Source organism: Carettochelys insculpta, chromosome 10 (genome assembly GCF_033958435.1).
Source record: "Carettochelys insculpta isolate YL-2023 chromosome 10, ASM3395843v1, whole genome shotgun sequence".
NCBI lineage: Eukaryota > Metazoa > Chordata > Testudines > Carettochelyidae > Carettochelys > Carettochelys insculpta.
Genome location: NC_134146.1, coordinates 27,205,401 through 27,327,296, shown reverse-complemented (window position 1 = coordinate 27,327,296; position 121,896 = coordinate 27,205,401). Strand labels below are relative to the sequence as shown.

Genomic DNA, 121,896 nt, shown 5'->3' with positions numbered 1-121,896 from the left:
CAGGCAAATGGGGCATCAGGCAAAAATTCCTTTTATCCATCTCCAGAAACCATGGTGGTAAGCAGAGGGCAAATACTTAGGAGAGAAACTAGAGAAAGAAGCAAGGCTATTACAGAGAAGGAAACAGGTGCCAAGCTGTCCTCTGTCAAGCATCCCAGTTCACAAAGGTGATTTACTGTTTTATTTTTTTGTAGTAGAACGATATGGGTCTATTCATTCTTCATATTTCTGTATCTCTTGCACCCTAGCCCTTGTATGTCAGAAAGCCGGTTTGCTGCAGGGAGGCTCATGGGTATTTGCTCCCCACTTTATTATCGTGAATATAGAATACCATAATAAATGGAATTTTTAAATGAGACTCCATAATAAAGTTCAAATCCTTCCTTCCATGCAGACATGCTCAACTATCAAAACCTGAACACCTGGCAGATTGGGTGGATTGAAACTTCTCTCTTTTTTAAATAATTGGGTTCAGCTGCAACAAAAAGTCATGTTACTACACAGGATCACTAAATCCAGCCTCAGTGATTAGAAGTCAGTTAACCCAGGTGTTTAGACCCAAGACTGTAATATTGGCTACCACAAAGAAAATTTATAGGGTTATGCTATGCTACATCAGCATGGCATAAAACATTCCGGTATCTGAAAAGGATAAAAATAGTCTGCAGGACTTCTTCACTGAGGCTATGGCAAATTCTTCTCAGTTATAGTAGTACAAATAAGCAACCTACACAGAGTTACACATTTAGGCATTCATATAAGATACCACATTCATACAAAACTTTTCTGTTAGTCTATAAGGTGCCACAGGACCCTTTGTTGCTGTTACAGATCCCGACTAACACGGCTACCCCCTCCGATACTTGACACATGGATACATATGAGCATAACTGAGACCCAAAATATAGGCAGAGGGCCAAAAAAAAAAGGGGGGGGAGGGGCGCTGTATGACATGCCACCTCTGTTGGGTTATTTCTCTCTTCCTCTGGAGCTCATAGTATCAGTGCCTTGGGGGTCCTTATGGGAGTAATGGCTGTGATTTAATTCTTTATTATATGTGCAAATCTGCACTATGCTGTGGAAACAACCTGCATATCCAGGGATGTTCAAGGGAAAGTTTTCAAAACAGAGAAGCCGCAGGAGAATGGGGAAAAAAATCTTGAACAAATTACTTCCAATTCTACTCTAGGGGGTCCCATTTACTTGAAGAAAATAAGATTTAGTTTAACCCCTTGTAGGTGGTTTGAATCTTTCACAGAATATTTTGAGGGCTAGGAAAACTTTCCTCCAAATTCCTATTATCCCTAATTTAGAGGTAGTTGTGTACAGTAGAAATAGATAGGCTTCTTCACGCAATACATTTATAATAAATGTTTGCTCTTATTTCACAGGTAGGGGTTTTAACTGTAAGTCCTGAAAGGACTTTGTGTCCAAGACAATGACTTCTTTAGAAGGTGGTTCAAAGCATTAGGTTGTTGGCCTCTAGTATTACATTTTTCTATTTCACAGCTGAAAAATCAGGTGATGCCTTGCAAAACTGGCATCCATCCTGGTTACACAGCCAAAAAAAAGTATTAAAGTTATATAGGGTCACACTGAATGCTAGTGTCTTTTAAAGAAGACTGATAAAAAGACATGATAGTGGCATTGTGATTTAATGGTCAGAACTTGGGACAGAGTCACCTTCATTGGCTTGTGCTCCTGGCCCTGCCAAACTTTGTGTCTTTGGGCAAGTAAAAAACTCTTCCCTGCCTCAGTTTACTTGTGTTTACAACAGATTGTGTTAAATCTTTTCTATTGAAGTTGTGAAACATAAAAAATTGTAGGCGAAACACTTGAGATCCCTTATATAATTACTGGTTTGGTGAATGTGAGCAAAGCAATACAAAGCACAAAGATAAAGGGGGTCCCAAAAACATACTCGGAAAGACAGAGCACAATGACAAGTCCCAAGAGCAAATAATGGAGCTGAGGTGGGATGGGTGGGTATGGTTTTGGTTTTATTTTAAAATATTACATATAGTCATGCTTTTCAGAAGGGCATTGGTAGGAAGTATGTAAAAAGAAATGTGTTGACTTCCTTTATCTTATAAGTCGTGATTAGTTTAGCCATTACATTGTCTTTGGCCATGTTCCTATTTCTGTTACTGGGCTCTTGCCAGGTTTTTGCTAGCATCATTCCACAGACTTCAGTGGAGTTATAGCAGTGAGAATGTGACCCTCTGTACCTACCCACTCCACTAGGTATATTGAATTTACTGTTTTAGGCCTGATCTAAAGCTCGCTAATGTCATCAAGAGTATTCAGTAGGCTTTGGAGATGCTCCAGGGAGAACAATTTCATGATATTCTAACACACCTGAGCTGCGTCTACACGTGCATGCTACTTCGAAGTAGCGGCACCAACTTCGAAATAGCGCCCGTCGCGTCTACACGCGTCGGGCGCTATTTCGAAGTTAACTTCGACGTTAGGTGGCGAGACGTCGAAGTCGCTAACCTCATGAGGAGATAGGAATAGCGCCCTACTTCGACATTCAACGTCGAAGTAGGGACCATGTAGACGATCTGCGTCCCGCAACGTCGAAATTGCTGGGTCCTCCATGGCGGCCATCAGCTGGGGGGTTGAGAGATGCTCTCTCTCCAGCCCCTGCGGGGCTCTATGGTCACCGTGGGCAGCAGCCCTTAGCCCAGGGCTTCTGGCTGCTTCTGCGGCAGCTGGGAATCTATGCTGCAGGCACAGGGTCTGCAACCAGTTGTCAGCTCTGTGTATCTTGTGTTGTTTAGTGCAACTGTGTCTGGGAGGGGCCCTTTAAGGGAGCGACTTGCTGTTGAGTCCGCCCTGTGACCCTGTCTGCAGCTGTGCCTGGCATCCCTATTTCGATGTGTGCTACTTTGACGTGTAGACGTTCCCTCGCTGCGCCTATTTCGATGTTGGGCTGAGCAACGTCGAAGTTGAACATCGACGTTGCTGGCCCTGGAGGACGTGTAGACGTTATTCATCGAAATAGACTATTTCGATGTCGCAACATCGAAATAAGCTATTTCGATGTTGGCTGCACGTGTAGACGTAGCCCTGGTATACAAGGGACAAATGAAAGGCAGCACTGTTCAGAGTTATTTAGCTAAATCTATAGCTGGTGTAATTAGGTTGATTTATACCAGCTGAGAATCTGCCCTATTGTACAGAAGACAGTCATACTATGAGCTTAGGGTTTGACTTCATAATTAAGTATAGGGAGATTCCTTTTTTGCAAATTAAGCTCTCCTTTTACAGCTGTCTGTACTACTAGTGAAGGGTCCTAGTAAGGTGAAAATATATACAGAAGCCTGCTGGCATGAGGCATGCAAATCCTAGAAAGCTGTGTAGTCTGGCAGCACGCTAAGATGGACTGTGTAAGAGGCAAACTGAACTGATGTGCAACAATGAAGAACCAAATATTTGGAGTTATTGAGAGCTTGCAAAGGGGGAAAGGGAAGTCAGTGTATGTCAGCATTTCAGCACACTGCTCTTATCTCAAAGGACAGCTCCAAAGCTGACATGTTCATGACTAATCTGTTACCTTACAATCACCGAAAGATAAGGAGACCACCAAGCCTGAGGTCATCCCTGCCCCCAGCATGTCTCACTACAGTCTGGTTCAGTATACGCTATCCTTCCCCTGTGATTAAGGTACAACATGTCACCTTGATAAGTGTGGTATGCCAGAACAGAGGTTCAAAGCCACTCCTCCCCCCAGGTATTCCCATGGTTTTCTTGGGCATGCACTAGCGTAACTCACTGTATGCATAATTTTTCAGCATGGGTTTTGTCTACAAACAGGGCTGTGTTCATATGTTATTTTTCAATGTAATAGCAAAACTGATAAAAAATTCAGTTTGCTCAACCAAAAACAAGGTTTTCCCTCCTGTGCTGGTAAACTGATATAATAAACAATGTTTTGTTTAACGCGAAAGATTGTTTTTTTTTAAATATAGCAGTAAAATTCAAAACTTTGTTTAAACTAATATGCTAATGTATATTATTCTCTTAAACTTCAAAGGAATAATGAACTTAATCTAGTAGAACTGTTTAGGAGAAAGGTGGGCAGTACAAAACATACAGTTCAGGGTCGGGGGGAGAAGGCTGGGCCTGGGAGTGTTTTGGGGTCATCCTGCAAAATAACCAAGACCAGTGTGAGCCATGCTGCAACTGTCAGTCACTTTGGGGAGATAAAACAATACACTTTGGGGGATACAACCAGGACCCTCCCAGGTTACAGGCAGAGATAAACACTGTCTCCCACTGGTCTAGATTCCACTGCAGTCACAGTACCTATAGCAGTACAGTTATGCCAGTATAGAAAATTATTTAGTTAAACTGGTACAACCCCTAGGTATGAACACTCCTAAATAGGTGTGAATGCTTTAAGCTAAATCAGCGTGAGGCATTCAGACCAATGTACGAGCATTCGGACAAAAGGAATGTACCAGTTTCATAGACCATGGAGCAGCGCAGCCCTCTGTGCCATGGCCCAACCATTTTTAAGCACTGAGGGTTGCCACCCAGCCACTTTTTGATCAGCCTATCCAGATTTTTCATGGTCTAGTTAGTTGCCAATGGTACCTGTCACAAGTGCGGAAAGGGGAAGACACAAAACTCCTGGAACGTTGCAGTTAGCAACCATAAAAGCAAACCATACGAGGGACACCAGTGGCCATGCAACAATTTTCTATCTATCGGTCCCACTCTGGCCTTCTATGGGCCAAAACCACAGTGGCTGAGTCTCCTGATCCTCTCAGTGCCAGGAGCTCAGAAGCAGGACAGAAAGACCTACCAGCAGAGAGGAGCAAGGAGAAGGCAGGAAATCCACACAAGAGAGGAGGAGGGCCCCTGAGGAAGCTGTGAAGTTCTTTGTAACAGGGACAGGTGGAGGGTCCTGCCCCGACCTCCTTGCCGCATCTCTGGCCCAAGCATAGCCTAGGTGCAGCTCTTTCACTTTTTCCTGGACCTGCTCCAGGGTCTGGGCAGGGTGGCCAAATGCCAGTGTGCCCACTGAGAGCCTGGCATAGACATCCTCTTCTTGGATGTGATGTCCAGGAGCAGGGACTCGTCTCCACAGAGGCTGAGGAGGTCCTGGAGCTTGGGCTCCATCCCTGGAAGGCCTTTGGGGGTCTTGCAGCTGCTGGCTGTCAGCCATGCTGGTTCTCTGCCCCATGGGTGCAGCCATGAGGGCGTGGAGAGGTACGGAGGTTGCCTGTGCTCCAGACATGCTCTCAGCTCCCTACCACAGGGTTGCTGAGGCTCCCTACACCTTTAAGGGTGGCCAGAGGCAAACAGCATAAAGATGTGCTTGCAGTGGGCCAGGGCATCTCCCAGCTCCAGCTGGCCAGCACCATGGAGGACCACTCTGTCAATAACAGAGCCCCTGGAGCATCTACGTGCCTTTTTTCGAAAGACACTTTCCAGAAAGGTGCTCTTCCTCATCTGGGAGAGGCAGAGGGCTGCCGGAAATAGTGCCACGGTCTGCCTATTTACTGTCGACAGAATGCATTTTAGATGTAGATGTTCCATGGATTTTTTTGAAAAAACTCTGTTTAAAACAAAATTTTTAAACACTTGCTAGTGTCGGGGAAATCTTTATTTCTTGGCACCCCATCAGTGATTTCTACGTGTTCCTCACTGGAAGTCACAGTGGTTTTTTTATGACCTGTCACTGTGGAGATACTGTGTCACAAACATAGGAGCATGATTTCAGAAAGCAAAAACAAAATGAGCAAAAGCAGATGAACTCCTGACCAAGAACAATCTTTTTTTCACACAACTGTTATTACTAATGTGTGGGAAAGGAAGAAACTGGTAAGGGTTTTTTAGAATCTATATGAACACAACAGTGTATAAAGCAGCTATTTGAGAACTCAAGCAGTTAGTAGGGGATTAAAACCAAACTGTTATTATATATTTTAGCTATACCCGCAGGTTTTTTCCACTTCAGGGATGTTACAAGATTGAGATATTGAGTCAACAAAGCACTTCATCAAATCTCAAAGATTAGATTTCCAGGGGGACCAATCTTTTTGTAAATGCCAGTCAGAATGCCACGTCTGCAGTCCCCCTTATAAGAAAGAGAAAAGTCAAGCTCTTGACAGACTTTATTTATGTAAAATACTACAGGCTGAATCTCTCCTATCTGGTACCCTTGGTACCTGACCGGTGCCAGACAAGAGAATTTTCTGGACGATGGGAGGTTAATATATTCTAGCACATTACCAGTATATCCACTGCTTACCAGGCTCTTAGAAGACATTTAGGGGTTAATTACAGCTAACTAACAGCACAGAACGCTGAGAGCCAGGACTGGTGGCTGGAAAGAAACTTTACAGGAGCACAGAAAACTTGGTCACACCCATAACAAGTGGTCATCCAGCTAACTAAAATCATTCTAGATTATGGACTTTGCCAGAAGAGAGAGTTCTGGATTAGAGAGGTTCAACCTGTATTTTGCTTGCCCATAGTTGTGTACAGTCTGTTATGTGGATGATCTGGAGTTTATCTTCTGATTTTATAAATAATTTCTTCCTTCCAGTGCCTGTACAGTACGAAAAGTATATTATCCACACATATACGATACTGACAATACTGGAAACATTCCAAATCTACACAGCATAGAAACTAAAAGAAAGTATGGCCTATCCCAAGCAATAACCAGAGGCACAGCTGAAAAATTCTGCAGGGAAACAGTATATGTTGAAGCCAGCAAGAGTTAAGCCAGTTCAAGAAGTACCAGTTCAAAAATCCAAATTAAACAGAAAAAGGTCAACAGCATCAAAATCAGACAGAAGTGTCAACCAGCGTACAAGGTCATATGATATGATTTAACTTTTCTTCATTCTGTAAGTGGTTTATGATCTTCCCATATTTTTTGTTTGCATTGCTTCAAAAAATCAGCTGTATGAACTATCATCTGTTAGTCTATAAGGTGCCACAGGACCCTTCGTTGCTGTTATCATTATAACTTGATTCTGACGAAAGCCAAACAGACAAGCCTTCTGAATGCAATACCCCTCTTAAGATTACTTGGCCAGAGGGCTACATACCTGAGATGTAGATTGTCTGTCACCCCAAACGTCCATCATTCTATTGTGTTCTTCCCAAAGTACATCATAAAATTCAGTATTCCATCATTATGAAACACACAAAACTGATAAAAAATTTCAGTTCTTTGAACACTTCTTTGCTTGACATAATCGCTAACAATAATTGTTTCATCTTTCTTTAAGTATTGTGTATTCAGTTTCTGTGAGCAGCAAAAATAGTGCTGTGATTTCTCTTCCTTACCTGGCTGCTGATTTATAGCCAGGATTTTCACTACTCATAAAATACCAAGTCATAGTCTGTGAATCATAGCATTTCCCAGTTTACCTATTTATTATCAAATGACAATGTGTTTCAAAAAATTAGATGTCTGGTAGGACAGAGGGATGTCTATATGGCAGATTACCTCACTGAAAGTTGATTTCAGAATATTTTTGCTAATAGACTCTTTGAAAAATACATCAAATTCTAATGCTTATAAAGTTTTAATGTTTATAAACTTCTGTATAGTACGCATTTTCTTTTCTTCATTTACGTTTCATTGGACAACGTTAGCAGAGAAGTCTTAGCATGCCAACAGCACTTCTAAATTTCCATTTCTGCTACTGTACATTTCTTAACCCTGGAGCCTTTTTCTAATTCCTGATGCTCCACTGTCATCGCTTTTAGTGCCACTGAAGTGGTGGTAGTATAGAACATGTGAGTATACACTATCCTCACAGTACTGTACAAATTCCCAGCCACAAAGGCTACGTCTACACTACGACAATCCTTCGAAAGAAGATCTTCTGCAAGATCCCTTCCAGAAAATCATCTTTTGAAAGATCACGTTCACACACAAAAAGCAGATCAAAAGAGCGATCCGCGCTTTCAAAAGAGAGCGGCCACAAAGCCCCAGCCACTATTTTGAAGGAACGGCCCAGGAAATGTCACGGATGGAGTCACATGGCCAGCACACCCTTCTGGGAGCTCCAGCCATGCATTACCTTAGAAGGCCCCTCCCACATACCTCCTCCCGGAACATGCTGCTGAGGCCTGCTGATCACAGCAGAGCAGACTTGGTGCATGGACCAGAAGCCCTTCACAGAGGCCAATGGATCCCCAGCAGCTTCCTGATATGGACCCCATTGACATCAAGTTGTGGTGGTTGTGGCCACCCTCCACCTCTTCTGGTGGGCAACTCTCCCCCTCCCCACTGGGGTTGTGTAGCCCTTCTCCCTGGGGCCCTGACGGTGGCCCCTTCCCAGTGTTCTGGTGCCTCTGGAGCCATTCCAGCAGCTCTGAGTGTTGGGACTGCTCGTGATGCATCTCTCTCCCTGGAGAAGTGGGTTGCCATTGCAGTGTGGAAGCTGGCCACCCCGGATAGCTACTGGTCCACAGGACACCAGTTTGGAGTGGGCAAGGTGACATTGGGGCCATCCTCATGGAGATAAAGTATGCTTGGGTCATACACTCACCACAGGCAGTGGGAAGGAGGTTCCTGTGCAAGGGGGATCCCTGGGGACTAGGGGCAGGAGAGAAGGTGTCCAGGATGGATCAGGGGAGTCCACCGGGGCCCAGGGGCCCAGGCACACGCTGTCATGCATTCATGTGCATACACTCCTCCTCCCATGCTGGTAGTCAAGGCAATCAATGCTATGCTGCTCCGGAGGTTCGTCCATGTCATGGACTTGGACATGGCCGTCACCATGCCCCAAACCACAGCACGGGCTGATTCATCAGTTGGAAGGGCAACACACTCAGTGGCACTGCAGGCCCTGGTGGACCATAAGGGACATTTTATGGATATCTCTTTGGGCTGGTGGGGACAGGCCCACAATGCGCAGGTGTTCCAGAACTCTGGCCTGTGCTGGAGGGTGGAGGCGGGGACTGGGGATCCGGGGCTGGAGCTGGCAGGTGGAGTGCTATACCGCCTAGCCAACTCACAGCTGCTTTACTGCCTGGGATTCGCCCCCAGCCACGGCAGCTCCATGGGGCTGGAGCCGGGGTGGAGCGCTGCGCTCCAGCCAGATCTCAGCCCCTGTTGCTGCTGGAATTCTCCCCCGCCAGGTAGCTCCCCCTGGGGTGGAACTGGCAGTGGAGCTCCAGTCCAGCCAGCCCCCAGTCCCATTGCAGCCATGAACCCCTGGAGCGTGTTTGCATATATACCTGAATTACACACATCTAGGGTTTCTTTTGAATTCACTTATTAATTTCGACTCACATTAATCCAAGAAATGCGGTAGCTGAAATCACATAAATCTGGGTTTTACTCTAATATGACTCAGAGGGTTAGCTGTGTTTATATCTGCAGCTTCACAAAAAAGCAAGCTGTCCTGCAGCAACATTTTTATTTGTGGGTGAAAGCTCATTACCTAATAATGACAATTGTTAGTCTGAAAGGTGCTGCAGGACCGCATGCCTCTTGTAATATTTATTTTAGAAGGTAAATTGCTTACTCCCTCTGATACATAATGGGAAATTTTCCTTTAGCTCAAGTTGCATAACATTTGGAGCCAAATGGATTAGGCTCATTGTATGCACAATTTAAATAGTGACTATTTACTGTCTTGATTCTGAGTTAGAGGTAGTTTTGCAGGAATTAATTGTAACCTCTTCTAACGATGATTTTTCTAATCTATTTATACTCATGACTACCTTACTCCTTGAACATATGCCACTGTAAGTCTAGTGTTTAAAAGAAATAACCCAGGTGTTTTTTTTTCTTTTTGGCATCTATTTCTTAGGCGTATTGGAGCAGGTAAGGAGAAGGTGGGCTGATATTCTAAATAAATTAACTTGTGAATTCAGAGCCACTGAATTTTCTTCTTTGTATTCATTACTTATTGCCTCAGTAGTAAATATTGACCAGCTTTGATAATATTAAGCAGCTATGACAGAGCCTGATGAGAATAATGGGCAATCAGCCTCAGGTATTTATTATTATCAATAAATGAGTATCTAACTTACCCCAATATCCAGCTCCTGCTGAGATACCCTTTTCAAACGGCAGCGTTGTCTGACATTTCTCTAACATTATCTCTCTCTCTCTCTGTTATTAGAACATTGAGGGTAATTATTCATGAGTGCACCATAAATCTTAGAAATTCTAATTATTTCTGAGAAATCATGAGTTATTTCTTTTCATTTCTCTGAAATCCCTAGGACTTTGAACAAATGGATTGTCAAACAAATGCATATTTATTATTTTCTGAGGAATATTGTTTAGTTATTACAACAATAACAACTCATGGCTAGACTGCTCAAGGAAGAGCTTTTTGACCATTTTCTGGTTTCTTTCTCCTGTACACCAAGATCCTTTTACACTGCTCTGACAGTACAATTACATACTTCTATAAACCTAGAATCATAAATATTAAAAATGTTATGCAAAAATATATATTAAGCAGTGTAATCCATCCCAATGCCAAGAATAATTGTTTCCTAGAGTACACTTTCTTTGTTCAGGTTTCATGTAGATGTGCCAAACGACGGACTTCCTTGAGATTATTTTTCAGTACATTTTACTCAGGAAGTACTTCCATGTATTCAGTGTAAAAATTCCTTTTTTTAGTTTCACCCTAGCACTTTATCCTGCATGAAAACTTACATCAGTGCTGCTAACACTTAACTTTATTTTTTTTGCGCTGTTCTCTGATCCCCCTCCAGTTTGTTAACACTTTTCTGGTTCTGTGGTGCCCAGAACCCAACCCAGTATTTCCTGCATTATACATACAGAAGAGTAACTTTCTCCTGCTTACTGAATGAGACCATTCCCTGAGCATGCAACCAAAAACCATGTTGCTTTTTTGCGCTGCAAATTAATTCTCACTTGATGCTTACTATGAGTCTTATATCTTTTTGCAGGCTGACCTTTGGCATAACCCCTGATGACTAGAAGAGATGTAGTAGCTTCTTTTCTGTCTCCAGCAGTGGTCTGCCTCTTCTCATGTCTCAGCCTGCTGTTCAGGTGATGTTGAAGTCAACCCCTTCTGGGGTCTAACAAATAATTCTAAGACCTTGTGCCAGGTCTTGACCCCTGACTTTGGGGCATATGATCCTTACACCCTTCTCTCCAGGATCTGAATTTTCTTTAACCCATCACATCAACTTCCAAGAGAAACTGTAGGAAAGTAGGGAACCCATGTCCACTGTCTGCATTTAATTCCAGTCTCCAGCGTTCAACTTCCCAAAGGGGAGTTCTAAAGAGGAGGGTGAGAAACTGTTCTCAGTGGTGTCAGGTGGCAGAATAATGAGTAATGGTATGAAGTTGAAGAAGGAGAGGTGTAGGTTAGATATTAGGAAAAACTACTTCACCAGGAGGGTGATGAAGCATTGGAATGTGTTGTCTAGAGAAGTAGTGGATTCCCCATCCCCTGAGGGTTTTAAGTCCTGGCTGGACAAGGTCCTGGCTGGGATGACTTAGTCAGGGTTGATCCTGCTTGAAGCAGGGGGCTGAACTAGATGACCTCCTGAGGTTCCTTCCAGTCCTAGGATTCTGTGACCCTAACATAAGCAGCCAGCATCTGCTGGGTTAGATACTTTGCCGATGTCTGCTTGGACTCCTTGCTACCATTAGCCTTTCTTCAGGCCTTTTCCCCCACCCCCTTCTGGTCTCTTTGTAACAACCTGCATTGGACAGAGCTTCTCCCCACTGATCCAAACACTACACTTGTCCCAGGGTTGTTGGAGGGGAACAGGTTAATTACATATTTGATTGATATGGTTGCCATATAAATGACCATTTTGATTGAACTGCCATCTTGAATTGGAAAAAGGACAACCTAGCCTCCATCTTGGTGCCCCTTCTTCAGGTTTTTGATGCCCTTTTTCCAGTTGGGTGCCAAAATGGAGGACAGGGTGGGAACATGGAGTTCCAGGTGACAGTAAATCTGCCTAGCAACTGGAGTGTATTCAGGGGAGTGCCTCTCTCTCTGACAAGGGCACTTTGTCTTTGGATGCTGTGCAACAGGTCATCCCAGTGAGGTACAGAGACCCTCCAACAGAGAACCAGCCTTGCTTATAGCTAGAGCCTGAGAAGATAATAGGTAGTATGGACCTTTAACTTACCTTCACTTATAATATGAGATAGCTAGCATCCTCATTCTACGCACACGGTGGCGAGTCAAGAACAGATGACAGAAGATATTGGATTAAGGGAAGTCCACGTACCTGTTCGAGAGGTTCCTGGAGTTCAGCTCCTGGCATTCTTGTGTCCTCCCATGTGTCCTCCCAGCATTTACAGGACACGGTATAGTACTTTTCTAGTATCTTAGTTCCCACTGTAAAGGTCTGGGCTCCAGGGTTCATCCCCTAAGGCAACATCTGTGGTAACATCCAAGCCATTATTATTATGTTGCAGGGAATCCTAATTTATTTGTGTTATCCAATAAATATCTTGTTTCCATTTAACTTGTCTATGTCTTAACTACACTAAACACCAATGATAGAGTTGCAGGAGGCAAGGGGCCAGGGAGGGTACTGCAGATAGCCCATATTCCAATGAGTAAAATCATTGATCTAACTGTTTTGGGCTACCACGGTCAGCCACTGGAACTTGCTCAAATCCTGTATCTTCCCTCCACAGACTTTCTCCTCACCCTGAAGTCTTCCTCATCCCTGAAGATGTTTCCTACTACCCTGCTTCCCCAAAGAGAGACTGCAAAGTTATCCTCTGTCTCCTGGAAGCCCTCAAGCTTCAGTTCCAAATGACCCATATAGGCTTTACTATTTCAGCCTCTTGGGCTTTATGGCCTCCAGCTTCCGCCTAGCCTAAGCCTCACTGCACCTGGCCACTTAGATGTCCTTCTGGCTCAGGATCCTCTTATCCAAGCTCCGGGCTTCAAGCCTTCCAGTCTTTGCTATCCTTCTTCATTAATTATGCCTAACACCCCTCCAGGTGCCATCCAGTAGTCTAATGTGCTAATCTTCTTGTCCTAACATAGAAATATTCGTTGGTGGTTCCGGTAGCTACCCAGTTAGTATAATGTGATAATTTTATGAACCCTCCACTTCCACAGCAAGAATAAAGATATTAAACAAGACTGAATCTAGCCTGCACTACCACAGCACCACACTGATAATTAGTGATAGTTTATGGTCCATCCTTCCCTTTTTAAATCAATATGTAAGTTTTCATATCCATAAGCAAATTAAATGTATTTTGCAAGTAGGATTTCATGGGAACGTATCAAATGCCCGACCAGAATGCAGATGTAATCATTCATTATAAAACCTTGTTTATTGCTTACGGATAGGGCCCCAAAATTCACAGTCATGAAAACATGTCATGGACTGTGAAATCTGGTCTTTTGTGTTCTTTCATTTCACACTATACAGATTTAATGGGCGAGACCAGCATTTCTGCAGGTCCTGACCAGAAGGGAGTTTCAGAAGGGTTGCAAGGTTATTTGAAAAGGGATTGTGGCATTGCCAACCTTACTTACATGCTGCCCTCAGAACTAGGCAACTGGAGAGTTGTGGCTGATGACTGAAGACCCAGGTCTGCAGGCAGAAGTGCAGAAGTAAGGGTGGCAATGCCATATCATGCCATCCTTCTGCGCTTCTGGTGGTGGTTCTGCCTTCAGAGATGGGCTCCCAGCCAACAGCCACGGTTCTTCAGCTACCCAGCTCTGAAGGCAGCACTGCAGAAGTACTGCAAACTCCCTTACAATAACCTTGCAACTGCCTCACAATTCTTTTTAGAACCTGAACCCCCTACAATTACAACACTGTGAAATTTCAGATTAAATGGCTGAAATAATGAAATTAAAAATTTTAAAAATCCTGACTGTGAAATCCACCAAAACAGAGCAAGAATTTGGTAGGGACCTACTTATGAGTTTATTTCCCCCCTAATATTTCAATATTTTTCATAATATCTGTCCCATTATTTTATTAGGAACTGCAATTAAATTTACTAGAGATAAGAGTAATTTCTCCTTTTTTCTTTTTTTTTTAAAGGGTACACTGCTATTATATTAGCTTTTCTGCAGCCAAGTACCTGTCCAGTTCTGCATAAAATTTCAGAAAAATCACTGCTACTGTTTCAGTAAATTCTCTGGCAACTTTTCTTAACAGACTGAAATACACATTTTCAAGACCTCCTGATATATTTCGGATAATTCTGAATTTCCCAAGTATAGTATTTCTTTAAGCTGTCTTTAATATTTGTAACTTATTTTAAAAGACCTTGATTACATCTTAGTTACCCAGCCATTCATTTCTCCTGATGAAAACAGAATGTAAACATTTCCAGTGTCTCAGTGATGTTACCAACATCATTAATTTCATCTATTTACCTTTTAATTCCTTTAATCCCTCATTTGATTTTATCAGGCTAATCCCAAAGTTTTTACTTGCCTTTATGTTTTCCCTTATGATACATCCATAACATCTCATCAATCAATGACGCTGATCTCTGAAGTAAAAGTTGACTGACAGAGCATTTAGGGCCACTGTATCAACAGTACAAAAGTTTATTATACGGTTCTACTAACTCATGAATGGGCTAGTCTGAACACTCAGCTGTGCTCTTCCTTACATTCATTTGGAATTCCCCAGATTTCTTCAGCCTCCAAAGGCAGACGATCCAAATAGGCAGGAAGCATATCACCCAAGCCCGCACTGCTTGGGATAATGGTTCATCCACAAAGGTGTCCCCCCATCCCACCAACTGCCAATCTTACTCCAAATACAGAGTAATCAGTTAAGCGAATTGTGCCAAAACCCACCTACAATAGCCTCATGATAAGTGGGGCAACAACAAAAACAAACTGGTCTAGATTAAATACTATTTGTATAGACACCAAAGGACTACAACCATCAAAACTGAAAACAATCAAAATTATGAATGGTGAAATTATGATAATAAATAGTCACATTCTCTTTCACATATGTATGTACTTCCACTAATGTTAGTTCAGCCAGGATGTATTAAAAAATTACAAAGTAATTTCCACACTCCCCTTTTTTTTCACATTTTCTAATGGTTTGAAGATTTCCGGACAGCTCCATTTCTTAATGAATTCTAATTCCTGGTGTCTGCTGCCACAACCCTAGTATGGATATTCCAGGCTACCAATTTAAAAATTTGGGTGCAGAATTATGGGAAATTTATGTGCTACAGAGGATGTTTTCTTAACCTGATACATTTCCCATATTTGGCTGCATATTTGTGTTTACTGCAAGTTTAATTCTCTAACACAAGCAAACAGACAAATATGGATGTGTTGACCATCTCTTACACAAAACATACCACAATCTGTAATTCTGAGTTACATACATATGTCTTAGATTTGTTTTGCAGTATCATAAGAGACAGAGAATTTTGGCTACAGTATAACAGAACTAGTTTAGGTGACAAAGAGTCTGGTAAACTCTTCACAGCATTAGTTGCCAGAAAATATATACTTTAGCAAACTTCATACATTCACATCTTCACTTATCCTCTGAAACCAATAAATAGGGGGTAGATTAGTTCTTAACAGTTTTTAGGCTGCTTGCAGGTACTGATTTATGCTGGAATACACACCATTCTTTTCAGACTGACATCAAATCTGTCACAAAAACTTAATTTGGTTATATTAAAGACAGCTTGATAAGCCCTTCTTAGAAGGAAATATTAGCAAGAAAAAGGGTGTCTCATGCTTGCTTCTATTTCTATGTTCACATACACTAATCTAACAATTTAAATGTAAGCCTTTTTCAGTCATCCAGTACATTTAAGACACAGCCCCAATATAAACAATCTACTCCACAACTGCTGAACAGCTTTTATATGGCTACTAAATAAAGGAAAGAATATGAAAAAACTAAAAACTATCAAGCTACTTACACATCCGTTTGAACCAAACTCATGAGTCAAATCATGTGGAGCCCTCATTTATTTTTTAAAATAAGTTTTAATATTCTCCAAGAAACAAATGAATAAGGAATTCCAACTATCAGGCCCTCAACAGATGATGGGTAGATATTGCATTATAGTAGACAGCTCTTAGTCTAGCAGCAAATGCATGATATTAGAGAACAAAAATATTTGTCAGATTTTTTTTCAAAATTCTCATTTCCCAAAAGAAATAAATGCCTATTTTGCATGCCATGTTTATTATTACATACAAAACCAAATACAATTATGTTTTATAGTGACTTTTGAAACTATAAAATAAGATTAACACCTGATCAGGAATACTAATAAGCTGTCAGTGATGAAAACAATAGTCTTCTGTTGGTCTACACAATACAATACCTATTTGTGAAATGCATGAGGTGCTGCATAGAATACAGTCTTTTTAGAGGCTAAAACCTTTGCCAGAGAATGATGAATTATATCAGTTAATTTGGGCATTTTCTTCATGCTTGAATAACAATTTCATTTGGAGATTCTTTGTGGCACAGTCTTTAGGACCCCTCAAGGAAGTTCTAAAAACAGCCATGATATCTCTGCTAGAATGGCATCAATGTGGTTTTTCTGCCATCACCACGAAAAGGAGATGAAGATGGAAAATTGTTGGGAGCTGTCCCAGTGTGGAAGCATAGGACCTCTGCATACACACGAGCTGCAATAAAAACTCTTGAATCTGTACAGATCCCTGCAGACAGAACAGATCACAGGATGAGTAGAAATGACTTCTTTTCCCCCCTGGACCTTATTTCCTTTTCCAGCAGGATTAGTGTTCAGTTGCCTTCTACATGTGTGGAGTTACCTGATCTCCTCCCCAGCTGGCAGCCAACAATCCCTTGAGAGTCATTGTGCATCAACCATCATGGAAGCTGAGCTGCACTCATCCTGGTGATCTCCTGAGGACTTAGAAGCAAATGTGTCCTAATTTTGCAGGAAAGGAATAGGAAGAAAAAGATTTTCTATACTTTCTCTCAGAGACTGATGCAGCCCCAGGCAGGATATGACCCATGCTAACCAAGCAGCTATACTTGGGGGTTTCACCCCTGTACTGAAATGTAAAGTTCAGCATTTCCTCCCCCTTTTGCTTCCCCTTTAGAGTAAATACAATTAAAAAAAAAAAGCAACAACAACTAAATTCAAAACCGTCTGGGCAAATGTTCTGACTTTTTAAGTTTATGAAATAAGACACTGCTATAGAGATTTTTACTTGTAATTAGAGTGTAAATGACAAATAGCATAATAGCCAATTTAGAAGCTAACAAAATACTTCGTATGACACGACATTGTGCACAGCCACTTATTAGTAACTTAACATTTAACTAAGTTTTCATGCTGCTATATTAACAATAAAATAAGTAAATGTTACATTCTGTTAAAAAGCTCTCTCGTTTTATCAATATGTTTCCTTTGCTTCCTAGAATCATATTTGTATGTGATCCAAAACAATCACATTTCGTAAAGTATTTTGTTGCAAAACTATCACTTAAAATCATCACTTAAAACTAAAATTTTGTTGAATCACTTTAACAGTGCTTGCTTGCCTTCAAAGTGTAAGTTTATTTTCTATAAAATGCATGGCATTTGAGGTATAGTAATATTGAAAGAATATAAATGATATGCTAGCAAGCATAATAGTAAGGATAACAAGGAAGTCTGCCACTAGAGTCAAAATTAGTGTTATCTTTAAATGAAAAAATGTAGTAAATTACATTATTTCATGTTAATACATAGAACATAAATGTAATTCTAAGTAACCCAAGTGTTTTACACTAACAAGAATCGAGAGAGACTATCATAGGGATTTTTTACATGGAGGTTCAAAAGGTCTTATGATAGTAGCATTATCACTCTAACTAAAGAAAATGTTACATTAACTTACATGTTTTGTATATATTGTTTCACACTCCTTCTGTTAGATCCAGCAGAAATGATTTCTGTTGCTCTCTCATTTTAGCATTTCAGCAGCATGAGCCAGCAAATGAAATAATATTCCTTCCCTTTTATGGCTTTCTGCACAGTCCTGGCTTGAACAGGAGAGTTTTGGTAGACTATGACGACTCTTTAGTAAGCTAATGTTGAACAGCTGAAGTTTCTATTACAAATAAATTGCCAGGGTTAAGCACATGCTTTTGCACACTATTCAGCAGCAAAAGTAACACAATATCTCTAGGACAACTGTTTATACTGTTAAATACCTCAAAGTCTTTGGCTGCTACCGTAGATGTCATTGAACAAATATTTTTGTAAATAGCCATGTTTTACCCTTATTCCATCAGCGGCGTATCTGTTGAGCTCAACAGGAATGCTACACAAAGATCGAGAGAAGATGGCCTTTTGTTTGGAAGACCAACAAAGGATATTGTACAACTGGTTATAACTAATGCTTAGACATAGCCTTCCTTTTTTGTTCTTACTAGTTTAGAGAACAAAATGCAATCCATGCTGTGTGCCAAAATTTGAGTATTTTAGGAGCTCTAGTGCCAGAGGATAAATAAATGCTTTCACAGGAAAATGGTAAAAATTCCTCCCTGCTCTCCTCCCTCCCCCTCCCCCCAAAAAAAAGGCCTCAGTAGTTTTGTTATGTTTATTTTTTTAAAAGCTGACGTGGTTACTTGCCATAAAACTTAAATTTGTCTTTCAAGAACCATTTGATTAGTAACACAATTTATTATCATAGGAATAAAAAATAAGTTTAAAAATGTTGTAAGTAGAACGTTTCCACACTTCTGCACATTTCTTCCATTTTCAAGGTAAAATAGCCAAATATTCTTGCAGAAATTAGTCTACAGAACAACAGATCACATTACTAACGATGTCCTGCTGGAAATTCTCAAATGGATCTGCTTAAATGCCACCAGTTGAACTGGTACACTTACTCAAGCAAACAAAAAGGGGGAGAGGGATAATCAGACTGTTTTTGTAAGAATACTTAGCTGTCCTTCTTTATAAGGGAAGAAATATGCAGAAGTTGAAATATTGAGGATTCTGCTTCACACACTTTTCTTTCCCTGATAATAAATATGCACCATGACCAATATTTTAGTTTTTCTTCTATTGTTCATATTTCAGCATTAGTAAACCTCTACACATATCATTGCACTACTTTTTTATCTAACGTACTTTTTTTTATTGAGAGTGCAACTATGATAAATTTGGACCCTGAAGCAAACTAGGCAAGATGTTTTAAAAAGTATCTTTTGACCCAAGATATAGGCTCCTGTTTACAAAAACAAATTGGCATTCATTTTGCCACACATAACATAGTCCATAGTTAACATCCCTACAGCTTATCAGTATAAATAAGTTAGGTCCCACTTTGTCGCAATATTTCCTGACTACTAAACACATTTGATAATTCTTTTATTCATCTGTAGCATTACTACAGGCTGCTAAAAAGCTAATGCATTCCATTTCATTGGGATTGAGGGAAAAGTAATATCTATATATATATGTATTTATGGCTTGTTTAGCAGTTAGGGATCCTTCAGATGAGGAATGGCACTTCATAAAATTGGATTTTTATTAGGCCTACTTTTAAAAATAAAGTCAAATTTCACTCTGTTCCTACTCAAGCAAAACTCTCATTGACCTCTAATGGGAGTTTTGCCCAAGTCATGATGTAATAGGAACTGGATAAGGACCTTAGGACTTGGCTTATTACTATTTATACCTTGTAGGATATTGGAGAAGGATATTAAAAGAAGAAAAAAGACAGCTACCTGCTTTTCACAAGTGTTGTTCTTTAAGTGTTACTTATGTTCATTCCAATAGTATGCATGTGCCATGTTCACAATTGTCCTCAGATTTTACCCTAGTGTTACCAGCTGAGGAGTCCCCTGGAGTGGTGCCTTTATGGCAGCGTACATAGGTCCCTGCAATGTGCCACCCACTCAATTTCTCCTCTCTAGAATACCTGACCACAGGGAGGTATCCAGGATTTGGAATGGAAATAAGCCACACATCTCAAAAAGTTAATAAGGTTAGGTAACTGTGTTTTCTTCTGAGAGTGGCTGCTCTTGTCCATTCAAAGCAATTTTGTCAGAGATGGAGTTGGAGTTCATCACCTTGCCAATGGCATCACTGCCCTGTTGAAAGCTTTATCATCCCTCACCTGTTGAGTGATAGCATAGTGTGATCTGAAGATACTGACAGAAGTGTTGTAATTGGCTGTGAGCCTGTGTGATGAGATTGGAGAGCACAGTAAGTTCCACTGCCCTGTCCACTGATTGGTTCAGCATCAAGGATGAACCAGTACAGTTGGGGCCACCTTGGTTGACATGAGGGTCACTGAAGTCCTGTCCTGCTGGATCTTGAGAAGGACCCAGTGTATGAGAGGGAAGGGTGGGAATGCACCCAACAGGTGATGTATCTATAGTGGGTAAAAAGTGTCCACAGTGGCTGTAGCTGTGTTTCTGAAAGGAGCAGAAGAGCTAGCATTTTCTGTTCTTCCATGTGGCTAACAGGTTCACACCGCAATAGCCCCACCTCAGGAAGACCAAAAGGGCAATGTCCACTCTGAGTGACCACTTGTGAGGGTTGAACAAGTGGCTGGGGTGTTCTACTTGTTGATTCTGTGCTCCCAGGAGATATGAGGCCTGTAGCTGGGCACAGCATGAGATTCAGAAGTCCCAGTCGGGGAGGTCTTGGGACAGGGGAGAAGAGCAAGCACTAGACTGTTTACATGGATGCTCTGGTGACCCTAACCTCTATACCATCAATGGCCAAGGGCATGGAGAAGTGTTACTTCATCCCTCAAAAGAGGTATAAGCATCTCTTCACCCACTCCCAACCTGAGACCCTAGTAGTGGATGAAGAAAAGCACAGAAAATGGCAGGGGCAGCCAAGGCCTACCCCCCGAAATAAAGATGCCAAGTAGCTTGACTATGTTGGGTAAAATATATGCTGGACTTGGGGGGCTTTAGCTCTGAACTTCCAACCAGCAGGTGGTACTTAGCTGTTATGCATACAACTTGTGGAATGCCTTCTCAAGTTTCAGGAACTCCTTCCATCTGAATTCCAACAGGAGTTCAATACAGTTATAGAAGGCGGCAAGGGGATGTTGTGAACCTCCTGGGATGGGTTTAATCACAGGGGTCCCCTTAAGCTCATCAACTGGTGTGCTGGTCATGCCACTGAGCTCACCTACCTGCCCTCTAGGGCTCCCCAAAACCCAGTCCTGCCAGGCCAGAAGCCCTGGTCTACCCCAGCCAAGGCACAGCATTGGGGTAACAATCTCCCCAGCAGAGCGACACAGACACTGACAAAGACCTCTGGAATCCTGGGTTCATCCAGAACAATGAACACCTAAGGAGGAGCAGCTGGTCATGGAAACTATCTGTGCTGCCCTGGAACCATACCTTCGGCCTTGGCGATAGTCCCAAGATGTCCAAAGAGACCATTGTACCACACGCTGCTATTAAGGTGACTAGAACCATCAGTCCAAGAGTTTTTCTGCTCTACCATGCTGAGGCCAGTGCTGGGATCTGGAGCAGTACCAGCTACAACAGGACATGAATGACTTTTCCTCAGATGCAGAGGAATAGTTGGAGCCAGCCTGAGGGTGCTAGGGAGTGATACTGAGGTGATGGAGAATGGTGGTGCACCATGGTGGGCTTGCCCCAGTGCCTGATAGGTGGCGCCACCATCAGTACTGCCAGTGGTACCAGAAGTAGTACAGGGGCAAGGGCTTGCACCACCTGCACATGAAGCAGTATCTGAGAACACAAGGCTAGGGACTTTGGCCAAGTCCCATGTGCCCTCAAAAGTGTCTGGTGTGGAGGAAAGTTCCAGGTCCTCCTCCAGCACTACTGGCCCAGGGTGTCCATACATACTGAACTCAATGGACCTGCCCTCGAGGCCAGAGTCAATGGTGTTGGAACAGATTGACCAGCCTTTTGGTGTCCCAACATGGGCTGCACCACACAGGTGCCTTGTTTTTCTTTGCTTTTCTTGGCACGGGAACAGCAACATTCTGCCTTTTTCTTCTTATGCAGCACCAGGGATTGTGATTGGTGTCGCACCAACGAGCTGCCTTCTGCACTGGGAGCAGTACCAATGCTCTTTAGGGAAGCCCTTCCTTGGTGCTGCGGTGTCATGTACCGACACTGGTGAACTGGGTGCTGAGGCTGCTGGTGCCAGCTGTTGTGCCAGTTGGGGCTGAAGAGCAGGCCCCATTAAAAGCAGTTAGTGGCAACAGTCTCTGTCTTTCACTTCCGAACTTGAAGCCTCTCCAAATGGTAGACTTGTCTTTCAAATGACCCTTTCCCAGGCATTTCAGGCCAGCAGCATGCTGATCCCCTCTGGGCATATACTTACTCCACAGCTTGAACCCCTAGGGCTGCTGCATGCTCTAGTGAAGGGGAAAAATGTCAGGTGGGAACCCCCAATTCAAATGTATTAGTGCACTAACTCAGATGGGAAAGATGAAGAACTACGTACAGGGAAAGAAAACCACTAGGAAAGCGCCTGCTAAAGCAAGTTGCTCCAATGACAGTTACTGGCAGTAAAAAGGAACTAAACAGATGGCAGCTCAGCAGGGACCACACTGCCACAAAGGCATCAATCCAGGGAAGCTTCACAGCTGACCCAATGGCTAGGGTAAAAACTTCTGACACTCGGGGATACAACATGCACACCTATTGGCATGGACATAAGCAATCGCTCAAGAAAAATTAAAATACATGTAACTTTGCAAATAAAATGAGCGTCAGTCCTTCCTTTCTCCCTCCCTCCCTTCCATTCTAGTCTCCATATTCAGTCTTTAATATGTCAAAGTTGGGCTTTGTATAAAAATAACTGGGTGAATTTCTATGTTTGTTATTTAGGTCACACTAGATAATTTAATGGCCCCTTCATGAATCATTAGGAAGATGCAACTGGCAATATTTGGGTGGTTCACAATTCAGACCTAGAAAAAAAATAAAGATTATTAACTTTAGAAGAAATCTTGGGTATTTCCTTATATACTTCTTATCTGAAGCATCTCACGAACAAAATAGTTTTAACATTTTTTCAAATGGTATTTGGAGACTAATTTGTAAGTGCCTTGATAATGTTCACGTAGCTGGAGGTTTTAGAGTGTATACCACAAGATGTATTTTAGTGTTACAAGGCAAGGTAGCACTGACAATTTGTATTCTGAATTTCCCACATTCAATTCTACCAGATGCTAACCTTTATTTAATGCAGTTTTTAAATGTATTTTAGTTTCTTTACTTCTAACACATCATTTGTCACAGAAAAATGGTTTTACACATAACCATGCTACTCTTCAGTAAAACTACCCCAAATTACTGTAACTTATCAATTAAGACAGAGTAGTAGTAGTAGCATCCTTCAGTCTATGTAGACTATGGATCGCGCCCTTCGTAGTTCCGTTTGGCATCCTCATTTACAGCATCAGCTGTGACTGTGAAGACCCACGTGAGAGTGACAGTCCTTGCTGCATCTGTTGCATATGTAATGGGTGCCTGGCAGGTCCTTGCTGTGCTTTCTGTGGGCTCGCTTCTCCTTTGCTAGCTGTCTGATCCTCAACTCACCCTTCTGAAGGCCCTTGTATAGTTCCTGCCTCCATCTGCTGTGATCATCTGCCAGCTCCTCCCAGCTGTCTGGCTTGATGTCTGCTTCCCTGAGGTCTCTCTTGCAAACATCTTTGTAGTGCAGCTGGGGGCATCCGGGAGGTCTTTTGCCAGAGGCTAGCTCGCCATACAGGATGTCTTTTGGGATCCTTCTATCATTCATCCTGTGGACGTGGCCAAGCCAGCGGAGCCACCGCTGCCTGAGGAGGGTGTGCATAGTTGGGATTCCAGCTTGCTCAAGGACAGTGTTGGACACTCTGTCCTTCCATGATATTCCAAGGATGCACCTGAGGCAGCACAAGTGGAAGACGTTCAGCCTCTTTTCCTGGCGGGCACACAGGGTCCAAGTCTCACTGCTGTAAAGGAGGGTGCTGAGGATGCAGGCTCTGTAGACTTGCATTTTGGTGTGAGCGTACAGCTTGTTGTTATTCCACACTCTCTCGCTGAGTCTGGACAGAGTTGTGGCTGCTTTACCGATCCTCCTATTTAGCTCAGTCTCCAAGGACAGGGTGTCAGTGATGGTGGACCCAAGGTAAACGAACTCGTGAACTACCTCTAACGTATAGTTGTCAATGCTGATTGATGGAGAATCAGCAACGTCCTGAGCAAGTACCTTTGTCTTCTTTAGGCTGCTGGAGAGCCCAAAGTCCTTGCATGCTTTGGAGAACCAATCCAGCAGCTTCTGAAGCTGGTCTTCTGTGTGTGACACGACAGCAGCGTCATGTGCGAACAGCATGTCTCTGATGAGGCCTTCCCGCACCTTAGATTTAGCTTTCAGCCTTGCAAGATTAAAGAGTTTCCCATGAGATCTTGTGTGCAAAATGATGCCCTCTGTTGAAGATCCAAAGGCGTGTTTAAGGAGGAGTGTGAAGAAGATCCCGAACAATGTTGGACCAAGGACGCATCCTTGTTTGACGCCGCTCCTGATGCTGAAAGCATCCGACAATGTGCCATCATATTGGACGGTTCCTCATGTCTTCGTGGAAAGACTGGATCATCTTGAGTAACCGTGGCAGACAACCTATCTTGTGGAGCAGTTTGAACAGTTGTTCCCTGCTGACCAAGTCGAAGGCCTTGGTTAGGTCAATGAAGGCAATATAGAGTGTCTTCCTCTGCTCCCTGCATTTCTCCTGCAGCTGCCTCAGAGAGAAGACCATGTCAATGGTAGATCTCTCTGCGCGGAATCCGCACTGTGATTCAGAATACACTCTCTCAGCAATCTTCTGGAGTCTGCCGAGGATGACGCGAGCGAACAGTTTACCAGTGATGCTTAGGAGGGAGATTCCACGGTAATTGTTGCAGTCGCTTCTGTCTCCTTTGTTCTTATACGAGGTTATGATGTTAGCATCGCACATGTCCTGTGGAACCTCTCCCTCTCTCCAGCACAGGCACAGTAGCTCATGTAGGGGTTCCAGGAGAGTGTCTGTAGCACACTTGATTACCTCTGGTGGTATACCATCCTGGCCCGGGGCCTTTCCTACTGCAATGTTGTCAATGGCTTTCTTCAGTTCATCCACAGTTGGTTCCTGATCCAGTTCATCCATTACTGGTAGGAGTTCGATGGCATCGAGGGCTGAATTGACCACAATGTTCTCGCATGAGTACAGCTCGGAGTAGTGCTCGACCCAGCACTCCAGCTGTTTGGCTTTGTTAGTGATGACATCACCAGATTTGGATGTCAGAGGTGCCATCTTGTTCTGGGTGGGTCCTAATGCCTTCTTGATGCTCTTGTACATTCCCCAGAGGTTACCAAAGTCAGCACTGGTCTGGATGCTGCTGCACAGCTCGAGCCAGTAGTTGTTGGTGCAGCACCTGGCCGTCTGCTGTACTGTTTTTCTGGCTGCTCTGAGTGCTTGCAGGGTATTCTGGCTTGGCGAATGTTTGTACTCCATGAGCCCAGCGTGCTTTTTTTTGATGGCTGGAATCATCTCATCGGAGTTAGCTTCGAACCAGTCATTTGTGTTTCTAGCTCTTCTTCCAAACACTGACAAGGCCATGTTGTACATTGTATCCCTCAGATGCTGCCATCTGGATGTCACATCGGCAGCCCCAGGGTTGCTGCGCAGATTCTCCTCGAGGGTTGCTCTGAACTTTTCAGCTCTCTCTGAGTTAGCTGTCTTTCTGGCATCGATGCGGGGCCTTCCAGTTGGTTTAGAGCGGTGCAGCTTCTTGGGAATCACCTTGAGTTTGGAGAAAACTAAAGAGTGATCTGTATCGCAGTCAGCACTATGATAGCTGCGTGTCAGAAGGATGTTTTTGAGATTATCACGTCTAGCAATGACCACATCTAGTTGATGCCAGTGTTTTGAGCGTGGGTGTCTCCATGACATTCTGTGCTGTGGCTTGGTTTGGAAAAATGTGTTTGTGATGCACAGATTGTGGTATGTGCAAAGTTCGAAAAGACGCTGACCATTTTCATTCATTTTTCCCACACCGAAGTGGCCTAAGCAGGAAGGCCACGAGTCACGATCGGCTCCAACTCTTGCATTGAAGTCACCCAGAATGTACAGTTATTCGCAAACGTTTGCGCTATGGCAGCACTAAGCACGTCATAAAACTTGTCAACTTGTTAACGTACCGATTAAGACAGAGGAATGTGATTATACAATGTGAAATTATGAAATTAATAATTAACTATCTTTCAGTCAAGGAGTTTTGCTATCTTAATGTTCTGAAATGCCCCCTTATCTGCCATGTCTACTACTGTCCAAAATATTTGACAGGTGCCCCTCTTACTTAAAGAATCCTGAAACAGTGTTATTGTTGGTACCCTATACCTTACTAAACATGGATACTGCATTATTAATACTCAGCCTCACTGGGTGATAAAATCTTTGTTTGCATTTATATTGAATAATGATTTTAAACAGACACAAAGCCTGGGCACTTGGGTCTTTTACCACTCAGATATACTAGACCTAAGATTTGGTGCCACTCATATACAGTAGTGATATATTCAACATACCATCTTGCCGACAGTAATTCTCTTGTTACGTGGCATATTCCATTCAGTTAGACACCAACTGACCTTTAAGCACTCAATTTGCTTGACAAAATCTGTCTAGATGAGGTATCAGATGATTCTTAATTGAAATCTGTGCCAAATTTTCATCTGTCTCAGACCCCTACCCCCACCCACATATGCACACAGAGTTGGAGTTTTTACAGCGTGTTGGGGAAAGGGAAGATGTGTGGGTATCTGTGGGAAAATATATCAGAATTTAAGCTCTGCCATTAAGGCTGGTGTAGCTTGTGCATGTGTGTATGCATACCCATCCTACACATTAAAAAACTCAATGAAGGAGTCTGGCTTCTTGAGGCCCAGTTCTTCTGCGGACTCCCGTAAGGTGGTGCAAACACAGCACTGTCTCATTGCAGGACTGCACTTCTCAGGGACAACTGAGCCAGTTGTGACTAGTGCCTAGACACCATGGCTCTTCAGCTAGATATTAAGCATCCTTAAGTTACTTCAGAAGTGTTGTTTTTTTGTGAAGCTATAGACTAACATGGCTACCCCTCTGAGACTAGATAATAAATAGTAAAGTTAATACATAATTCTTGTAAAGACTGTATACCCTGATAAGCCGCACAGCTTTTGCAAATGTGCACAACTCATTATCCCCCTACTCTTACAATACAGAGAGGTTAAATCAACTGCCCATATTCACTCAGAAGTTCATTAGCTAAGCCGGGAGCTGAACCCATGTTTTTGACACCTACTCCCCTCACAGACTGATGCTTTTTAAGCCAGCAAAACATATGTCTTTGCTGACTTTCTATTAACAGAGAGTGATTTTCTGAAGGTCACATTAACCATATGGAGACATTTCTTTATCTATCTCTAGTACGGTCTCTCAAAGTTCCTGCTGTGTGTGATTTAAGACAAGCTATGTGGTGACTAGTTTGTACGGGTGTGGCAAATCTGTGGTTCTTGAATGACATGCAGCTCTTTCACAGTTAGAGTGGAGCTGCTGGAGACCCCCTCCCTCCATAATGCACCCAATATTCTCCACCTACAGAACTGGAGCTTAGGACTTTTACCTTGCAGTGAGGCGTGGTGCTAGGGGCTTCTGCTCCATTGTGACAGGGCTATAAGGGCTCTAGCCCAGAAGGTGGGACAGGGAAGAAATCAGGGCAGGTTGTGGATATCTTGCATGTATTCAATCTGAACTCAAGATGGATAATAAGCAAGCAGCAAATCACCTGAAACACAACCTAGATCACCTGTATGAAGGCTTTGAGGCTGACCAGGAGAGTCACAGGACAGGGGAAACTGAAAGATGTAAAAGAATAAGGCCCACTCTCGGTAACAGGCTAAGCATCAAGAACAAGAAAGTAAGACTGGGCATGAAAAGGGAAGACGATAGGGAGTCTTCTTAGGAGCCTGAAAAGATAACGATTAAAATCCAATAACATTTAAACACGATGAGGAGACTGAGCAGGGTTTAGTGGGCAGTTTCTATTTTCCATTGGTAAGCCACTTGTGATTTCTCCATGTGTAAAGTGTGTTTCTGTTATACGTCTCTATGAAATGTTTGTGTGCGCGACTTGCTCCAACTATCACATGTTCCTGAAGGGTTAAACTATAATCCAGAGAACTTGCAAATGTGGAGCTCTGGGGAGGCTGCATGACCAGGGCAGCCGGAACCCCATATCCTAAAAGTGGTACCACACAGGAAGTCTGCAATGAGCCTGAGAGATCAGAGTCAGTAACTGCATAGGCTCCAATGCTGCACTCTACATACCGTCACCTGGGGAGAATCCAACTGGGGGAGTTCAACTAGAATTGTGACAGATGCATTTTATTCTATTTTTACTGTACCTTCTTTTATTTCCTAGACAGAGTGCAATGAGTTTTTATCCTTGTGGAATCATTTCTTGTCTGGTTTTAATCATTAAGTCAGCAAGCACTGTCTTGCCAAAGTTGGAAGTGTTCTGGCCACTGTGTAAGTGTCAGAGCTCATCAGTTGTTTTCTTCACTTATACCCATCTCTAACTGAGCACACACACATTTCTGGATGAATAATAAATTAGCTTATGCTGAATGTTTTTTTATATAATTTGCTGTTTAAATAAGTCAGAAAAGTGGGCAGTGTTTTGGTTTCAGATAGCTTTCCATTTCTGTACCTTAAAGACAACAGTTTGAGGTGATTAGTCCATTAATGTGTGCGGATACTTTTTTAAAAAATATATGCAATGTGCGTTAGAAAAGTGACCATTAGGAGGGACACAAATTACTATTCATGGGCAATTCAATAACAGCGCAACAAAATGGCTTAGTTATAGTGTCCTATGCTAAGGCAAAAAGAGCAAGGCATGAATTTTTAAAGTCTCTTACACATAAATCAGGAGAGACCAGAAGAACTAGTATATTGTATTAAACTGACCCTGGATTAGATTTGGCAAGTCCAGGAGGCAATCCTCACCTCATGCTTATTAAATCTAAGAATAAGTATGGTATACCATACAAAAGGGTCTCAAGGAAGAGGATACATTGGCTATGTTTACACCAGAGAAATCTGTCAACAGAAGTTATTGTCTGAAGATACCTTCCAACAAAACTTCTGTTGACAAATTGTGGTCAGACTCCAAAGCAGCTTGAAAAAGTGATCCACTCTCTCAACAGAGAGTGGCCAGACTGTCCAGCTGCTCTCTTTGCAAAACGGCCAACCAGAAGTACAGTAAACAGGGCTGCCCAGTGTCCAGGGCTACAGTTGCACTACAGTGCTCTATTGACAGAAGTCACTGTTGGAAAAGATTTCCTGACAAATCTTCTGTCGACAGAATATGGCCACACACAACAGCCAATCAGAAGAGTGCTGTGCTCTGTTGACAGAGTGTCCAGACTGCCTGGCTGTGCTCTTGAAAAAACAGGCACCTGGAAGCACAGCAGAGAGGGCTGCCAGGTGTTCTGGATGCCTTGTCTGCTGAGAGAAGGTCCTGGCAGAGCATCCACACAGTTTTTTTATCGACAGAATCTGTTGACAGCAGTGTTATGCCTCCTGGCTTAGAGGCAGACCACTGCTGCCATAAGTCCTGAGTTTTGCTGATAAACTGTTGACAAAACACATTTTGTGTGTGGACGTTCCACCAGTTTTGCCAACAAAACTGGGGTTTTGTTGGCAAAACTCACTAGTGTACCCGTAGCTGCAGAAGCCCTATCTGTCTACAGACTTCCCAGAATGTCCAGACTGGCTTTCTGTTGACAAATCTCTGTTGACAGTGGCGTTCTGCCTCATGGGGGAACGACAGGACACTGTTGACAAAAGTGCCTCATTTTGTCACTTTACTGCTGATAGAATGCCTTGGGAATCTGAACGTTCCATGGGTTATGTCGACAAAGCCCTCTAGAGTAGACATAGCCATTATGATCATCAACATTAGTACCTGACATTTATTCATTTCCTGAAGTGCTTTACAAACATAAAGTAAGCAATACTCGTAAAATTCTTGAACACTATTAGGTACTGAGAGCTCATTAAAGGAACTAGTTGAATAGCGGAAAATCTGATTCCCAAATATTTGATTCACAAGTATTTGAATCTGATTCACAAGTATTTTTGCACATAAAAGACCCAAGTTCAGTTATGAATACTGGAACCATATTAGTTAGTGATGACAGTTTGCCCTGGTGCTAAGTAATCAGGAAAATATTCATCAGACAAATTTAATTTAAGAAAATTTAGTGCAATACATGCATTTTTTATTTGTGATTTGGTGTTTGTCTTTTTAAAGACCAGTACCCTTCTGAAGTGACCTGTACAATCAACCAAGCACAACCAATGATGGGCCAGAGAGTAAAGAGGCTGTAAAACACCCATTTACTGCCTTGTGTCTTTGTGTCATCTCACCATTTCCTGTGTGTTGTAAAGAGCTGTTATTTTTGGCCCACGTGCAAATGGCCTGGAGAGAGCAGAACATAGATGTCAGCTCCTTGATATGCCTGTGGCATAGTAAATCTGTCATAATTTACTGGGGTTAATTTAATAACTAATAGTTGAACCATATTATGATGAGGAGTTCATCTGAAGGGGCAGATTCTATCTTTAAGTACAAACTGATTGTGCTTTGTGCTGAAGGACGAATTTGGGCCAATTCAAAGAAAGCACATAATCATGTAAATCTCACTGACCTCAGTGAATGGTCTCCTGCTTAAAGTCAAGTTCTTTAAGCATCTGCTTAGGCCTTTCTTGATTTGCTCATAACTATGAATGGAGCCAGTGTCTAATGCCAGAGGAACATTAATTCTGCCTCCTAGTGCATATGCTGTAGGATACAGTCTTTATGTATCCAACAGTGTTGACAAAAAGTATGCTTATTGTAAAAGTGTGCTTTACAAAAAACCCAAATACCCAGGTATTTAAGTGGATAATGTCAGAAAAATGCTTTGCATTTCAGAGATTAAGTACAGAGCCATTACAAAGCAGCAGAAGGCTGCTTTTGGGCTTGAGGTAGAAATTGTCAAAGCCTGAGGAATCATGGTCACCAAATGCAAAAAATCCTGTATATGGAATTTACTCCTTCCATTGGCTGTAGGGTTCCTTCTATACTGATAAAGCCTGTCCTGGACTACAGTTGTTACTCTTGTCAGTTTTTCAGAGGACATGCTACCTCAAGAAGAGTCAGTTGGGCACAATGACAATTAATGGCCCTCCTTGTTCAAAACACATCTTGGAACTTTCAACCCAACAAAATCTATGCCAAGTACTTGAAGCTCTGACTGTAACATTCCTGTTAACGTTTCCTAAATTCCTGCTATCTGATGGGTGCTTCTTAAGGTTCCAGGCTTAGAAATGAGTATTTTTCATTTTTCCATTTCTATGCTTGCACAACTCTTGGTGGCACTGTGCCAAAACAGTCATTTATACATAAAGTAGAAGGCTTTGCATACCATTCTGGCCTATGTCTAAAGAATGTTCTCATAAACAGAACTAATTCAGCTAGTAATTTCTCTTCCATCTTTCTCCCTTGCAGACAATTAAAATGTTACAATTCAATCAGATACCTGGGAAAACATATAATATACATCTACAAAACAAATGAAGAAATTGTATCTGCAAACATTGTGGTAGTATAATAAAGGTTTTGAGAACCCAATATAGTATATCAGAAGGGTTAAACTAGGTTTTTGCTATTAGACTTGAAAATAGGCAACTCATGCCAAATTCCATGAATATTCAAAATGGAAGACTATTTGCACAATGGGTTTTTTCTGTCGATGAGAAGATATTTGCATTCACTTAAGAATGAAGCAGAGCTTTTATTTTTGGCAATGCAGAGAAGTGTGTATGCAGAAGTCAGCTAGCACCTCAAATGGATGGGAGAAGGCTCCCCCAGAGCAGCAACACAGTTTTTTTGTCGACACAATCCGTCAACAGCAGCGTTGTGTGTCATGGCTGAGAGACAGCACACTGCTGGCAAAAGTGCTTAGTTTTGTCAACAAACTGTCAATAAAATGCATTTTGTATGTGGGTGTTCCACCAGTTTTGTCAACAAAACTCATCATTATAACCATAGCCTGATTAAACTTTCCATTTAATTCTACATTTCAGCATTTCACCAAAGTTAAAAGATAGAGTTTCAAACATTAGCTCAGTGGTTTGAGCATTGGCCTGCTAAACCCAGGGCTGTGAGCTCAATCCTTGAGGTAGGCCATGCAGGTATTGGGGCAAGTAGACATGCTTGGTCCTGCCAAGTGGGCAAGGGACTAGACTAGATGACCTCCTGAGGCCCCTTCCAGCTCTAGGAGATGTGTACCTCCAATTACACACTGGCTATGTCTACCCTATGACCATCTGTCAACAGAAGTGCCTGCTGGAAGAGATGTTCTGGTAAAACTTCTATAGCCAGATCATGTCTACACATAAGAAGAGATTGATATTTTGATCCACTCTGTTGACAAAAGTTTGTCTACATGGCTTTTTTGTCAACAGTTTCTGTCAACAAAACTCATTTCATGTATAGATGCTCCATAAGTTTTGTTAACAAAACCCCAGTACTCAAACCAGAGATGCTAGATGAACTGCTGGGTTAAGCTGCTTTGCCTGACTCAATATTGCAGCAGGGTGGAATTTAAACCCTACTACCTTTTGCTAGTTATGCTTTAACTCTCGTGATAGCTAGCAGAGTTAAAAGCTGTGTAAAGCAATGCTGAGTGATTATTCTATTGCAGAAGGAATCTTTGTATTACAGTTTGTAGTTCATAAGTATAAATAGGATATTGTGGTTTAACTCAAATATTTAGACACTACTTAAGATTACTGTTACAGGCTTGAATAAAGACTTGTAATGTTATGACTGGAACGATACTCAGACTCATCCATGCACATAGATCCAAGAGCATAAAGTTACTTTACAAACTAATATTTACAAGAAGTCTTTCATCTTTTATGCATGTGTTCAACAGGGTATTTGCAACACATTTGTAATGAATTGTCTCTTCCAACCCAGATTACTGGTATCTGGCCCCTTTAACAATTGCGTATATCCTAAATAAACTTCTCAGCTCATAACTTTTCATTGCTTTAAATTACACCATTCATCCATTCAGAGACAGATCCAGACCTAGTCTTAAATTGTTATTTTCTCTTGTGAAATGTCCACCAAACACATACATTTATTTTTTTTAAAAAGAAGTCTGTTGCTGTTCCCAAGAACGTAACTAAAAAACATCTATTAAAATCATGCATTTCTTGGACAACCAAAATTCCCACAGTAGTCAACAGCAGTTTTGGGTGCACAAGCAAATCCAACAAGACCTCCATTTTACTAGGATAGTACATTGGCTAACACCTTTCCCTTAGCCGCATGAATTTCTGCTAAATAAAGAGAAACAGACTGAATACTCTCTCTTTCTGAACAGACAGTGATGTTAAAGTCTGCTAACTGTAAGAGAAAAATCATTGAGGAAAAATATTAGTTTCAACCTTCTAGAAGGACCAAGCAGGTGATGCAGAATATGAAGCAACTTACTGGTGGTTCCCTTTTCAAAAGATAAGCACCCACTGACTCATCAGGAATAAATAGATAAAATAAATTTACTGTGACGTATTTCAAAGTATGTGCCTCATTTTTATGAGATATGTTGAGGAGATACTGTGATGACATTAAAATAAGAGCTCAAATTATTACATATGTAACCAGATATACATTTTGTAATTTATATTCCAACTGTGCGTATTTAACAATACCTCACAGTTATCCTGAAAACTAGAGGAGACTCAGCTTTTTTTTTCCCCCCAAAGTCTCTTTTAACTTTGGAATAAAGTTAAAAGGGACTTTAGAAAAAAAAGCTGTCTCCTCTAATTTTCAGGATAACTGTGAGGTATTGTATTAGAAATTACACATGTTCTAATATATATCTATATATTCTCTTCCACTAATAACTAGAATCCTGGATTTAAATGGTTACATTAAAGAATTCAGATGTGCTAACCATACAATTCAAATTTACTGATTTCTCTGCAAAATAGCTCTCATTTTCACTTCTCTCTCTCAGGCTATGTTCCGTGCTACAGCTTTAATCAGCATAACTTATAGTGTTCAAGGGTGTGAATAAAACACTCACCTCCCTCGAGAGACAAACTATGCTGACAGAAGCGCTCATGTTCACAGTGCTGTGCTGACAGGAGAGCTTCTTCTATTATGCCGCAATGCTACACATGCAGACATACTCCGGGTGGCAAAGGCAGGGAGGCGAGTGGGGACAGAGAGATGACACTATAATGAAAATATTTATACCAAGGGCCACATACTCAAGCAGAACAAACCAACCAAAATATCCAAAGACTGCTTTGTAATCAGACACCATCAGATGTAACTTGCAATTAGATATTCCACATGATCCTGCAAATAAGCTCGTACATTCTGCCACTTTGTCAATGTTTAATAACCTAAAACAGAGGGGCTGTAACTGGAAAGGGGCATGAGGCATGAGAAGCTTCAGGAATAAAACACACACACACACACACACACACACACACACACCTTATTGTGCACATTTTTTCCCCTAGACCAAAGCTGATTCTTCCAGATACATCAGGTCCTCAGATGGTGCTCTTCATTTTGATAGCTTTCTGTTAAGCTTTTATAGCATTGTACAAAGTCACTGCCATATGTACATTAATCCGCTTGCTAAAACACAGTCTGCACATTTAATTACAAGCATTGACCACAATTATAGTTTTGTTTTTGCTTTTATTACAATGGGTCATTGCTCTGTTTGAATCAACGGGTTTTAAAATTTAGTGAAAGTTGATTTCTTTTCAATGAGCATGTATATAGTAAACTCTTTCATACCTGGCGTTCAATCATCCAAAACTCTCAAATAACCAGCATTTTAACCACAAATAAATTTTAGTTAGGTTTTCCATAAATACAGTATAGTGAAAATACAAATAAATACAGCAAATACAGTATAAGTTTATAGTGTACAGTACTACTGTTGTTGGTAAATAAAGTACTCTTCATACTTTTTTTTTTTTGGTTAGTTTCTTAATACCTTGCCTTTTTTTAGTGTTATGCATTGCTATGTATACCTCTCTGTTATCCAAAATATTTGAATATCCAGCAGCCTCCCGTTCCCGAGCTGATGGATATGAAAGAGTTGTTTACTGTATTTAGCGGTGAGTGGGGGCATACACACTAGTACAGACACAAAGAAGGGGGGCACAATCAAATAAGAGTTAGAACCACTGATCTAAACAAACAATACACAAAATCAAAAGAAAACAGATAAATCCATCATTCATTTTTCTGTAAGATACAGCCTTAAAATACAGTAGACCTAAATATTATTTCAGTTTGTACAAGCTAACGACTTTTTTCCAGGAATGTTTACTTCTGAGCCCATGCCTTCTAGTAGTCCCACTTACCACAGTAGTAGGTTCTTCACTCATTAGGAAATGTATACAATTACCAGGCCCTAAAGCAAACAAACAAACAAAAAAAAAAAACCCACTACCCCAATTTAATTTTTGAAATAAGATAGAAAGCCACCTCCTCATACATACACACACACACACACACACACACACACACACACACAAAAACTCATGAGCCCTACAAAATACCATTATGGTTAGAAGAATCTGGTCTCATACATTAAACCCAACAGTTGCATTTCATTATATTTTTGAATCAATTTGTAGATAACAAAAGTACACAGCTTTATTGCAACACTTGCAATCATGGGAAAGAGATTTAACTGACTGTCTATGAAGAATTTTAGGCTCAGTGTAACTTTGTTTTTTCTTTACCTCTCATTTAGGAGATAGGGGGGACATCAGGTGACGTGTAAGACTTATTTAACAAATACTGATTTACAATAAGACTCAGGTCTCAATATTTAACTATATTAAGTACAAGATGAACATCTCTAATCCAAGACTCTAATCCTAATCTGGCAACATCCATAATCTGGCAAGCTTTTAGTGAGGTGGACACTTATGAGTGTGGCCAACTTCCCTGTAGTCCATGGATTCCCAAACTGGGGGCTGTGCCTCTCTGGAGGGTGAAAAGAAATTCCAGAGGGGTTTGTGAGGCAACCTAGCCCCCCCCCCACCCCAAGAAAGAGCCGGCCCTTGCTTCTGGCTCTCAGTCCCTGCCATTTCATGTGGGTGACCCAGCACAGCCACTATAAAAAGCAGGTGGACAGCCAAGTTCCATGTGGAGCTAGCTGCCACCTGCAAAAGTGAGTCAGTGTGGTTTGGGGGCTGCAGGGAGGAGAAGTGGGGGAGAATGGGGTTAGATAGGGGGCTGGGGGGGGGCTGTCTTGGGACAGGGGATGGGGTCAGGTTGGTGAGTGGGTGTCTGGCCCTGGCAGTGCAGGGCTCAGGTGGATTGGGTGGGTGGGTGTCAGGCCCCAGCAGCACAGGGGTTGTGCGGCTTGGGCTGATGGGTGGGCAGCTGGCCCTGGCAGCGTGGGGCTTGGGTGGGCCACGCAGGTGGCTGGTCCCGGCAGGGCAGGGCCTCAGCGTCTGGCAGGCGGCAGGTAGGTGGCTGGCGCAGGCAGATCTGGTGGCTAGCATGAGGCTTAGGCAGCTGGCCAGCTGGTTCTGCACCAGACATCTGTAAGGGGCCAAGAAGACTATATGTGCTTATTTTTAATTTTAAATAATATTTTTATATCAAGTGTTTGTGTTTATTTTAAAACACAAATTTAATTTTTTGTTAAAGGGGGGGATGGATAATGTTAAAGAAGGGGGGGCATGAGGGTTTCTCACGAATTAAAAGCGGGGCATGATGCTGAAAATTTTGGGACCCACAGCTGTAGTCCAAAAGAGTTTACAGCCACCAGTTCTGGCTCTCTGGGTTTTGAGCTGTTATTTAGCTCTCATTTACCCCTAAAGAGCTCAGTAAGCAGTGGAAGTGTTGGTAATGCTGCTAGACAATATTGACCTCCTGTGGTTTGGCACATTCTCTCATTCAGCACCAGTCAGATCCCGAGGGTGCCAGACTAGAGAGGTTCAGCCTGTACTCATAAGGGCCCTATCACCATAGCATATGAGAGCCTCTTAATTTGACATGGCTTTATCCTCACAACAACACCCCAGTTATCTAGGGAAGCACTATTATACCTGCTTCACAGATGGAGAATTGAGCAAGAGACTTTTCACAGCCCCAGTGATGCTGCTGTAAAAAAGGAAAACATAAGTCTGGGATGCATTAACAGGTGCATTGTGAACAAGACACGAGAAGTCATTCTTCCGCTCTACTCTGCGCTGGTCAGGCCTCAAGTGGAGTATTGTGTCCAGTTCTGGGTGCCGCATTTCAAGAAAGATGTGGAGAAATTGGAAAAGATCCAGAAAAGAGCATCAAGAGTGATCAAAGGTCTAGAGAACATGACCTATGAAGCAAGACTGAAAGAATTGGGCTCGTTTAGTTTGGAAAAAAGAAGATTACAGGGGACATGATAGCGGTTTTCAAGTATCTAAAAGGGTGTCACAAGGGAGAGGGAGAAAACTTGTTCTCTTGTCCTCTGAGGATAGAACAAGAAGCAATGGGCTTAAACTGCAGCAACGGAAGTTTAGGTTGGACATTAGGAAAAAGTTCCTAACACTCAGGGTGGTCAAACACTAGAATAAATTGCCTAGGGAGGTGGTGGAATCTCCATCTCTGGCGATATTTAAGAACAAGTTAGAGAAATGTCTGTCAGGGATGGTCTAGACAGTACTTGGTCCTGCCATGAGGGCAGGGCCTGGACTCGATGACCTCTCAAGGTCCCTTCCAGTCCTAGCATTCTATGATTCCATTATTCACTACTTTGCTAAAATAATGTATTTCTGTTTAGAACCTGAACTGCATCCTTACTTCAACTAACAGAACCACTGGTAGCACAACTTGCTCTCAGGCACACACACTATGACACACGATACCTACAAATGTGTCCCATGTCTTTTGTGCCGTTACATTTATATTGCATTGCCAAAGTTTCTGAGTTAATGGGCTTTGTGGTCTCCTTGAGACAATCCCATTTATATTTTAGGCAGTGCCTAATTTCGAGCATTTTGAGCAGATCTAGAGAAGTAGTTATTCCTCTTTATTCAGCACGGGTGAGGCCACATGGGGAATATTATGCCCAGTTTTGCCCCCCCCCCCATAAAAAGGATGTGGATTTGCTGGAGCAGGTTCAGCGAAGGCACAAGACCTAGGCTGAGGGATTTGGGCTTGTTTAGTTTACAGAAGAGAAGACTTCGAGGTGATTTAATAGCAGCCTTCAACTTCCTGAAGGGGAGCTCTAAAAAGGAGGGTGAGAAATTGTTCTCAGTGGTGTCAGATGGCAGAACAAGGAGTAATGGTCTGAAGTTGAAGAGGGAGAGGTGTAGGTTAGATATATGAGGAAAAAACTACTTCACGAGGCGGGTGGTGAAGCATTGGAATGCGTTGGCTAGAGAGGTGGCGGCTTCTCCATCCCTTAAGTCCCGGCTGGACAAGGTCCTGGCTGGGATGACTTAGTGGGGGTTGATCCTGCTTGAAGCAGGGGGCTGGACTGGATGACCTCCTGAGGTCCCTTCCAGCCCTGTGATTCTGCGATTCTATAATTTGTAGTGAAAGAGGTGCTGGCATGTAAGCAATTGGATGCAGAGGCTCACGCTATTTTTCACTTGCATAACTGGTGCAACAAGCTGAGACTATGAACTGCCAAGTCTAGAGGTGACAGGGCTCAGCCCCTGCAATTCACCTCAGCTGATCTAACTTCATTTCAGACCCAGGTGGCTTGCTGTCTCAGGGGTAATGACAGTGACCACAAAGCAAAATACTTCTTTTTTTTTTCCAGAATAAAAGCATGCCAGAGAAAACTTATCTTAAATGCAATACCTTCTGCATGGAGACTCTAGAATATTTTAAAAGTACTTCAGGTGCTTTCATTGAGCTTGTCTCTGGTCACAAACTCATGTTAGTTCTTGGATCTGAGTATCAGACCATCTCTGCCAGGTCAGAGCTTTTACTTGATACAGTTACAAGTCCTTTGTCCTTTTAGACTTCCTGAACAAGGGGGCACAACTTCAGAAAACTTGCTACCTGTCTTGTTACAGCATTGGGAATTTCCATTAATTATCCCCCACTGACCTGAATTCCTGCAGGACATGCTTGTGAACTCATCCACTGAGGCAGGAATATACTCACTAAAAAGCTCGTAAACACATACAACATTTATAAAAGTGATACAGCAGTCTTTGAATTTTCCAAATGCCCCCAGCACTGGGTCATCTCAATATAGTAGAATTTGAACAGTCCATGTTTCCAAAATCTCATCTCTTTCACAAGCATTTTACCTGTTCATACTTGCTTCCAGATCATACCACGCTTTGCTTTGTATGACAAGGAAGTTAGGAAGGAGTCTGACATTGTACCCTTTCTAATTAATTGTACCATGCTGTCCCCCACTGATGCAGAGGAAAGAGGGCTGTTGTCTGTGGGCCCCTTTGAAACACCACAGCAGTGCTGCTCTAGGTCCATGGTGCTGAGAGCTGACTGCCCTTGGTCCTGCCCCTTCCACTCGGCCCCACCCCTTCCATGGCATGAAGCCCGCCTCCTCTCCCCCACCTCCGCCACCTTGCCCTGTGGCCTGCAGCGGCTGTTGGCGCCACTGTTCTTAGAGCTGTGTGGTACTTGTTGATTTCTTAACAGTGATTATGTTAGTAAATACCCATTTACAGACAAAAATACAGACAATTAAGTGCATAGAGCTAACATGTTAAGTGTGAGGATGTGTAAAGAATATTGGAAAAGCTTTCTGGTGTATATTGAGGGGGTGACTGTTTCTGTCCACTGAAGGTGTTTTTTTTTTTTAATTTATTTTTTAAACTGAAGCTATTTTAGGTTTTTAGTGGTCAGTCTCATTACTCAAATATGAACATTTACAGGAAATAATAAATATGTGACTATTATAGTGAGGTCAAGAAATTCAGTAGGAAGAATGCTGATATCATCACCATTATCATCAACTGTGGGCTCAGCGCCCATTGGTGGCTGGTTCCTCTCTCACTATTTCCTTCCGTCTTTCCCTATCCAGTGTAGAGGGGCTTGATTTTGGTAGACTAGCTCCTCACCAACCTACTATATGGTCTACAATTGTTAACATGTAATTTGTATTTTTAAATGTGTTTATTCATATTATAGATCTGCATACATTTTAACAGCAAGAAGTAACGTTGATTTCATGTCCTGTATTTGACCACAGGAAATTCACTGAACAATAGCTCACAAGATTAAGCAGAACTTTATAGGCAAATGTAATAGAATGGAGGAGGAATACTTCAAGTAACAGCAATGCGTACATTTTTTTTCTTTTAAATTGAAGATTCATGAAGGCAACACGTGAATCATAGAAAATAAAAATTATGGATATCTGCAACTGTCCCAAAAATCAGGAATAGTGAGTTACCCTAGGCAAAGAGAAAACCAGGTATTAAGATTTTGAAAAGCAGTTAGTGATATTGGGCACCTGATCTGAGACAACTTTTTATTTTAAAACATTTCTTTTTAAAACTTTCTATTTAAAAAATGTAGGTTTCAAATTGGACTCCCAGAAATGGAAGAACCCAGAATCAGCCACTTTTGAAAAGCTCAGCCATTAAGATCCCTTTCCAGTAAGCTGAGACAACATTCCCTATGGTAAGTAATAAACATGTGCAGCCTAGATCCCAACCTTATTTCTTTGAATTCCAGTCAGCCCACTATTTGAGAAGTTTAGTGTTCTGTTGCTCACAGTCACATTTTTGCAAGATGATTAAAACAATTTGGGAAGAGGGTGAGTGAAATTATTTCCTGTATCCTGCTCTCCTAGCTGAAAGTACCAAATAAAATCTACCAAAACAAACAGTATCCATGTTTCCTTTGTCTAAGTTTTAAAAACACTCTTCTCTCCCTCTGGCAAGCCAATCTGTCTGAGGTTTGTGATCCTGGCTCTGTTTTCTAACTTGTCAACCTTGTTGCTCAGTGCTTTATCATCTTTAATAGCTAGGGCAATCAGTGTCTTGTGAGCAGAAGCTATATTTTCACAGCATGAATTTTTAATCTGATTTGAAGAAACTGATTCTTTTACCAACAATTTAACAACATCTTTTAAAGATGCCAAACACACATATGAATATGAGACAACATTTTGGTAATTGCTACGGTTGAGAATTTAATTCAGCTATTGCCTTCACACAGAGTTCCTGAAGAGCGAGAGAACAACTCCACCACTAAATAGGGATATAAGCATGAATCATAATGTTGGCATATTGCACTGAGTGAGTGTTGAACCACTGTATTTGTTTCACATATTTGCTACAATGAATCAAATTAAGGTCTGGTGTAACTGCACTGAAGTGAGTGGTAAATCAGGGATAAGCTGTCTACTTAAATAAACCAGTGTTTCCCAACCTTTTCTTCACTAGTGTGAGCCACCAATCATGCCCTCAAATGCTCAAGGACCCCCATCAAAGCCAATTCTAGCTGCTACATACACTTCATTAAATGAAAAAGAAACCGCAACATAGATTTTGAGGCAGCAATTAACATCATCAGAAGACATTTAATTTCAAAACAATAATTGATTACAACTTTGCAATTTATTTAAACTTATTTTCTATGATAATTTTAATTTATCTTTCTTTTTTTGCCATGGACCCTCTGCAATACCCTCACAGACCTCTAAGGGCCCACGGACTCCAGGTTGGGAACCACTGATCTAGAGAGTTTCCCTCCCCAACCCTCCAGCTGTGCTGAGAAAGATCGGGGAAAACACTAGAAACGCTACTATTTGTTATTCATTGTTCCCCCCCATGCTGCCTGTCAGGTTACTTACATAATTAAGCAATTCTGTAATCAGCAGCCCACACAGAACAAAGTGTGATGTGCTTAGATTAGAGTCACAAACTGCATAAGAACTATAAAAGTCCCCAAAGAACCGACATCAAACCCCATCTCCCATTTGTTGTACATAAAAAGAAGAAACTAAGTGAAGGAAGCCTGTTTTGAATTTTCTAGCATTGGTTTCAAAGCCTTTCTTGACCTTGCCTGATTTCTTGTATGACATTCCACCTTCAGAATTACTCAGAAAGCTGACACTCAAAAAACAGACACTGGAAAAACTCAAAAAGTCAGAATACAAAGAATGAAAAGAGCTTAACATACTACCGAGCCCTTGCAAGCAGACTAGATCTCACACACACTTCTTTTCAACCGTGCAGTTTGGGAAATTTTCCTAATCTAAAGTCTGAAGGTCTTATTCCAGGAGAAAAGGCCCATCTAAGAAGTTGGCTAGGTGAGCTGAAGAATGGGGATAGACAAATGCATGGATGTTCCTTTTCTTTCTGCTTTCTGCAGCACAGATAGCTTCAAAAATGAAAATCCAGAAAGAGATGTGATGAGGCTGTGGCTGTGGCCGCACTAGCAGCTCATTTAGAAAATTATTTTGAAATGAGGGGCAATTTCGAAATGAGCAGGAGAGCAACTACACAGCAATTTTTCATTTAGAAATTAATTTCGAAATTAAAAGGCGTTCATTTCAAAATTGTTAGTCCACTCCTGGTTTGGGAAAAATGCCTCCTTTTGATGTTAATTTCAAAATTAAATGTGCGTAGCTGCTCCCTGGCTGCCATTTCGAAATTAAAAGTCCTCCACAGAGCCGGCCCCTCCCACCAGCAGCCAGAGCTCTATGGCTGTCAGCTGCGGGTGCCTTAAAGCTGCAGGGACACAGAAACCCCATGCAGGAAGCTGAGAGTGCGCTGGCAGACATAGGAGCATGAGGTGGCCAGACAACACTCCCTAGCACTCCCAGAAACTGATGCCCCACCGTGGCCAGCAGCCAAGACCCCCATGATCCCTGTGGAGCCAAGGGGTCCAGGTGGCAGGGCTTCCAGGGCTCTGGGCAGCCCCCAAAAAAGAGGGGGGCCCTCTGGATAGAAGCTGAAGTCTGGAACCTGCTGGCTGTCGGGGGGGAGGAGGACATCCTGCTCAGGGTGCAGGGATGGAAGAGAAATGCAGATGCCTTCGCCCACCTCACGAGCAACCTTGCCGCAAGGGGCCATCCCCTCTGGACCCCCAACCAGGTCCGCTCCAAAGTCAAGGAGCTGTGGCAGGGCTATGCCTGAGCAAGGGACTCAGCCAGGCAGTCAGGGGCAGCACTGGCCACCTGCCCCTACTTCAGGGAGCTCCACCAGCTGCTGGGACCCAGGGAGGCTGCACCACCCGAGGAGACCCTGGACATGGTGGAGCCAGAGCGACAGGGCAAGGAGCCCCAGCCAGGACCCTCGATGCCCCTCCCCCCACCTACAGCAGGCCCCAAAGTACTGCTGGCACTGGGGACAGCAACAGCAGGAGTGAGGGTCCGCTGTGCATGGCTGAGCCCACCAAGGGCCCTAGCCTGGCTACCTCCACCTGCACCTTCCCGAACCACCTGAGGAACCCTCAGGTAAGACTGGGTGTGGGGTGCCCTGGTCATGTGGGGAAGCAGGTGATCCCCAATGCAGCCAGTATGGGCCTGGACACACGGCCATGGGCCAGGGACAGCTGTCATCATTGCCGGGGGGTGGCCCGCATCGCATGGGGCCATGGGCTGCCATGAGGGTCAGAAGCCTGGGAAGGCTGGGGCAGCCACTCTAACAGCCCCACATTGATGGACCCCACAGAAGATGGGCCGCCCCAGAGCCCCTCACCACAAGCAGGGTGAGATGGCGGTGGAGACAAGGCCCCTGCTCATGACTAATAGGGCGCCACCCTCTCGCCTTATGTCTTCACAGCTTTGGCATCTGCCAGCACCCTGTGCATGCCTGGGAGACCCGCAGCAGGGGTTGATGCCTCCCCAAACTGGGTGATGGGAGGAAGAGCCGCGACAGCTGGGCAGATGATCTTGCAGCAGCCCACATGGCTGCATGGAGGGAGCGGAACCACTTGCTGTAGGAATGGCTTTCCATGGAGCAGGAGGCCTGGGACTGGGTGGCCCAGTATCTCGACTCCCTGACCTAGGCCATCACCAACCGCCTGGCCCAGCCACCTGCCCCATGCATGGCCTTTCCTGCAGCACCCCCCTCTGCCCCAGCCCCCCGTTCCTCCCTGGCCCCCTCCTCTTCCCAAGCCCCACTTCCGCCCCAGCCTCCCCCTCTTCCCCATCTCCCCCCTGTTCTCCAGCCTCCCCCACGCCCCTTCAACCCCCACTGCCATTGCAGATCTGCTCCCAGCCGACATGACTCTGGCCACGTGGCAGGAGCTGGTGTGCTGGCTGTGGTCAGGCAAACCCTGCCCGTCCATTGCTCCCCCAACCTCCCTGCGAGTCTGATCCCCTAGATACCCCAGTCCAGCCCTACCTCCCTGTTCTACCTGCCCCATCCCAGTCCCAGGATGCTCGCAGCTCCAGGGGCCATTGTGGCTCCCGACCAGCCACTCCAATGGAGGATTGAGGCCCCCCGCCTCCCCATGTATATAGTTCACCCCCACCCTCCTTGTAAATAGTCACACATTCTTTATGTTCCAAAAAGAGCAGTAGAATTTATTTAACAGTGCTATGTGTCCTGCCTTGGGTGGGAATGGTGAGGGTGGTGCTGGTGGGGCAGGGGTGAGAACAGGGTGGGGGGGTTGCGTGGAGTGAGCCAGGCCAGGTCATGGGGGACCCCAGGCAAGGTCTCCCAGAGGGCCTCCCGCACGTGCACCCCATCCTGGTTCACCTGGTGACATGGGACTGCATCTGGCTGTTTAAACTGCGGCAAAGCCTCAGCTGCCCAGTGCGCCACAAAGAGTTCCTGCTTGCTCATCACGAGGTTGTCCTTGGGCATTACGAGGGCCTGGAGGATGGCGGAGTGGTAGCCCTTTTGGTTGATGTACCATCCCTGGCTGTGTGGTAGGGCCCAGATGGCAATGTGGGTGCTGTCCAATGCACTGATGCAGCTGGGGAATCCCAGCTGTTGGAAGCCATCCATGGCAGCATCCACATCTCCAAGGCGGATCAGGGAGCATAGGAGGATCCTACTAATGGCAACAACAACCTGTAGGGGTAGAGGGCACAGGTGCCCGTGAGTGTGTGGTAGCATATGGGGGACCCCTTCTCCGGGGCCCTGCTCCTTGGGACCCCCCTCCCAGGGACCCTGCTGCCCAGGGCCCCACACCTTGGGACCCCCCTCCCCAGGACCCCGCCATGGGTACATGGCTCCGGGTGCCTTACCTCAAGGAGGATGACCCCAACAGTGGCCTTCCCCACCTCGAATTGGTGGCCAAGTGAGCAGTTGCTGTCCAGGGTGGCCAGCTTCCACAGAATGATGGCCACTCGTTTCTCCATGGGGAGCGCAGGCCACATGCACGCATCCTGGTGGTGAAGTACTGGTGCCAGCCAATGGCACAGCTCCACACACGGGGCCCAAGTCATCCGAAAGTTGCGGAGCCACTGGTCGTCGTCCCACTTTCCAAGGATGATGTCGTCCCACCATTCCCCGCTGGTGGGGTACTGCCATAGGCGACAGTGAGCCTGGAACAGGGGGTGCTCTGGATGTACCGTGGGAGGAGCCTGCAGGAAGCTGGCCACGTGTTGGGCAGCACGTAACCTCATATGGTGTGATGTCCAAGGTGTCCCCATCAGTGAAGTGCTGCGGGTCCATGGCAGGCAGTGGTGTAATGGTTAACCAAGGCTCTGCCGAGTGCTGTGCTAGAGGTCGTATGCTGCAAGCAGCCAGGGTCCTCAGCATGTGGACAAGGAACGTGTTTGAGAGGAGCCCTTTAAGGGGCTGGCTCGCCCGTGCTCTAGGAAGAGCTTGTCAGCCATTCGATTCTGCCCTTGCCATTTCCTGCCCTGTTATTTCAAAATGAAGCTTTTCATGTGTAGTCGCTTCCCTGGCACTTATTCCAAAATAATGGGTAGGGATAAGCCATTTCAATGTCACTCTCTAGTGTGGCCACAGCCTGTGAGTGGTCAACACCCCATTCTGAAAAGGTAACCGCCTCTTTAACAACACTGGGACTCCAAGCAGAAATTAGATGTTTATTAAATACCAATCTGTACCTTGGCTGATTTTTGAGGTCTCCCAACCAAGGCCCAACAAGCCCCAGCCCTTATGAGCTTGGCAATTTGATGAAATATTTACTGTAGATATATAGAGACTTTTCTTCCCATTTAACAACAATTTGTTCTCCTTTAAAAATGGTTAGATCGCATCTTGTTTAAACTATTTGCAGCTTTTATTGTGACTAACTTTTGGTGTCAAAAAATGTTCAGCATTTAGACTACATTTTAAACCCAAGTGAGTCTAAAATGATTGAATACAATGTCTGTGTTAAGATACAAAAAAGGAAGGGGATCTGTGTTATTCTAAGAGGAAAGACAAAAAGCAGCAGCTTTCCCAGAAGAAAAAAGAGATGCTACACAAGAAATAGAGGAAAACTGAAGGGGTGCATCTAATAGATGCATAAAGGATCAACTCAACACAAACAACTTGGGAGTTGAGGCAGAAAGACTTTGCTCTGGTGATTTGAAGAGTTGTGATGAGGAAACAGTACTATTTTGATCGTGTATATTTATTTTCATAAAGAAATGTATAGCACTGATGTCAACCATAATGACTGATATAAAACAACAAGTTTTTAAAATATTGAGGAATTGTAAATATAAGTTCAGACCTTTTGGCACTTGGACAGGTTAAAGCATTAAAGAATTCATTCAGATATTCTACATCTCTATTTATCTTAACGTACAGACGCAAGAAGGAGGCAGATTATGAACATTCATATAAAAATTCTCTATCAGTCCAGTTTTCACTGCCGCAGTGATGCTGTTGCAAAAAAAGCAAACATGAGCCTGGGATGCATTAACAGGTGTGTTGTAAAGTCATTCTTCTGCTCTTCTCTGTGCTGGTTAGGCCTCAGTTGGAGTATTGTGTCCATTTCTGGGCACCACATTTCAAGAAAGATGTGGAGAAATTGGAGAAGGTCCAGAGAAAAGCAACAAGAATGATTAAAGGTCTAGACAACACGAGCTATGAGGGAAGACTGAAAGAACTGGGCTTGTTTAGTTTAGAAAAGAGAAGATTTAGAGGGAATGTGATAGCAGTTTTCAAGTACCTCAAAGAGGGTTACAAGGAGGAGGAGGGAGAAAAGTTGCTCTCCTTGGCCTCTGAGGATAGGACAAGAAGCAATGGGCTTAAACTGCAGCAAGGGATGTTTGCTTAGACATTAGGGAAAACTTACTGTCAGGGTGGTTAAACACTGGAATAATTTACCTAGGGAGGTTATGGAATCTCCATGTCTGGAGATATTTAAGAGCAGGTTAGACAGACACCTGTCTGGGATGGTCAAGATGGTGTTTGTTCCTGCCAAGAGAGCAGGGACCTGGACTCAATGACCTCTTGAGGTCCCTTCCAGTTCTACTGTTCTGTGATTCTATAACGGTGGAAGTTGGAAGTTCCTACTAACATGTACCAATGCAATTAGCTATTGGAAGGATTCATCTTCCCCTCTTAGATTCACACAGCATCAAGCAGTTAAGAAGAAAATGTCCAGCATTAGCCAGTCCTTCACAATTTAAGTATCATCTTGAAGATCAGAGCCAAGACTATCTTTTAACAGCTCTTAAGTTTGGAAAGCTCTTCTCATTAATGTGTTTAAAAACCCTTCAGTGACATCCTTCTACAAGAAAACATTTTTCATCCTTTTTTTAGGTCCTTATTTCATAAACTTTTGAGAAAAAATGTTCCTTAATTTGATTATTGGACCTTTGGAAACATCCTGGTTTTCATCATACACTTTGTGCAGCACTCATCTGAATTTAAATCTTCTTATTTATGATCACAATGATGTGGATTTGGAAGGCCTATCTTTCAGTAACCCAGGTGAAGGTAATCCTGCTATCAGGTATGAGTGCCCAAAGGAGAAGATTCTTTGAACTGGTAAAATACCAGATTATTAGTGCTTGTCCCACACAAGATAGAGAACTACCAAGAACATTGTTTCTGGAGCTGCAAACGCATATCAGTATGCTTGGCAGGGAATTAACAGCTCTGCTCTGGTATCTACAGCCTATTTGTTATCATACTGAATACGTGGAGAATGCACAATAGTGACAGTTTCCACACCCCAAGTAGGTAGCTTCATCAAATGATTGAAATGGACTTTGTCCAAAGCTGAAGTCCATAGAATAGGTTGAAGCTCTCTAGTCCAGAAGCCTTGGGACCTGACTGGTGCAGAACCAGACAATTTGCCAGACCACAGGAAGTCTATATTGTCTAGCAGCGTTACCACCATAGTTGACATACAACAGGCTGTTTTATTCACTATCTTCATGTGCAAATGTGTTGACATATGCAGATATGACATGTTTTAGTCACAGTGTGTTTTCTTTGCCTTTTTCCCCCACCCCGTTCTGCTATTCTTGGTGGCTGTAACTGCTGGTCACGAGATCTGATGTCATCCTTATCTATCAACAACAGCAGTTGCCCATGTGCTGGAATAAGCAGTTGCTGTGAACACATCCATTCTCGAGATATTACATGCAGTCAAGATCAGCTGGAATACCCATATTTTGAAAGAACACTGCCAGGCAACAGCTTTTAGAAACTAATCCTGTTGGCTTGATTCCCCTCATACCTGCAGTTGTGTCAGCCTGAAGAACTTAACACAACATTTTATCTAGGGCAATACATACCTCCAGAACTACTGTCCAGCTCCTGACCCCAAGTTACTTCTTGATGGAGTTTTCCAGATGAAAACTGGGGTGGAGTGTCTACCTCTCAAAGGCCGAGAGTAGCTATGAGTCTGTTATTATGCTGAGTGGGGCACTCCTCAGCCTAAGGAGAAAAGATTCAGTTCCAGTTTTCTTCTTTCACATTGCTGTCCTTTAAGAGAGTGATAGTTGAAGAAAACTCAGTTCCATGCAGCCTTGCTTTCTTGAAACAGTCATTAAGATTGCAATGAATCTACAATCATGTAGATTTTAAAGCATGCTTGTATCCTGTTCTCACATGAGCTTGAAAGCCATGTCTTTTCACATGCAGTAACTTGGACCCCTATGCATGACTGAAGGAAACTAAAATATGTGGTTTAGTAATTCAGGTGTCTAGCCTCTGTGGACTAGCCAGTTACATGAACATATGCAATGCTTCCAATATAGAACAATAGTACACAGAGTATTTGCCATTAAAAGTCTGTATTTAGACATTAAATGGTATTCTATATGCAATAAAGCATTATAGAACCTGAGTTAGTAAACCAAACTGATCTACACTGATGGGGGAAAATAAGCTGAAAAAATGTAATCTTTTCATGATTTCAAGAATATAACAAGAATGTTAATCACTTATACATCAATTACATTTTCTCTCTGTAGGCAACCTTGAAAAATATACATTCTGTGTTAAATCAACAGAGGCCAAAGCAGAGAATAACAATATGAAGCAATTACATATTTTCAAGGTCTACCAAGAGACAGTACACAAGAAAAGTCTCTACCAAGGCTAAACCATGGAACATAAGGGATATTAATTATCCAGCTGTGATGGAAATATAACTGTGGTAACATCAACAAGGAAGAAGAGAGAATTATATTTATTTTGACTAAATCACATGGGGAGAACACTTAAGGAAGCACTGTTGAAAATACCTGGTTTCAGGAAAGGGAGGTAATGCCTGACCACACTTGGGGAATTCTTGAACTCTAAGGGTAGATAAAGGGCATACAGTGGGAGCAGCAGATACAACACAGATATTTAGAATGGACTGATGAATTTTTAAATTTACAGTTCAGTTTTTGAAGTCCAGAATCCTAGGATAAATAAAAAGTTGTTTAACCAAACAAAACAAACACTGGTCAAAGGGAAAGATCACCATGAACATCACATACAGAATATATCAAGCTCAGGAGAAGTTAATGGTAAAACACCACAGAGATGAGTGATCGATCCCCCCTTCGAAATCACTAAAAAAAGGATGATTAATTGAAAGGAAAACAACTTAGAGGAAGACACTCTAATGAAAAATAATATAGTCATAAGAGAATTTAGAGCATCTGAGCTAATTGCTGAAGACTGAATGCCAGTGGAGATGGACAGAACTAACAAGTCTAACTGTGAAGAATATAAAGATGAAACATTTGACACATGCAAATTCAAGTCAATGGGCATGAAAAGCAAAGAGACCTGGATAAATACCCAGTATTATCCCATGCAGGAATTCCTGAGACAGTTTCCAAAGCATCTCATCTATACATGAATCGGTTTTCAACATTATCAAAAACATGTAGCACTTTCACTGCCAAAGACAGTTGTAAAAATGTACAAAAGTGAAAATGCTGATGGAAGGTACGTGAAAAACCCAAGACATACTTTGTCTTAAATGTATTTCTATTTTGCCTCCTTTTATGAAATATAAAAGATGATGAATAAAATCTTCAAAAGCACCTACATGACTTGTAATCCAAATTCCCAACTCACATCTGAATACGCAACTTGGGCACTTCTGAAAATGTTACTTAGTTACTACTGTAGAAAATATCAAAATATATGGCTTACTTTTTTGCACAGAAGAAAGCAATCATAGGTTAAACTTTGCTCAAGGCTGCATTTTTCGTGCGATACTGGCAAAAAGATTTAATCTCTTGATAACACTACATTCCCACAAGAACTATAGTAGACAGTATTTCTTGCTCTGTCTGTGTAATACAGAAAGTATTCATTATTTTCTTATTTTTAATAGCATTGGCTCTTGAGCTTATGTAAGAAACCACAAGTCCCTATTCCCACTATGGCAGTTATAGTCTGTAAAATATAGTTTAACAAAAAGTGTTCTGCTATAAATATAATAGTCCTTTTAAATTTAAGTAGTCAAGAAGTTTAGACCCAGATGACCAGAAACGTGCTGATACGTTTTCACAATGGCAACCCCAAACTGCAAGTCCAGCTTTTGTGCTATAAAGTGTGGCCCTAATTTGTGTGCACACAAGTCAGGTGTTCTCATGGATGTTGTGCACATGCTTTTTTAAAAACATGGGGCTTAAGGTGCGCCCTACGCTGCTATTAAATGCCTGCAGCTGATGCTTCTGCTGACTTGGACTTGTTGAGTTTAGGTTGCATGTCTGTAAAATTGTAGGGTAAATGTTCAGGTTTTCCCATTCATGAAGTCCCAGAACTCAGGCAAACTCATATATCTTCACCACAGTTTTACAGTCCCACAACCTAAGCCCCAAAAGCTTGAATCGGCAGACAGAGAATCAGCTACAGGTGTTTAATTGCACACAGATATATTCCAAGTGTCCAAATCTGATTTGCCTAAGAACTGCTATAATCGCAATTGCCAAGATATTAAGAAAATGTTTAATAACCACTGAGTAATAATCACTAAAACCCATAAACAGAGAATGGTCACCAACAAACAATTAGCATTTCAGGATAGATGTAGCTATACTTATTTCCTGCTTTTGAAAAGTGGGAAAACATATTTGTAGATGCCTTGGCCTGGTAAAGGATAGTAAAAAGAGTCTTTTTAAAACAAAACACATGTGACTGCCACAAGTTCTCTCGATGCATAACTAATGCCATTATTTGAACTGGATTCCAAAGTCCTATGGACAAATGGTGGGGTTTTACACGCCTTGTTGTAGCCTCATCTATTGGCTGCTATTTTCAACTGACTCCCGATATTCAGCTCTATAGACTGTAAACCTTCATCATCAACGACCATGGGCACAGCCCCCATTGGTGTCTGATGCCTCTCTCAGTACTTCCTTCCATCTTTCCCTGTCCAGTGTGGAGTAACTTAGTTTTTGTAGACTAGCTCCACCCCAATCTACTATATCATCTATCCATTCTCTATGGTGTCTGCCTCTCCTATTATGCTGAATCCCAGGGTCTTGATCTGTAAACTTTGGTTACCAGAATGCACTTTCAACCTATAAAACACACTCCTACAAAAAATACAGCTATAGATTGAACAGCAGGACTATGCCTCTTCTGGGATATGACTCAACCATACTTTTCACACTTCCATGGTTCTGCAGTGACTACAGTACTGCCCATTTTTTGATCATGGTACTTCCTTACATCTTTTTTCTGAACTATGGTTCTTCTAAATAAAAATAATCAGGAATGGCTCTCTTTATAATCATGTTCTTAATCACATGTTGCTAGTGAGATCTTTGTTGTAGGTCTTAGATTATAGACTTTTTGTGTAACTCTTTACCCTGAAAATTTGATTTGCTGTGTAGATGAAAACCTTTGCACAGACTTCACTTTTTTTTTGTCCTGTGCTCACTATTGCTCTTCTTTCATACTGCCTGTGCTGCACTGCCTCCAAGTTACATAAAAGAACAGTACTGGGTGGAGGGAGTTAATGATCTTTTTAGAAGCCAGTATGTATTTTTCTTGAGCTAATGGAGTAAATTACACCTTTGACTGATGCTAGTAGGAAATCTTAAGCCAAAAAAAATTATATTGAAATATTTCAGACTTTTCAACAGCTTAACAAGTAAATGATTATGACTCTAAGCAACCTACTACTCTCAACCTGCAATGTAAGATATTGAGGAATGACATTTTTTAAAGTTTCTTTGCCGTATTCAACTGCACTATACACATTTGCAAATGTCAGAAATGTTTTCTTAATGGAATTTATTGCTACTAAAGGAAAAAATATAAATGTATTGCCCCATAAACTTGATTAATACTTACACTTTGACCTGTCAATATGTTATGTCAATAAGGAATATCCACATGTGAAGGTATTTGTAGAGACATAGACATTTTGAAAATGCATACAGCAAGATCATTTTCCAGAAAATGTTAAAACTAGTACTTTGGCAATACAAAAAATTAAAGACAACATCAGGTGACCCATTTAGGTATTTTGCAAAATACAATTCCTTTTCTTTCATTCTAGTTCTTCTCCAAAAGCAGTTACTCACATAAGGCAGGTCTACTCTACAGGGGAAGATCAAATTAAGGTACACAATTCCAGCTACATTAATTACATAGCTGGAGTCGATATATCGTAATTTGGGCTTCCATGCCATTTCCACTAAGAGATGTTGATGGGAGCCTGCACTCCCTTTGACTTCCCTTACGACTAACATGGGACAGGAGTACCAGGGTTCATGGGACACCCTGTAAGTTTGATTCAGTGTATCACTAATAGCTGCTAAATTGAACTTTGGAAGATCGACTGCAGCAGGGTTGATCTTCTCTGTAGTGAAGACTTACCCTTAGAAGTCTTCATTTTAACCCTTAAATAGCTGGCTCCAAATATATTCATCCTCTAAGTCCTTATCCTAAGTGATGTGAACAGGAACCAGAGAGATGACTACATGTGTACGGTCCAGAGAAAGAAGACTTAAATGGAAGAACATCTCTCTGCTCCCCTTACAGAAGAAAAGGGAAAAACTGCCTCTAAAAGGCTTAATTTATAATGCCACCTCAGTGCAATTTTACACAGTGTTTCCTTTGTGTTCGGACTTTCTGGAAAGAATGTTAAATGCTACATGTAAGTGAGGAGAAACTATCAAAGGTGGCAAGTGGATCAGCCTTTGTGCTGACAGGTAGTAGACTGTTCAGCCAGGGAACAGAAAGGATTCCAGCCAGGACTTCTGCTTTGCTTTAGTTTTCCTACCCAGATGCATAGGGCCTGGCTTGGCAATGGCTTTGAAGAGCTGGGCATGGTAGCAGCAAAGTTATGGAAACTGTCTTGGCAGTCACTCAATAACGAGTAGGAAGTGTTCATGTTACCTTCCTATTTGTGAGTCTGTTGATGGCTGATCTGCCCAATTCTGAAGCCGCAGGTCTCATCACAGATGGGGCAGGTGTTGGTAGCTTTTGGAGGGGCACAGGGCACATTTTGCCACTCTTTTCTTCTCTGCCTCTCCCCATCTGCACTGCAGCGGGATCGCTCAAATTGTGCCACCATCTCATGGATTACCGCTCTCCATCAGGGATGGTCCTGGACACAGCTCTCTCAAGTGTCAACACTGATGCTGCATGTTTTCATGTGTTCCTTCAGCATGTTCCTATATTGCTTCCTCTGGCCCTCCAAACTCCTCCAGCCTTCCTTCAAACTGGAAAACAGAATCTGTCTTGAGAAGTGCTGATCAGACATCTGAATCACATGACCAGTCCAAGAAAGTCGTTGGGAAATGATCATGGCTTCAATGCTGGTCATGTTTGACTCTTCCAGGATGACAGTGGTAGCACCCATCCTCCCAAGAGATATTTAGGATTCTCCAGAGGCAGCATTATTATAATTATTACTATACTATTCAAGTGCCTTCAAATAATGCTTGTATGCTGTCCAGATTTCACATGCGAATAGCAGCACCGGAATAACCACTGTGCTGTATACAAGGAGATTTGTCTTGGCAGGGATGTCCCAGTTTCCAAAGACCCTTTGTCTCAGGTGGGCAAAAGCAGATTTTGCACAATTCAGATGATACTTGATTTCTGTGTCAATGTCGACTTTAGTGGAAAGATGACTTTCAAGGGATGGGAAATGCTCCATAATTTCCAGCAGTTCTCTGTTGACTTCAATAGAAGGTACATGAGATTGCCTGTCAGTGAGTGTTCTTGGAGCACCTTGGTCTTTTTGATGTTCAGTGTGAGGCCAATGTTCTTGTATGCTTTGGTGGAGGCATTTAAGATGATCTGTAGAGGTCCGGGAGAAATAGCAGCAACCATGTTGTCATCCACATATTGGAGCTGCATGATTGAGGTCATGGACATCTTGCTTTTAGCCTTCAGTCTCCAGAGATTGAAAAAGCTTCCCATTCATTCTCTAGAAATCTTCACACCATCTGGAAGCTTGCCATCAATGAGGTGAAGGGTCATGGTAATGAAGATGCAGAACGGTGATGGGGCAATGATGTAGTCTTGTTTGACTCCTGTTTTGACCTTAAAGGGTTGCTTTAGGATCTTTTGTTGCTCAGTGCTGTGGCAGTTATGTTGTTATGAAGCAGCCTCAGAATGCTAATGAATTTTTGGGGTAGCTGATCTTTGAGAGCATGGTCCACAGGGTGCTATGACTGGTTGAATTGAATTGAATGCTTTGGTAAGGTCAATGAAAGTCATGTCGAAGGTTTGGTTTTGTTCACACTTTTTTACTTGCAGTTGCCAGGTGGTCTGCTGTTGCTCAGAATGGTCACAAGCCACATTGGTATTCTGGGATAATTTTTCCTGAGACTGGCAGAAATCGGCTTGCAACAATTCAAGCTAAGATTTTCCCTACCATTGCCAGGAGGGAGAGGCCACAATAGTTTTCCGGATCTAATTTGTCACCCTCTTGAACCAGAACACATAAGGATGCACCAGACTTTGTGGGTCCAATCTCGGCTGGCGTGGAGTGCATTTCCCAGTACCAAACCTGGCACAGGAGAGCTGACGTTCCTCAGCTTATACCTAGAAGCCTCAAAAGTAGAATGGGACCTGGTGGTATGGACTTGACAGGCTGACAAGAGCAGTCTCCTAGCACCTATTTGACTTGGAGGTCTAAATGAATCTACTGGAGAGGTTTAGGAAGGTGGGGAAATAGGCTGTGTGCCCAAAACAAGCTTGACAATTAATAGCTGAGACCACAAAGTCAGACATACCCTCATTCACAGCTTTGATTGTATTAGGTACATAGACATTTCTTGTTTTTCTTAATAAAAATTATGTGGTTTCTGTTATGCCCCTGCTATATGAAAAGTGGCTTATAAATATGAAAAGACATAACACAAAGAACACTTTATGCAAAATGCATCCCATGACATTTTTAAAGAAACAATCTGCCGACTGTATATATTCTATATCAGATCATGTATCATTCTTGTACATGAAGTTAGAAATACGGAATGTGAATCTGTAATTCTAGGTGCACTAATGAGGGCCATTAGTAATACTCTAGAGACATTGTGGCCTGGTGCTCAGGAGAATGTTCTTTAAATGTATTGGTTTTTCCTGTAACCCCAAACTGTGGTTGGTCATTTAAAAAAAATGGCATCCAGGCTACCTGATGCTGGAACCCATTTCGGATCTTGTAATTTTCCACTTCAACATGAGAAAAGTTTGAACTGAACACAAAGAATTCCCACCGTGGGAATATAAAGGTGGGAAACTGAACAATAAGATGGTTGCTAGATGCCAGGAGACCCCCTACTTACTACGCAAGGTGCCTGGCTGAAAACATTTAATACTGAACAAGGAGAAGGATTCAGCCCAAGGTAGGAGGCTGCCCGGCTTGTGAAAGATGATTAGAATAACTGTTTGGGTAATAGGGTAAGACTTTGCATGTAATAAGTTTCTTAGTGGATTAGGAGTAGCTGGCATGTTTTTGGCTTAGAAAATTCCTCTGTCTGTCTGTTTTCACTAACATTTACTTGAATCCTACTTATTATACACTTGTTTCTTACCAAGCCCAATGTGAGTAATTGTCACCATCCGGAGGTGTGTGGGGCAGGGGGTGTCAGCAACTGCTGTACATCTCACTTTCATTGATAAATGGGGCTGGCTTTATGAGCTTTCTGCCTATAAAACTTTTACACAGAGCAAGATGGATTTATTTGGGGTTTTGGTCCTCTTTGGTGCTGTGTGCCTGAGTGCTGTCTGGCCTTATTGCTGAGCCCTCCAGAGCAAATCTGGTTCAGCCTTTGTGGTGTACTGCTGGGTGGCTCTTAACCCAGCTCTGTGCCTAGGTTGAGAGAGACTAGAGCCTGTGACCCAGCAAGAAAGGGTGGTGGAGTGCCCTGGAGGGCAAGTAGGTGGGATTAGTGGCATGACCAGCACACTGGGTGACAACCTCAAGGTGACCTCCATGATCAAACCCACCAGTTTCATATTCCTAATGCTCATTGGTGCTCGTGGGTAGGAAGAAACACCTGAACTGGCACTAAGAATGGTTATGGGGGGCATTCTAATCTTTAAGTTTTAAGTGCCTGAAAGCCAAACAGGGTCTGGTTTTAGGTGGAAACTTAAGCTAATTCCTTATTTTAAAGAGCACCCCCCATACATCACCTTAGCATTGCTGTGCCAATCGTCAGATACGTGTTGTAAATTCCTCTATAGAGAACATGTCCCTGGCCATGGGCTGTGAGGTTTGTGTGTGCCTTCCACTACCCTTTACCAGATAGCCTCGAGATGTCAAGCAGTTTTAAATTAAAAATAGGATTTATATGGACTTAACAGTCTTCCCCACTAATCTAGGTAAGAATAAATTTAAACTGTAAAATAATTTACTTCATAAAACACTGTTTAGGTAACCATATAACCCAGGTAAATGCAAGGTATAGGGAGTGACCGTTAGGGTTGCCCGTTGCCTATGCATATTCATAAGCTAATTGCCTATTCATGAGCATCGGTTTGAATTCAGATGCACGGATTGGACCATTTATGATGCTCATGAATATGTAAACGGAACGTGCATCCTGGTTGCCGGGGCAATGCAGGTGCGGACCTGACACCTGCGAGTATTCAACCAGGTCCGCCCCAGCTCTATAAATTCTGGAGCGCAGCCCGGCTTCGCCAGTCCGTCGGGGAGCAGCGGAGAAGAGGACAACGGACCCAGAAGAGCAAAAAGGACTGAGTTTAGAGCTGGACTCAGCCTTGGCCGAAGATTCGACGAGAAGAGCTGAAGCAGACCCACGTGTCAATCTACGCACCCCAGCCACCGTGGGACGCAGAAGCCTTTTCGAAGAGCTCCGGCTAAGAAGCCTTTTTGAAGAGCTCCAGTGAAGAAGAACTGAGCTGAACTCACTAAAGTCCTCAGATTTTACCTGAGGCAGGCTCGCCAGGCAGACCGCGCCGGCAGGTGCCCTGCCTGGGGAGCCGCACAAGCGGCGGCCTCTGCTGGCCGGCGGCGGAGCTGCTGCCGCTTTTAGCCAGGGGTTTTTGTTAACCAAGCTGGCCTTTTCCCCTGGCCTCCTCTTCTTTTCCCTATCTATCCTATCTGCCTGCCGCGGCTGCCAGTAAAAAGCGCGCCGTGAGGGCTTCATTTCCTAGGTTCCCGTGGAGACCCTCGGGCCCGGCGTCCGGACTGACAGATCAGGAGGAGGATAGGTATTTAATAATTGCTTCCCACAAAAAGATAGGGACATTAGCTTATTTCACTAGAGTTAGGGTTTATATATTGTTAGCATTAATAATATCGATCCCTCATTGATATTATACGGGTTTGAATCGTCTTAAATTGTGGAACTCTGTTCCCAGGGTTCTCATTTGTAAAGCACAGGAGGCGGTCTACTGACCTAGCCGCTTTACCCTTTGCATACATAATAGAAGACTAGATAAGAATTTTAATTCATAGGGACCCAGAACTGATTGCTCCCTCTGCTGGGTAGAGCTCACCCAAGCGGGGGTTGAAGCATAGGGGGATAACCCGGTAAAGGGAGAACCCCAATTAGGATTCCACATCTAGTATTAAAATAGAAGAGTAATTTAAAGGGACACCCCATTAAGGGGGTACCCATATTAAATAAATCCCTGTAGGGTTACATAAGACCTCAGGCATTGCCAATAAGTCCTGAGGTGGCCGTAGGAGGCAGGTATCCTATTAACATTCATTAAGTGTATACATATAAGAAGTCCTAGGGTAGTAGCCATAGCCACTTTTAGAGGCCCCATCTGCCTGGCCAGCAGGGGTAACCTCACCTAGGCAATTTTAAATTCCAGCTGTTCCCTTGGGTCGCTGGGGGACCTAGGGTCGAACATCACCGGCCATTTTCCTAAAAGGCGAAAAGTGCTCTGAAGGGGGCGGGTGCCCCGAGTAAGAGGAATATAATATTGTATAGTTCCTCCCGAGGCAGGGCAGTAAAGGGGCTCCCTTACTAGGGGGCCCGACATAGGCAGCTCTCGGGAGGCGTCGTATTATAGTCCCTTTAAGCCCAAAAACTACTCATAATTGAGCGTTTGGGACGCTGAGGCGAAGGGAAGCCAGCGCAGTCTTATTTTATTGCGCTGGGGTCTTTTCGGGCAAAAATATCCCATAAATCTGGAAGCCCGTTACCAGACTAAATAACCTGGCATATTATATGTATACATAGAAATTCTGGAAGCCCGTTACCAGACTAAATAACCTGGCATAATTAAATACATAGAAACATATTAGTGTATAACATAAAGAGAAACATAAAGATATATACATATTTAAATGAATACACAAATAAATATATAGCAGAGTAATTATTATCAGTTCTGGTTTATTTCTTTTCCCTTATAGCACACGCGTGGAAGAGCACCAAGTTGTGCATCCCAGTGGAGCCAACAGTAAGTCTAAGAAGGGTATAGTTTAAACGTTGTAATTACAAAAAATACAACAAAGGGGCTATTAGTCAACTAGTCCCAAATCCTGTGCTGAGACTCAGGGAACAGGGAAGGATATAGTTGTAGCTTCTAGAGCTATTAAATAGATACATAGTAAAATAAAGTGTGGTAACATAGTAAATAAATAGGAAAGAGAAAACGCTACATTGTAAAAACCTAGCTCTTGTCAGAATAAAAAGAAACTTAGTTGTGGACAGTTGACCCCTTGTCTGTCATCTTTTCTGGGGAACAAACGGGCTCTGTCACACACCCTGTAAACCCCTGTGGATCAGACACCGTTGACATCGATCCAGGTAGCGGGGTAAAACCTGGGCTGGTGCTTGGTGGCTGGTGGAAAATCTTAGGCAACCTTATTGGGCCCTTGGTTGTCTCTGTATTGGCCACTGCAGCTTGACCTGTGCCAGCCTCTGTAGATCGTTAATACGTAACATTTGTTTTCCACCCTTCTGTCTCTTTGCAAGTGACGCACCTTCTTCCAAGCTTCTATTACTGCCTGTACCCCTCTATGACCAATATAGAGCCTCTCTCTCTCAACCCAAAACACCTCTATTTTACAGTCAAGCTGACTGCCATACATCTCACCTTCACTCTACACCTTGCATAAGGACTATGGGACCTGCTTACTGCTTAGCACTGTCCACCCTCATCAGCTTTCTATAAGTAATACCATGCCCCTGCCAATTGCTAGCCTGATGGTGGATGGGAATGGAAAAGAGGGGGCAGTCATGGTAAGAAAGTACATCACGATAGAAGAAAGGTTCTTTACTGCAGGGAAGAGGGGGAGGTAGTTAGCCAGCTTTGACCCAATGTCTTAACCAGTCCGTTGTTCCTGATGCTAGAAACCTGCAGTAACCTGCATGAAACTTGGAGGGAGGAGCACAAGTTGCAGGAGGCAAGAGCTCAGGAGACACCAGGAAATCAGACTGTTTGCATATGGCTTGAAAGTTAGTTGAAGTTGCAACCTCTCTAAATAGTTCTCAGTGAAGAACAGTTTGGTTTTAGAAACATGTAATCCTCTTGTGTTATTACCAACCCCACAGTACCTGAAAAAAAATCTCTCCCTCCAACCCTAGCATCCGCATAACAATCAAAAGACCATCACTTCACCTTAGATGACTAAACATGGAGCTGAGCTAGCTCTGTAAGGGTTAATGTACGGTAAGATTCAAATGCTCAGCCATTTAAAATCCTGTCAGAATTATTATGTGAATTCTGTACTTTGAAAAGCAATAGTAGAGCTTCCTGATTTTAATTGTTTACATTTTCACTTGAGTCCAGCTACCTACAGGAAGCTGGTTGAGACTAAGACTACAATGAAAACAAAGTTACCTCCATGTTTGCACAGCCCAGTTCAAGCATGAAAAATATTCTAACACTGACATCACTTATGGGAAATTTCAACCAGTTCTGCTAAGTAGTAACCATTTCTCCTGTTAGGTAGACAAGGCTTATAATAGCTGATCCAGGATGCTGGGCACTGTTCAAGATACAGCTAAAGAGAGGATTTTACAGATGAAAAGACAGGCAGATCAGACAAAAGAGGATGGGCTGGGAAACAGATTAGAGCAAGTTAAAATTGCTCTGGGTGCTGTACTGTACATATTGGGGGGAGTCTTTTGAATGGGGAGGGTTAATATACAATTGTGAGAGGACAATGGCACACATGGAAGTGAGTGAGCATTTGTGAATGTCTGAGCAGAAGACTGTTTTAGGAGGATTCTGAATGATAAGAGAGACGGAGCATTGCACACTAAGATACAGAAGTTGTTTCAGAAACAGGACGTGACAGAGGACATGGAGACAGAAAAGAAGGAAGTGAGTACTATCATTGCCTTTACTTTAAATACACAGAGCAGCACAGTTACAATAAAGTCAGTTATTCAAGAAGAGAAAAAATTGCTTCTTAAAATTAAAAAAAGAAAGTTAAGAGGATATTGTCTTACAGTATTTGCAGCCAGGATTGGGGCACTGACAATGCTCAGGTGAATGTGGCTATATTTGTAACAACCCACACCAACCGCATCGAAGGACATGATGCTGACACTGCTGTAAGAGAAACGCGGTGTCCTACAAAATTCAATTTGAACAGGTTTTGCACCAACTGTAGTGAGCGATGCCTGGACATTTTACAGTGTGTGCAATATTATTTTAGCAACTGACCAGACAGCACTCTTCCAATAAGTAATGAAAAATATGCAAAGGAGCTCACTCGATCCAAAAGTTATTTATACTGTATAGAGACATTTAAATTCATGAAGATATAGTTACTGTTGCAGAGAGGCCACGGGCATCATAAAATATTAAGCATTCAGAATGATGTGTCTTAAGTCTGATAGTTCACTGTTGGATTCTAATCCCACATTTCACCTCCAAAATCAAAAACACATCATACAAAGGCTATTAGAAAGAATGGTCACAGCAGGGTTGAAAAATGCATCAAGGAAAGAGTCCAGTGAACTTGCTTACTGTTGTGTGGTAGCAGAGACTGCTGTATAAAGTTTAACATTTGACTCCTGCTTTGCAATTCTAGCCTAAAAAATAGTTATCCCACAGTGAATTGTATGAGACTTCTGTCATTTTAAATAGTGATAAAAATCAGAGTCCTTTTTCCCCCCCAAAGGACTTCCTCATCCAAATGGAATTAATTTCTCCAAAAAGATTGCTGTATTTTTTTTCCTGCTACTGTGATACACAAACATCCTCCACAATTATATAGTTTCCATTAAGTAGTTTGCAAGGTCAGATTAAGTTCATTTAAAATGGGTTAATGTAGCACATTTTATGTATTGTAGCAAATCTCTGTAGTTGCTGGAATATCAGGGCCTAGGAGCAGAACTATTTTGATCACAGAATATATACCTAGGGAAATATTTAGTGAGGAAAATCTGGCTTGTCAGTAATAGAAGTTTGTTCCCAGTTTATAGAGTGAGACACGGTGTTCTGTGCAATGACTGGGAAAACTTGCTGTGCGATGGGAGTAGGGATAAAATGTTTGCTTGTGGACAGTGATTAGTAAAATGCAATGTTTTCATTTTAGTTTGGAGGTTAAAAAAAATGTCCAGAGCGCAGACTGAGCAGCAGGGTTGGGTGCTGGATATGCATCATGGACTGAGGGAGAGGAAGAGTCATTCATTTCCCAGGCTGCTGAGTCTTTGCAGCTGCAGTAACCTCAGGACCCTAACACACCCCTCCATTGCACAAGAGGATGCTCACCACACTGCAAAAAGCAGCAGTCCTTCCTGGCAACTGTCTGAAAGCCTTGTGTGTTCTTCACTGTGCGAAGAGATGCATATTCTGAGGGATGCCTCTGAAATCCTGCCTTCCAAAAGTGTCTCACAACCAGACCACTTCTGCTGCTTGGATGACTGCCCCCGTCCCTAGTGAAAGATAAGCACTTCACAACAGTATGTTATTACTTAATTTACTGTCGCAACACAAGGCATCAGTCAGGATCAGGACTCTACTGTCCTCATCATGCTGTAAACAGAGCCAGGTCAAGTCTCCTTCCCAAAACAATTATATTTCACATGACAGACAAATGACAAAGCCAATATTGTACCACATTATACCCTTGGTAAATATTTTAAACATCATTCTAACACTAAAGGGGACTCCCAATAGATGAAGTTAAAACTATACATGGTCAGAACTAAAAAAGCCATGAAGGCAGCTATAGACTCCACACAATCTTGCCAGTCTCCCCTGAAAGCTGGAGATGGTGGCTCCATCCTCAAAGGAGCAAGGTTTCATTTTTTGAACTTTTCTCCAACTACCCCCATCTGCAGCTCAGCTGCTGAACAAGGGGAGGTGCTTTATATCACATCTGTAAGGCAGAGGCCTAAAAGTCTCTCTCTCAGGGCCATTACTCTGTCCCATGCTCTATATCAGAAGGGTTGTTACTATTTAGGTTTTTCCCTATTTAAAAAAAAATAATCTTTTCCATTTTTAGGGGATGAGAGCTGCCTGCAGATTACCTGACTCCCTGTTTGGATTCCTAGCTATCCGCACTCCCCACCTTCCATGGCACCCACACAAAGAGGCGGCACTTTTCACACTACTTGCAAGATATTCACAAAATACAGCACCTTGAGAGAGGGCTAAGAGCACCTGCTTAAGAATGCATCTGCGAGTTTCTCTATCCATTCTATACCTCCTGGTAAAGGCCAGCTGTTAAATTCTCTCCTTGTTCCCACAAGAAAGTCGCAGATTAATATTTAAAGTGATGAAGTATTATTTCACCCTCACCTCATATTATTACTTCCACTCATATAAATTGTGTAGTAGCACAGTAATGACTACACTGGGATTTCTGCATCCAATTATCTATCATATAGCTGCAGAGGATGAAAAATACCAGTCTTCTGTTTGCTTTTTTTATTTTTGGAAATGTCATTTGACATTTGATTGTTCCCTGCTGAAATAAGCGGCACGCAGAAAACACCAGCGCTTGCTTTGTAATTCAGATTTTATTCCTGCTACTCAGTTCAGTGGGAGGAATTAAATTTCAATGAAATAGTTATATCAGGATGAGGAGAAGACATCCTCCGTGTTTCTGTATCTCAAGACAATGCTCTCATAGCCATCTGTGTGCCAAACTACCATTTTCTAGATGTCACCTCCTAAGACAAAGTTGGCACGGTATGACATAATGCACTTGTGGTGCAGTATAATGTGATGCCTTTCAGCTGACTCTAGAGATACTTTCTAGATGTAGAGATGACCAGCCTGCCTTGATAGACCCACTAAAACTAGGATAGGTAGTAATCCTAGGTCCAAGAAATGAGAGATTGAGTTTCATCAGTGGCCTACAACTCCCTCAAGACTCCAACAAGTTGTCCCTGAACATTTCCACCCATTCACTTCAGTTGCAAAATTCATGTTAATGCTTCTTATCCGATGGGTACCTAAAGAATGGCAAGAGCTCCTCTGGTCACTGAAGCTACGTCTGCACGTGAATGCTACATCGAAATAGCTTATTTCGATGTAGCGAAATTGAAATAAGCTATTTCGATGAATAGCATCTACACGTCCTCCAGGGCTGGTGCCGTCGACGTTGGGCAGCACCACATCGAAGTAGGTGCTGCAGGGGAGTGTCTACATGCCAAAGCGGCACACATCGAAATAAGGGTGCCAGGAACAGCTGCAGACAGGGTCACAGGGCGGACTAGCACTTCCGGGACAACAGCTAGCCACTCCCTTAAAGGGCCCCTCCCAGACACACTCAGCCTGCACAGCACACGGTCTGCAGAGCCATAGGCACGCACACCTTGGCGAAGCAGTTATGGACCCCCAGCAGCAGCCAGAGGTCCACCCAGCCGCCCCTGCAGAAGCAGTGGTCGCCCTGCTCAAAGCCATGCAGGAGGCAGCTGATCACCTTTTATTCGTGGAAGAGGAGCTGCCCCCAGGGGAGGAGGAAGCAACCCCAGACCCTGCTGTCCTCTGCCCCGCCCCCCCCACCGCACACACCGCCGGCTGTGGAGCTACCCCACAAGCACCGACTGGTGGGAGCGGCTGGTGCTCGGCAAGTGGGACAACGACCTCTGGCTCCAAAACTTTCGTATGAGCCGGCAGACATTCCTGGAGCTCTGCCAGTGGCTCACCCCCGCACTGAGGCACCAGGACACCACCATGCGGTGTGCCCTCAGCGTGGAGAAACGGGTCGGCATCGCTGTCTGGAAGCTGGCCACTTCAGACAGCTACCGATCCATGGGACAGCAGTTTGGCATCCGCAAGGCCACCATCGGGGCTGTCCTCATGGAGGTAAGAGGACCCACGGGGAGGTGGAGACAGCCCGGGGGGGGAAGGGGAGCCCTCGGCGGGGAGGGCCAGACACACCCTGCACACCCCTCATTGGTGCTCTCCCATGTCCTTCCCCTGCAGGTCATCCGCGCCATCAACGTCCTGCTCCTCCATAGGCTCGTGCGGCTTGGGGACCTGGATGCCGCCATCGCAGGGTTTGCCACCCTGGGCTTCCCAAATTGCTTCGGGGCTCTGGATGGGACCCATATCCCCATCCAAGCTCCGGAGCACAGCGGAGGACGCTTCCTGAACAGGAAGGGCTACCATTCGGTGGTCCTCCAGGCCTTGGTGGACAGCCAGGGCCACTTCCTGGACATTTATGTTGGCTGGCCTGGCAGCACCCACGACACCCAGGTATTCAGGAATTCGGGCCTGTGCCGCCGGCTGGAGGTGGGGACCTACATCCCCCCAGCGGGAGATCCCTGTGGGGGACACCACGATGCCCCTCTGCATTGTCACAGACGCGGCGTACCCCCTCCGGCCCTGGCTCATGCATCCTTACATGGGCCATCTCAGAGCCAGCCAGGAGCGCTTCAACATGCGCCTGAACCATGCGCGCCAGGTAGTTGAGCGCACTTTTGGCCACCTCAAAGGGCACTGGAGGTGTCTCCTCACCCGCCTTGATGCAGGCCCCACCAACATCCCCCAGCTTGTGGGCGCGTGCAGCGCACTCCACAACCCGGTGGAGAGCAAGGGGGAGGCATTCTTTCAGGGCTGGGCTGTGGAGGCTGGCAGGGCTGACGTGCAGCCACCCGCTCCCCCCATTCGCCAGGTGGACCCTGAGGGGACCTGGGTCTGGGAGGCCCTGCGGGCCTATTTTGACCAGGCTGTGGGGTGAACACTGGCAGGCCCCTCACTGCACCCCCCATCCTCCACAACACTCCCTGCCCCTACGCCCACCACAGAGCACCCAAGAGCACCCCCCCACAAGTTTTCTTGCAAATAAAAATAGACCTGTTGTTTTTGAAACCACAAAACGGTGAATTCTCTTATTATTGCTACAAATGTATATATATTATATGATAAATAGTGGAACACAAGGAAGGGGAGAACTATTTACATGGGGGGACAGGTATCATAAAATAACAGGGGTCTAATACAAACTATATACAAAATAATGGGGATATGTACAAAGGGGGAGGGGTGGGCCATGTCCTGGGCCCCGCATCCCCTACTGTCCAGCGCTTGGGGTTGGCGGGCGCGACCCTCGCCTCAGCCTCAGCCCTGGCCGAGGCTGGCTGGGGGCCAGGCAAACCAGCAGATAAGGCCGGTGGGTGTCAGCAGGCCCCAGGTCCCCCTCGGTGGAAGGCCCCTTGGTGGCGGATGGTGGTGGGACGGTGGGTGGAGCAGCGGGTGGAGTGGGCAGGGCGGGCAGAGCGGTGGGCGGCACGGCATGGGGGGGCCAGGTAGTCTGCTATGCGCTCAAAAGTGTGCATAAAGGCCCCCCATGCCTCCTGGCGCAAGGCCAGCTCCCACTCCTGCAGTTGCAGGCGCCGCTCGTACACCCGCAGGCACTGCTCCGATACCTCCAGCTGTTGCCGGAGGGTCGCCAGCAGCTGGGGGTCCGTCACCATCTGGTGGTGGTGCTGGGTCCGCCGTCAGCCCCGCCCTGGGGCTGGTCAGTGCTCCGCCGAGGGGCTGGCCTGCAGCGATGGCCCTGGTGGGCTGTCCGGGACCACTGACACCTTGCCGGCGCTCTCTGGGCCCTCCGATGGTGCAGCTGCAGAACATGGGGGGAGACAGCCGTTAGTGTGGCCCCTGAGCCGTGGCCCTTGTCCCCCCACCCCTCTGCTGCTGGTTCCCCATCCCCGTCCCCAGAAGATGCTGCTGCTGCTGATGGGTGTCCCACCCCCTCCCCCTGGGGGACCCTAGGTTCCACTCCCCCCATCCCCAGGGATGGGGCATGGCACTGTCCTGCTGGGGGGGCAGGGGCTGATGCACTCTTCTGAGGGACATGCCACTGCTGTCCTTGGGGCCATGGTCATCTGGGCATGTGGAGGGCCCTGGTCATGTCTGTTGTTCCCGCCCCTCAACCCCGGGGGTGTGCACCAGGAGGGTACATACTTGACAGTCCTCTCCCACGGTCGGGGGACACCCTCTGGGCGGACGCCCTGCTGGAGCTCCGGGACAGCAGCGTGATGTGGAGCCCCCCGTCGCTGGAGGAGGATTCCCCTTCCTCCTCCTCCGGCATCCCGGGGTGGGCTGCTGGGGGGCCCTTGGGGTGCGGGGCTTGCCTCCGGGGTGGATTCCGCCTCTGTGGCCTGCTGGGGTTCGTCGGCCAAGGTGTCAAGAGTGGCTGGCAAGGAGGAGGTATGCCGGGGGCCCAGGATTTCCCTGAGCTCCCTGTAAAAGGGGGAAGTGGTGGGGGTGGCCCCAGATCAGCTGACCGCATCCCAGGCCCGGGCATAACCCTGCCTCAGTTCCTTGACCTTACTCCTGACGTGGTCAGGAGTGCAGGCAGGATGACCCTGGGCGGCCAGGCCCTCAGCCAGCTGAGCGAACACATCCGCGTTCCGCCTCTTGCTCCCCATTACGTGGAGCACCTCCTCCTCGCTCCAGAGTGCCAGCAGGTCCTGGATCTCGGCCTTCATCCAGGAGGGGCTCCGCTGCCTCTTCCAGGGCTGGCTGCCAGGCTGGGAGCCCTGGCTCCCCTTGGAGGGGTGCCCTGGGGGCGCTTGGGGGGCTGGTGGGCGGCCATCACAGTGGGGGGTGTCTTTGGGCTGCAGGGAGGCGCACAGGCTGGCCGCGTGTTACTGCTGCCGCCTGTACGCGCTCTCAGCTTCCTGCACAGGAAGGCAGGGGGCGGGGAGCTTTAAGGGAGCACTGCATGCGGTGACCATAGAGCTCAGGGGCTGGAGAGAGCGTGTCTCAACCCCTCAGCTGATGGCCGCCATGGTGGACCCCACTATTTTGATGTTGCGGGACGCGGATCGGCTACACGTGTCCTACTTCGACGTTCAACGTTGAAGTAGGGCGCTATTCCCATCTCCTGATGGGGATAGCGACTTCGACGTCTCGCCGCCTTATGTTGATGTCAACTTCAAAATAGCGCTCGCCACGTGTAGACGTGGCGGGCGCTATTTCGAAGTTGGCACGGCTACTTCGAAGTAGCTGGCACATGTAGATGTGGCTTGAGTCTTCTTGTAGCTCTGTTTATTAATCTAAGATTATGAAAACCCAAATCTCTCATTCAAATAACAAGCAATCTTTTGTATGAGAGAAATTCCACATAAACATCACTTGATATTTCTCCTTAACCCGTCCTTGAGTTGTAAGAAGCTGCTATGAAAGGTTTACATAAGACTGTGTGGGCATATTTTTTTATTTATACATATGTATGTTGAACTTCTGTAAAAGTAAAATATAATGTATTATTTTTAGCCCATTAACACTGAATCATTGTATTTGCTAGGTATGCGTGCAAAGCCTATACAACTTTTAGATAAAACTAAACAGTCTTTATACTTAAGCTTCACAGATTCAGTGAGGGAAGCAAATCATCACTTAAAAAAAAATCATTGCAATGAAATAACAATTCCAGTACCTATCAGTCACACAGCAACTCTGAGGCCCTTTTTAGTGTTTCCTGATTAACTTCTCTACCATTTCTCTGATTGGACATTTCAGTGGACTTCAAATGTGCAGACCTTGTATTTGCAGTTTGTCCTTGGGGGATTCATTACACAAGAATGGCACGTAAGTAACTGAGCAGGCCCGGAGAGTAAACCGGAGGTTAATATCATTAAGAGGGATCACATGCATAGGAGAACTGGCACTTCACTTCTTCAGCTCTTTGCTCATTATAGTCAAGTCATTATAAGACAGGCACTGAGATCCACTAGGCCACCCAATAAATACACCCACCAGAGCAGAATTTCTCGTGTAGTGTTTTGTCCAATCTAATTTTGAAATTTTCCAGGAATGGGACTTATTCTACTTTCTTTGGATGACTATTCTATTAAAAATCTCCTTGTCAGGAAGTTTGATACCAACCATCTTTTTTGCTTGTTATTAAAAAAATCCCCACCCCTGAAAAAGTTCTGAGTGCAGTTTTAGCAGGATTTTCCACATCTATATTTGTGGGGAAAAGAGAAGTAAATTTGCAACTTGCAAAGAGCTCATATACAATGACATCAGTTTTATGGCAAATTAAGATTACAAAACAGGAATATTCTTATGTCCTGGCTAAAGTATATAAAAACAAAGATTACTGGCAAAGAGATTAAAACATTTTCCTGTCCAAAAATGTTAACACGTGTTTAAATTCATGCAAACAAAATTAGAATATTATTGTATTCATGCCATAAGGAAAATATCTTCTTTCAAATACATTTTAAAAAGTTATTTACTGAGATTATTGATTGAAGGCCAAATTCTCTGATGGTGCAACATCAATGGCTTTACTGATGTGGCTTTGTATTACTTTATGGCTACATCTACACTACAGCAATCTGTCGACAGAAGGTTCTGTTGGAGGATATCTTCTGATAAAACTTCTGTCAGATTGTGGCGACACATGAAAGCAAATTGCTCTGTCTGTCCGCTCTGTCAGCAGAGAGTTGCCAGACTGCCCGGCCACTCTCTCAACAGGCTAGCCAACTGGAAGCACAGCAGACAGGGCTGCCCAGTGTCCCGGAAGACCTGTCTGTTGACTGAGGGGCCCCGAGACTATCAACACTGGCCTTCTGTCAACAGTCTGTTGAGAAAGGTGTTCTGCCTTCTCGGGGAATGACAGAATGCTGCCGACCGAAGTGTCAACAGAACGCATTTGTAATGCATTGACAAAACTCTTTAGAGTAGATATACCCTATTGCTTTAATCCCAAAGTTGTTTCTGGTTTAGTTTCATTGTTATAGTACCTTTTATGGATATTTCTAAAATACAAGTTGCAGAAAAACTGAACAAATCACAAATTAACTTTTTAAAAAATTAGTATGCAAATATCCAAAATAATACTGCTATTTAGCTAGATGAAGAGACCATTACCAAAATATTTTTGAAAAATATGTGCAACGCATTTAAAATCTTGTTAAGATTCATTACTTGATTAAGGAGATGATGATTCTCAGATAGGGTCATTTTCACCACTAATGTACGTGATTTTATTATTTGCTTAGGGAATTCAGATTAGATTATAAAAATAAGGTAAACTCAGGTTCAGGCTCAACTCATCTTCAGTGAACATCTACCTCATCATCCAAGAGCAGAAGAAAACAGTCTTGTCAGCCTAATGATCCAATGAACAGTATTATGCAACACCATAAGGAATACAAAAAGATGGAAGCATCCTTGTAAGCACTTGTCCTTGAAACAAGTTGACAATGAGCTCTATAGACCAAGGGTGAAATATATCTATTTAATCATGAAACAGCATTGCATTCTTGAAGCAGAATTCTATTAGCTGCAGGGCAAGTGAAGTGATCACATCTAGAATGAAGGTTGGGGTTCTTATACAGAATGCAGAAAGCGTGTACAATGTTGTACAAGTCATGATGCGCCACGCGCAAAGAACTTACAGTTTAACATTAAAGTTAATGTAGAATCAAGAAAAGACAATATTATGTGATGCAACAGCTGAACTTGAAGGTCTAACTTACACTGTTTAAGGCACACAGAATTTGGCCCACTGAATAAAGTATATACCTAGAGATCTGCAAATACGGCACTCCTTCATTGCATCCACAGATATGTCTACTACAGAAACTCAAGATGTTAACTAAACCCACAAAGTGTGGGTTGCGGGGTGGGGGATTGTTTTGCCAATAGAATCCATTTCCGTGTTAATTTTCACTCACTGGGACGTATAAACAAAATCCTTTACTGATTGCATAAAATCTTTTTTTCTCCTTGACAATACATCATACATATAAGACATCACACATATAACACTCCTTTTCATGAATAACGATATGTTTAGTTCAGATTTCAAGCTCATTAGTAGAGAGACAGTACAGCTTCCTCCATGTTTTCTGCACTATTGATCATATTTTCCAAAGTTCCACATAGTTGATCTATGGAGTCTGCTCGGCACCCAACAAGACATCTCAGCGTTAAAGCCTCTTTTAGTTGATGCAAGCTGTAACTATCTAAACCTCTTCCTTTTCAAGATAGTTTCAGAAGGAGTTAAAAGTCTGTTCCTGACTTTATCCAAATATCAAGATAATTCACTTACCCCACTGAATGAAAAGTCAGTTACATTTATGGAGAGTAAGCACCTTTGTTGCAAGCCCACCCCCATAAAAATGCTAAGGCTTCCCTGATATTTTGCTAGTGGTTAACTGAACACTTACAAATCTATAGGATCATTCACATGAATTAAGTAGGATTGCCCCAATATGTCATATTCTAGCCTCACAGTTACATAAGGTTCATAGAAAATCTCCTAGAGGCACGGTTTCTTCAGGAGCTCTCAGCCACACAAGTGGAGCACATGGTATACCATCACATAGGAAGATACAGCATGCCTTCCTCTCTGTAACCAGTCAGCTCTACAGGGTGGGGCAGAGGAGGGAGGGAGGGGACGTGGAAGTTTGTTGCCACTTCCTCCTCATCCCTTAAACAGTTGGATGCACAATGGGGTGCAATGAAGTTGAAATCTCCTTGATGCCGCCCATAACCCATCCGTGGTGTTCCATCTGGTACCTTCCAAGGGCAATATTTCATTGGATGTTGTACTCAGATGATTACATAACATATCTAATCTAGGTCTCTCTCTCTCTTCCACCTTTTGCAGTTTAATATTCTGACTCTCAGGGCTCTTATGCCTCAAAAATCAAGAACAAATTCTAATGCTTCTCTACCATATATTTTAGAGAGCTTGTCCGTTTGATCAAGAACTTCTCCTAAATGGTAAGATCCAGGACCACCAAATTTCAAACACAGTTTCCTCTTATCGCAAAGTAAAATGACATAATGGTTGGATTGGAAAGGGATTGCTCCTCCGAAAACCAAACAAACACCAAATCAAGTACAGTCCACACATCTGACATAACTGAGCAAATATTGAAAGAAACTGAACCAAGATGAGCCAGAAAAATAGGGTGAATTGGAAATAGGGGTGCTTCTCAAGACTGACAGAGATAAAAGAGAAAATGGAGAAATGTGGAGTAGTACTGTCTATCTGGTACAGCTAAAATCAATGCTTAAGGTTTGAAAATTAGAAGAAAATATTACTGGAAATCAAATTGACTCTCGTCCTTTTTTGTTAAAGCACAGCAATGGATAAAAGTTTATAGGGGATGAAAAAAAACGCACAATGGAATTCTTATTAAAAAATTACTGAAAACAAAAATGTTAATCTTTTAAGAAATCCAAAATAAAAATTAACTTAATAAAAATACTATTTTAAAAAAATGCAATCATTTAAGTAAAGCATGCATATTTTCCTTTTATTGATATAATTAATTGAGTTAAGGACCCACGCAATGCCAGATAAATCTGAAAAACCTGGATGGACTTGATTCTTGGAGCCCTTTTGGGGCTCTGAAATTATTCCAATATATGCCTCAATTGCTATGCAATTGGAGTGGCCCTCACCCTCCACTGTTGCCTTGTACAGTCATTTTAAATTGGTAACTGCGGGGATCTCAATGTAAGAGGACAATCAACCTGGGGAGGTAGCCTATATAGGGAGAGAAATTACAATAATGGCACCAACTGAGACATTCCAGAAGTGCTCAAGACTTCGTCACAAGTCTAAGTTATCAGTGTGGGTGGATGTCAACATATAAAGTATGAAAGAGCATAAGAATCAACAGAAAGATCACAGAGAAAATAAAATCACCAAGAATATATGCAAATTAGCAAAGTTTCTGTGGCTGAATGATACATGCAAAATACTGAATCATTGATAAAGAGTAGAAGCTAAATTAACAGCAGCAAAAGAGGAGATCCTTCAATTACAGAAACTTTTTAAAGATGTAAATGGACAATATTTGACAGAGTCTAAAGTAAAAAATGAGAGGTCTTGAGAATATATCAAGGAATCATAGGGATAAGCCTATGAAATCTCAGTTAGAGAGATATCAAATAAGACTGTCAGTTCTGAAGAAATCACAGCAGAAATCACTCGAAATGGAAAAGTGCTAGGTTGTGATGGCATAGCAGCTGAATTGTTTAAAAGCATAGGGGATGCATGACAGCTTGAAAGCCCTGTCAGAATTAATGAAGGGCATGTTTGAGACAACAAAAGTGCCAGAAGACTTTACTACCTTACTGCATTTCAAAATCCTTAAAAAAAAACCAAAACTTCAGCTTAATATTGTATGCCTTATATTTTTGTGAGTTGCTCATAACGGAATACAGAAAAAAAAAGAAAAGACTGAAGAAGAAATAAATGACAAACAAGTTGATTTCAAATGTTGAGAGTATGTGAAATACCATTATCAACATGAAGCTCATATTAAAGAGATGCTGCTTTTAGTAAAATTAAACATGTCCAGTAAGCCTACCTTTCTAACACCACTGTACAGAAGAAGAGAGTAATCTACATGTATGGTACAAAAATAACATTGATTAATTACAGAACAGCAGAATTAGATCTGGCTGTGTCCCCCCCCTGGGTTGCACTTGAAACCCTGAGCTAATAATCCTAACTGCAAAAATAGAAAGAGTGTTGGCAAGGTAATACAAGCTTCTCTACATTTTGTTGCCTACTCATCTCAATCCTGCCTGACTTACACATTCACTTGTTATTTCAAGTACTGGGACTCTCCTAAGGAAGGGCTGTAAATAGGGAAAGTGTTCTAGGGTGGGAATAGATTTTGACCACATTTAGTTTCACCCACAGCAACGGAAGTGAGAGGTTTATGTTTTGGTCAATGAGTTATTTCTCCCCCCCCAGCAGGCATGTATGTGTTCTACAGGTATTTTTCCCTTTTACTGATCGCAATTTAAATATTAAATGTGAAGTCAGAGTGCAATCTAGAGATACAACACATACCTCATCTTTCTCATTCTAAAATAAGGATGCCAATTCTTTTCCCACTTACTTTCTTGTATGAATAACCCCTAGCACACATCCCACCTCCTGCTTTTCATTGACAGAGCAAATACCACATTTGACTTCTTATTCATTCACTTACTCTCCAGGTGGCTAAACACTTCCAGAGAGAGAGAGAGAGAGAGAGAACATGAATCATGCTACACTATTACCATTGCTTTTGGAATGCGAGCTAAAGATATATTGAAACAGAATAACTTATAAATTTAGTAATAACATTAGCAGTTATACATTCATAAATACATTCAGACAAGCTTAGGAAATGAACAGTTGCAACCCCCCCCCCTAAAAAAAAAGCATAACAAAAAAAACAAACCAAACAAACAAAAAAAACTCTCTAAAATACAGATTTTTTTTGTTTTAGTGTTATTTAAAGAGAGCCAGATTCCCACAATATATGTTTACCATATATTCATGAGTAGTTTCTGTAAACAATCTTCAGCCTTTAGACAGTTAGGTCACATTCATTTGGACTTTGATTGTTGCAACTGATTACTTAAATCATGTGGCACTATTTCTGCTCACTGATGGACAATAACAGTTTTAAACGTTCTTCTCTAGGAGCTCACTCGATAATGAGTAAGATGTCTTCAGGTCACCCTCCTATTTGTGAGTCTGTTGATGGCTGATCAGCCTAATTCTGGAACTGCAGCTCTTATCACAGAAGTGGCAGGTGTTGGTAGCTGTTGCAGAGGCACAAGGCAGTTTTTGCTGCTCGTTTCTTCTTCTCCGCCTCTCCTCCTCGGCGCTGCTGTGGGGCCTCTCAAATTGTGCCACCCCCCTCAACTTATTAATGTGTTGCAGATTTGCACATTTGCATCTCTAGTGTGAAAACCAACTATTCCCCAAGCTCTTCAGTGAATAACACCAATTCACATAAATGTTCATGAGCAGGGCCAAACCACCTCGCTATACAAAATGTCAGCCCTTGTGAATGGTGTTTCCGAGCATTCTATCCATCAGCTTTTCTTCACCATTTCTCCTCTCGCCTTTGCCTCTCATCTTCCACTGTGCTAAGAAGAACTCCACTCATTGCTGAGTGGTAGTAGTGTAAGACAGGTAACTCTGAACTTCCTCTGCATAGTTTCTTACTGCAGGCCTGTTAGCTGAAGTTAGGAGAGTGCACAAATGAGTCATATGTGGGGCACTGAGACAAACAAAGCCTTCGATGGCAATCACAGAACCCAGATGGCTTCAGTTAAGAAACCTGCTAGACAACGAAAGCCTGCAACTTGCAAATGTGCAAAAAAGGAGGTCATCTATATGAAAATTGGTAAAGCCTTTCACTAGAGAGTCTTATTTTCAGACTCTCCTAGGACCCTGCAAAAAATAGGAAAGCTAATATGGATGTAACCAGCACTGACCTATTATATCGGGGTGGCCAGCCAGTTAGGGAGTAAGAGCCACAGATAAAGTGCAAAGAGCCACATATTATATATTTATTTTTAATCTAATAGGTGGCTCAATGCCCTTCCCCAGAGCCAGGCAATCCCAGTTCCCCACTCTAACCCTATCTTCCTCCCCTCCTCCAGAATGAGGCACCCCAGCCCAACCTTCCATCCCTCCCCCAGAGCCAGGCCCTCCTTAATTGCTCAAAGAGTCATGGGTTGGCCACCCCTGTATTATATAATCAGAACTGAAATGGAAAACAAGAACCAAAATCATTCAAATGAATCATCCAGACAAGGAGAATTTGAATAAGAAATAGGTGGACTTGCTGCTATACGCTTGACAGCAACATACACCTAACATTCATACATTATGTTAGACAATACTGTGTGGTTGAAAGGAACTATGCTTCAGTATTTAAATAATGAATAAACAAGGCATTTGAAGTCTGTTTTCCAGTAACAAGAGTTTCAGCAAAATATAAAAATGCCTCTTTTTCCATTCCCCAAAGTACCATTAATTATAATACACTGATGTGTGCATCAGGCTCTGCAACAGGTTGAACTCCCATGAGGACTTGCTCCAAACTGCAAAGGCTGCTCATCCAGACAGCTGCTACAAAACAATTATAGTCTGTGGCACAGAACAGTCACTGCACACTGGCTTCCCAAATGTCCAGATGATCACATTTTATAGAGCATTATCATATTTCAATAGTGACATTTACCAGTTGTAGGAAAAGGAATCAAGAAAAATGCAGTTACCGTCACATCTGCTGTTTTGTTCTCTTGAAACCTCTTTCTATTTTCTTAAATGGTTGCTCTTAAGTACAGTTATTTAAAAAAAAATCCCATCTGTTCCCATAAAAGATCTCCCCTACTCAGATTTTACATTAAATTCCACTCTCTAAAGGACCGGGTGGTTAAATGAAGAATGAGCCACTATTTGATCTCTCCTTCTGATTTCAGTTCAGCCTGCAGTTCCAAGTAAGATTACCATGGTAATCAGTCTCCAGAGGCTGGTCGCTCAGACTACAAATTCACAGCCTAAATTCTTTGCTTAAAAAAGCCGGTGTAAGGTACTGCTGCATATTTAAGCTAACTATAAATATATAGAGACAGAATCCCATTAGCCAAAGCATGACAAGAACAAATCTATTGGTATCCCATCACAACCCTCAGCAAAAATCTGTCAGAGTGCTCTGTTTAACAAACGCCAAACCTACACTCCATTATTTACTTTCAACCCCCCTCTTTGATCCATTATTCACTTTAGCCACACCAAAGTGCAAGAATTATTACCCGGTTTTAAAGAATAAGAAATAAATTGCTCAGTGGAATTTCAGTAAACAAAAAGCTATATACGGCATATGAACGGAATCAGAATCTAAGAGCCAAAGGTCTGAGTTTGAGAGGTAGTGAGCACGTCTCTTGCATGGATTTTGTTTGAAGCTATCAGCACCCCATAAAATGGGGAGCGAAAATCCTCACTCCCCAGTTACTCCCCAATGAATGATTCTTACTACTCGGGGTTTAGTCACAGAAACAGAAAAGGAGATGGATTAGAGAGGGACTGCAGATTTAATTTTATCCCTCACAGAGTCCTAAAGCTTTCCACAAGCAGGGGGGCGGGGGGGGGGCGGAAATCTACCAGGAGTTCTCAGTTACAAGTCAAGACACATAAGTAAACCCAAACCAATATAAAACCTCTTTCCTATTGCTACTATCAATCTGAACAATGTGACAAGATCACTCAGAGCCTGCTGCCATTACATTCTATGTACACACGCTTTTGCTACCCAAATGAACTATTGACTAACTTTTGACTGTCTGTCAGGTAAGGGTAGGGAGGATGAGCTGAGGAAGGAGGGTAGAAGCAACTGCTAGTCATGCTAATGCGCAGAGATCACCACCCTTTGCCCGCCTACTTTCCCTGAGCAACAGCAGCAATAGACCATGGTCCTGGCCCCTATATTCTAAGCAACTTCTGGGGTTCTGCAACATGCACGTTCTAGCCCCATAGAGATCAATGCATGTGCTCCAGGAGAGCTCTGAGCAGAACTTTGCCTGAAATTGCTTCCCCCAACTGCCATGAGCACCTGAAGGGAATAGGAACCATACTTCTCATCTGCTCTCAATGCCTCCTCTATTGGCACACCGACACAGTGATAATGGTGATGTAAGAGAAGGAAGGGTAATAACCTGACCTGAATACAGAAGAGTGAGGAGCAGGAGGAGCGGTTATCAGGAGCATGTTGGCATGGGAGCCAACAGGAATGGGACAGACACAGAAGAACAGCATGTGAGGTGGGGAAGGGGGAAGAATTTTCTGTTACCAGTAGGGCACAGTCTCATCAGACCCTGGAGACTCCTATACAAATAGTGGAGAGAAAGGGACAATGCAAGAGGGAATCAAGCCATGCTGTGAGCCTGGACCTACTCAAGACTTTGCCACACCCTACCAGTCCCATCAGGCTAGTGCAGGCAATAGTATCATACAAATGAAGGGCTGAAAGAGACCTCAACCATACCTGAGAGGTGTTTGTACTACTTATTTTTAAAAGCTTGCGATTACTGAGAACCCATGACTGCTTTTGGAAGTCTAATGGAAGTTAAGCTATAGAGCATAGTCAGAATTTTCATCATCATATCTAACTGTGAGAGGGTGAACTAGACCCAGAGGCCTCATGCTGGAGGCCTCAGGGTCCAGTACACTTGTCCCAGGAAAGGAGCAGTAAAGAAGTCTTCCAAGAGGGACAGAGTAACTGCAGGGAGCAGTCATTCAGGGCAGGGTCATGTAAAAGGAGATGAAGGGCCAGAGTGAGTTCAGTCTGTTACCCTGTCCTAAGGATGGCTGCCTTGTTTCCTTCTCCATAGGAAAGCACTTTCCCACACCACTCTGCAATGAATTTATCTGGCACCAGTACAACAAACTGACTAGCTGGATACAAACCTGAGCGGCTTCAGGACTCCAGTAATAGCGGTGTTCTCTGACTTTGTAGCCCTCAGATATGATCAATTAGCAAGAATCACTACCATAATAGAAAACTACCAGTGTTCAGGGCCATCACCTAATGCCCATGGAAAAGACCAAAATTTTATACCTTCATGCAATGGAACATCTTCCTTCTCCTCGTCCTAGCTGAACAGAATCATGATAACCAGGGCAGTTCTGTGTTGAGGTGCTTGAAAGCGTAAGTAGCAATAAACATTTCTTACTAAAAGTGCTGATGAGAAAAAGGTAAGGGAATTTTGAAAATACCTTTCCCTTTCCATCATAAACCCACTAATAATCCACATCTTCTAGGGTGGCAGCCTAAAGTGGTACCCCTTCCACATCTGCAGAACACATGACCCTGCTGACGCGGCAAATGAATAGGAGGAGGGAGGACTTGGTCAGTGAGATCCCGAAAGCCATGCTTCTTCAGGTGATGAAAAAAAGGGTTTGAGGAGCCAATATGACCAATAGCATGGAGAAGGAGAGAGGACAAGAAAAAGATCCAGGAGTCGCAGCAGGACAAGGAGGGGGAAAAAACACCAAGACATAATTTTCTATGGCATCAAATCTATTACTGCAGACCCTGGTTGACTGGGTTGTCCAAAAAAGTCTAATACACTCATCCCTTACTACACGAGCACAATTGTTTCCCGACTTACTGCTCATAGGCAAAAATTCTTAAGAGGGACACTAAATTCCCATTAAAATACATCTAAAAGTCTTGACTAGTTCCTAGTGCTCCTAACTTGGTGAAGGAGTGGCAGCATGTGGTGCTGCTTTTGAAAGGTAAGTGAACCTTGGGGTTGGGGAGAGTTAAAACCTGGTGGCGGGTTGGGTCCGTTGTGTGGGGTGGGTGGGTAGATAGGCCAGGGAGCGGGGTTCAGGCTGCTGCAGGTTGGGTCTATGGGGCAGGTGGGAGGGTTCAGGCTGCAGCAGTTTGGGTGTATGGGGCTGGTGGGGGGGTGGCTAAGGCTGTGGCAGTTCGGGTGTGCAGGTCTGGAGGGGGGTCAGTCTGCAGCAGGTTGGAGCCGTGTGGAGTGGAGTAAGGTTCGTATTTGGGGGGGGAGGGGGAGTTAGTTTGTCCAGTGAACAAAGGTAAGTATATGTATCCCTCGTTTTAGCGAGTACTCATAAGTAAAGTACTTGTTTAACAAGGGATGAGTGTACTCTCAAACTTTTGTAGTCTTTGGGGATGGTGAAGGAATTCTCCAACATGTCACATGGTATCATGGATTTATAATCTTAACATACCACTCTGTCCTGGGAAATGGTGAGGAAAACCACAGCTTCACATACACTGATCTGTGATAACCACAGCTGTTGTAGTGCACTTGGCTACACATACACTTGTGCACTCAAAAACACAAAAATATTTACTCCCTTTCCCATTTTAAAAGTTCCATCCCATTAATTTATGGTAAAACTTTGCATTACACTGCCTAAGGGGTTTTTAAAACTTTTTTTCCTGAACTGTTCATAGAGATTTATTTTTGGAGAATCAAATCATTATTAGTTTATCACAAACATCAAAGGAGGCACAGTGGTAGTCAAAGCAAACAGTACTTGTAAAGGTACAGAAATGCTGTATGATTCATAGTTTCAGAAAAACAAGCCTTTTTAAAAATAAATCTGCAACAATAACTACACAGTTCTTAGAAGTAGGCAAAGTTTCAGGCTTAGAAAATGTAGCTACAGAGAGCCGAGTGTGACTGACTTTAAGTCTTCCTTGACTGCAAAGCTCCAGACCAAGGTTTAAAGTCAGCAGACCTCCACTCCTCTTCTGCCACCCTCCCTAGCAGCAACTTTCTCCACTTTGCTCTACAGATATTTTGCCAGATACAAGAGCTCTAATCATTGGGATATTTTTCTTACTGGGATCCAATTTAGTGAGTAAACACTCCCATGTCCCCTTAATTTAACAAAAGCACACGCAGCAGTCATTCTGCATTCTGAGCCACTAGTTGAAACTTTCATTGGTGCTATTGAGATAGCCAGCGTCTGGCTTCACAAGCCAGGGAAACAAAGGGTAGGCTGGGTCCCTCAGAATCACTAATGGCATTTCAATATTGCCCAGGGTAATCCACAGATCCGGAGAGACTGCCCCTGTTTTCCGCTTTCTGAAAAGCAATGGGCAGTTTTTAAAGAAATGATCATCAGGCATCTTCTGTGACCAGCCCACACAGACATTGATAGAGCATCCCCTCTGACCTACCAATGTCTGCATGACCATAGAAAAGTAGCCCTTTCTGTTACGTACTATGCGGTAAGGGCAGCTGGTGCCAAAAAGAGAGATATTCAAGCCATCTATAATCCCTCAACAGTGGCCTCACATGTGGATTGTCTAACTCCAAAATTATTTCCCACTAACTGATAGCAATTTGGCATTGTAAGTTTCCACAATTGCTTCTCCACTGCCAGTGCAAGCCGTCATTCTTATCTCCCGCTGTTTGAAGGCTGGAGCAAGCACGGAACACAGATCCAGGAATGTGGCCTCTTGGTTTGCAGATTTCTGCAGCCACTCATCATCCCAACCTAGTCAGTGTTCTCATCTCAAAACATTTTGCTAGATCCCTCTGGAAACTGTTCTTGAAGAAATCTTCATGCCCTGCATTCATGTGGTACTTCCTGTAGGTCCGGAAATACAGGAAAATCATATGACCCATATTTGCAATGTTTGCAGCAAGAGTGAAGAGCTCTGCAGGTTTCATGTCTGACAGAAAGGACAGAGATGGAAAAGTACCATGTGAATCTGAGGCACTTTTTTAAAAGGCATGAAAATTATGGAATATGGATGACATTATGTCACAGACAGTTGTGTTCTTGGAATGTTACCCCAGCTCCCAGAGGTCCGTGGGTGAGTCATTTCTACACCGCACTACATTGCAGAAACTTCCCCAAAAAGCTGAGAGAATGGTCATGCATCCACAATATAGTAGCTCCAGCTAGGCGGTATTTCCCTAATTTGTTAATGAGAAAGTCATGTGACACTGTATCAAACACCTTACTAAAGTCTAGGTGTACCACACCTACTGGTTCCCACTTATCCACAAGGCTTGTTATCCTGTCAAAGAAAGATTTCAAATTGGTTTGATATAATTTGTTCTTTACAAATCCATGTTGACTTATCACCTTATTTTCTTCCAGATGTTTACAAATTTATTTCTTAATTATTTCCTTCATCATCTTTCCTGTTAAGGAAGTTCAGCTGACTGTTCCGTAAATTCCTGTATTATCCTTATTTCCCATTTTATAGGTTGGCACTATATTTGCCCTTTTCTAGTCTTCTGGAATCTTTCCCATATTTCAGGGCTTTTCAAAGATAAGAGCCAATGGCTCAGAAATCAAGTGAGTCAACTCATTGATGTCAAAATGCATGTCAACAGGGTCTGGAAAATTTTTCTTTTCCTCTTTTAACTTGCATACCTAACCCATTTTCACTGACATTCACTATGTTAGATGTTCAATCACCACCAATCATCTTGGTGAAAACCAAAACACGTCATTAAGCACCTCTGAGAATTTCCACACTTTGTTAGTCTCTTTCACTCTTCATGGAGTAATGGGGATACCCTGTCCTTTGTCTACAAATATAATATACGCAAGCGGAAGAATGTTTCCAGCTAGTCTCAGCTCATTTTGTGCCTTTGCCTTTCTAATTTTCTAACATACTTTTGTTATTTGTTTATATTCATCCTTTGTGTTTTGAACTAGTTTCCACTTTGTGTAAGACTCTTGGTTTTTAGATTCAAGATTTCCTGGTTAAGCCAGGATAGTCTCTTTCCTATGCACAGGGATAATTTGCTTTTGTGCCCTTTAGAACGTTTCTTTGAAAGTCTGCCAACTGTCTTCAGATGTTTTTTCCTCTTAAATTTGCTTCCCATGGGTTTGCTAACACCTACCTTCTTGAAAGCTATTGCTTTTATTTGGTTCTCCCTCTATCATTTCATGTTTAATTTCACTCAAACTGCCTTCTAATTTCAAATTGTCAACCAGCTTACCTAATGACCCAAGCTAGGGCAAGAAATCACACTAATCATTCAATTTATGACTGATCTCATGGTCCAAACAGCAAAACAAAAAAGGATCATCTCAGCCCTATTAGAGAAAACTATGATGTCGCTTCCCTATACCAGTATTCCCTCTAATTTTTCCATCCATGAGTGAAATAAATGTTATTATGTGTATTATGAGATGTATGGATGTGCACTACTAATAGAAACATGCTGGTGGCTGTGGGCACACTGCTAATTAGCTAGGTGCCACCTGAATTTAGGGTGGCCAACCACATGCTCAGCTTACAGGGAACATGCCCCCTATTTTTGGTGGTAAGGACACTGCAAAACTGACCCAAACTGGCATCATCCTTCAGTTATATCTTTTCTTGTTGTTAACCTCAGCTACACATCTCAGCGGTGCTCTGTATTCTGCCACTTAAACACCTTTCTGGAAAGGATTTCCTGGTTAGTAGCTTCTGTGTTTAAGTGATGCAATGGATGACATATAAATAGTTTGTTCAATAGAGCAGATCAGTCCTCAAATGAACTCAATGGAAAGTTTGCTATTAACTACAAACTGGAACCAAACTGGAGATATGAGCTGAAATCTACTGACAGTTACCTAGCCTATTATTTAAAGCTCTGTGGTCTTAAACTGACACTCTATCGGAGCGAGTAATGAGTAGATGATGTCAAAGGAACATAGCATACTTAACAAGATAAGAACAAAACAGCCTGAAAAATAAGATAGGCACTGGCAATATACTGCCTTCTTACATCAGGGTGAAATTAAGAACAGAACTACACAGAGAGAGAGAACATCCCATGAGAATACATATAGTTTGGAGTATCCAATGTTTGAACTACCCTTTGGGCTTACTGTGCTATGTTGTTTTCAGCAGTGTATCTTTTTTGTCTTCCCCCGCCAAATAAAAGAAAAATATGAGGATAATATATTTCCCCCCAAACAAATCTCTTTGGATTTTAGTTCTTTTGTTCTCTCAACTGCATATATACATATAAGCTTTTTAACTGAGGCCTTTGTAGAAATGTACTGTAACAGGATAATGTTTGTTTTCACTGGCTGTTACTTACCCTGGAGAAATCAAGAGCCATTGTGCTCTTTCAGAAGGAGGATTTCCTTTCTAAACTTGCCAATAAAACAAAACACAACTAAACAATCAAACATTTTGATTACTTTATTTGGCTATTCACATGGTAAGCTCATAAAGCAGCATGAGCTATTCAACAGAAAAGATAGAATTAAGCCATTCAGGGCTCCTCTATTATCAAGCGCTGTCAATGTGAAACTATTCACGGATTTATTATAGAAATACATTTTTAAAACCAGTCCTCATTTATATGAAGGAAATAAATGACCAAAATGTATATTACATAGAGTGATTATAATACACGTCACATCCAAACCTTTAGGATGATTGACATATATTAGATAGTTTACTTATGTACACTGTGGGTCCAATTGCACAGAGTCCTGCATCCGTGTGGAATCCAGCAACACACACAGTGGGCAAAGTACCCTACCACAGCAGAAGTGAATGGTCAGCTTAGGTCAGGGTTGCCTGACTGCAGGACCAGAGCTATAGAGAAGATACTGGCAGACCACGTGCCAGCTCATGTCAGAGCCACCATCCAATTCACTTGTGTATTTGTATATATCTCTTTGATCTGTACTCTTACTAAAGTGTATGTGATGTTCAAAAGTTATGAAAGCTAGTGGGCTGTTACCTGCATTGTTCCCACTTATCTGTATCATGTTATAATGTAGTAGCAGACATTTCCATTGTGCAGATTCCTGAAACTAAGTAACTTATTTGTCACAGGACACTACTCACTGTCACAGAACTTCCTGCTGGTTACCCTGGGAATTAGTTTGACCTTCAACATGGCACCCTTGCCTGGCCAGTATGGCATTCACTGTCGCTCCCACTCTGTGCATGCTCTGTCTCTGGACCTGCATCACTCCACAAATTTCAGCATCCCCTTCAGGATACTGCCCTCCAGCAGTGTCCACTACAGTATCTTGCCCCCTTTCAGGGGGGTCTCAGAAGTCCTGCCTCCATTCACTCACAACTGTGGCCAGCTGGAGGCTCCATCTAGCCCTAAGCTTCAGGGGCAAACAACAGCTCATAGTGGCCACTCTTAGGTGTGGCTAGGTGGTACAAGGGGCAAGGGAAGGGATTCAGGCCCACCCATTATTCTGAGTCCCATTCCACCGATTCTCTGGCAGTAGCCTTGTCCTGTTCTTCTTCTCCTCCCCAGGCTACTTCCCCAAAACCCCATGCAATTTATTGGCCCTTGTATCAGGGTCAGCAGTTGTCAGGCTGGAGCCTCTCTCCTAAGCGTGCTCAGCAGAGGTCTTTTCAAGGTGCTTCCTTTTATTGGGAGGTGGGTCTGCACCTTCCCTGGCCAAGCCCCAATTGACTCTGCTCTGCTCAGTAGCTCCTTATATAGAGGACTGCTCCAGCAAGCTGCCCGCTGACTGGCACTCCTACGACTGCTTTCCTCATTGGCTGGAGTGTTGCATGGGGTCCCTCCTGCCTGCATTAACCCATTCCCTGCAGGAGTGGGGCAGTGGCCCCACTACATCATGTAACAAGAAAGAAACCTTATGGAACACAAATGAAGAGCTTTAGCAGAAAAGTGCTAATTTCAAAATAAGTGTGTGGTGTGTGCGACAATCGGAGGTCAAAGGATCAAAATGCATTCCTCACTCTCTGTCATCAAAGGTAAAACCCAGATGGGTGGTAACACTGTCAGTTCCCCCTCTTCCCATGAAAACGAGCTGTAAATATGCATTCAGGGAAAGAACCCGGCTCTCCGGACTGCTTGGACTCTTACAGGGAAGTATCCCAAATGCAAAGTGGAGATCCTCAGTGACAGTCCGGGTACATGAAAGATTTTTGGGAAATTGATAGTTTATTACATCACTGCCACCATTTGGAATTAGAAACCGTGACTTGCCTGTGCACATAATGTGCTTGTTCAGCCTCTCCACAACTCAGTTTCTTTTCTTAGCTAATAAACCTTTAATTAGTTTATTACAGAATTGGCTGCCCTCAGGATTTTTGGTGAATGATTTAGGTTATCAGTTTATCTGATTTTTTGGGGTGGGGGAGGGGAAAGAGAGGACTGAGAGCAATCTGAAATGATGTCATTTTTGGTTTAAGTAAGCTTTCATCACAAAGTCCAGTTTGTCTGGGCAACAAGATAAACATGAGGATCTAAGGGATTTATCTGACTTCATGGTAAAATGGGGATAGTAATCCAGGAGTTCCCATTTGTTACTGGCTGGGTGAAATCAAATTATAGAACATACCACCAATTTGGGGTGTCTGCCCTGTTAGTATCAGAGAGGTAGCCATGTTAGTCTGTAGCTTCGAGAACAACAAGAAGTCTTGTGGCACCTTATAGACTAACAGATATTTTGGAGCATCAGCTTTCGTGGGCAAAGACCCGCTTCATCAGATGCATGAGTGGGGGGGAGGGTTTCAGAGGAGTATTTAAAGAGAGGGGTCCCAGTAAGAGGGAGGGCCAGAGATGACAAGGTCTATTCAGCAAGGTGGAAATGGCCCAGTATCAACAGTACTTATCAAAAGAGCTAAAAACAAGTCAGATCAGACAGGGGGATGTGAGCCTTTGTCAGAGTCCAACGGGTCTGCCTGATGTAGGTACTTATACTGTCTAAAATGACTTGCTGCGACAGATGGGTTTCACAGCAGACCTGAACGGGTGAAATTCTGGTTCCATTAATTTTCATGGGAACAGGATTTTAGCTGATATTTTAACATTAATTATGACACCTTCACCCCAATATGGGAAGAAAAGAGTTTTCGAAATCCAGATCCAAGTTTTCTGGTTTCACACAGTCAAAGTATTTTATCGTTTAAAGCGGCATTTCCCAAACTTAAAACATTTGCGCACCCCTTTCAGGACTTCGGCCCCCCCTGTCAGTGTCCTCCCAGTGCTTATCTCCTGATTTTTAGAAATACATTTTTTGCCACATACCCCTTGAAATTCTTTCATGCACCACACTTTGGGAAACATTTAAAGAATCTTAGGATTGCAGTTCAAAAGGTAGCTTCTATTAATTACAGTGTCATGCTTTTGCTCCGTAAATGTTTACAAACTGATGTGTGTGTAAATATAAAACAAAATAAAAATGTAGTAGTCACAAATCTTCAAACAAATCAGCATTAACCCACAGCCTGAAAGTTAAGAGTCAAGTCACGAACATGGTGTGCAGATATTGTTTCTGCTCTCTGTTAAGTATGAGTGATGCTAGTTTGTCCTGTTTTAAACATTCCAGACACTGAAACCACACTTGTGGTATGAATATTTGGATTCATAATATCTTGCACTACAATTCCATGCCAAGGGTCACAAACACTTTTCTGGATACGTAGTGGTTGTCTAAATATTACAGTAGTGACTAATACCCTATGCTTTGATTCACAAAAAATATTTGCAAATCCCTTTTAACTGGTTAATCATCTCTTTTCAAAACCCCTTTCACATTACATACTAATTTGCCTTATCTGCAGCAAAATGTTAATATTTGAATTTCCTTTTTAAAACAAATGAGTTTGACATTCAATTTCTTACAAAAGCTTATTGACTAGAATAATCAGAGACCAGTTAGTGGAACAGACTGAGGTAAGAGTGTGCCTTTGAGAGTGACTTTTTTCTTCCTGCAACCCTATTTGCCCAGTGCTTACTTCTGCAGGGTAGTCAGTGGAACAACAGTGCTAAATTCTCAACCAACTTGTCATTTTTCAGACATCTGTGCACTATCATGGTTTGGATTACTTATAACCAAGAGTGAGCTATTCATTTCTATTTGGATATGAGTTTTCACTTCCATAAAAGGTTTCTTTAATATCTTTTTAATGCTTAGCGTGGTGCTGCGTATTCCTGAAATACACAATCCTATGAAATCCCTTCGAAAATATTTATCTAAATCCCTACTAATCATACATTGGATGAATAAGTAGCAATCTTATAAATTGTCTATAATCCCATTACACTTTAATGCATGCTGTAAAAACAATTCAGAGAAGAAATAAAAGGAAATATCTGTTCAAGCCACAGCTGCTGGGGCTGGCAATATTACTTGCTTTATACCTGGACTAAAAAAAGCGACACAGTTACCAGCCTATGGTGCAAATGAATGCTTCAGCTGTGATAGTCACATCTCCCCTGGCAGTTTTTCACTCATCTCATTGATGTCTAAACTGTAGAGAGCATGTTAGGGGCAGGAGATCTTTGTTCAAACCAAGCCAAGCCATTTAACTGCAAGGAGAGTTAAAATGATTTCCTGGAGGAGTTCAAATCTGTCAGCAATGGTGTAGCAACAGCCAGATAGTCCTCTAACTGTGGCTCAAAAGACCTTTAAAGAGTAATATTTTGGCCATGGAAAGAATGGACCCGGTTAAAAGAAAACCTGACAGTGTAAAGAATCCTGAAGGAGAACACATTTAGACCAAATTTCTAGAGACTTTTATCAAGCCTCTCACTTCGTACATTTGTCATTTCACAAGTTGAACACTTTCAACACTGTAGGAATACTATACTTGGGAACAAAGCACAGCTATATATGGCAAGGTGTACACCACGGGAAAGAAGGGAGGGTGCAAGAGAAGCACAAGACAGCCTCTCTCACTCTAAATCAATACGATCTCACAGTACGCATGCTGGACTCTGACACTGGAAAATCCTGCCACTTGTAGCATTAATTTCTCTATTTTTAATAGTCACTGCAGGGCAGCTACCTAACACTGATGTAAATGGTAACTTTTAGTATTCCATGAACCTGACAGGGTAGGTTGGTGCTTGGGGGCTGTTGTGCCTTTTTCCTGCCAGCACAGGCCCTACCAGCGGCAGTGTGGTCTTTACAACTCACTCCCCTTTGTCGACTTCTCCAGTTGCAAAAGGACTCAGGTCAGACCAGAAAGAAGCATTAGAAATGCACCATTGACTTCTTTACCTAGGCAGCACGTTTCACATTCTGTAGAGGGAAGGTTTCTGAGGGAAGGTTTCACATTTTGAGTCCCCCTCCTCCTTGTAGAGGGAGAAGACAACCATTATTGAAGTGCAGCTCATCAGTTATGCATCTCTTTGCAAAACATTTGGAGAGAAGCCCTAAGTATGCTTGCAAAAAGAAAATCTCCCTTGCCCTACACCCCACTTACCAGAATCCCATGCTATCCCAAGTCTGTGTACAGTTCTGAAGGGCAATAGGAGGTGAAAATAAGAATGGTGGTGTCCAATAAGTTGCAACAGGCGCTAGGAGGACTTATGCTGGGAGAAGCAGTTGGGAGGCTGGGGATGAACAGAGATTGATAACACACATAAGAGAATGGAAAGTAAGATGCTGAGGGAAACCAACTGAAGGGATACAGTGGAGAGAGAAAGAAAAAGATTTATGACAGTGTGTGAAGAAGCTGGAAATAAAGTTATGTGATCTCCAAGGCTAACCTTACAAGTCCTCTCCCCAATGTTCCTACAATCAGCCCAGCTTGCAAGGAATGAAAAGCTGAACAAACAGTTATTTAGCTTTTCAGTCCTTCCAAGCAGGGCTGATTTTTGTTAGCAGATTAAATTTTAAGATCGTGGATTGCCATTTAATATCAACAGACTATGATCAGAATTTTAAAATCCTTCATCCACCCCTTCACCTTTTTTCTGTACTATGTTTCAATAAACACACACACTTACAAATGTTAAATGTCAGTGTTTTCCTATAGATGGAAAGGAAATGTTTTCTCCTGCAGAAAGCAGACTTTGTTTGTACAACAGAACAATTAGACAACAAGATTTAAACTAAGACACTGAAAGGAGAATAATCAAATTAAATATATTAATATTAGATATTTAAAATGAGTAGCAACTGAGGGTTCAAAAGATGTTTTGTCTTTTTTTTTTAACAAAGGGAATGGAAATAGGTCATAGGCAAACAAAATGATGAAAGCAAATATTTGGAATTAAATGACTTTTACCTCCCCAAATTATCTCTTCTGCCACGCCACAGACAATGTTATAGATCATACTGGTAGCAAAGGCATTTAAATAATTTATTATGATATTCATTTAGTCATAATGCATTGTGCTCTGCCCTCTTCTGGATAATGTTCACATACCAATCATTTATATACTTTGCAGATATGTAAATGTCTGGAATTTACTTCAGAGACACGAGGGGACCTTCTTGTGTTTTAGAATTGCTGTTATCCTATGCATACAAACTTCAGGCTGTTAAAAAATTATTTCAGTGGTTTTGTACTATGAGATCTTTCACATTTACACATTTCATTGTCTATTTAGCACAGCAGTGTCACAAGATTCAATTCCACTAGTTGATAATGGTTTTCAAATCCATTCTAAATCTCAACATACTACAGAGGTTCACTTCACTGTGTACTCAACCTTATTGCCATGTAGACCAGACCCACAAACATTCTGATTTTTAACTCATGTTTAAACACATACAATTGTACAGACCAATCTGGCCAGTGATTTTTCAAGTCCAGAGCCAGTCGCCTTTACCTGATGTTTCAGAGAACGCTTGCATATTGTGCAAAACATCAGTTGAGAAAACTGGAATCAAACATTCTAGTTACAGAGGCTCTACTTGGAATTCAACTACCCAAACTGATACATTCACCAATGACCTACCTGATTTAATAAGTCTTTCAACATTTATGATAGTTGGCCTCCCTAATTTTATGATAAAGTGTCATCAGTTTATTTTAAAGTATTAGCTTCTGGTAATTACTGTTGAATGTCTCAATGAATATATTATCCTAGGGAATGAAAGAATGAGAATTCTATTAAATTAATGTGTAATAATGCACAGGTTTAAATAAACAAATAAAAAATCTAACAGAATGTGTATAAGTCCAGTTATTTAGATTCTGGTACTGGCTGGAACATCCAGTATAAGAAAGATCTCTTGATGCTGATCTTAGTAGGCAAAGTGAGCATTCCTTCCCCACGTACTTTTGTGTTTCCTCTGCGCACCCTTTTATTTATGGAAAGGCCCCAAAGTAATCTGTAAAGCTTCCTTCAAACCCATCATTAAGATGTATGCGTCTTTCCACAGATTCACAAGTATAATGTTCAACTATTCTGCTTTAATGTGTTTGGGCATAATTTTTCAGGAATTATGAGAAAAGCGGCTGGGAAACACTATCAGCTAACCTAGGAATGCAGAGAGAAAGATATACCATATATATATACTTTACATACACACATACATACATAGTTTACATATACATACTTCCATATTCCATACTTTAATTGGGACATTAATGTGGTAATGTTAAATATTAATACAAAATAACCCTATCCAAATCAAGCCTTTAAATTACATTCTGGATTATACTCTTGAAACAGGTAAATGTAGTCAATGTATTATAAATTTAAAATTTCTACGAGATGAAAAGAAATGGATTACAGTGACCTTAACACTGAGCACTGAAGCCTGAAGACAACCAGCAGGTTAAGCAGGTTAATTTTTTTTTTTGAAAGTGCTGCTCATCTCCTCAAGGGAGTGACAAGTCAGTTTTATTGGAGAGAGACTGTAGAAAACACCTTTTGAGTCATGGTTTTAGCAAATCATATATAGTGATGTTATAGAAGATTAAGATTGCAAAATGACAGAGACATTTGCTAATGGTCATGAATTCATCCTCTTCACTATATATGCACGCACACAATTTTTTATAGATCATCATTTCACAATAAAGAGTTGTGACATTACCCAGGATACAATCTGGGTTGTTGACCAGCTGTATCTCCTTAATTATCCAAGCTAGGGTGCCTTTTACACTGTTTCTCTGTGACAGCAACCTCTTCTGGTCTGCTCTCACCCAGCATTGGTTATGTAAATATTCCCAGCTACATTGTATGAATGTTAAGGCCAGCCACTCTTGAATTACACTGCAGAGCAACACCAGCAAACTCCTCGTCCGAGACTTGCCTTCAGAAATGCATGTCCGTTGTCCAACTACTTCCTGGACAAGAGAACCTCAGAAAGTCTATCATTTACTAATAGTAAAGATATGCATAAATCCTATTATCTCCATGGAGTCTCCGAAACACTTCAATTTGAACACATTGTTTTAGATCAGGGGCCTCAGACTTGCAGCCCAGGTACCTTTTGCAGTCCAATTAGTTCCACAATCTATCCCACATGCTGTTGGCACATCAGTCCCTGCAGTGTCTGTAACCTTCCCTTCCCCAGTTCCTGCTCTGCCTCTGACCCCCTTTGTCTCTGTCCTCTCTCCCCATCACACCCCTTCCCTCAAGTCACCTCCCCTTAGATATGTGGCCTCAGGGCTTACAAGAGAGCTTGGCATGGGACAGCAGTAGGGGTTGTCCCTCCACTCCCCTCCCCCAACAGTCACTGTGGCAGTGAGAGCTGAAGGGGAAGTGGAGCAATGCTCTGCTCTGCTGCTAACTCCCAGGCCAACCTGTTGCTCTACTTCACCATGGCGGCGGGAAGTGGAGCACCCCGGCCCCTCTCATCTGGCTTGAGAAATGGCAGCAGAGTAGAGCAGGTTCCCATTGCTGCCATGAGTGTGGGGAGGCCCAACCCCTGCTTCTGGCCCCAGTGTCCTCAGAGCCCCACAAATTAATTTGAATATGTGGGACCACCCCATCCATAGGATGATTGACACAGCCACTGCAGGGGCCAGGGTGGCCACACCAAACCATCCTATGGACAAGACAGCTCTGCACAGACTTTTCCTGAGTTACAGGATGTGCTGGAGGTGGTGCAGATCTAGTAATTCTCCAGATCTGAACAAGTGGGTCTTTCCCATGAAAGATCATCGCCTAATAAATAATATTGTTAGTTGTTAAGGACTGCTTTCTATGTTGCAACAAATAATTGGAGGGAACTGTGTAATTCCCAGTTGGCTAGCCATTACGAGTTGGTAGTTTACCATAGTCGTCACGGTAGAAGTGCAACTTGAAGAGGTGCTTAAAGAACAGCAATGGGTAGGACAATCCAAGTATAAAGTGGTTAGAGAGAATAAGGCTTGAAAGTATGTTGGTGGAGAAGCAGCCAGCAGAGTGCCAGTGACCAGGGTTAAAATACAATAGGAAGCAAGAGCAGATAAACTGAGCTGCAGAAGGTCTTAGAAATCTCTTCAGCCTGTTTTTGGTACCTATTTGGATATCTCACCATCAGCTGAAAAGTAACATGGCTAACATCAGGCTACTCCTCCTCTACTCCAATCTCTTTTCTTGCTCACTCATTCTGAAACTTCTACTTACCCCATATCATAATTCCCAGACAATCAAGCTTGTAATAGGGTGTTGTCTATTACTTCAATCTCTCAGCATCTTTCTGCTGCAGCATCTCCAAGCTTGTGTCTCCAGACTTTCACTATCTCCCATTTTGAGTACAATTATCTCATTTTAAACACTTTGCCCACCTCTGCTAGGATCCTCCTCCTGTCCTGCTATTCTAAACATGTTTCCCCCTTCTCTAATTTTTAATTGACTGCCTTTCATTTAATGCATCAAATTCAAACTTCTTTCACAAGAAAAAGTAAGATTTTTTCCTATAGGGTTTGTAGATTTTTTTCCCTATGTGACAAATAATGCATTACTCTCAAATATAGGAATTTCCCCCTTTGATCAAATTCGTCAATATCTGATAAACTTAAACAAAACCTGTGCAAGATGGGAGAGCTCCCACAGACTAATGATTTTGATCTGGATCTTTTACTCTGCTTTTTCTACCACTGCAGGATGCATTTATGGATGAGAATTATTCCTTCAACTTTTGACTACTTTTCAAACCTTTATTACAAGCCATCTAGTCCAATAAAAGCCTGCTTAAAGTTAGTCTATATTTTAAAAAAGCAACATCCAAAGAACTAACTTAAGCCAATCCAGATGCTTTAGATATTGTCAATTATTCTAGCCAAAGCAAGCTGACAAATCATCTTCTCCAAATGCCCTTAAGATTACTTACTCAGACTGAAATTTAAAACAACTCTAAACTTCTTTCCTATGGCAAAGTCTTCCACTTACTTATATTAGAAGTCCTGGGAGTAACTTTTTTGTTAGGGGGATTAGACACAAGATCCATACGTAAACAATGCTTTCCCAAATAGTAATAAAAAAACAATAGTACAGAAACTCCTGAGGCTCTGCTTGGAATGGAACTGACAGAGAATACCACATTAATACTGTGTAATACAGTGTGTAGCTCTTTTCTGTTTTACATTTTCTTAATTAGTATTTCTAAGCTGATTTTATATTTAAAATATCCTCAAATTCTTAATGAAGAAATCATTCCAGATTACTACATATTTAAACTCACTGAATCAAGAGACACTATTTTAAATTAATCAGTAAGAGCATTTTAGTATGTTCATTACAAAGTTTGCAGCTTTTAGAAAACAGGGATATATTCATTTTGAATGATTTTCATGACAAGACATTATATGTAAAGATATGTTTAAAATCTTCAGAAACATATCGGAGGATTTTATGCCTTAGTAAGGTATTGATTGAGTGGAGGGGTCTTGTAAAACTAGTTCAAACAGCCAGAAGTAAAAAGGTATGTCTCCAAATGAGTTTCCAATCTCATAGAACTGGAAAGGACCTTCAGAGGTCATTGAGACCAGTCCCCTGCCCTCTCAGCAGGACCAAGCATCCTCCCTGGCAGTTTTTTTTTTTTAAATGTGTTTGCCCCAGATCCCTAAATGGCCCCCACAAGGACTGAACTCACAACCCTGGGTTTAGCCCAAACCATTTGTCCAGCTATCTGGAAGAAAAGTAAAGTAATGTTGTCCATTTAAGGGCTCTCTTCAACGGGGAGGGTAAAAAGAACATAGAGACTGATAGAAATGACTAGAAGATATTGGAAGCAAATTTTTGTATGATACTAATTAAAAATTTTAAAAAAACATTTTAGCTCATGGTGATCTTTTGAAGAATTTATTAGGAGAAAAAAATAACTATGTCTGCTGATCCAAGCATTTAAGCCTAAGCCAAATACTCAGATTTCGCCTCTACATATCTATACAAAGATTTTTTTAGAGATGTGATTTTATAAGCATCAGCCACAAACTAACAAAATATTTAAGGCAGATTTTAAAACTAAGGTCCTGTAGAACAGGGGTGCTCAAAGTTAGGGGTGGGCCCCCTCAGGGGGATGTGAAATTTCATAAGGGGGAGCATAACACCGTCGGCTGCTGAGTCTCAGGCTCATCCATCTAATTAAAAATGCTGAAGTATGTCACTGTTTTTTATGTATGTGTATTCACATTTATATACCAGTTAATAAAATTTTTACATTCTACATAGTATAGTAGTAGGCATCCTTCAGTCTGCATAGACTATGGATTGCGCCCTTTATAGTTTCAATTGAGGACTTCATTTACAGCATCTACTGTGACTCTGAAGACCCACACGAGAGTGACAGTCCTTGCTGCACCTCTTGCAGATGTGGTGGGTGTCTGGCAAGTCCTTAGTGTGCTTTCTGTGCACTCGCTTCTCCTCTGCTAGCTGTCTGATCCTCATCTCGCCCTTCTGAAGGCTCTTGTGTAACCCCTGCCTCCATCTGCTGCGGTCGTCTGCTAGTTCTTCCCAGTTGTCCAGCTCAATGTCTACCTCTCTGAGGTCTCTCTTGCAGACATCTTTGTAGTGCAACTGGGGGCATCCGGGAGGTTAGCTCATCATACAGGATGTCTTTTGGAATCCTTTCATCATTCATCCTGTGGACGTGGCCAAGCCAGCAGAGCCGACGCTGCCTGAGGAGGGTGTGCATGGTTGGGATTACAGCTTGCTCGACGATGGCAGTGTTGGTCACTCTGTCCTTCCATGATATTCCAAGGATGCACCTGAGGCAGCGCAAGTGGAAGACGTTCAGCCTCTTTTCCTGGCGGGCATACAGGGTCCAAGTCTCGCTGCCATAAAGGACTTGTTTTTTCCTCTTTTGATAAGTACTGCCATAAAGGACTTGTTTTTTCCTCTTTTGATAAGTACTGTTGATACTGGGCCATTTCCACCTTGCTAAAGAGACCTCGTCAGCTCTGGCCCTCCCCCTTTACTGGGACCCCACTCTTTAAATACCCCTCTGAAACCACCCCCACACTCATGCATCTGATGAAGCAGGTCTTTGCCCACGAAAGCTTATGCTCCAAAATCTCTGTTAGTCTATAAGGTGCCACAAGACTTTTTGTTGTTCTCAAAGCTACAGCATAACACGGCTACCTCTCTGATGAAGGTTGATAAATGCCTTTAAGTAGCTTCATTATTCAGGCCTTGTCTACACTAGGGATCAAAATCAATCCCAGAGGTACACTTTTAGCCATGTCATTAGTGTAGTTAGACTAGATGTATCAGGACTGGCATTGTAGACCAGGGCTCTTTGCCTTTGAGACGATGTCCCTTACTCCATGTAGCAGCATGGAACACCAGGGTGGAAGGCCGAACCCAGACAGATCAGTTTTGATGCATCTTCACTGACATGGCAAAAATCGAGCTCCAGCAGATTGATATGATGAAGCAGGTCTTACCCATTGCCACTACTGGTGACCTAATAAATAAAATTGTTAGTCTCACAGGTTCTGTATAATGTTAATAGGACTGACAAGTGGGGAGTCTTTTCACTTTTAAGTTAAACAAATCCACTTTGAGAGAAGAGTCAGGAGTCTGCAAACTACAAAAGCCTGCTGTGAAGCATCTTCAGGAACTGTCAGATTAGGGATAGGAAGAAGGGGAGCAGTGGAGCACTGAGCATTGTCTCCCTTGGCCTCTTGTACCCATCGCACAGCAGATCCCCAAAAATTCTACTGCACAGGGTCCTTCCACAGTCATAGCAGGGTGGCTGCATGAACCCTTAATTAACAGCTACAAGGTCAGAACCTTAATGACAAAAGGGTATTGCAGGAACGTAGAGTCTCCAATCCATTTATCCTAAACAAAGCCCTAGAAGAATGTCTACATCCACAGAGGCAAGATCAGGATTTCCAGCTGAAATTAAAACACTTACAGGACAAATTCCCTGGAGTACAATGCCATACAACATCCATACAGCCCATTCTGTCTATGTGCATTAGAAGAAAATATATCGCCATTCTCGCCCTCCCCCTCTTTTCAAATGGTGTTTGTGTGTGTGTACAGTTTATTTATAAGGCATTTGAACAGTTATGAGTTGTCGACATTGTAAGAACAATGAGAAGTCCTGCGGCACCTTATAGACTAACAGATTTATTAGAAGCATAAGGTTTCGTGGGCAAAGACCCACTACGCCAGATGCCCATGAAAGCTTATGCTCCCATAAATCTGTTCATCTAGAAGGTGCAATAGGACTTCTCCTTGTTTTTAAAGATACAGACTAACACAGCTACGCCTCTAACACACCTTTACATTGTAAGTCAATACTTGAAAAAGCATTATTTCTTGATGAAAAATCCTGTTAACTTTTTATTGTTTAACTTCACTATGTGGTCAGGAATCAATTTTTTAAAACATAGGTCATCAGTTAAAGCAAAACACACTTCTGTAGAGTAGAGCAATATAAAGAATTTGTATTCACTTGCCTTAACTTCTCAGCTTGTAATGAAATTCAATCTTCCATTTTTGTATCCAAAAACTTCATGATATTACTGCTAATTTATTCATTTTTCTCACTACAAGAAGTAAAATGATTTCTAGTCTGTAGCTTAAATTCAGCAAAATAAGAATCATATTGTGGATGGAAGGACGGGGATGGAACAATTATAGTTCTGAAGTCAAACAGCCTGTGCTTATGGAGTAATGGCCTAATCTATAAAATAATGCAATAGCTTCAGCTAATTTCACTCACATCAGAAAACCTATTTTAGACTGAACAAGGCCTTAAGAGCAAAACATAATATGAAGACATTAATGGAATCCTTGCATTTACCCAGGATAAGAGATTGCTAAATATATGGCCTGCATTTCATTTAGGCAATAATCCCATAAATAGATATTTGCCCTTTGCCCATTTGGAAAAGAGCTACTGCTTCAAAAATTTAGATGAATCATAGAAGTATTTAGACTGTCTTTAGATATTCAGAATTAGCAGTGTCTAAAGCTAATATTGAGAGTAAAACAGATGTGGTTTAAAAAATGAATTTTTAGAAACAACTGGCATTCCCATTTTGAATTGAAAATGCCTCTTTTTGAAGAATCCCTACCCCACCACCCTGCTTAAAACTTTAAAAATATCCAGGAATCAAAGATGATCAAGTACTGTCAAGAGATACCAAGAAACAAGCAGGAAGCAAAAAAGTACCATATGACTTAAGAAGGTGCCTATCACTTCCCATAAACAAAAACAAAAAAGTGAAATAGGCAACAGCTACAAATGTTCAAGAATAGGGTGAAATGTTTGCTGAAAGTATTAGAATATCTAATTAGCCATGCATTTGCAAATCATTCACTAACAGAAAGACTCCCACTAAATTCACAATTTGTTCATGGAAAATAATTGGCTTAGTTCTAAAACAGGATTTCTCTTTCACGATCTGCAACTCTAGCCAGATATAACGGCAGATTCAGCATGCTGTAGAGCAAGTCTTCATAGCTGTCTATCTTTTCTGAACATTTACCCTAAATTGCCTTCCACAGAGAGGTGAGTGAGCTGCTTGCCTGTAAAGATACCCAAATGATAAATCAATCTTTCAGGCATATTTGGGCAAGACATCACTTGCTCGTGAAACCTGCTTGTTACACATTTTGCTGGTTTGGTAGACACACTTAAGCAATATTCGTCTGGAGCCACTGTTTTTCATATCCTGCCCTCCAGACAAACACATTCACAAGTGCTTTCCTGCAACATGACCCTTCTGCTGAGGACAGTTCACCAGGTACTTCTCTACGAAATTATGCCTGCTTATGGGTGCTTGAATAATTTGTATGGGGTGGGGGTGGTGCATACAGCCAAGCTCTTGGCTGCCCGCCACTCACAGGAAGAGGGAAAACTGACCAACATTGCTGCGCTGGTCAATTTCCTGGCTCAAGCAAGTGGAGGAGAGCCTGGAACCAGGTGGCTGCCTGGCTCCTGGCTCTCCTCTGCTTGCAGAGCCAAGAAACTGAGCAGCACAACTGACCATCTGGTTCCCTGCTGCTCCCTGCTCACACAAAATTTGGGTTGTGTATGGTTGCCCTGGAATGCAACAAGGAAGGGGTGAAGCCGACCACTTTTAAACGGTGCCACTGTATAACCTCTCTGAAAGGCAATAATAACAAAACTAAACATTATACTACTAGAACTCATATATATTTTTAATTACTTGTGTACATCAGTGCTGCAAACAGACCAGGCCCCCCTTGTGCTCAGTGTACACTATTTACATATACATTTTGAGAGCTTTTAGGAGGCAGGGATTTCAGTTTCAAATGGTAAAACTTCATCACATACTTGTGATGAGGTCTCTCTGCTTATGACAAACCAGGAAACAGAACCTTGATTTCCTTAAATCCTGATCCAGCTCTTTAAATACATTACTATCCTTGCAGAGTAAAAACAAAAAAAAAGCCTTAACACTCCCTTTGGCATGAGGCAGAGCTTTTAATAATAGCACAACTAATAAGCCAAGCATCTTTCAAGAACTGACCACAGAAGAAGATAAAATGTTGTTAATCACAGTTCAGTATTGTTTCTGGAGTGTACTGACATTCATTTATTTGAATAAAATAAAGCTATTTTTCAAATCAAGGTGATTTGGGATTTACTTCCAGTCGAACGATAGAAACAGATCACAGTCCTGGTTGTAATAATCTATCACAGCAAGTATTTCCATGATACAGAGAGCTGTTTGCCAAACCAAGACTGTAGTGATGGATTGGGTTTCTGCGGAGCAGGAAAGACTTAACATGCAGAGCAAACTCTCATACATGGAGAAGGAGAGCTCATGCTCATATAATAATTTTGACCCAAATGGAGTGCATTATTCCTTCTAATAAAATATGAATTTGAGTAATTTAACCAGAAATTTTAGGGCTTAAAGGATGCTGAAGGGTTGTGCCTATGAGTCATGTGCTTAGTCATAATTGGCCTGATGACAAAACTCTGGAGGATTTTCTGTAGTGTGTTAAATAGCAGTCCATTTCAGGCAACTCATATATTCAATTGCCCTTGGGTGGATTCCAGGAACCACAGCTACTGGTGTAATTATCTTCCTCCTCCTTCAGGAAGCACCTTAAGTCTTGAAGACATTCAGGGTCACCAAAATAGAGTTTTGTGGTATTTTATGACTATTTTCATAGCAAATTGCTCAGGTAGCAGAGCTGTTCTTATACAAAGACTTGATCAAGAAAAACCGGCACATTTGCAGAAAGCAAATTTAAGACCATGCCCAACTTTCCTTTAACCTTAATGAGAAGACTGAATACAACGTACTGATTCTGGGGCAGAGACTAGCAATTATCTTTCTGTTTTTCATGCCAAAAGCATTTTTAAAAGAATGCCTCCAGGGCTGAATTTGCCCAGGGGAGACTGGAAAATTCATGAAGAGAATCACAATAAAGTCAAAATGACATCTTTAATATGAGATACAAGGTGGGGGAGGTAATATCTTTTACTGGATGCTGAGCAAAGAGGTGGAGGGGGTAGTTCCCTAGAATACATGACTTACGCTTGTATTTAGCTGTAACCTAGGCTGAGTCAATACTATGGAAATAGGTTGATTTCAGATACGCAGCTCTAGCTATGGCATTTGTGTAGCTAGAATCGGCATATCAGAATCAAAATCAGAATCAAATTTTTTCCCTAGTGAAGACTTAATTTCTCTACTCTTGTGTCGAGCTCCCTTACAAGGTCAACTGCCTACCCGAGAGAGATCAATTTTGCCACAGCTTCACCAGGCACACAAAATTGAACCCCAGAAAATTGACCCTGACCGGGCCAATCTTAGGCTTTGTATAGACAAGCCAATAGTCAACACCTTTCCCAGGCCTGAAGAAGAGCTGTTTGTAACTTGAAAGCATGATTCTTTCACCAACAGAAGTTGGTCCAAAAAAGATATTTCCTCATCCACCTGATCTCTCCAGTACCATGGCACAAATACTGCTACAACATTTCAAGCATCAATACTGTACATCAGGAAAACTAGGAATGCTTCTCATCACAAAACAGCTTTACAGACATGGGAAGCAGTACAGCATCGCCATTCATTTCCTTCCATGTCTTGTTTCTCCATTTAGCCCAGCCTGGTCAGTCCTTGCATACAATGTCACGCCATCCAGTCAGTGATCAGTTTCTGACTGACTTTGGTTGAGTCTGTGTTATTTTTGTTAGCACCCTATCATCTGTTTGTTTGCTACAATGTCCTCATGTAATGGGGTCAACTCATAAGCGTGGCACTTCCTGCTAGTTTCACTGGGAATTAGCTCTATCCATTGGAATGCACCACCTTCTGGCCAGTTTCTCACCCATTTTCACTCCACTCTCTGCTTCACTGTCTCCAGCCTCTTGTCCTGAACCCACATCATGCCCTGGACCATGGCATCCTCTTCAGGACACTTCCCTCCAGCAATGCCCAGCACTCTATTTTGCCCTATTCTGGTGGTATCAGCAGTCCTCAGTTCTTACACCAGCCACTGTGGCCAACTGCAAGCCCAAACTCTGGGGCAAGCCACAGTCTGTATAGGACATACTCCAGTGTGGCAAGGTGCAGTTCAAGGAAGAAGAGGGAGATCTAGGCCCACCTACTACTCTGGGTCCCCACACAGGGACCTTATGGCAGCAGCCTTGTCCTGCCCTCCTTCACTCCCCTGAACTGCCCTGTGCCATTTCCCTTTGACATTTATGCCCTGTTGGCCCTTTTATCAAGGTCCCCCCAGCCTGGGAGGTATTGGGAAGGAGCTTCTCACCAACTCCCCTGAGCCCACCCACAACCACTCCAGCAAAGGTGTTTTTCCCTGGGAATCAGCCCTTTCCCTTCGCTGGTCTGAACTGCCCTCTACTCTGTTGAGCACCTCCTTATAACAGGGCTGCCCCAGCCAGACATCATCTGTTAGGCTCCCTACAAACCTTTTAATTGGCCACATCTCTGTGCAGGCTCCCTCCAGCCTGCTCTAGCCTTTCTGTCTGGAATGGGGCTACTGCTCAACTACACCCTTCCATCATAATTTTTTTGATTGCAGCTAGTCCTGTGCCCTGATTTCACATCTTCTTTTCCTTCTAAGTTCATATATCTTCAACTTTACACCTGCCGTTTTCCAAAGAACTCACGTCTGAACTGCTGCCAGCCTTCTGGCAACTGTTTCATTTAACACAGCTTCTATCAGATCACATATCACTGTTAGCACACTGGTTTGATAAATTTCCACATTGGCACCAAGTGTAAAGTTTTTCAGTCCACAATTTGATCAACTTATGTGCAGTAGTCATCTCTAATTCCCATCTCCTTTTAACCTCATCCTTGACGGAACCTATCAGTACTAATCAAGCTTCAGAGGTCTATACGTCAATTTTGCTTAATTGACAACTCTCCCATTGCTCTGTTTTAGCACTTTACCTATTGTCCTCTTCCAAAATATAATAAATTCTAAGATGACAAAATACTCTTGTTTTTCCAAAGGAGCAAAGAGTACCACCATTGCTTCCAACATGTCTGCTAATTGTACCACATCATCTGCTTAAGAGAATGAGCTTAACTATAGACAATTGCACAATCATCGACTTATTTAACATTTTTAAATGGAGTTATTTTATCTGGAATTCCCTATGACTTTGTTACTTTCTACAATACTTCTCTTCAAAATGAATCACGTACCTTCATTAAATCAATGAAAACAGCAAACATATTTAAACCCCATTCTCTCTTCCCCTCCCTTCCACCCTCTGAACAGCTATTGGCACATGGATATTGGATGATTGCAACGTCTGCCTGGTGTCCTTGCCTCCCAATTGTCCTAAAATTGGTCCTAATCTGTTCACAATTACTTTCACTTTTATAAGCAGATATACCTCAGGCACTAACAAATTGTTCTGCACAATTCAAGGGATTACATCTCAGTGTGTTTTATTGACAAGAATGTGCATCTACTTTTCTCCCTCTCCCAACAAGAAATTTACTACACCAAGAATCCAGGCGATTTGGAAGCCAGCTACCATGCATTATTTCCTGTGATTTAATCACACAAGTTATTATAAAAGTAAAGCTTTCTGGTAGCTAGGTGTGGTGTTGCAGACAGAAGACACAAAGTAGAGCAGAGACAGCAGCCTAGCTGCGACACCTCATTGGGGATATAAGAATCAACCCTTAGCCTCTCTCCATCTGCCTCATTCATCATGAAACTGAATAATGTAAGATGTCAGTTTATCAAACCGTGTTCATGTACCTCAGCTCTTGCATTCATGTATAGCCAGAAAGGGAAAAATGGACTGGTATTCATGCCTTCTAGAATTCTGTAGCTATACAATATCAGCATCACAGAGTATAAGCCATCTCCCTTGCCTCAGCAATTGGCCTGGGTAGAGTTTTGATGCTGTCTTCATTTGGCATGGAGATTAAAGAACTTTGTATATCTTTCTGTCTTAATTGCCCACAGAAAGACCATGGTCAAAGAGTAATAGATGAAGTAGATTTACCACAGTTTCACTTCACATACGCTTTAGTGATGTTTTATCACTAGTGCTCCCTGGCTCCTTTTCCTGTGATTACTAATATTTGATGGCTCTTTCTCTTCATTATAGACCCGTTTTATTCAAAGTTAGTCCCCTACATGTTTTGACGCATGGATGGAATTCTGGGGGCTCCGGTCAGCCTTGTAATGTTAAGAGTTGGAGCGTATAGTACACCTAGTTTTTAATCTAACACTGATGCAGCAAGATTCTGTGTTTGCACAGCAATGCTTTTCTGCCACTTAAAAGTTATGGGAGCTCCATAACCTGAGCCCGCTAATACATTCACTCCACTGATCTAAAGTCTAATATTCTAAACAAAGTATTTGATAAGAGGAAAGTTTTCTCAGATTATTTTATTTCAAATAATCTCCTTTCACGTACTACCTTGGTTCCCCTGCTGAAAGCTTTAACAATGTATTAAGAGTTCAACCTGATAAGAAAATGAGCAGTTTCTATTACAGGCTGCTCAGAAAGCAATCATTTCTTACATTTGTAATTTCTACCTTCGTTGTATCACATCTCAAGGATTTCCCAGTTTACATGAGAAAGGCTTTCTTACCTCATCATACAGTAACTCTCTTTCAGGTCTCTCCTGTCTAGAAATTGAGTGCATATTATTGTTATTTACCCCAGGTTAATGTCATTGAGTCATTTTGTTTCTCTGGAATGGTCATCACATTTCAACCAATTGTTTGAGTTGCTGCATGACGAGTTAAAATGCCTATACTTCGTTTCTCATAACACCTTGTAACAGTGGCATTTAAATTAATATGTCCAGCAGTAAACTTTCTTACTGCAATTCATATATTCTATTATTTCATTAAGAAAAGGCACTTGAGAGAATTTGCTCTTTTATATTTCCCCATGTTGTTTAATTTTTCTTTCTGGCAGACTTGTTCTACATGTTTAAAGACTATTGTCTAAAAATATGGGTCTCTTATACACAATTTACCAGAGCAAGGAAGGAAGAGGATAACTTAGAGTAATAGAACCAAGAGACAGAAGGATTACCCCCCAACCCCTGCCAACATGCAAGATGACTATCTTGTCTTCTTTTGAAAACCTCTAGTAAAGCAGCTTCCACAACCTCCTGAGGAAGCCCATTCCACTGTCCTACTGTTCTTATAGTTAGGATGTTTTTCCTGAGATTTAAGTCTAATCGAATTGAAACAATTGCCTCTTGTCCTACCCTTAAAGGCAAAAAGAGAACAATTTTCTCCACATTTTTATGACAGCCTTTGAAGTATCTGTATACTGCTATTATATCACCCTTAATCGCGCCTTTTCCAAACATATATCTCTAGTTCCTTCAGCCTTTACTCATACGGCTTGCATTCCATCCCTTCTATCATATGTGTTCCTTGCTTCTGAATCCCTTCTAGTTTCTCTGCATCTTTTCTATACATTAGAGCATGAGCTTTCGTGAGTTAACTCACTTCTTCAGATGCTGGAGCATCCAGCATCTGAAGAAGTGAGTTAACTCACGAAAGCTCATGCTCTAAACTTTTCTGTTAGTCTATAAGGTGCCACAGGACCCTTCGTTGCTCTACAGATCCAAACTAACACGGCTACCCCTCTGATTCTATACATTAGTGATCCAAACTGGATGTGGTACTCCAGCTGAGGCTAACCAGCCCTGTGTAGAGCAATATGATCACCTCTCATGATATGCATATTCTGCCTCTGCTAGTGCAACCTAAAACTGCATTCACTTTTTTGCAATAGCATCACACTGCTGACTCATACTGAGGTTATGATCAACCACTACTCCCCAGTCCTATTTAGAAGTGCTGCTGCCAAGCCATTATCCCCCATTCTCTATTTGTGCATTTAGTTTTTCCTCTCTAAGTACAGCACTTTACATTTTTTAAGCTTCATTTTATTTTCTATCATCTAATTCTCTGATTTATCAATATCCCTCTGAATTTTAGCTCTATCCTCCAAAGTACTGGCAACCCACCCGCCCACTATCTTTGTCTCATCTGCAAACTTGATCATTATGCTTTTTATTCCTACAGCCAGGTCACTAATAAAAATTTAATGAACACTAGACCCAGAACAGATTCCTGTATAATACCACTTGAGACTTCCCTCCAATCAATCATCATTCCCTTAACGGTCACTGGTTGGTTCATCAATTATATATCCATTTATCCAGCATTATCCTACATTTCTCCAGCATACTTATCATAATTTGATAAGCCTGGCTGAAGCCCAGGTATATTATGTCTACTGCATTCCCTCTGTCTACCAAATCAGTTACCCTGTCAAAGAAGAAAATCAAGCAGGATTGATATGATTTTTTTTCTTGGTAAATCCAGGCTGGCTGCTAGTGATTATCCCTTCATCTGGCATGTATTCACAAACTGAATGTTTCATACATTGCTCCAGTGACTTCCCAGGTATGAATATCAGGCTGACTGGTTTATAGTTTTCTGACTCCTCCTTTTTAAAGATGTGCACTAAATTCTACTTTCTCAAATCTTCTAGAATCATAGGATTGGAAGGTGCCTTAAGAGGACATCTAGGCCAGTCCCCTGCACTCATGGAAGGAGATTTATCTAGACCATTACTGGCAGGTGTTTTTCTAACTTGCTCCACCATGTCCAGTGATGGACACCAGGACCTTCCAGAACTACTCCTGTCATCCATGAGTTTATAAACAAACCAAAGTTTGCAGCAAGAGTTGCTTCAGGAAATTGATGTACCAGGACAATAGATTTGCCCTCTCCCCATGTTCTTCTGAAATCCTCAGCTCCTGCAACTGTGATTAAAGTTTCTAGCCCTTATGGTTGCGGAGATAAACTTTGCCAATGTGACCCATATGTACCCTAAATGATCAGAAACCAGCAAGTGCAGAAAACATTTTTGAAAGACTCGGGACTTTTAAGGATGCTATCTCCCAATTTTTAGATAATTTGCATTCCTGCTGATACCATACATCATCATTACTTTTCATTTACAGGCCTCCACCACTTTTCAATCCCCAGCACAATGTTCCTGCTTCAAAATCAAATTGCATTAATTTTTCAATCAATATTTCTTGGTATGATAATACCAGAGACTGAAATTAAATTTTTGCCTCTGGACTTAACTGGCAATCAAAACAGTGTACATTCTGGAAGTCCTTCATTACAAAGAACCATGGGAGGTTCAAACTGTCAATAAACTAGTTCAGCTGTTTTATTATCCAAGAAAATCTAGAATTATTTTCAATGCAATAAAGAGCTTTCAGCAGAAAGTTGAGCTCTGCCTCAGCTATATCATTGCTGAATTCCTTTGAATAATAGTCTCTGTGTGTAGTGTGCTCCTTATCCGCTTGTTACTCATTTTTATTTATATGAATTCATAGGCAATTTAATCAAAATTCTTCTGCCTAACTTTCATGCGCCTTTATATCTTCAGATTATAAAATCACGATACACTCTAAACAGAAGCCGTAAACAACATGCAAAAATGTACTTTCTACTCCCAGAGTAAAGTCAGTTCATATGCACTGGTCACAATGTAGTATTTCACAACATACCACGTGGTAGACAATAAGGCACACACTCAAGAAAAGAAACCACACCAGGCAGTGCATGATATGCTGATATGAATGACTCACCAACCATAGCAAAGAGAGAAATAGACTCTCATAGGGTACAACATGAGGAAACACTTAGAAATTCACCTTGGTTTACACAGTGACCTTTGACAATTTGAATGAAACAGTAGGGCCTCCAGCAACAAAATGTCTACAAGGGACTGGAATGGCAGAAACACCCAGCACCTCCCGCTGTGAAAGAATCTACTGGGGACAAGTGCTGAAAGAAAGTGACATGACAGGACTATCTGCAGATTCAACCTGTCTCTTAAAGAGTCTGTGCTGAGGGGGCTCTTACAGATTCCTCAAGCTAAGGAAACCCTAAAGGGCAAAAATAGGAGTAGTGCCTACTTGTCCCTGGGCAGAATCTGGACTTATTGGCACAATAAAGTGCCTTTTAATGTACCTGCACCAAGCTACCTGTTCCAAGGAAATTCTGGCACCCAGGAGTATGTAGCTTGAGTATACCCACCTGATACTTCCTTCCAGGCAGTCTTTGTTAGATACCAGGCCCAAAGAGGCCTTCTTTTACAGTGTTACCTTCTCTCGGGTCAGCAGTCACTGATCTGGGCTTTTCCTTTTTCATCTTGCATTGGGGTAACAAGGTTGGGCTCAATGGAGCCACACGTTCTCATGAACCACCTTCTGATCAATGTGGATCTCTATGCCCCATTACACTCCTCTACTCCCTATTCTCAAAATAGGAGCTCTGCCTCCCTCTTAAATTCTTCTCCTTTTGCAGCAAAGACAACTCTTTTCACACCTTTCTCCCTGCACCTCCCCCCCCCACACTATAGCAAGTGCCAGAAGAGGCAACACTCTTAGGGGGTAGAAAAGCGCATATGCTCCACACACCCTACTTTTGTTACCGTAGGCAGTAACAGCATTTGCTGGGCTTTGTTTCCTGTGGGTCAGTTTCCAGAATGCTCAGTTCCCATTAAATAATTTGCCATACTTTTCCTAAATTCTCAGCACATTGGGGTCTGAGTTCTTTTTGTATGTCTGTCCAAGAAAGTCACTGTTTCCATACCCCTGTATTGGCACAAATATCTGCTTCACATCAATAAAACCAGTAGTAAGTAGATTACTTCATGATGAATCTAGTTACTAATACATATCACTGAAATAAAGTTTAGGTTGTCTTAGAAGAAAAGCCACAAGGAGGATCACATCTTAAAGGAAACACGGGATTTATTTCAAGAGTCAAAATGCAAGCTGCTGAATGGCTGGTTTGTCAAATGGTGAGTATGTCATGTGAAAGGTTATTCATGAGACAGTACTTCTGGAAAACCTTATGTGAACATATCAGCTTGCCAAGTTATAGTACAGTGGGAAATGAAGAAAAGAAAGCGTAGACTTGCATTAAATATAGGACTCTGATTCATTTACCTGTCATAAATTAGGCCAGGAGTCAGCAACCCCCAGAACAGGTGCCAAGAGTGGCACGTGAGTAGATTTTCATTGGCACACGAGGCAGGAGCTCAGCCCCACCGCTCCTCCATGCAGCCACAAGCTTGCTCAAAGCCATGCCACCTGTGGATAAACAAAAGACCAGCTAATGCTACCAAACACCACCTAAACAGTAAAGCTTTGCATCTTTATTAATGGAGCTGTTGTAAGTAGGACTATTTGTAGTAGCAGTAAGCCTCTTCCACTCTGACACCTTGGAGCATAGGCCACTGACAACCATTCGCCTGTCCTGGATGATCTTTTCCCAGGTCCTCTTCCTGTCAAATATCCTGGCCTTTCAGGAGAGTCTTTTCCTTTAGGTCTTTCTGAGACCTAATCCTGGTGTTAAGAATTCTCCCTTGAGGGCTATGGCTATCTAGCCTTCTTACTGGGGAATGTCTCTCTCCTTGCAGGCTTCCCCTAAGACTGGTTTCTAGTCTATCCCAGAGGCACGTCAACCTCCTGCAGGTCACTCATAGCTCTGCCTTTCACTTAACTCAAGCTCAATGCCATGCTCAGCAGGGTGTGTTGCATTCAGGAGATAGGTGCCAGTGTGCTGACTATCCTCCAGTCTCAATGTGGTTTGCAGGGCCATCCCTACCCATATACAAAACACAAAGCCACAGAGAGCATCTTAAAATTTGGGGCACCAACCTGCTGGGGGAAGGGGAGATGCAGAAAGTGCTGATGCTGGGCTGTGTAGGGATGGCCCTGGTTCAGCTAATCCTTCCTGAACACCCGTTTCTGAAGAGGTAATGACCTGAAATTGGGCTCAGTGGCTCCTGTCCCCTACTGTCCTTATGGGAGAGACCATCCATGTTACACTGTTTAGTATGATTTTTACTCACCAAAATTGTACTTCCAAGTACTACATCTGCACCATTAAGTAGTGTTTTATCTCTTATAAAATGTACATTTTGCAAATACTGTTGTGCAAACTTCTCTAACCCCACAGTCATTCAATCAGCTCTTGTCCCCTATTATCCCGCCTTTACTTATGCTACATTGATAATATCTTTAGCATTTGGACCTATGGTAAAAGAGACTCAGGAAGAATTCCACAGAGATTTTAACACCTACACCCCACCATCAATCTCAGCCTTGACCATTCTACACAAGAGATATATTTCCTGAACACCACAGTACAGTACAAATCACTGATGGCCAGATCAACACCACTTTCTACCGGAAACCTACTGACTGCTATACTTACCTCCATGCCTCCAACTTCCTTCCAGCACACCCCACATAATCAATCATTTATCGTCAAGCCCATAGATACGATCGCATCTTCTCTGATCCTACTGAAAGACCAAATACTAAAGATCTCTACCAATCATTCATAAAACTTAATTACTCACTAGAAGAGTTGACACTTTTTATTGCAAATTTTTCTTGGCCCTCTGTACTATATAACTGAGTCTGGACTGAAAATGCTCTAGATCTGAAGAAATGGGTCTGTCCCACAAAAGCTCATTACCTAATAAATTATTTTCTTAGTCTTTGAAGTGCTGCATGACTGCTTTTTTGCTTTTTTCCAAAGTAATTATGTAAACTTGGGTCCACAGCAGAATTTCAAAAGGTATGAGCACCAGAGTTACAGATGTACTGGTCAACCAGACATACATGGAATTAGAGGTAATCAATGAGACAGCAGAGACCAACCCCTCCCACCCCCAGTACATATGGGAACTGCTTCAGCACTTCAGCTGGGGGCAGTGGAGAGAGGAGGGTTGGATCTGCAGCCATAGGCAGCAAGGAAGGCCCACATTCTGAATGAAAGAGGGGGGAAGGGGCAAAAGCTTGAGGCTTTTCACTCCCAGGAGCACAGAATTCAGGGTTTTAGATTGGGGACGGTGCCAGAGCTCAGTGCTTCAGCCCTTTAGCTCCATTCCCAACTTTGGTCCTACAAGCCTGAAGCCCCAAGCCCTCTCCCCCATGGCTGAAGCCAGAATGGAGCTGTGGGATTAAAGCCCTGAGACCTGTCACTCCTCCCAGGTTTAAACCCCTGTGGCAAAAACCCTGAGCCATCCCATCCTCCTTCCCCCCACCCCCGACTTGAAGGGTCAGACCCTTCTCCTCTGGAACACTTACATCACCCCGCCCTGTGACTGCAGGCCTGCCCCCACACCCAGCTGAAGCCTGTAAAACGTTACAGAACATTTCAACGTTACAAGCTACCACCATTCACCAGGTGTCCGTAACTCTGAGGTTCTACTGTATCATCCACGTGATGGACATTGCAAATACACATACAGCTCTTTCAGGACTCTGGTTCCAGCTTCCTTTATAAAAGATACACCACTTAGATAGTGTGTGTGGTAACTGGTAACTACTGGCATATGCCACTCACAGATCTTGGAGAAAAAACAAAGTGCCAGCATTGGATGCTTGGGACGAACACAATCAAGCACTAAGGGGCTGCAGATCTAACTGCCTTGTCAGGATCCAAATGGCTATGGGGCCTTAACCAGAGACAGCTGGAGGACTGAAGGCACTGAGATGAGTGTGTGTGGGGGGGGGTGTTAAAAGTATTCCCCAATCCTAGGCGAGTTGGTATAAATTTTATTTTTCCTGTATGTACACTATGAAATGTTTCCAGAGCTCGATCTATGATTTTAAGCTTGCAAGAAGTCTTTGACTCCTTAATTTAGCCATATACTTCAGTTCTCTGCTGGATTGAAACCTACCATGCTCAGTAGCTTAGAGAATAAAACTCTCAGTAAACATTTATACCAGGAAAGCTCAGTTGATCGAGCAGTCAGAAAGTGAACATAAAACAAACAGGCATGTTTCAGGTAAATTCATCTTTAAATCTGAGCGAATGTTCCAAGAAATAAGTGGTATATTAACTACACCAGGTCTGACTATATTTGTTCAGCTTTGTATGCAAGAAAAACAAAGCGCAAACCAAGTGTAACTTGTATGAATGGGCACACTGTTACAGTTTATAAACTTAAAACCATATAGGCCTGCTGTTACTAGGAGAAGATTTAATTCAAATGAGTTTTCTGGATTGTTTTCTAACATTCTAGGCAGCCAGCCCTTGCATTCCACATTGCTCAAATTTACACTAGCTTTGGCCAGAGGACAAAACACATTTTTGAGAAAGATTAACTGCTTCTGAATAATGATTTAACTGTCTTGTGGACAGATAGGCTTTTCTTTAACTTCAGGCACGTTCTTATTTTCCACCTATATTCCTTTGAAAAAGTATAGTGGCTGTGGTCTGTCCAAGGAAAATCTAGTTTCTTTAAAGGATGCATAAACTTCAAAGGCTTAAGGCCTTCATGCCCATAAGTTCAAATATTTAGCTGAACTTTATTTTAGCCATTTATACATTTGCATTTACAAATTAGGCTGGAATTCTTACAAGAGCAGTGCATGAGGCTTTTTTTTTTTTTCAGGGGTATCTATTTAGTTCTCACTAGAATTTTGGCAAGCACAAATTACACAAAGCGAAGGCTAGGTTAAATTTTGGACAACTGCCATCCTCTTGGGTTGTCAACCCTCTAGAGTTGCCCTGGAGGCTCCTGGGATTGAAAATTAATCTTTAATTAACAATGATGGCTTGTGGTGAATCCTCCAGGAATACGTCCACCAAAAACTGGCAACCCTAAGGGCAGCTTAAAGTTGCACTCAGGATTGCATAAGAGTCCTCCTAACAAAGGATACCTGGGGAAAGTGTGCCAGGTCAGCACATTCCTTTGCTGTATCAGCCATTCCCCTTTCTCAGCTTCTCCTGCCTACTTTATGGCAGAAGACCTCTGGCAGACTTGCAATTATCTTGCACTGCCACAACCTCACCCACTAGGTGGAATATTAGTTTAGTCCAGGTTAGTTTCTACATTTCACTTTTTTTTTTTTTTGAGATACAGGATTGGGGAAATATTACCAGCATGGCTGTTCAAATAATTGGGCAGAGATCCAGCTCCCAATACAGAATTCCAGTCTTAGCCCTTCTTTGTGTTCAAATTAATTGTCATTCTATTTGTTCACGGTTATGCAGAATGCAGAGAATTACAAGGTGGTATATGTGCAATTACATAGTTTTTGAACTTCTTCAGCAAGTACCCAGTGACATAACAGATGGTGAAAATTAGTTAAACTGGTATAAATGCACTTTCGAAGAGTTTATATAAAAATCAACCAATAGCAAGAGCGATAGAATATGTATTAGCATTTTAGTAGTTTTCCCTTGACTTTTCATGTCTTTTCGGCTCGATTGTCAGAGGGCAAAAAAAAAGGGAAGCCTTTCAAATTATTTCTCTCTTTCTGGTAGCTAGGCAGTTTTCAAACACCCCTTACCTTAAGGAGTTTACACACGCACACTCCAGAAGTGTGTACAATGCACAGGACAAGTTTCAAAAGTTCACACAGTTGTTCAAAATGGCCAGATGGGCTCCTTTTGAAGCAGCATTTTAGACATTTGTTTCAATCACACATTTAAAGGAATTTGTGGACCTAATGCAATGATTAGTGAACATTGAAAAAGAAATAAAGAAATGATTTAGCGCTGATAAAAGGCAGTCCCAGAAAAAAGACAACATGCTCTCTTTAATTAGAAAATAGGTATTGCCGGTATGCAAGCCACTACGGACCACATAGTCTTTGTGCCTCAACTCTGAGCTGGAGCAGCCTCTTCCTCAGGGACCAACTATTTTATTCTCATGTCCCTTCAAGTCTGAGCCACAATTTTGGACTTCCATTACAAATGGCAAATGCCATAATGACTTCATTTTCATAGAGCAAATCATCATATGCTTAAACCGGCTGATGTGGGCCTTCAGTTGGCCACCTGCTGCACATACACCTCCTCAGCAGCCCCTCCTTGGCACTTGGGCTGGTGGGCTTCTCTATGACCCCCTGCCTGTCCCCTGTACAATGGTGCCAGGAGAAGCATGGACCACCACTGGTGGTGCAAGGGCCTGACCCACCACAGTCTGGAGCAGAGCAGAGTTGACTCTCAGGCTGCACCACTTGGTCACCAGCAGGGGCATGGCCCTGTAGGACCAGGAGCAAAATTGTCTCTCCATGTGAGTGAGCAGGTAGTGGGTAGGGCAGCTAACTCTGATGGAAGCTATTCTGGGAGCTTCCCCCACTCCCACATCACAATGTCATTTTCTTAAAATATTCTATTAAACTCCAGGATTGGGTTCAACAATCACTGGGAGATCGAGATCGATCCATCTCCAGGCCAGTCCTGGTGATTTGGCAACTGAAGTGGGGGGGGGGCACAGGGAGCTTGGAAGAGAGGGGGCAAACTCTGGGGGATATAGCTGGGCACAGGTGTTCAGGGAGCAGGGGTAAGTGGGCAGAAGGACTGGGCTGGGGAGGAAGTGGGGCTGGGTATGGAAGTCTGAATGGAGGTGGGGGAGGTACAGGCATGGAAGGGAAGGGTGGAAACAGTGAGGGTTCCTTTCTTTACGTCTATATCCAGCCATGAGCCATCCAAGCTAAGACTTAAACAACAGCAATGAAGATAGTTGATGGCACTATGAAATTACAGGGTTGCACATGAAGGGAAGAAAAAGGTAGAAAGGGCAGGGGACAGAAACAGGAGGTTGGTGGGGCTGGGAAGGGCCTGGCCTGTTAAGGAACACATCTACAAGTCAAGAATTGGTTCCTTTTCTTGTTAAGCTGCACATCCCAAGCACCTTTTTACTTTTACTTATGGGAAATGTTCAATTTTAGGGTGCATGAAAGTCCATTTTGGGATATGATGGCCCAGAGAGGTTGCAGGGAAGGGCCCAGACTCAGCCATTAGTATCAGTTTGTTTCTTTTTTTGTCATTCAAATGGGTTTGGGGGTCAGGGCTGAAATCCCAGCCACCATGTAAAACACTTCCCTGTGGCCTTTTGCCATGCCCAGGCAGGTAGCTCACTGCTAAGTCCTTACCCTAGACTGCAAGGGGATGGTGAGGCTGCAGGGTGATCTCCAATCTCCAGCCAGCCAGAGACCTATGCTTGCCATTGGCATCGGGATCCCCCGCATTTATTTATTGACAAATACTTTAAAATTCTGAAAATTGTATCATGCACAGAATTTTTAGGAGATAATTTCCTTCAGGAATACAGGGTACTAGGCAATTGTGGCGGTTGTGGGGGGAGGCAAGACAGTGCTAGGCAGTTGGTGGGAAAGGTCTGCAGGCAGGAGGATGCTGGGAATAGGGATCTGTGGTGGAAAACTCTGGATGAGGTGCCACTGGGCCTGGGGATTGCTGGGCATAAAGAGGTAAGAGCTACTGGGCAGAGAGATGGTGGGGTGGGGTGGAAGAACAGGGGTTAAAGGCATTATGTTGCAGAGGCTGGGATGGATGGGGATGCAGGAGTGGGGAACTCAAGGGGGACAGGGAAATAGAGTATGCCATGCCCATGGGGGGGCAGAGGAACCAAAGCACAAGTTCACCAAGGGTCCTGTTTTCCCTAAGGCTGACCCTGGCTGGACACAAATGTGTTGTCTGCGATTGAAAAAAAAAAAAAAAAATCTGTATGTCTATTGCTTTGCGTACGAGTAATACAAAAGGGTTTAGAACCTGGGCCGCATGGCCAATAAAACAACATAACTGTAATGCTTTACACTGCTGTTTAAAAAGTTTATTATTTTAAACATAACCTTTGACCAAAGCTATGAAGAAACCTTGTAATTTTCCAATAAAGCACTCCATTAAATGGGATAACAGGGAGCTCCTTTTTAAGTGTTTAAGTAGCGCTTGCTGTCAAGAAAATTGTTTATTTGTTGGTTATTTTCACTTATATCCTAGCTAGTGGACAAATTCCTTGCTATTCTTTAACATATTCTTGAAGAATATATCAAAGAACTGTTCAAAAATACTGGGGCTTAAAATACACAGGTAGCCACTGCAGTCTGATTTTACATATCTACACATCAATCATATTTAAATAGCGTGTACTCTTTGTTTGATGAACAGTGAATATTTCAAAAAGTTAGAATTGAATTTTAGTGCTGGTGAAAGATGCCAGAATAAGAAGCCTGGAAAACAGCAGTGGGGTGGGTAGGGCCTGCTCCGCATCCCAGAAGGGGTGAGGCCTCTGGCAGAAGGGGTTGGGGTGGGACACCTCCTCACCCACACTCCTGTGGTGTTTCAGCAGTGATAGTGACAGCAGCCGGGTGCTCCTGTATCATCAGGCCCTGGGACAATTGCTCCTTTTGCCCTCCCACCCCACATCAGCGGGCGTTCTGGAAAGAGACATGTACATAACTGCAAAACAGGTGAAGCAGAGATAGTGTCTGTCTTATACTGTGCACATCACACTACCAATGTACATCAATACATTATCATTTGTGAGGAAAGATTTTAAGAGAGAGCTCTGTTCAATCGTTAGAACTGCTGGGGTACCCATGGGCTTCACTTTATACAATTTGCCATGGTATTCAGTGCTGCAGAACTTATGCCCTCACCCTGAGAGGGTTTTTCTAGCCCATGTTCAGGGCTGCTAAGTCAGATGAATCTCCTGACCACAGCTCTTCCCAGATGAGTGCTGCCTCTGCATCTCTTGCCAAACAGACATTCCAGCACCAGAGATTCTGCCAGGATAATAATGCTTCCCTTTGTCATTATCCTTAGTTTTATCACCAGAAGATGAGGTTTGGAAGAGAACTCAGGATGTTATCTAGTCCAATCCCAGCTCAAAGCAAGACCATCCCCACTAAATAATTTTTGCTGGAGCTTTGTCAAGCTTGACCTTAAATATCTCTAAGGATGGAGATTCTACCACCTACCTAGGCAGGCCTACTGATTGGAGGAGTGTAGGGAGCAAAGGGGACAACTGCCATAGAGCCTGGCAGTTCCAAAGGAACCAGGGCTCTCAGCCACTGACACTAGAAGCCATGGGCCCTTTTACATCACTGCTGGAGCACCAGGAGGCACACTCTGGCTGCACCGATGGCTGGCTGCACTAAGCTCTTCCGCTTCCGCTCTAGGCCCCACCCCTTCCAGGAGCACGAACTGGCCACATCTACCTACTCAGGAGCCCAGCAATTCTCTCGGCTCCCCTGTCCCTAGGTGACCCATTCTAGTGCTTCATCACCCCCTAAAGAAATAGTTTCTCTCAATACCTAACCTAGACCTTTGCAACCTCCACTGCAACTAGAGACCTTGTTCTGAAGTCTCCCACCACTAAGAACAGTCTAGATTCAACGTCTCTGGAAACCTCTCTTCAGATTGTTACAGGCTGTTTTCAAATCCCCTGTCATTCTTCTCTTCTGTAGACTGAATAAGCCCAGTTCCTTTCACTTCTCCTCAAAAATCATGAGCCCAGCCCCCTAATCATTTTCATTGCCCTCCAGAATCTCTGCACCACACCTTCACTAACAAGGCACAAAGTCTTCATAGCACCTGAAATCTACTTCAGAGAGTCCTTCTATTACAACCGGATTGGTGTTTCTGTTCTTTTATCTGTTGAGGCAACAGGTAAACTGTGTCTTTTATTTTTTCTGGAAAGTGGATTGTTCTATTGGGGACCTCTAGAACTGGTGCCAGGAAGGTCCAGCAGTCTTTTTGTGAAAAGTTACAAATGGCGCGAAATGGAACCTAAACATATGTAAGTGTTTTTATTGAAAACATTATCAAAACACTGATTTTTGTTTAATGAAAACCAGGGATTTCAGTTTTTCCCAATAGAAAAATAAAAATGTTCACATTTTTAATGTCTTAAATATAACCCAAACTGGAAATTATTTTTATTTTTTCTGAAAAGCAGCTACATGGAATAGGACCATTTAATAAAAACAAAAATAAATAAATAGTTTGCAAAATTCCAAACAGCTCTGGTGGCCACTAATCCTGGTGCCCGAATTAAGACTCCTGGGATCTCATTTTAAAGAGTTCTGATTTGCAGTTACCTTTACATTTTAGTTGGTGCTGTGGTTCCTCAGCTCTTCAGAAGGGGAAAAATAAACAAACAAAACAAAAAAACCAGAGGTGTTAGTACTTTATGTTGAGCACCCACAAATCAAGACATCTTAAAGCTTAGATAAACATACAACTTATCAGACATAAGGAAAAAATATCTTTAGAGCAAGGCCTGCACTTTTTTAGTTCTGGTGAGTTAACATCTTAAGTTGTACTTCTCATTCTAGCCAGCATTACTAACTCAAATCAAAGTTTATTTTTAGAATGCTTGCTACCATTAAAATATAGTTGGATCCATTCCATGGTTGACTCAGAAATACATCTATTCCTGTTCTAAGTACTTTGTCCCCTCCTAAAAATAAAACCAAGGCTGCACTGAAAAGCAAAGCCATGTAGCCGTGCTTCCATGTGTTGTCTGTGCTAGTGCGTCTGATTAATTTTAACCTCTCAGGAGATGGTCCCATCGCTAAAAACAGAAAATGCTGGTAGGGATTAGGCAGAGCAGGAGTAAATGCTGATATGGCAGGAGCTGTAGCAGACTCCAGTAATGATCAGATGGGAAAAGATGCAGTAATTTTGATGATGTTCCCTTCAAACTCACTCTAGATAGAAATTGATAACTCAGCCTGCTTATACTCTGAACACATATGGTTTGGGGTGGATTTAATTTCATGTGAAGAATTTCAAATAAGCCATCTCAAATATTCAAAGTCTGTTTGCAGATAATCTATTTGCACAAAAAGGCTAAAAACAAATACATTTTTGCTTCCAATTGTTTGAACAATTCTAATTGCCACTGATCCACATTCTGCTGGCCAATCTGCTAGCAGGATGAAGATGTTTGTAGGTAACCCCCCAGAGCTCCCCCACACAACACACATACACACACACACTCCTTTCTGCAATATACAGTGGTGACAGTAATCTTCACATGGAGAAGAAAGACAAAGTGAAGTGTTGCCTTTAAACTGTGTCTTGAATGGTCAGGATAAAAAACTGCTACATATCTTAAAATAATCTGCCACAAAAATGCAATCAATTACAGTTTTCCCATTCAGAGGTCAGAATACCATTCAATGGGACAGAAGGGCAATAGACTCTCCTGAGCTGGAACGAAAAGCAAAAAACACCAAACAAACAAACAAACCAAAAGAAAACCACAACAGATTTAGTTTACTTTGAATTGAGAAGTGATGCACTGGCACACCTTGTGACCTTCTTTACATCTGCAAGCACATACCTCATCAGTACAAAGGCCAGTAATAAGTGGAGTTTGCTTGGCATTTTGCAGCCCATGAGGGGCTAGCTATACATGAAATTACAATATACACTTTTGTTTAACGAAACCGAAAAGCAGTCCTGTAGAACTTCAAAGACCAAGAAAATAATTTATTAGGTGAGGCACTTTCGTGGAGCAGACCCACTTCTTCAGATCTGGAAACTGTCTGTTACTATTCACCATGCAAGGCACTGCATTTAACCATTTGGGATGGAAATCCATCACTACCTCTCAGTGACTTTTGCTCAAGCAAAATAAGAAAAAGGATAAATTAACCTGAATAGCACAATTTAAAGCAAAGCCTTGACAGGGTTTTGTAGTATTTCTAATGTAAGCACACAGAGGTGTGTTTTCAGGAACAAAGCCCACATCTTCCAGTACTAAAGGAGTGATTATACTAGGCAATAGCCTGCATGTACCGATATTGTTATCCACACACTCTCTTACAACAATACAGATTCAGTGTCTAAACTGGCATGGAATGTAGTGAGTTCATCCATCGGTAAATCAGAGGTCAATAAACTTTACATTACACTGGAATACAAAGTTGGAGCAGCCTAATCAAAGTAATCTCAATCGACAGCAACTTCAGAATTAGTAGTTATTCTTGGATACCAGATTCCTTCATAAAAACAACTGACATACTTCTTCTGTATAATTCCTCCTTTCCAAGAGATCTGCATTAGGCTCTTCCAGTTTTGTCTTTCCTCTGCACTGCCTCCTTACAGAGGTGTTATTTGGTATTAGCCTTTTCGTAGTTCCACTAAGAGATGACTGATGTTTGCAGCTTTTGTCAACAAGGTTTCAGAAACACAAGTAGCAAAAATGGAAATATATGGGGGTCTTATAGAGATTGCTGTTAAGTCAAATGCATGCTCTTTGATTGCCGTAAAAGAGTGATGAAAGACAATGCCCACCTGGCCATAAAATAGCATCTGATGAATTAGTAACAGAGAGGAAGCCGTGCTAGTCTATGAACTATCAAAACAAAAAGCAGTCAAGTAGCACTTTAAAGACTAGCAAAGTAATTTATTAGGTGAGCTTTCGTGGGACAGACCCACTTCTTCAGATCTGAAGCTAATAAACTATTTTGCTAGTCTTTAAAGTGCTGCTTGACTGATGAATTAGGTTTAATTTTTGCCCAATAACTCTGAAGCTAAAGAGAAATTGAACTTTAAAGCCGTGAAGACACAATGAAAGGACTTTCTGCACCAAGTTCAGGAATAATATAAGCACTGGATAAGTGTAAGTGTAAATTGAGCAGAAAGTAAATGTTAGCAATTCATCAATTTAAAATTCAGTAGAGATACAATATGATCACAAATTGCAAGTAAAGGAAGGCAAAAGAAAAACGATATTATAATAAGACCAAGCTATAGTTGTGAATGCTCACATCTGAATCATTGGTTCAATTCCATTATCAATGCTAATGTAAAAATCAGTATTAAATGCTTATGATTATTATAGATGCATAAGTAGGTTTGGAAAGATCGGCTTGAGTTAGTCACCAAAAACTCAAAGTATTTTTACGTCTTTTTTAAGCATGTCACCATCTGCTCTTCCCAGTTTCAGCCACACTAAAAGCAGAAGCACTGACTATTCTAAGTCTAAACCCAAATGAAACTAAGTAGTAGTAGAATTAAAAACAAACAAAAAAAACCTGTTCCCTTTTCAGAATATCAGAATTTCAATGTGTTTATGTTTAGCTGAACAGTTTCACCCCGATGATCACTACCCTCATCTGCATTATGACGATGCTACGTGCACTGCTGGTTTGCATTCCCTGAAGTACTGTCAGAATATTTACAGAGCAGGGCAACTTCAAAAAACCAAAAAAGAGGAACCACTGGCAGCACAATCCAATTGGGAAATTCTGATGGGCATGTTGGTGAAAGACCACAGGCCTCTGATCACATCCAGTACGATCTGCTGATTGCCATTCTGAGTGATGACTGGCACCACTGTGATGCAGACCGGACTAGTTACAAACGCATTTGACAGTGTGATGTCCTGTAAGCCAAGCTTATTGTAAGTCTATTTCAAACCCTATTCAAGGACACGTGGTCAACTTTTTTTTCTGTAACACGCAAATAAGACAGAAGGCCAGCAAACGAATCCTACAACTACAGCCACCAACTCACAACTATATCAGTGGATCTCAAAGTGCTTTACGAAGAAGAAAAATGTCTTTATCTCAGTTTTACAGAGTGGGGAATGGAAGCACAATGAGGGTAGAAGATCATGATTACCATCAGGCCAGTAGCAGAGCCAGGAACAGAAGCCAGATTTCCTGAATCTGAGCTCAATAATCTGTCTATGGGGCGCCCCCACCTCCTTTCAGTTTACAACCAGCTAATACAAAAGAAGTAAAATAACTAACAGGGAGCTCAGTTTGAATGATCACAAGTTCCTGACTGATGAGAAGATTGTTCTGCCTTTTGGTGGCTAGTCTCTGAACCTCAATGGGTTGCTGAGCTCAAGGGTTTCCCACCCCATGCTTGTGTTTGCTATTCCTGTACATTTTGCTGAGTGAGCATGCAGGAGCATGTATTTTGTCTCCACACAAGCATTTTTAACTGTCAACAGGTGGAACTGAACCTGGGATCTCTGGAGCTTAGTATACAAACCTCTAGCACTTAAGCAAAAATTCAGCTGGCTCTCAGCTAAGGCTATAGAGGAGATGTTTTTCTCTCTGTGAGTGGTCTACCTGTCACTACCTGGGATGGTGAACCATATCCCTTAGGTATGTGGGTTACATATTTTCAGTAGTATTCAGGAGATCTTCCAAGAACCAGAGAGCCAATGTCCTCCAGATGGAAGTGACAAGACTTTAAAGCTAATCCAGTACACATTCAAAATTGGCTTTCTAGCAAGTGAATTTCTCAAAGTGGTTTGGTGAAGTGAAATCCATAGATGGCTACACTATTTTTGGGATACTGTGAGTGTCACCTTCCTTTGGTACACTTTCCCCGCAAGACAAGATCACTAACAAACCCGAAAGCCACAGGGTAAACAGCTTTCAACATTTCAAAAGGTTAACTCAGAGTCTGAAGAAGCTCCATCAACAGCAACCAGGGAATTAGTAGATTTATGACTCTTTCAGTCTCAGGAGGGTGACCATCCATGCCCTATCGCACGGCACAGTCTCGTATTTGGGACACCAAAAAGGCATCCGACTTTTTTTTTTTTTAAAGGAACAAATTGTTCCGTATTTGCGCCCCCCACTCCATCTCAGGGAATCGGGGAGCATGGGCCGCTGCTACTTCCCATGGGCTCCCAGGGAGTGCCAGGGGCTCCCACTTTCCCAGGCTCCAGGGGATCGCCAGGGACTGGGGCTTCCCTGGGAAGCCAGAGAGCACTGGCACCTACCACCTCCTTCCTGGCACCCTGGGGGCTTGGAAGAGCTGCCCTCCCCTAATATCTCCCTGTCCCAAATATGTCACCGTAAGTCTCAGACACTGATTAAACTGGTATTGGTAAAGACTGCTCTTACCTCTTCATACTGTTGAGTGGGACCCTCTGTATGCGCTGTCTAATCCTCTCACAGGCCAGGATAACTGACTCCCAAAAATCACTCTTATGCCAAAGAACCTGTAAGCTATATGAAAGGGCTCAGCC

General features: G+C 42.6%; 1 long non-coding RNA gene across 2 annotated transcripts; it reads right to left on the bottom strand.

The window, feature by feature from the left end:
* Window positions 1-15,924: 15,924 nt before the first annotated feature.
* On the bottom strand, window positions 15,925-74,642 carry LOC142018524 (uncharacterized). 2 transcript variants are annotated; one of them, XR_012646849.1, is made up of 4 exons: window positions 74,467-74,630; window positions 17,832-18,044; window positions 16,755-16,873; window positions 15,927-16,640 (listed from the first exon to the last, which is right to left on the bottom strand). It is a non-coding gene; the product is annotated as an uncharacterized LOC142018524 (long non-coding RNA). The 2 variants fall into 2 exon arrangements; XR_012646848.1 differs by having other exon boundaries at window positions 15,925-16,873; window positions 74,467-74,642.
* Between the last annotated feature and the right edge of the window lie 47,254 nt (window positions 74,643-121,896).